General features: G+C 50.6%; 7 protein-coding genes across 8 annotated transcripts; 4 read left to right on the top strand and 3 right to left on the bottom strand.

The window, feature by feature from the left end:
• The first annotated feature begins 5,684 nt into the window (after positions 1-5,684).
• LOC142361579 (uncharacterized) lies at positions 5,685-8,382 on the top strand. Its single transcript, XM_075422484.1, has 3 exons — positions 5,685-7,017; positions 7,379-7,571; positions 8,358-8,382. The coding sequence occupies exons 1-2, from the start codon at positions 6,013-6,015 to the stop codon at positions 7,562-7,564; spliced, it is 1,191 nt and encodes a 396-aa protein (XP_075278599.1). The 5' UTR covers positions 5,685-6,012; the 3' UTR covers positions 7,565-7,571; positions 8,358-8,382.
• Positions 8,383-14,411: 6,029 nt separating this feature from the next.
• Positions 14,412-33,690, bottom strand: UCK2 (uridine-cytidine kinase 2). The gene is made up of 7 exons (XM_075422483.1): positions 33,436-33,690; positions 23,368-23,527; positions 22,320-22,416; positions 21,328-21,470; positions 17,408-17,505; positions 15,312-15,360; positions 14,412-14,814 (listed from the first exon to the last, which is right to left on the bottom strand). Exons 1-7 carry the CDS (start codon positions 33,532-33,534, stop codon positions 14,675-14,677), a joined length of 786 nt encoding a protein of 261 aa, XP_075278598.1. The 5' UTR covers positions 33,535-33,690; the 3' UTR covers positions 14,412-14,674.
• Positions 33,691-37,653: 3,963 nt separating this feature from the next.
• On the top strand, positions 37,654-56,592 carry TMCO1 (transmembrane and coiled-coil domains 1). The gene is made up of 7 exons (XM_075422481.1): positions 37,654-37,793; positions 39,221-39,298; positions 42,999-43,058; positions 46,597-46,643; positions 47,259-47,326; positions 50,810-50,954; positions 56,249-56,592. Exons 1-7 carry the CDS (start codon positions 37,724-37,726, stop codon positions 56,345-56,347), a joined length of 567 nt encoding a protein of 188 aa, XP_075278596.1. The 5' UTR covers positions 37,654-37,723; the 3' UTR covers positions 56,348-56,592.
• Positions 56,593-58,335: 1,743 nt separating this feature from the next.
• ALDH9A1 (aldehyde dehydrogenase 9 family member A1) lies at positions 58,336-67,005 on the top strand. The gene is made up of 11 exons (XM_075422480.1): positions 58,336-58,635; positions 59,019-59,164; positions 60,251-60,380; positions 60,694-60,828; positions 61,318-61,514; positions 62,354-62,494; positions 63,237-63,425; positions 64,495-64,582; positions 64,948-65,089; positions 65,629-65,741; positions 66,152-67,005. Exons 1-11 carry the CDS (start codon positions 58,455-58,457, stop codon positions 66,244-66,246), a joined length of 1,557 nt encoding a protein of 518 aa, XP_075278595.1. The 5' UTR covers positions 58,336-58,454; the 3' UTR covers positions 66,247-67,005.
• Positions 67,006-67,265: 260 nt separating this feature from the next.
• On the bottom strand, positions 67,266-72,679 carry MGST3 (microsomal glutathione S-transferase 3). Of its 2 annotated transcripts, XM_075422482.1 has the most exons (7): positions 72,607-72,679; positions 71,010-71,079; positions 70,622-70,745; positions 69,496-69,569; positions 68,878-68,935; positions 67,805-67,877; positions 67,266-67,502 (listed from the first exon to the last, which is right to left on the bottom strand). In XM_075422482.1, exons 3-7 carry the CDS (start codon positions 70,736-70,738, stop codon positions 67,393-67,395), a joined length of 432 nt encoding a protein of 143 aa, XP_075278597.1. In that variant the 5' UTR covers positions 70,739-70,745; positions 71,010-71,079; positions 72,607-72,679; the 3' UTR covers positions 67,266-67,392. The 2 variants fall into 2 exon arrangements, 1 of the variants encoding a protein (XP_075278597.1); XR_012764204.1 differs by lacking the exons at positions 67,266-67,502; positions 67,805-67,877; positions 68,878-68,935; positions 69,496-69,569; positions 72,607-72,679 and adding an exon at positions 72,169-72,568 and having other exon boundaries at positions 70,732-70,745.
• Positions 72,680-74,093: 1,414 nt separating this feature from the next.
• LRRC52 (leucine rich repeat containing 52) lies at positions 74,094-78,679 on the bottom strand. The gene is made up of 2 exons (XM_009939285.2): positions 77,862-78,679; positions 74,094-74,341 (listed from the first exon to the last, which is right to left on the bottom strand). Exons 1-2 carry the CDS (start codon positions 78,484-78,486, stop codon positions 74,094-74,096), a joined length of 873 nt encoding a protein of 290 aa, XP_009937587.1. The 5' UTR covers positions 78,487-78,679.
• A 2,043-nt stretch (positions 78,680-80,722) lies between these two features.
• On the top strand, positions 80,723-95,941 carry NUF2 (NUF2 component of NDC80 kinetochore complex). Its single transcript, XM_075424143.1, has 13 exons — positions 80,723-80,845; positions 82,560-82,634; positions 84,122-84,198; positions 84,872-84,933; positions 85,838-85,935; positions 86,537-86,610; positions 88,396-88,492; positions 89,422-89,484; positions 90,252-90,389; positions 91,400-91,540; positions 92,349-92,524; positions 94,368-94,503; positions 95,506-95,941. The coding sequence occupies exons 1-13, from the start codon at positions 80,723-80,725 to the stop codon at positions 95,653-95,655; spliced, it is 1,410 nt and encodes a 469-aa protein (XP_075280258.1). The 3' UTR covers positions 95,656-95,941.
• Positions 95,942-120,249: the final 24,308 nt, after the last annotated feature.

Here is a 120,249-nt window from a genome sequence, read left to right as displayed (position 1 = left end):
AGGGAAGCAATGAGGAAGGCTAAGGTCCACCTGGAATTAAAGCTGGCAAGGGATGTCCAAGACAACAAGCTGGGCTTCTTCAAGTACATCAGTAGCAAACGGATGACTAGCAAAATGTGTGCCCGCTGCTGAATGAGGTGGGTGCCTTGGTGACGGAGGATACAGAGATGGCCGAGTTACTGAATGCTGCCTTTGCTTCAGTCTTTACTGCTAAGGCTGGCCCTCAGGGATCCCTGTCCCCAGATCTAAGAGAGAAAGCCTCGAGAAAGGAAGACCTTCCCTTGGTTGAGGAGGATCAGGTTAGAGATCATTTAAGCAAACTGGACACCCACAAATCCATGGGCCCCAGTGGGAAGCACCCACCAGTGCTGAGGGAGCTGGCAGATGTCATTGCTAAGCCACTCTCCCTCATCTTTGAAAAGTCCTGGAAAACAGGAGAGGTGCCTGAGGACTGGAGGAAAGCCAATGTCACTCCAGTCTTCAAAAAGGGCAGGGAGGAGGACCCAAGGAACTACAGGCTGGTCAGCCTCACCTCCGGTCATGGAAAGGTGATGGAACAGCTCATCCTGGATGTCACCTCTAAGCAAGTGGAGGAAAAGAAGGTTATCAGGAGTAGTCAACATAGATTCACTGAGGGGACATCATGCTTGACCCATCTGATAGCCTTTCATGATGGCATGACCGGCTGGGTAGATGAGGGGAGAGCAGTGGATGTTGTCTACCCCGACTTCAGCAAGGCTTTTGACGTTGTCTCCCATAACATCCTCCTAGGGGAGATCAGGAAGTGTGGGCTGCATGAGTGGACAGTGAGGTGGATTGAGAAGTGGCTGAATGGCAGAGCTCAGAGTGTTGTGATCAGCAGTGCAGAGTCTGGTTGGAGGCCTGTAGCTAGTGGTGTAAATATCTTGAGGGTGGGCATCAAGAGGATGGGGCCAGACTCTTTTCAGTGGTGCCCAGCGACAGGACAAGTGGCAACAGACACAAACTGAAAGATAAGAAGTTCTGTCTGAACATGAGGAGGAACTTCTTGACTTTGAGGGTGATGGAGCACTGGCACAGGCTACCCAGAGGGGTTGTGGTGTCTGGTTCTCTGGAGATATTCAAAACCTGCCTCAGCGAGGTCCTGTGCAGCCTGCTCTGAGTGAACCTGCTTTAGCAGGGGGGGTTGGAGTAGATCATCTCCAGAGGTCCCTTCCAGCCCCTACCATTGTGTGATTCTGTGTGATTTTCATCCCGCTAACAGTCAATTCGCTTCAAGGTGGTAGCAGGCTGCTGCGTCAGGACATGCCTCAGCCCACCGACGGCTCCTGCGGTGAGGGCACCTCCACTGACTGCAACCTCTTCTGCTGGCTGGAGGACATTATGGCCCTGATGGTCATGTTCCTGCTCACTGGCTGTGGCCAATGGGTGGCCACATCCTGGTGGGTTGCCAGTGCCCACCAGGCACAACAACCAGTGGGCGTTGGGGAGCTCTCGGATGAGGACCTCTGGGGAGGGTTCCCTTTTCCACCCTCCCAAGGGTGCTGCCAGTGCCCACCGGCATCCCGAAGGCCAGGGCTCCTCTCCGTCTCTCCGAGGGCAACGGCCGCAACGCACCCGTGCAGCAGAGATGCCTGGGACACTCGGCAAAGCTCCAGCTGGGAGCAGCCGGCTTTCTCAGTCTGCTACCACTCTTCAGATCAATAAAGTTTATTGTTCCTGTCGCACGTGTCAGTTCTGTACCGACGGGATCCGGGGAAGCGGCAACACGAAAGGCAGCTGTGTGAGCCAGGCTGCTGGACGCGGGCTTGCAGAGCACGTGCTCCGGGAGAAGTGGCAGAGCTGGGCTGGGAGAGAGCCTGGGCAGGGTGACAGCCCAAGGCAGCTCGCGTGTTGAGACTTTTTGCCTCGGGAGAGACCACGATGAGGCTCAGCCCAGTTCCCTGCCTCACCGTGGCTCTCTGCTTGGTGTCTCTGCTTCCCGGTGGCCTTGGCCTTTGCATCCACTCCAGCTGCATTGTAGTCAGGATGAAAGTCCTTCCTGAAGACTGAAGCAGCCTCCCATTATCGCTGAGAGCGTGGCCTCCGAATGGGCCAGCAGCACTGGCCTTCGCAGCCTGAAATTTTTTGCCTCGGGACAGGCCATGTGGAGGCTCATCGCCCTCCTCATTCTCCGTCTTGAAGGGCACTGGCATACAGCAGTGCTGGCTGGGAAACACGGCATAACTGCTGCTTAACAGCGCCCTACAATCTTTATTTTCTAGCACACTCCAGGTCAGCAAAATCTATCAGTCCTTTAGCACCTGTGACCCGAAAAGTGAGACATTTTCCTATTGACACAGACACTGACCACCTCTGAGTAAGCAAGGTGCTGGGCTTTCTTTTCAGATGCCTGGCTGGTGCAGAACACAGTCATTTCTGTCTCAGTACCCAGCAGTAAGGCAAGGGAGAAAACAGCAGGCCTCTACAGGCTCAGGTGTGAAAGAGAAACATGGAAATGCCTTGTGGCAAAGCGTGGAGGTTTGGCCCATGCCAGAACATCAGCAGAAGGCACCATGGCTGTAGGTGTACATGACTCTGATCTGAGGGCTGGATGGCAGCCAGGTGACCAGGGGAGAATGCTAGCCTTGGAAGGAGCATCAGGGAGCCCTGTGGATGCTGGTCTCAGCTTTAATCCCCTCCAACAATCAGATCCGTGTGGCATTTCGATATTGCCCTCCAAAGATGAACAACAGATAATGTCTGTCCCAGCTGCAACAGCATCCATCGCTTTTCTGTAAGGCAGAGCCAGCAGTAGCTTACACGGGTGCAGCAAGACAGTGAGGTGAGGAGCAAGGGTTGCTGATCCGAGCTGCGGTCACAGCCAGGGGCCAGAGGCAAGGTCTTCACCAGAGCGATCCTGTCCCCGCACCCGGGAGATGAGAGGCCCCCCAAGGCCCGAGGCACCTCTGTGCTGTAGCCGCAAAGCAAAACGCAGATTTGGAGGAAAGGAACTGCACCCAGCATGGGGCAGCCGTTACTCTGGTTCGCTTGAGGGAAGGCTGCACTACTCTTTCATGGAAACGTGCCTGAGGGCTGTGGTCCAGAACGCTGTAAAAGCTTCCCAGGTCTAGGACCCGTCGCGCGCCCACTCGGCATCACCACCTCTGGCACGGATCCCTCCACGCTCGCCTGCGGCCGAGACAGCTGCTGAGGGGAGCCCCACGCTCCCCGCGGTGCTGGGCTGAGCTCTCGCACACCTCCCGTAGGCCCCCAAGCCCGGCCTCGCCGCTGGCCCTCCCCTCCCGCAGCACGGGGTCCACCTGAGGACGCGCACCCACCCCTGTCCCGACATGTCGCGACTCCCTCAGGCCGCGGCCGCCCGCGCACCCCCCTGAAGAGCGACCGCGCCCCGGCCTGCCACCGCGCGCAGCAGCCGTGAGCGCCAACGCCAGCCCGCGGGGCGCTCCCTCCGGCGCGCGCTCCCTCAGGCCGCCGCCGCCCGCCCCGCCCCGCCCCGCCGTGCCCAGCGCTCTCCGGCCGCCGCCTTGAGGAGCCGAAGGGTTGGGTGAGGGGGAACTTCAGGGGCAGCCGGGCTGGAAGTCCCCGGGGAGAGGAACAAGGACTCGAGAATGGGTCAGGCAGGCACCAACCCCTTGCCCGGCTGAACCTGGGGTACAGTGGCCTGCGCGTGCTGAGACCCATAGCCTCCAGAGAGACTGCGATGAGGCTCAGCCTGGTTCTCTCCCTCAAGGTAGCTCTCTGCTTGGCGTCTGTCTTCCCCAGTCACCTTGGCCTTTGCTGCATCATAGTCAGGATAAAAGACCTTCCTGAACACCTGAAGGAGCCACCGGCCAGTTTGCACATGGTTCCCAAAGACCTGAAGGAACCACCCATGGTCACCGAGAGCATGGCCCCCAACTGGAACAGCATCATTGGCCTTCGCAGCCCCCAGAGATGGGTCAGGTTCAGGATGGACATTGTTCCCAAAGACCTGAATGAACCGCCCGTTGTCACCAAGAGCACGGCCTCTGACCTGCCCTACCCTCTGGGCCAGCTTTGGGACTGCCTTGCCCAGGTGGACACGACCTGGCAGCTTTGCAGGGCCTTCCAAACCCTGTGGCTGCTCTCCGTGGCTTGGGTTGCATTTAGCCTCTGGAGAAATGTGGAGAGACCCCAGGTACAGGTAGGGCCATAGCCAGAAACATGCAGCAACAAATGGGAGACAAGAAACACCAGCATCCATTGGTTCTCTCTTTCTTTACAGGAGAGAGGAGGCCAGTATTTCATCTTGAGAGCCACCTTGGCTGCTTAAGCCGTGAGAAGCCTCACCAGTTCTGCAGGGCTTCAGTCCCTCTTGCCTGTGCCTGTACCTAGAATTAGCCAGTGCGAGCCCTTGACTACAGCAAAGGCGACGGGCCTTGGGGAGTGTCTGCAGATGGGGAGGGGGATAAAGGGCTGCCATGTGCCCCATCACAGATCAAGAGGGAACGAGTCTGCCCCAGCAGCGGTCACTGGGGAAGGTGTTTCCTTTCTTCTTCTCTTCCTTAAAAAACAAAGCTTGTCTCAGCTCACGCAGGGCTGGAGAGCGATGGAGTTTTGAGTGTCTAACGTATTATGCTTCTAACCACGCAGAGCAACACCCCTGCTCTGGAAAGACTGAAAATCGTCAGGGGGAGCAAGGCTAAGGGTCCCTGCTCCAGGCTTCACAGGGTGCCTATGAAACTTTGTTTTCAGTGGGGCAAGGCAGTCCCAGCAGCATGAGCCCAAGGATCTTCCCCGACTACCACGCCACCATATGCCCTTTCCCGGCTCCCACCAAGCCCCTGCCCCAGCCCACCTGCCCCACCTTGCTCTCCAGGCATCCCCCAGATCTTCAGAAGAGGCTGGTTCTCCCTTAACCATATTTTTCAGACCCACAATCCCCCATCCAAGAGCAAAACCATCCCAAGTGAGGAAGGACAGACACACCTCTGACCTTCTGCAAGCCAGCCTCCAGGCCTAGGCTTGAGCCCAGAGCTCGGCCAGGAGTCCCACCACACACATGGCCACTGAGCTCCCGAGGGGCTGAAGGTGCCCACGCGTCGTCCCCGCCCAACCCAGGCAGTGAGCCTGCTAAAGACACAAGCTGCCATGTTTGTACCATGACATGCCCAGCATCATCTACCAGGTCCTTGGCAGAGGGCATGACAGCAGCCCTGCACCTGTGGTGGGAAGGGGTGTCAGACAGAAAGGGAAGCTGTGGAGGGATTGAGACCTGGAGGTGCACAGACAGGCACGGGAGGTCTTGCACATCAGTCTCCCAGCTCCCCGTGGAATTTTGCGGTGCCTGCCAGGCAGAACCGGGCTCTTCCAGTGAGAACAGGCATCCACGGCTGCGAGGTGCCCCAGGCGTGCCCCTGTGCCAGGGGGAGGGCCCCGCATCCCGGCAGGGTTCCCATGTCCCTGTGAGGTTCCCAGGAGGTTCCCGTTTCCCAGTGAGGAGGCAGTGGCTGCTGCACGTCCAGGGCCCCGTGGGTCAGGTCTCTCCAGGAATTATTCTAGACTAAGCGCAATCCTCAGTCTCGGCGGTTACGATTTCTGTCAAAGCAAGAATGAATTTTTGGATTTCCTCTTCCCATGAGCTGCCACTCTGTCTCCAAGAGGGTTTCGAGCTGCCTGGCTGCTGAACGCAGCTTGGACGGAGTCTGGGCACAGCTCCTCGCTGACGAGTCCAGGGCACAGCCCAGATCACGCAGGGGTCAGTCCCACTCCACTGCTGGGCTCTGTGTCGGCCAGCAGGCATAGCAATGGGAGCAGCAGGCTTCAAAATCTGCCCACACAGGTGCTCCCCAGCTCCACCTCAGCCTTCATGGCCTGCCGAGTAGGCGGGGAAAGGCCTGGTGACATCACAGAGCCTTGTGTGACATCAGCCCGTGACTTGTCACATTAGAAGCCCTTGAAAGCGCAGACACATGGGGTGGCCACTCAGTCCTGGTGGTCACTCCTGAACTCTGCTCAGGGTGACAGCCCAAAGCAGTTCGCGTGTCGAGACCTTTAGCCTCAGAAGAGACCATGATGAGACTCAGACTGCTTTGCTACCTCACCATGGCTCTCTGCTTGGTGCCTGTGTACTTTGGTGCTCCTTACCGTTCCATCCTCCCCAACTGGGTCATTGCTAGGATAGAGGTCTGTGCTGAAGACCCGAAGAAGCCGGCCGATGTCGCCGAAAGCACGGCCTCCACGTGGGGCAGCAGCAATGCCCCTTCCAGCTGCTACAGATTGGTCAGCTTCCGGATGCACATCGTTCCTAAAGACCTGAAGGAGCCACCCAGTGTTGCCAAAAGCACGGCCTCCAAGTGGGGCAGCAGCATTGGTCTTCCCAGCCTCCCCAGATGGATGAGGTTCAGGACAGACGTCGTTCCTGAACACCAGAAGGAGCCACCCAGTGTCGCTGAGAGCGTGGCCTCCAAATGGAGCAGCAGCATTGGTCTTCCCGGCCTCCGCAGATGGTTCAGGTTCGGGAACGACGTCGTGCCTGAACCACTGAAGGAGCCGCCCGTTGTCGCCGAGAGTCAGGCCTCCAAATGGAGCAGCATTATTGGCCTTCCCAGCCTCCACAGATGGTTCAGGTTCGGGACGGACATCATTCCTGAACACCAGAAGGAGCCACCCGTTGTCACCGAGAGTCAGGCCTCCAGATGGAGCAGCAGCATTGGCCTTCCCAGCCTCCGCAGATGGTTCAGGTTCGGGACAGATGTCGTTCCTGAACACCTGAAGGAGCCACCCGTTGTCGCCGAGAGCGTGGCCTCCAAATGGGGCAGCAGCATTGGTGTACCCGGCGTCCACAGATGGGTCAGGTTCAGGATGGACGTCCTTCCTGAGGGCCTGAAGCAACCACCTGTTAACGCAGAGAGCACAGCCTCTGACCTGCCCTACCCTCTGGGACAGCTTTGGGACTGCCTTGCCCAGATGGGCATCGCCTGGCTGCTTTGCAGGGCCTTCCAAACCGTGTGGCTGCTCTGCGTGGCCTGGATTGCGCTTCGCCTCTGGAGAAATGCGAGGGGACCCCAAGGACAGGTGAGCCACAGACATGAGTCCCACAGGAAGGGACCGGGTTGTGGGGAGCAGGGAACCACAGTAGCCTTCGCCGAGAAGGCTTACAATGGAAAAACTAAACCCAGCACGGCCAAGGAAGCCTCGGCAGGCCCCAAGAGGTCCTCTGCCTCTTCCCCAGGGACATGCCAAGCTACAGGGCTGAAATCCTCCAGAAACCCCCAGCATGACACGGGGCCTGCCAGAGGTTTTCTCAGCCCAAGGCGCTGCCCGGAGCAGTCCTGCGAGGCTGGGGTTCTTCCAGAGGAAGCCAAGCCCAGTAGGACACTTCTTGGCCCTCCAAGCCCCCACCTGCTTCATTGTGCCCCGGCCCTGTCATTTCCAGGGAAGGGGATGGACGGCCTCATCTTGCACGGGGACAGTCTGCTGCAGAAAGGCCACCGTCTCCACATACGAACTGCTCTGCTGGCTGGAGGCCAACATGGCCCTGTTGGCCAGGTGCCAGAGACGTCTCTACCGCCTCCGCCTGAAAGAGCTCCAACACCCGTGCTCTGAGGAGAAGGTGGCATGAGGAAAAGGTAAGAAGAGGAGAGCCTTCTCTAGCCCCCTGTGCAGCTCCAGCCAGAGCGTGTGCCGTGAGAGGCAGAGGCTCAAGCGGGGGCTGCTGTCCATGCGGGCTGGGACCTGAGGCAGGAGAGGACAGGCATGCGTGGCCCTTGAGGTGCCCCATGGGTGCACACGTTTCTGTGAGGTTCCCGGTGGGTGCCCACGTCCCACTGAGGTGCCTGGTGCATGCCCACGCACCGGTGAGGTGGGCGGTGGTTCCTCCCTGTACGGTGGCAGTGGCCAGTCCTTAGGCCTTAGCACCTCCAAGGCTGGTGCGAGGGCAAGCATCGCACCAGGGAGAGGGGCAGCTGTTAGCAAGTGGGTGGATAACAGTTCCAGCTGTAGCATTTCAGAGACATGGTGGGACAGCTCACATGCTGGAATGCTGTCATAGATGGCTACATACTTTTTAGGAACGAGAGGCCAGCAAGGCAGGGTGTGGAGTCATTCTTTATGTGAGAGAGCAACTGGAATTTATTGAGCTCTGCCTAGGGTGCATGAAGAACGAGCTGAGAGCTTATGGCTGAGAATTAAGGGACTGGCGAATATGGGTGACACTGTTGTGGGTGTTTACTACAGGCCACCTGAACCAGGAAGAGGAAGTCACTGAGGCCTCCTACAGACAGCTTAAAGTAGCCGCACGATCACAGGCCCTGGTTCTCATGGGGGACTTCAACCACCCTGATACCTGCTGGAACACAAGGCACACACAGTCCAGGAGGTTCCTGCAGAGCATTGATGATATCTTGTTGACACAGGGGGTGGAGGAGATAACAAGGGGAGGTGTGCTGCTCAACCTGCTGCTGCAAACGAAGAAGGACTGGTCGAGGATGTGAAGGCTGGGGGCAGCCTTGGCTGCAGTGACCATGAGATGGTGGAGTTCAGGATCCTGCGTGGAGGAAGCTGGGCAATAAGTAAGTAGGATCACAACCTTAGACTTCAGGAGAGCTGACTTTGGCCCCTTCAAGGATACCTACTTGGAGGAATCCCATGGGTTAGGGCTCTAGAAGGTAGTGGGCTCCAAGAGAGCTGGTCACTATTCACGCATCACTTCCTCCATGCCCAAGATCTGTCCATCCCCATGCGTAAGAAATGAAGCAAAGGAGGCAGGAGACCTGCGTGGATAAGCAAGGAGCTTTGAGCAAAACTCAAATGGAAGAGAAACATCTATGGAATGTGGAAAGAGGGACAGGCCACTTGGGAGGAATACAGGAACGTTGTCAGAGCATGCAGGGAAGCAATGAGGAAGGCTAAGGTCCACCTGGAATTAAAGCTGGCAAGGGATGTCCAAGACAACAAGCTGGGCTTCTTCAAGTACATCAGTAGCAAACGGATGACTAGCAAAATGTGTGCCCGCTGCTGAATGAGGTGGGTGCCTTGGTGACGGAGGATACAGAGATGGCCGAGTTACTGAATGCTGCCTTTGCTTCAGTCTTTACTGCTAAGGCTGGCCCTCAGGGATCCCTGTCCCCAGATCTAAGAGAGAAAGCCTCGAGAAAGGAAGACCTTCCCTTGGTTGAGGAGGATCAGGTTAGAGATCATTTAAGCAAACTGGACACCCACAAATCCATGGGCCCCAGTGGGAAGCACCCACCAGTGCTGAGGGAGCTGGCAGATGTCATTGCTAAGCCACTCTCCCTCATCTTTGAAAAGTCCTGGAAAACAGGAGAGGTGCCTGAGGACTGGAGGAAAGCCAATGTCACTCCAGTCTTCAAAAAGGGCAGGGAGGAGGACCCAAGGAACTACAGGCTGGTCAGCCTCACCTCCGGTCATGGAAAGGTGATGGAACAGCTCATCCTGGATGTCACCTCTAAGCAAGTGGAGGAAAAGAAGGTTATCAGGAGTAGTCAACATAGATTCACTGAGGGGACATCATGCTTGACCCATCTGATAGCCTTTCATGATGGCATGACCGGCTGGGTAGATGAGGGGAGAGCAGTGGATGTTGTCTACCCCGACTTCAGCAAGGCTTTTGACGTTGTCTCCCATAACATCCTCCTAGGGGAGATCAGGAAGTGTGGGCTGCATGAGTGGACAGTGAGGTGGATTGAGAAGTGGCTGAATGGCAGAGCTCAGAGTGTTGTGATCAGCAGTGCAGAGTCTGGTTGGAGGCCTGTAGCTAGTGGTGTAAATATCTTGAGGGTGGGCATCAAGAGGATGGGGCCAGACTCTTTTCAGTGGTGCCCAGCGACAGGACAAGTGGCAACAGACACAAACTGAAAGATAAGAAGTTCTGTCTGAACATGAGGAGGAACTTCTTGACTTTGAGGGTGATGGAGCACTGGCACAGGCTACCCAGAGGGGTTGTGGTGTCTGGTTCTCTGGAGATATTCAAAACCTGCCTCAGCGAGGTCCTGTGCAGCCTGCTCTGAGTGAACCTGCTTTAGCAGGGGGGGTTGGAGTAGATCATCTCCAGAGGTCCCTTCCAGCCCCTACCATTGTGTGATTCTGTGTGATTTTCATCCCGCTAACAGTCAATTCGCTTCAAGGTGGTAGCAGGCTGCTGCGTCAGGACATGCCTCAGCCCACCGACGGCTCCTGCGGTGAGGGCACCTCCACTGACTGCAACCTCTTCTGCTGGCTGGAGGACATTATGGCCCTGATGGTCATGTTCCTGCTCACTGGCTGTGGCCAATGGGTGGCCACATCCTGGTGGGTTGCCAGTGCCCACCAGGCACAACAACCAGTGGGCGTTGGGGAGCTCTCGGATGAGGACCTCTGGGGAGGGTTCCCTTTTCCACCCTCCCAAGGGTGCTGCCAGTGCCCACCGGCATCCCGAAGGCCAGGGCTCCTCTCCGTCTCTCCGAGGGCAACGGCCGCAACGCACCCGTGCAGCAGAGATGCCTGGGACACTCGGCAAAGCTCCAGCTGGGAGCAGCCGGCTTTCTCAGTCTGCTACCACTCTTCAGATCAATAAAGTTTATTGTTCCTGTCGCACGTGTCAGTTCTGTACCGACGGGATCCGGGGAAGCGGCAACACGAAAGGCAGCTGTGTGAGCCAGGCTGCTGGACGCGGGCTTGCAGAGCACGTGCTCCGGGAGAAGTGGCAGAGCTGGGCTGGGAGAGAGCCTGGGCAGGGTGACAGCCCAAGGCAGCTCGCGTGTTGAGACTTTTTGCCTCGGGAGAGACCACGATGAGGCTCAGCCCAGTTCCCTGCCTCACCGTGGCTCTCTGCTTGGTGTCTCTGCTTCCCGGTGGCCTTGGCCTTTGCATCCACTCCAGCTGCATTGTAGTCAGGATGAAAGTCCTTCCTGAAGACTGAAGCAGCCTCCCATTATCGCTGAGAGCGTGGCCTCCGAATGGGCCAGCAGCACTGGCCTTCGCAGCCTGAAATTTTTTGCCTCGGGACAGGCCATGTGGAGGCTCATCGCCCTCCTCATTCTCCGTCTTGAAGGGCACTGGCATACAGCAGTGCTGGCTGGGAAACACGGCATAACTGCTGCTTAACAGCGCCCTACAATCTTTATTTTCTAGCACACTCCAGGTCAGCAAAATCTATCAGTCCTTTAGCACCTGTGACCCGAAAAGTGAGACATTTTCCTATTGACACAGACACTGACCACCTCTGAGTAAGCAAGGTGCTGGGCTTTCTTTTCAGATGCCTGGCTGGTGCAGAACACAGTCATTTCTGTCTCAGTACCCAGCAGTAAGGCAAGGGAGAAAACAGCAGGCCTCTACAGGCTCAGGTGTGAAAGAGAAACATGGAAATGCCTTGTGGCAAAGCGTGGAGGTTTGGCCCATGCCAGAACATCAGCAGAAGGCACCATGGCTGTAGGTGTACATGACTCTGATCTGAGGGCTGGATGGCAGCCAGGTGACCAGGGGAGAATGCTAGCCTTGGAAGGAGCATCAGGGAGCCCTGTGGATGCTGGTCTCAGCTTTAATCCCCTCCAACAATCAGATCCGTGTGGCATTTCGATATTGCCCTCCAAAGATGAACAACAGATAATGTCTGTCCCAGCTGCAACAGCATCCATCGCTTTTCTGTAAGGCAGAGCCAGCAGTAGCTTACACGGGTGCAGCAAGACAGTGAGGTGAGGAGCAAGGGTTGCTGATCCGAGCTGCGGTCACAGCCAGGGGCCAGAGGCAAGGTCTTCACCAGAGCGATCCTGTCCCCGCACCCGGGAGATGAGAGGCCCCCCAAGGCCCGAGGCACCTCTGTGCTGTAGCCGCAAAGCAAAACGCAGATTTGGAGGAAAGGAACTGCACCCAGCATGGGGCAGCCGTTACTCTGGTTCGCTTGAGGGAAGGCTGCACTACTCTTTCATGGAAACGTGCCTGAGGGCTGTGGTCCAGAACGCTGTAAAAGCTTCCCAGGTCTAGGACCCGTCGCGCGCCCACTCGGCATCACCACCTCTGGCACGGATCCCTCCACGCTCGCCTGCGGCCGAGACAGCTGCTGAGGGGAGCCCCACGCTCCCCGCGGTGCTGGGCTGAGCTCTCGCACACCTCCCGTAGGCCCCCAAGCCCGGCCTCGCCGCTGGCCCTCCCCTCCCGCAGCACGGGGTCCACCTGAGGACGCGCACCCACCCCTGTCCCGACATGTCGCGACTCCCTCAGGCCGCGGCCGCCCGCGCACCCCCCTGAAGAGCGACCGCGCCCCGGCCTGCCACCGCGCGCAGCAGCCGTGAGCGCCAACGCCAGCCCGCGGGGCGCTCCCTCCGGCGCGCGCTCCCTCAGGCCGCCGCCGCCCGCCCCGCCCCGCCCCGCCGTGCCCAGCGCTCTCCGGCCGCCGCCTTGAGGAGCCGAAGGGTTGGGTGAGGGGGAACTTCAGGGGCAGCCGGGCTGGAAGTCCCCGGGGAGAGGAACAAGGACTCGAGAATGGGTCAGGCAGGCACCAACCCCTTGCCCGGCTGAACCTGGGGTACAGTGGCCTGCGCGTGCTGAGACCCATAGCCTCCAGAGAGACTGCGATGAGGCTCAGCCTGGTTCTCTCCCTCAAGGTAGCTCTCTGCTTGGCGTCTGTCTTCCCCAGTCACCTTGGCCTTTGCTGCATCATAGTCAGGATAAAAGACCTTCCTGAACACCTGAAGGAGCCACCGGCCAGTTTGCACATGGTTCCCAAAGACCTGAAGGAACCACCCATGGTCACCGAGAGCATGGCCCCCAACTGGAACAGCATCATTGGCCTTCGCAGCCCCCAGAGATGGGTCAGGTTCAGGATGGACATTGTTCCCAAAGACCTGAATGAACCGCCCGTTGTCACCAAGAGCACGGCCTCTGACCTGCCCTACCCTCTGGGCCAGCTTTGGGACTGCCTTGCCCAGGTGGACACGACCTGGCAGCTTTGCAGGGCCTTCCAAACCCTGTGGCTGCTCTCCGTGGCTTGGGTTGCATTTAGCCTCTGGAGAAATGTGGAGAGACCCCAGGTACAGGTAGGGCCATAGCCAGAAACATGCAGCAACAAATGGGAGACAAGAAACACCAGCATCCATTGGTTCTCTCTTTCTTTACAGGAGAGAGGAGGCCAGTATTTCATCTTGAGAGCCACCTTGGCTGCTTAAGCCGTGAGAAGCCTCACCAGTTCTGCAGGGCTTCAGTCCCTCTTGCCTGTGCCTGTACCTAGAATTAGCCAGTGCGAGCCCTTGACTACAGCAAAGGCGACGGGCCTTGGGGAGTGTCTGCAGATGGGGAGGGGGATAAAGGGCTGCCATGTGCCCCATCACAGATCAAGAGGGAACGAGTCTGCCCCAGCAGCGGTCACTGGGGAAGGTGTTTCCTTTCTTCTTCTCTTCCTTAAAAAACAAAGCTTGTCTCAGCTCACGCAGGGCTGGAGAGCGATGGAGTTTTGAGTGTCTAACGTATTATGCTTCTAACCACGCAGAGCAACACCCCTGCTCTGGAAAGACTGAAAATCGTCAGGGGGAGCAAGGCTAAGGGTCCCTGCTCCAGGCTTCACAGGGTGCCTATGAAACTTTGTTTTCAGTGGGGCAAGGCAGTCCCAGCAGCATGAGCCCAAGGATCTTCCCCGACTACCACGCCACCATATGCCCTTTCCCGGCTCCCACCAAGCCCCTGCCCCAGCCCACCTGCCCCACCTTGCTCTCCAGGCATCCCCCAGATCTTCAGAAGAGGCTGGTTCTCCCTTAACCATATTTTTCAGACCCACAATCCCCCATCCAAGAGCAAAACCATCCCAAGTGAGGAAGGACAGACACACCTCTGACCTTCTGCAAGCCAGCCTCCAGGCCTAGGCTTGAGCCCAGAGCTCGGCCAGGAGTCCCACCACACACATGGCCACTGAGCTCCCGAGGGGCTGAAGGTGCCCACGCGTCGTCCCCGCCCAACCCAGGCAGTGAGCCTGCTAAAGACACAAGCTGCCATGTTTGTACCATGACATGCCCAGCATCATCTACCAGGTCCTTGGCAGAGGGCATGACAGCAGCCCTGCACCTGTGGTGGGAAGGGGTGTCAGACAGAAAGGGAAGCTGTGGAGGGATTGAGACCTGGAGGTGCACAGACAGGCACGGGAGGTCTTGCACATCAGTCTCCCAGCTCCCCATGGCATTGTGCAGTGGCTGCCGGGCAGAACCGGGCTGCTCCGACCTGAACAGCAATGGCAGGGGGAGGCAACCCCAGCCCAGCTGCAAAATCCATGCCGCACTCAAGCTGCCACCTCCACCACAGCCCGTCCGTTCCCCGGAATGGAGACCACTGTGATACCAAAGCAGCTGTCGAACGCTCTTCCTTCCTTACCGCCTTTGAGGTGAGGATTCCAACACCAGCATCTTACCCAGACCCTCCCAGCAACACTGAGCCTGGCAAATACCTTATGGCAAGTAATTGTACGTTATTCTGCATTTACACAAAAATAAAGCAATTCTATATTTATAGAGATTTATAGCCGGTTCCATGCTGGAGGAGTTACTGAGCAAGGCCAGGAGCTGTGGGCGGTCCAGGCTCCCAAGCAGCCGGCTGCTTCTCATTTGGCATTTCCAACATACAAAATTAAAGGCATTCATCTCCGTCTGGTTTCTTAAATAGATAAAGGGGGAATGAACGGACAGTATGTACAGAGGGGCAGTGGCCGTGCCCGAGCGCCCTCCGCCCCCAGCCTCACGCCTGCCGCCCAGGGTCAGTGAGGCCGGCTGCTGGACTCTGAGGGCTGCCGCTGGCGGGGAGGAGTGTAGCCGTTCAGGTAGCCGTTGCTCTGGCGTTTGCTGAGTCCTCCGTTAAGAATGTCCTGGATGTGCTGCACTATCAGGTTTATGGCCACTGTGAGCAAAAGGGAGGGAAAGACATGGGGGAGAGATTGTGTTAGGATCACTACAAATAAACTAGAGCCAAGCCGGAGACGATGGCGCTGCTGCCTCCACTGCTCCCATCCCCTTCTAGCACATGGTGGGGAGCGGCATCCCTGTGGGGAGAAGCTGCCCTGTTGGGGCTTCATCCGTCTGCCCCGGCTGAGCCCGGCACTTAATCTGGTATGGTCAGGCTGATTCCAGCCAAGTGGAGACCTGGCTGTCCCAGCTGCACATCTGGCCTTGGAGAAGCACATTTCCCTTTGTGTGGGATGATCCAGATTGCCCGGAGGCACTGCACACAGATGGGCTCCTAGGCTGGATCAGAGAAGCACAAACAGCACTCTCCTAGGTGGCGGTGGCCTGAGCCACCTCTGTGGCAGGTCCTGCTATGCTACCCTCTGCCTAACCCCGCCGCAACAGCCCAAAGCTGGCTGCCAGGATGTAACAGCAGGGTCTGAGTACACTCACCTTCATTGTCTGCTCCTCTGGGAATGATCACGTCAGCATACTTCTTGGTCTGGGAGGAGAGAGAGCACTGCGTTACAGGGAAAGTGGAGAGCCACCAGGCTGGGGCATTGTCCCTACTTACCGGAGCAGGTCCGTCCCGCCCCTTGCCAAACCAAACCCGCTGGCAGGCAGGTCACTGCTGATAATACATTTTGGATGCTCTTATGTCTTCTGCTCTGTGTTTTGAGGGCCATGCTTTGCACCTTGACTCCGTTTTCATGAGCTCATATAGATTCCAGTAAGAGGCACCCTAACAAAACCTGATATTAAAAAGCCTCACAATCATGAGACTCCAGCAGCTGATGATTTTGGGAACAACCTCCCTGCTGATTCCAGCCAGACTTGGTACAAGAGCAAGAGCTGACATGCCTGGGCTGTGCAGACATGCAGGGCACAGCCATGTGATCTGCTCGGGATGTAGGGAGAATTTTCTACCACGAGCATCTCTTGCAGAAAAGGTCTGATTCAAGACACCAGTCCTGACCTATTTCCACCTGCAGGTGCCAGTCTGTTTCCTCCTGTTTGTGTCCGCTCCTGCAGCTGATCAGCTTCCTGACAGCCAAGCTCTGCCACCAGTAATCAAGCCAGTCTGCTGGGAGATGGCTGTCATCTGACGCCTCCAGGCGCTTCCAGCCATAGCAAAAATCACCAGGACATGCTGGACCGTTTCAGTGCTGGAGCACCTGGCCCAGAGCTGGTTTGGGAGTCGAGTAACAGCAACAGTGGGTGCTGATCCTGCTCCACATCCGCATGCAATTGCTCTGCAGCTGAGCCCACCACCATGTTGGAAGTGGGAGCAGACCGCTGCAAAGCTGGTGGGTAGGGACAAAGCGGTTTTCTCCACTCATTGTTTCACATTTCGGCCTCCTAAAGACTCTTCAACAGAAGAGACTGAGGCAGCATCCACTGCTTTGCAATGCTGTGGGTTTACCTTGCTGGGGAATTGCAAGGAGGGGAGGCACCAAGCTGGACCTGCCTCTGAGGAATAGTCTTTCTGGGGTTACACTGGAATTGGACCTTGGTCCCCAGAGCCACAACCGAGTGAGACAGAGAAAAGGGTGCTGCTCAGGAGCCAGGGAAAGATCTTGTAGTACAGAAAAATCTTGTAGCACAGAAACCATACAGACAGGCCCAGAGATGTTCCTGAGGCCAGAGGCACAGGTTCAACTCCCACCTGTGGTGCTAGCCAGCAGTTCCCAGGTTGCAGGACTCTGCAAGCTCAGTTTCTCCAGAATAAGAAGAAATTCCTCACACAACTACCACATCTGCTTGAAAAGCCTTGAGAACCAAGGCACAGGCTCGTCTCCACGAGAGCCAGAAGAGGTGTGCAATGGCTAGTCCTGCAAACGTGGTATTTCACCTGCACGTTCTGCAGGACTGCACTGGTCTCCCACACGCAAAGTCCCCGTCTGCTAGGGGACCCCTTGCCGCGGTTATCAGCTCCTAAAGTAGCTTTCTTTCTCCAGGCAGACCTTGCAACCCTGGCCCCGAGCGAGGTCGGTCTGCTCTACACCATGGCCTCTCACCAGCCACGAAACGCAACCTGCAAGGCCACATCCCGCAGCATGGAGCGAAGGAAGACGCTCTGCTGCTCTCCCAAGCATCCAGCCAGCAAGAAGCCAGCAGCACTGTAGGGTGAAAAGGGCAGGCAGGACAACCCAGAACAGGAGGCAGACGCAGCGGACGCTGCCTGGGGGCAGGGATCTCCCCTTCCCCGGCCAGATGCAGCCAAGGACCTTCCCTCCTGGGCTGGCATCTGATGAGCTGCCTGGCGTTGGTTTGTCAGGTCCTGTTCAGGGAGGGGTTTCTCTTGCCACCTTGGCCTTCCCACAGGGGAGGGTGATCTCACCAGGAACGCAGTGGCTGTATAAATAGTCTCCATCTTGCCCTGCCCGGCCAGCACTGGCACCCCCATTTTTTGCCAGTGCCTGCAGGGTGGGAGCAAGGCAAGGCAGGCTGACCTGAGCTCTGAGGCACAAAACGCTCCTGGCTGAGAAGCCAGGCAGGGTATGAAGCATCTTTGGTGGACTCCCATGGGTGTCGCTCTCCTTACTTACTGGCAAACAGAACTCCTCGAAGGCAGGCTTGACGAAGGTGATGTACTGAGATAAGATCTGCTCGAGGTCCCTGCCTCGCTCGCTGATGTCTCGTAGCACTGTGGGGAAGATGTAAGGCACGGTCAGGAGCCGAGACATGAATCGCTCCGTCTCCCTTCCCTTCAGCACAGCCTTTGGCCAGCTATCCAGGTATTTTGCCCAAGTCTTTGTCCCTGGAAGCTGCTGCCCACGTGTCCGAGCACACCCCAGCCCAGCTACATGCTTTTAATCCACTTTCAAGCCTTCCTGGGAGCCAAGGGCTAGCTGACCTGACCGAGGGCTTATCTTAGCCTCCCTCCCTTCTCAGCTCTGCACACACATTCCAGCTGTAACCAGTGCCACCCTAGCCCTGACTGTTCCCAGCATCAGCCCTTGCATCCCTCCTGCCACTCTGCCCTGCCCTTGGCATAAGGATGGGGCATTCTCCCAGTCATCCCAGCGCAGAGGTGCCCAAAGAATAGAAAAGCGGCGAGGTTCAGCCATACACACATGAAGGCACAGTTTAACTCGGGTCTGCAGAGGTGACGGGAGTAAAACTCACCCACCTACTCAGCTCTGCCAGGCTCCTTGTGCTGTGCTGGCGAGCTGAGCGGGATGGGAAGGTGAAGCAGGCTCCCACAGCCAGAAGCTGAGGGGGTGCCTGGAGGAGATCAGCTCAGGAGGAAGCCAGAAGGCAGAAGAGCAAGCCGGCCTCCTGCTCGTTCTGCTGTTCAGGCCTTACACCCTGTTTGCACGAGGTATTTGGGCCATTGCCATCTCCGGTCTGAAGCTACTTCACTGTGGACAAGTGCCCCCGTTCAGCAGTAATTCAATCCATGGGTAAGAGCCTAAACAGCCCTGTGGCCGAGCAGATAGCTCTCGGCTCTCCCCAGGGGGCTGGCTGGCTTCTCCCCAGCATGCCAGCACCTGGCGCTGGGTTTGGAGTGAGCCCTCTCCACGTGCCAAGCAGGGCCAGGCCACGGCACTGCCAGCCTGCGTGACCTGCTCGGCACCGCTGCCCGTGTGCTTGCAGGGCCAGGACGGTGCTGGTTTGGCACGGTCCCCAGGGCTCTATCTGCCCTCGGCCAGCAGCTTCGCAGTGTGCCCTGTGCAGGGGAGGTGATGGGGGGAAGAAAGAGCTGGCAGCAGGATACGTGCCAGCTCCCTGCCTCCTCCAGAAACGGCTCGGCCCAGCTCAGGCTGCTCTAGCCAGCTCCCTGCCTTCTCCACAGAGCGGGAGCAAGCCCCAGCTCAAACAATACAGAAAAACAGGCAAGGAAAATAAAACACAGAGACTTTTCTTTCCCATGTCCCACACCCTGTTTGTTGGCTGCTCTGGTGCGGGGAAGCAGCACAGCGAGGGTGTATTTGCAGCACACCCGGCCTGGGATGGGGTGCGGGAGGCCTGCGAGCTGCACAGGGCAGGCACCCAGGCTGCTTGGGCTGGTCCTAAGAGGGCAAAACTCTCCTGCCCACTCCCAGGGCAGACCGCAGCAGGGCAATTGCCCCCCCGCTCCCAAACTTGAGTCAAGCACCCACTGTCTTGTACCTGGCCCCAAAGCAGTGGGTCCCAGCAACCCAGACTAAGACCACGCACCCTATCTGGAGATATCACCCTCTACTTGCAGGGCAGGCAAATGTCCCAAGGACAGACTGGCACCCATCCAGAGGCAGCAGGCAGGCATCACTCAAGTCAGGCCCAAATCATGCGCGTGATACCTGACTTGGTCTTTGTTTTACAGAAGCTGGCTGAGGACAGGGCAGCGAGGGACCTCAGCCACAATCAGCTTTGCACAGATCAGGCTGTTTGAGGCACCCGACAGATCTTCTCCCCTGCGCTCTGGCTGCAGTGCTGTTCTTGGGAGAGGTGCTGAGATGGGGACAGTGTGAATACCATGTACTGAACCCCAGCACTATTGATTAATTGAGCTGTCAGCTACATTTCCAGGAATCTCATCTCCAGATGCTGCCCAGCTAAAAAGCCCATTGCTGCAACTCTTCAGGACTTCTGGGAGAGCAAGATGACTCAGGGGCCATGTCGCAATGCAAGATCCTGACTTTTGCTACGAGCTGCCTCCAGCTACGTTCCAGGGGTATGATTATACCTTCAGCACCTCACACACAGGCTCTCCTTTCCCAGAAATGCCAGGGAGACATACACTAAACAGACTTGCTGCTGCAGTGGTCCTACCAACTGCTGACAGCAGGCCAGGAGACTGCCAAATGGTCCGTTCCCTACCAGCAGTTGCTCTAACCAGGAGACACCAGCACCTCAACCAGCCCAGCTGCCCCTTTGCAAGGCTTTAGTGATTGATGGCGGGTGGGAGAAATAGCCCAAGAATGCCCTGGGCCCATCTGGCTCAGGACCTCATCAGCACAACAGCGTTTAGCTCTGTATTGTGGTCAGCAGCTGGATGGTCTTGGTGCTCAGTCAATGGGATCTCAGTCAGTTCTCAAGCCCTGAGCTCACAGCTCTGTACCAAGTCCACAGCGACTGAACCACATGCTCCAGAATACGACTGGGATGCATGCCCGGTCGTGTGTTGCTGCAAATGCACAAGGCAACGCCTTGCCTTCAGAGAGCCGGTACAGGGTCCTGCCAAAACGTGTGCTACCCCTCTGCTGGGTGTGAACCCAGCTCCCGCACAGCACAGTCTGTTTAAGGAATAAGGCTCACATTGCAGGCTCTTGCCAATGTGTCTCTGTGACCTGCTAATACGTCTCCCTGCAATGACTGTGCTGTCACCTCCCTGGATGAGTCATGCCAGAACAGTGGGCAGGGTCAAGAAGGATGCGTAAAAAGGAGCTTTTAATCAGCACTGATGACATCGCAGCAGTGGAGGAGGCTGTGCATCTGTCTGACAGCAGGAGGGCAGGCGAGAGCAAGTCCATCGCAGAGTGGAACGGTCCCCATGCACAGAAGCAGTACCAGGCTGACGCGCTGAGACACGGTTCTCTCCTCACAGCACAGAGGTCTGGACAGGACCTCTCCTCCAAGTCACCTTCGTCATCCCCAGACACTCTGTGGAGGCTGTTGGAGCCCAGGGCAGGGGGAGGGACAGTTCAGACAGAACTGAATTCTGTCCCAAAAGTCCCCAAATGCTTTCTTAGTCATCCAGGAGACTCAGCTGCTACATCACTGATGCCACCCTAAAGGCTGCTTTGAAATGAACTGCCTCTCAAACCATGCAGAGCCGGAGTCCCTCCTATGCCAGCTGGCAACCCACAGCCAAGCCAGCTGGACATGGGGAGTCCTAGAAAGGGATATTCTAGTTTCTAGGGCTCTTTGCCCCCAGAGCTATCACCCCAGTGCCAAGTCCCACAAAGCAGCTCCATGCTGCGCTGGCTGTGCTTGCAGAGACCAAGATGTCCAACCAGGCTCCCTATCTGCATCATCCACAACGGACACCCTCGCACCCAAATGCCACCCTCGGAGCACACCCATACCCAGGTCCTGAGCAGATCCATCAGGCACTGCCTTCAGAGCGAGCTGCCGAGCCGCTTCGCTGTGCCCACTGTACCCTTCCTTGCTGGTATCTGCTGACCAGCAGTAGCTGCCAAATGGCAGCTGACGGCACAGGGCTGGTGCCACGAGGCCATGTGAGGACACAGCACGCTCAGTAGTCACACTGCTGTGTGCACCAAAGGAGGAATCCCAGACAAGGCAGTAAAAACCCCCACTGAATCCCAAGAGACACGGAGCAAGGTGCTCTCCGCTGCCATAAGCTGCCCTACGTGACATTCTGGGGAGGAAAATCTGCCTGGCTCTTTACTAGCAGCAGCACAGCTTTGTGCCAATTCCAGTTCTACTCCGGTCACTGTCACCTGCCTCTGCAACCAGCTGCCCAGATCAGCTTAGTGACATTTCTGTCCCTGCTGCACAAGGCATGTTCGGGCCTCACCTCTGCGGGACAGCCGGGTGTCTGCGTCTGTGTCCACAAAGAGCTTCATGCGGAAGAGATCCCGCACCTCCTGGCTGTAGAAGGCCAGGATGCCCTCGAAGAGCACCACGTCGGCAGGGTAGACGGTCACAGTCTCCTCTTTCCTAGCAGAGGGAAGGAGAGTCAAAATATGCTGGGGGGGGGGAAACAAGCCAAGAGAGGTGAGGGGAAACAGCGGTGCTCCAACCCTGGGACATCACTGCTGCACCAGGGGATCGACCGAGGAGGGGGCAGACGTACCCCGCCACGGTGAAGGGAATCCAAGGCATACGTACGCTTCCTAGAAGGACAAACGGCAGAGCAGGAAGCAGACTAGCCCTTCTCCCCCCACCTCGGCCAGCTGCTGCTTGCAAGCGTTACGTGCCAAGGCACTAAGGCCCAGAAAGTGTACGGGACTTGACCCACAGGAACCTGCGAGGGCCAACTCTGCTCCCCGGGAACCCGGCAGCGCTCTCCTGACACCACAGCGCTTTTGCAGGACATGGAGCAGGGCCACACCATCCATGACAACACAGGCATGCCAAAAGAAGCTGAACACATGCAAGGGAAGAGCTACAGGAGCAAGAACTGTCCTCTCCTTTCAAGACAGTGCCGTAACTGTTTGAGGCTGGAATACTCACTAAAGCTGCAAACACAGAGTTTATGAGGAGAGGAAGTGTGGATGGGGGGAAGAAAAGGGGGGGCCATAACCCTCCCCCCTCCACTGATCCCTGCATGTTGCTGCATGCAACTGCATGGCTGCACAGCTTTCCAGACTCTCAGACCGTGCCTGTGTCTGCCCTGGATCCTCTAACCAAACGGTTTGGAGCAGTTCGCATTGAAACTTTTGGTTGGCACATGGGGTGCCTAAGAGCGGGTGCAAGTGGAGGGGCGGGCGGTTCGGGCTGGCAAGGCTGTGTGCTGCACCGCAGGGCGTTAGCAGAGGCACAGCAAGGCAGGAGCGGCTGTTAGACCTGGAGTGGGAGACAAAGTCATAGACGGGAATCTGGACTGTCTTCCCTTCTGTGATCTCTTTGAGCGTTTTCACGATCAGCTCGTTGTCAAAGGCATCTGAGGAGAGAGGAAACGTTACCCGAGGCAGTTTTGCAAGCTCTCCCACCCACCAGAAGTTGAGCTTAGCCTGGCTAGAGCCACTGGCACACCGCACTGGGGACAGACAGACACAAAGATTCCGGAGGAAAGCCCGGCAAGTCCCCATGGGCATAGCAATGCCCAGCTCTCCCAGAGCCCCTGGCACTTCATGGCTTTGCACCAGCCTGGGATCTGGTGCGCAGAGATCAATACCGCCCTTGTACAGCGGCACTGACAGCCTGGGCTCGGGACGCCATCTCCTCCAGGGCTCCAGCCCTCGGAGAGACTGGAGCAGTGTTTCAGCCTCGAGTCACCGGACAGACAGGGCTCTGTTTGCTCGGTGCTCGCTGCCTCCGGCCATTGTCCTTGTGGGGATGAAGGGATAGCGGCTTTGGAACTTCCCCACCAAGCCCAGAGATGGTCCAAAGAGCCCCTGTTGTAGCAAGAGGGCATGGCCCCCTCGGTGAAGGGGTTTGTGGAGCAGCTGCACAAGACGATTCCCTCCTTGAAGGAGGGACACAGAGCTGCTGGCTCCAGGGAGCCGTGCCAGGCCAGATCTCCCTGGTCCCAACGCAGCTGCACCAGAAAGGTTTTCAAACTGGAGGATGTTTTTGCAGGGAGAGGAGGAGCATCTCAAGCCATCTGAAGGTTCACAGCCTGCCCTTTCTCATCCCAAACACTCCACTCCAGAGGCAGTTTCTTTCCCAAGAGAGACAGAGGTTGTACCGCAGGGGACACAGGTGGCCCCCAGCCACCCTACCAGGGATGCACCCGGCTCCACAAGAGCTTAACTAAGCCACCCAGTCCTACCCCATGCAGAGAGAGAGTCCCAGTGTCCATGCAAGGCTCTTTGCTGGTGGAGCAGGAGGACCCACTCCAGCAGTCACCCCCCCACCACGCGGCAGAGCCCCAGTGCTGTTCTCCATTCACCTGGGTGGTCAAAATTGAACTGCCCTTTGAGCGCTTTGGATTTCTGCTCTGAGGTGAGGACCCGGTAGAAGCTGTCTTGGCTCACGATCACCACCTGCTTCTGGCGGTAGTCCACCTCGTTCTGGCCCAGCAGCTGGACGATCTTGGAGCATACTGAGGACTGGGGAAGGAAGAGCAAAGAAGGCAAGTCAGCAGCAAGTGGTATCTGAGCCACGCAGAGAGGATGTCCCCAAGGAACAGCCATTCCTGGGTGCATGGGGCACTGCTTGCTGGACCTCTAGCCCAGAGTTCGTGATCCCGTCAAAGGCACAGCCCAAAGCCACTGAGGAAAAAGTGCTCTAGAGGCATCACCGTGGGGCCCTTCAGTGTGAAAGCAGCACCAAGCCTGCTCCCTGCCTCCCTCTCCTCCATCCCTATGGTCTGCCTGCAAATGTCTGGGCACAAATGGCAGCAGGAAACCAGCTGGCAGCCGCCTGGGTTCAGCCACACCCCCAGGGACCCGGCGGCCAGCTCCAGCCTGCCCAGCAGCTCCCCAGGGAGCAGAGCTGTGCGTGGCTCCAGGGCTGAGTCTCCTCCTTGAGAGGCAGCCTCAGTGCCTTGGTTCCCCCAGCCCTGGTCCAGCCCAGAAACCCCACCACAGGATGGGCAGGGAGGGAGAGAGTCCTCACAGAGGGAGAACCAGGCTGTTCTCACACCCTAAACAAACACCAGGATGAAAAGACACCAGGAAGAGAGCCCTGGGACTTTATTAGGGATCTCTGCCACAGCTGCCAGGAGCAGCCGCGAGCGTATCCTGGTGCCTCTTCGCACAGCGAGGCCAAGGGCACTGTGGAGCCAGCGGCTGAAGAGCCACGTGGCTCCGACTGCTGGTGCAAGATCCCCACGGGTGCTGCTGGCACAGGGACCGGCACCTCATGCGCTGCCGGCATCAACTCTCTGCTGGTACCGCAGCAGGCACCGGAGCCCGCCATCGCGACACAACTCAGAGCACAGCTCGGGGGACAGATCCCAAAGCCTGCTGCAGTCGCTTCTCCTTAGTCATACGAGTCCTTGGCCGCTGCGGCAACACAGCGGTGTTAACTGCATCACTAACCGGCAGCCGGCACGCCTGCCCCAGCCAGCGAGAGCCAAGGTCGGGCTGGAGGGGGTGAGCTCTGCTGCCTGCGGGAGCCCTGCGTGTCTGCCCTGCCCCGTGGCATCCACTGCTGGGGGAGAAGGGGGTGCTCCTGGTGCCAAACTGAGCTGCTTCTCCTCCTGCGAATCACGCTTGCTGCGGATGCCCAGCTGAGCTTTGCAAAGAGAGGTTTGCTTGCCCCAGCCTGCTCCCCGCAGGCTGCCCGTGGCTCTTTCCATGCTCCCATCTCCCCACTGGCTCGCCCATCTGCTCGGTACCTGGCTGGCAACCTCCAGATGCAGAGCTGAAGACAGCGGTGGTGAGAGGGAACAGGGAGGGGAACGCATGCCTGGCAGAGGAGGTCACCCCAGCAGGCAGAGGGCAAGGCTGTTTGCCGGAGAAGCTGGAGGATTTGACGGCATTCCCGTCCCCAGAGACCATCTCTTCCCCTCCAGGCCAGGCTGACCTGACTTGGCTGTGACCGCTGTGCTGTGAGTCAGCCCCAGCCCGGCTGGAGAGCCTCTGCACACAGCACTGCTGCAGAGCGAACCGGCTCCGGCTGCCCGACAGCAGTCCTTGCGGCCCTGCGCACAAGTTTAGGGTTTGGGTCGGGGATGGGGTCTCCCCGAGCATCCCACCTTCTTCTGCTGCGTCTCACAGCTGGCAAGTCGTGCTTTCCGAGCCACGTCGGCAGCCCTGCCCTGCAGCAAGCTGCTACCACCAAGAACAAAGCAAGTCAGTGCCAGTTGCTCGCCCTTCGGCACGCGCAGGCACAGAGCTGGAGCCCATTCTCCGTTTCCTCTGTTTTCCCTCTCCCCACATCCTTCGTCAGCCCTGTTGCTTATCCAGCTGTATCCCACAGGTTTCACAAAAACAGGGCGTGCACAGTGCCTCTCCTCCACTTCTCCTCCCTGCTCTCTCCCCCGGACACTGCTGCCTTCCCGTGCTGCCCGTGCAGCGAGGAGACACAGCGCAGCAGGGTTCAGCCTTGGCCACAGCTGCCAAGGACACCAAACTTCCCAGGCCCTTTGCAATTCAGCATAAACCACCTTCCAGCGCAGCCACCCAGACAGATGCCCAGCCTGTAGACCAGCAGGCTCCATATGGATCTGCACCAGACGCTGCTTTCCCCAGTCTGGGGGAGGGAGCAGGGCTCCTTTGGATCAGTGAAAGCAACGCACCAGTTGCACTCACGCTCTCCCCTTGGACCTCAGCATGTGGATGGACAATAAAATCATTTGAGGGCATTGCACAGTTCCTGCCAGTCTTTCTTCTGCCTTATGTACACTAATCTCTGGTCTACTGATCCTGGAAAGTGGAGGAGAGTCTCCATCAGCTCTGAAAATCACCCTCCTGCTCCATATCCCATGACTCGAGAAGCCCGATGGAGAGAAAAACCCAAGGAGAAAGTAGACCTCAGCAGCTGGAGACAGGAACACGCCCTCCCACGGGGACCCAGGACAAGGATCAGAGCATACCCTGGCTGCATTTACCAGACAGTGCTCTGGGGTGGCAAGTGCCTCTTGCAAAAGCATCCAGGCAGGTGCCTCAGACCCTTCCCTTTTCTCTGGTGGGCTTTGGAGAGCTATCAGAAGCGGTTGAGAAAGATAATCACAAGGACATTCCGCTCACAGGACCAAGCTCAGGTTCAGCACTCTGTGTTGCCTGGGTGGGCAGAGATGTGACCTTTGGGCTTTGAGAAGAGGCGCACGTGTCACTTCAGTCCCGCAGAAGGTGTGGGTCAGGGCACTGCTCACACATCATACTTGCGTAAGTGCAGCGGGACATAGGGACAGCAGGGGATGCGGCATCTTCCTCCAGCCCAAGGCTGCATTCAGCTCTCCTTAGTGGAGCAGCAAATCTCGGCGAGGTCTATGTGAAGAAGGTTTTCTCTTTCCTTACAATCGTTTGTGATGGAAACAAGAACGGTTCATGAGGGGCACTCCCTGATGCCAGTCTGAACATCTCCTACAGCTGGTCAGGCAGTTTTCCCCCTTGGTCCATAAACACCAGGAGGAAGAAAAACCAGAAACACAGAGGTTATAAATTCCCCTACACAGTGGGAACAGAAACTCCCAGCCTCACGAAGCATCCCTCCAAAAGAATGACGCATGTCCCCTGCTTAAAGCCCCTTCTCCCAAACCACCACTGCATATGTACGTGTGACTGATGTTCATCAGAAGTGTGAAAAATCCACTAACAACCAGAATTGATAGTGGTTAGGCTCCGGTGAAGTCTGCAGATGCCCAAAAAGACCAAGACCCAAGCACGACAGCAGAGTACCACGCTGGGCTGCAACCGGCCTGGATGCACGGTAACCCCAGGGACACGTGGTGCCGACACATGCACTCAGCACCCGCTCGAAGTGACAACCTGGGCTCCGATTCCTTCCTTTGCCAATTCCTAACTGCCTGGCTCCTACCAGCAACCACTGCTCCCAAGGGGGAAGATGACAGTTGTTTTTTCCCCTGAGAAGCCCAGGACTGCAGAGGCAAACGGAGAATGACATGATGCTATAGACGAATCCCACTACAGAAATTGAGATTTGAGCCCCAGCCCTAGCTTTGCCCTGCATGACGCATCCCGTCTGCAGGCAGGCAGATGGGAGGCTTGACAGGGCTCCTTGCCTCCGCTCAGCCCCTTCCCCAGATGAACACTGTCCCTGCACACCTTGCCACGACCCAAAGCGAACGCTGATGGTGAATCAGCCACAGCGCACTCCCGGCAACAGGATGCTTTCTCAAGCAGAAGCCTTCCCCTCCTCCAGAACTTGTTTAAAACTAAATATAGACAGGACACAGCAGCCTCCGAGCCTCCATGGTTGCCAAGCGGACCTTTCCCATGTTAGCCACGTGAAACCGATGCAGGACTTCTCAGGCACTCAGGCAGAGCGCCCCGGCCTCTCTGCCATCGTCCATGACTTCCCACACACTGCAGCGAGAGGAACTCAGCTCTGGGCTCGAGCGAACTGGCTGTGACCCACTGAGCTGCACTCCCCCAGGCTTTGCGCTTGAGCTGCTCCCTCGGAAAGATGTGCAAAGCAACCCACACCACACACAGACGGCTGAGGGAGGGATCTGCACACCGCAGTGCAAGAAGGGAGCTCAGAGAGGTGTTATTCCTGCACAGAAGCAGCTGCAGCTCCCCTTGCAGGATTCCTCCTCTGAACCAAGCACACAAATAACCAGTGTTTAAGGAAGAAGTACGGCTTTATTCTGCTGGGAAGGGAAGACGCAGAGGGCATCTGAGGAAGAATTCCAGCATATTTTCCCAAAAGGAGAGAGCTGGTGCACAGGGGAAGAAACTCAACAAACAGGTGTTTGGAGCCCTACTGGTGACATTTATTTGAAAGATATTAATTACATTACATATTTAATTCATAGTCACTCATGGCCTATAGCCAGCTGTTCAGATATTCTTCAAGAGTTGACTCATTCCCCAATATTACTATGCAGCTTATCCCACAGTCCCTCTTGGGTAGCTCTGATCAGCCAGTGAATTGCTACTTCGGATCGGTATGAAGAGAGAAAGCTGACGGACAGTGCTACAGTTAACCACCACTACATGAAGATACCAGGCAGGACACAGCTGATGCTTTCAGCCTCAGGTTTGCGGCGGCCGACAGGGCAGTATGGCTACTTCTGCCCCTGGCCGGTAAGACCTGTCCCGGACTAGGAGGAATCCATAAGCCTTGTGCATGTGGATACGCCAAAAGCCACTTGCTCAGAGCAGTCCACTCATCCCCAGGGAGCCTGGCACCACAGAGGGATGTCTATACCGAGCTGCTCACTAGGATCCCAATACAGCAGCAGGGAGGACATCTCATCCTTCCAAGGACTCTAGACTAGACATCTAGCAAAAGTGACTTACGCCAGATAAAGTGATTCCAGCTCTGAAGAAATACTGAAGCTGACGGTCCCCTCGGGAGCAGGTGAAGGGAGAAGGGCTGTGCCAGAAGCAAGACCTAGCAGGAGAGGCACACGCTGGGCTCCAGCATGGAAGGAAGAGAGGCACAGACTCCTGCCACCGCTGCGGGCTGCTCGCCCTGAGCCAAGACGCTGCTCGCCGCAAGGACAGTCTTCCCCAACAGAGCAATGCCCTTGGCCCACACAAATGCTACAGCCAAGAGCAAGGACAGACTGCAGCAGTCACATCCCACCTCCCACCAGGGAAAGAAGCCCAGAGGTTATCCTTGGGGACACCACGGCTATAACCTGTCCTTCCTGTAGGATCTGGATGTGAACAGGCTTGGCAGGGGCTGTCGATGTCTTTGCATCCACAGCAGCCTGGTTGGGGTGTCCTCATCACATGCTTGTGGATAAAACAGTCATCAATTTTGGGATCTGGCAGGATTTTCCCCAAGATCACAGCACGGACCACTGAGATTACTTGCTGTATTTCTCTGATGTCCCCTGCAATGTGGTTCCCTTTCCAGGCATCACAGTAGACTTCTACTCAATCGGGTCCCTGAAATCAGGAGCCTTGGTAATGCTGCCCTTCTCTCCAGCTTATCTCCGGCAGCACACTAGTTGTGGATTTTGGTCTCTTCTTGTAAGGTTATGTTAATTATAGAGTATTAGGAAGTTCTTGGTGGACTACGGTGACACACAGAACAGATACCAAATTCGGAAGGGTCCCAGAGCATCCATTAAATATCTGCCTGCAACTGCGGAGAGCTAGTTCATGACCCAGGCAATCCTTTCCAGTCCTAATGGAGCACATCCGTGTGGCAGCACTGGGACTGGAAACTTGCTATTCTCGTACCAAAAGCCTGGGCCTCCACCCGGAGCTTTCCCAGGCAGGTTCACCATTCCCGCCTTTCCCTTTGTGAGCCACAAGCCAACCAGTCCGGGACTGGGATAGCCAGGTTTCTGCTCACTCACCCTGGGACGCTGCGCATGTGATCAGCAGTCCTGGGCTGGAGCATAAACAGGCACACACAGACACAGAGGATCTGAACACAGACTACGCATGCGGAAGAAAACAAACTCCCTAGCACGATCCCTCCCTATCCACTGGTTTTAGACGCAGCGTTTCCTTCTCAAGGCCCTGCTGCAAACTCCACAGCCTGGAGCAGGCTGAGCCCACAGGACTATGGCAAGCAGGCTCCATAATGAACTCACACATATTCCATCGGTAACAGGAAAGGGCTGACCCATCAAAACGTCCTGTGTATCAGTCTGACCAGGGGCTGCCACAGAATAATGTCCTACTAGAAAGTCTGACGAGTCTCTCGCACGCACTGACACCAGCATTTAACAAGTCAGACCTTGTGATTCAGGGCTCCTGCCAGCCATAAAACGTCACTGGGAAATGGTGCTGAACCGACACAGGACTGCCGCAATCCCTGCTAGTCCCCCTCCCGTGACTCCCTGCCAGGTCTCCCCTGGGCTTCTTTGCCTGGCATCCAGGTGGCGACACGGTGGCAATGATCCCCAGGCTGCTGCGACAGACCTCAGCCCTTGCTAGTGTCGAGGTCTGAGGTCTGTCACGCAAGAAGCCCATGTGGGGAGAGATCTGCCTCATGGAGAGATGCGCTGCAGCTTGGATCACTCATTCCCTGGGGACCAACACGCCGGCTGTCCCACCCTGGCTGGGCGATACCAGCCTTCTGGCTAGCTCGCTCTCCAGGCAGCCAGCTCAGCCTCAGATGGCGTTTTTGGTGTCTAAAGGAGAAGCGCCCAATGGATTAACAGTGAAGAATACACCTGGCTGAACACACACTGCAATTTTGGTGCTCTGCAGTCTGGAGACTCTCAGGCTGCATGTTCAGACACTTCCAACTTTATATGCTAACTAAAGATCCAAACAGTGCAGCAACCGCACCGCGGTGGCACCCATACTCATCCCTCACTGGTTTGAGGGCCGGGCAGCCAAGGAAAGCGTTCAGCCCTTCGTAAATCTGTCTTTCCTCACAACCTCCCATTGGAAGGCAGCAATCAATACCTCACTTTGCAGCACGTGGGGACGAGCAATCAATGCTTCAGCCTGGGTTCGAAGAGTTCTCCCCACCCCTGCAACTACCCCAGCACCAGATGCTGCCACTGCTGATGGGAGCGAGCCACTCCAGCACCGCTGGCAGACCTGCAGGTTTCCAGGAGCTAAGCTGAAGTGAGGACGCATGAAGAGCTTAAGGAGGTATCCTGACGCGTTCCAGCTCATCCCTACAGTCAGTTCGCTGAACTTTCTTACAGCCTGCAGCCTGGCTGCCTGCCTTGCATGCTGCAGTCCTTGGTAGTCAGGAATCTCTTGCGGGAGGGAGGGAAGAAGCTGTTAGCACAAAGACCACGGGTATAAGAAGGAAACAAGAGCTTTAGCAGAGGCGCTTGAAAGCATACAGGATGAAAGAAAATGCTACAACCAGCCTTGGGAATCCCTCTGAGGAAAAACGGGCAGTTGCAGTCCTCTCCAGCTTTGGCACAGGAGGGGGTCTTAATGCCGTGTCATCTCCTCCACATCAGGAGACAGCAGCAAGCTTTGCCTGGGCTTCACGGTGCTTGGATTTTGGGGGGCTGTGGGAGAAATGCTGCCTCCCAGCAAGCTTTTGTGAAGAGCCTGTCCCAGCTGAGCCGACACAAAGCAGCCACCATGCAGCTGGCACTGCCCTCGTGGAGGCTACAGCATCACAGCCTGCCCAGCATCTCTGCGGCTCCCCAGTTTTGCTCCCATCACAGTCCAGATTTCTTTTAAGAGCCAAAACCAGGAGAGTGCTCAGGTTTCTATCTCTTATTTGAGTACCGAAAGTTGCTCAAGCCTCTTTTGCTCATTAGGGAACAGCAGTCAGCCTTTTGAATTTCAGCTCTCACCAATCTGCCTTTAAGAAATACCAGCCAAAAGCTCTCCCAGCTCTTCGGGGAACGCTGGCCGCTTTGGATGCCAGCTTCCCCGGGGCACCACACGACACAACAAGTTGCAGCAAGCTACAAACAGGATCCCTTCCCTCCACAGTCTGACTGTGCTGGTACGCCGAGGGGGGTGGGGGGACCCTGGAACCTTTCTCCCCATCTTAGACTCAACAAAAACAGCAGTGGGAGGAGGTGGGTGGCCCTTGGAAGGCAAATGCCCTCCGTTATCTTTGGGCTGGTGTGCTGCCAAAGGGACATGTTATGACAACAACCCTCAATCAGTGTGAAGGCGAGTCGGATGGATTTGCCACTTTCCCAGTGAGAAAGGTGCCTGTTTTGCTTTCCCTCTCAGAGCATTTTGTTTTCACCTAGAGCCAGTACACGGGCACAGCAGCCCCTGGGTCAGATTTTAGCTGCAGGCAAGCCCTCATCTGAGCAAACCGCACCAGCCCCACCACCGCTTTCCTCAGCATCGCCCGGCGCAGGGCACTGTCGCTATCCAGATGGACGACAGCCCCACTGCCCCCCGGCCCTGCAGCTGCATCAAATGTGAATTTGAAGGTCATGTACACAAGCCCTGGGTCCTTTTTTCCTGTTGCTTCCCCTTGAGCAAGTTTTGTTTGCCAGCGTACTGCTAGCAGCCTTTTCCCACAAACTTTGTACTGATCTCCTGGATTCCCTTCAGTGGGCAGCACTGCACAGAGGTTTTTAGCAGCCAGTGATCACTGGAGGGGAGGAAAATCAAAGCTGAGAGACAGGAAAAGCCAGTTAGTACATCTCCCTTGCTAGAAAGAACCATTTCCCTATTTTTTTTTTTTCTAAGGCAGCCTGCTGCTACTAAGCATTTTCACTTTGAAGTTGACAACAACTGTGGCTTATTGTACTGTAATCACTGCTTTTAGCTTGCGGGCCAGAGGCACACTGTTCAGAGGCGTAACAGTTCAGCAGCGCCAGACACAATGTTACTGGGACAGCTACAGAGAGGCAGACCCACGCATCGGAGAGCGGGCAAACGCAACGCCTTTGAGTCACCGGGAGACGTACGGCAGGAACAATCCAGCTTTGGTTCCCAGTGGAGGAGATTGCATCCTCTCTCACCATCCCTCCCCTGCTGTATCTGGATTTTTCCCCCTTGCAGTAGCAACAGCGGTCCAAGAATCAATAGGGTACTTAGAGACACATTCTTAAAGCACTGTTACCACGGGCTGAGGTACAGCAGTCGGGTTCTGCCACCCCTTCAGGAGAAAGGGCCTCCCCTCCAAACACGAATCAAGCCAGAGACAGAAACCTCTGCCTTCGTCCTGCAACGGCCCACATTCAGTTTCCTTAGCGAGCGATATTTCACAGGTACTGCTACTTCCAAATCTATTCGTCCTCTCCGAAACGCCTCTTAAAAACGCAGGTAGGAGTCTGTGCTACCCCGCACAGGAGGGCTGATTAGCTGCAGAGCTGGTTCTACTGCTCTTAAAAAAAAAAAAAGAAAAAAGTAATTTTCTTTTCGTATTAGAATAGAAAACAACCTATCTCAGGTTAAATAAAGAAAAAAAAAAAGAAAACGCAGCCGGAGCTGCAGCCCGGGTGTAGCAGCCCCTCCGAGCAGCCCGAGCCCAGCCGCGGTGGGCCCCGCCGCCGGGGACCGTCCCCTCCCGGGCCCGGCGAGGAGCTCAGTCCGCCGCTGTGAGTCAGCGTTCGCTGCGGAATTGCCGCTCCTGCCCCCCCAAAGTTGGCCAGGAAAGGGCAACCCCGTTGCAACAGCGACAACAAAAAAGAAATTAAATAATTGCATCGCACCCAACGCGCCCCGCAAGCCAGAGGGTAACGGGGGGGGGGGGGGGGGGGCTCGTTACACCCACGGGAGGGCGGATTTCGCGGGGGGATGCGTCTCCATCCCGCCCACGCCCCGCACAGCCCCGGGTGGCCGCAGGCTTCCCCCCCCCACCCCGTGTCCCCGGGGCTCCCGTGGGGAGAGGCCCCGGCGGCCGCGTTTCCAGCCCCCCCCCCCGGCTCGTCCTTCCCCGGGGGCCGCGACCGAGCCCGGCCGGTCCCCGGCGCCGCGCACGTGGCGGAGCGGCGGGAGGAGGCTCCCCCGGGACCCCGCAAACCCCGCACCTTGCCGCTGGCCGTGCCGCCGCTGACCCCGATGAGGAAGGGCTCCCCGCCGCCGGGCTGCCCCTGCTCCTCCAGCCGCTGCTCGCTGTCCCCCGCCATCCTCCCCTGCCCGCCGCACCGCCTCCTCCTCCGCTCCCCGTGCGGGGCTGGATTTATCTGATGAGTCAAGGGCCTTCCTCCCCGCCTGGTTCACATCCCCGGCGCTGCGGCTCCCTGCCAGGTGCCTGCCGCAGCTGCACATGCTCCGGCGTGGCGTGGCGTGGCGTGGCACGGCGTGGCGGCCACACGGCCCCGCAGGTCGCTGCCCGCCCCGGGGACAAAGGCGATGCAGACGGGTTTGCGGCCCACTCGGGGTCCCCACGCCGCTGGGGTGCCCCCCGCCAGCACCCCCATTGTACAACCCCCACCCTGGCTTCTCCCACCCCACCCGGTCCTGCGAGCGCTTAGGAACGCTTATTTACCACCCAAAACCGGGAATAAAAATTACGCTTAGGCCTTTGGCAAACTGGACCTGTCTGGGAGGAGCCGCGAGCAAGTCTGACGGCCAGGATTCAACGTCAAAACGCTCCTGACAAAATGGAAAAAGGCTGAGCAAAACGTAGGGTGCAAGGGCCAAAGACTGTACTTCGGTAGGAGAAATCACCCGTGAAAACACAAGATGGGAACCGGCCGCCTAGGCAGCCCTTTCACAGATAAAGAACCGGGAACGGCGGATCAAAGAGTGAACGCCGGGCTGCCGCGAAGAAAGGGCAAACATCCCACTGGGACGTGCAAGCGTAGGCAGGGCGCAGTAGCTAACCTTCTGCTGGGCACCGGTGCCACGGGGGAGCGCGTTTCGGGAAAGGTGAGGCCTGACGGGGAACAGCCCGGGGTCTGGCTTTGTGGAAGGACCACAGGCACCGTGCGTGTTTAGTCTCGGGAAGGGATGGCTGCGGGGACACCTGGTAACCGTTTCCAAATACATGAAAGGGTACCACAAACAGGAAGGGAAGATATTTCTCTTACTCATGGAGAGTAGAACAAAACGTTGCCAGCTCAGATTGCAAAAAGGGCAGTTTAGGATAGACATTCAGGGACATTTTCCAAGTGTGAGAATGGTTAAATCTTGGAATAGGTCATTTAGGGAGAGTAAGGACTCTCCACCGCTGAGGATTTAAAAAAAAAAAAGCGCTAGGCAAGCTCCTATACGGAAAGTTTTCAGCAGAGTTGATCCTGCGTTGGGACAGGGGATGGCCGCAGCGATGCCCCGAGGTTCCTCCTGGGGTCTGTCTCCTGGGAGGGCACGGCCCCTCGCCCACCGCTCCCAATTCCCCGCCAACCGTGCCCCCGCGGACTGCAGCTCGTGGCATGGGAGCATGGCCCCGCGCGCGGCCGGTGCCAGGGGAGGAAGTGCTATATGCGGACGGGAGCTTCCTGCGGGGATGGATTCCAGCGGATTCCCCCGGCCCCGTGCCAGTTTCGGAGCACTGACCAAGGGCACGGCTCCCGCGCACACCGCCAGGCCCCAGGAGCTATTCGCAGCTCTTCCTTCGTACCCCCGCACCCACACATCCACACCAGAGTGACAAAACCCGCTCAGCACGCCGTGAGCTCCGGGTTACTTGGTTCTCCTCGTGCCTATGGGCGCTGCTGCCAGCCTCTCCGCTGCCCCTCTTGGGACGGATCAAAATCTCTGCTGTGCCGAAGCCATTTCAGACTGTGCTGTCTGTCTCTGCGGGATGCCCACCGCGGCATTTCATCTCCCGCTCCCCTTCTAAACCAGACGCCTGACCCATGGCAGGAGCAGACACACTCGTAGAGGGAAGGATGAGTAAATGAGCCCTTGGTGGGCCCTCGAGGTGTACGAGCTAAGGATATTCAAGGCTTATTTATACAGAACGCGAGGAGAACTTGCAGAGATCAGATTCACGGCTCTTGCAAAACCAAGCCAGGGCTGTAAACTGGAAGTGAATCCCAGTTAGTTTTAGATGGCACCCTTCCTCAAAACTCACCTGAGGATTTTACACACTCTTCTTCCTAGCTGCCGGTCACTAATACACTGTGCAAAGCAACTTAATCTTTGGTTCAGTTTAAGTCTGACATCTGCTCGGACATCTCTAATCTGGTTTCGAGGTTACCTCCACAAATATTACCTCTGCTGTACCTAGAATGTTGGTAGACTGCACTGGCCCCTAACTCACATGTCCAGAGCTATGTATGATGTAAATGCTTTCCTTTTTCTCACATCCCAGGCTTGTCAGATCGAATCAAACTGCATCTGACTCTTCATCTGTCCTTTACACATTGATCAAAGTACAGAAAGCTGTTTTAAAAAGGAAATGCCGTTGAGAGCAATATGCCGTCTGTCGTCTGAAAGAAAACCTGCTGATAAGGATGCTGGTGCGACTCCGAACGACAGGATGAAATTACAAAGAGGCCGTGTCACCTCTACCTCCAGTTCAAAGCACGGACACTGGAGAGGAAAGAGGTTCATACCATCGACCGTCTCCTCCTGGCCTGGCTTCTGCCACACAAGTGTTCTGTGAACGACCACCTTCAGTTTCGCTAACTGATATGGTGTGAGCCATTTCCCATAGCGGAATAAGAGAAACTGTTTCCAAATATTGCCTTGACTGATGCCGATACATCTCACGGCCGGGGAAGCCAAGGAGCTCTGTGGGCAGGGAGAGAGCGCGGAGGATGGCATCCAGCACAGCCAACTGCGTGAGGTGGCACACAGCAGGGCACAAAAATATTATCGTGAGTCCTGCCACATCACCAGCTGTTAATATCTTCCTGCTGCTCACCCTAAACTGAAACATCAATCCTTATTTTCGTCCCCATCTCCCCGATGGCTCTTGCTCCCGCCCGGCTCCCGTTGCTCATGGCCGGGGTCTGCTCTCAGTTCCAGCCAGATTTGCAGAAAGCTCCCCGTGCCCGGAGGTGGTGCCGAGACTCTCCTCAGGGCACAGAGGGTGCTTAGCTGTGACTTTCAGTGACGCCTGACTCATTGCGTAGCCACCTGCACACGTGTGGCTTTCGTGTTTCCTTCTATGCAAATGCCACCAGGCTCCAGAGGATTTGTTTGCCATCTAATCCCACACCCTCACTTCTTGCGCTGCCTTCTCTGAACTATGGTTTTGTCACCGCCTTTCTGAACTGTTTAATTTAAGGGCGACGGCGGGGCTTTTTACTTTCCTTATTTTTCACTCAGCTCTGCACATGTAATCCCACAGCACATTGCTCTTCACCAATGGCAGACTCCTCCGTTACGCAAGGACAGGCACACACCTGCCCTTCCCTGCCTGCCCTGCTTCCTTTTCTGCATTTCTGCTTTCTAGGTCTCCTTACCACACGACAGCTTCTGAATTTGGTCTAGTTCTCTTGCTCCAGGTGTAACCGCCGGAGCCTCAATAAAAGTCAATTAGTCTCTCTGCTAAATCCTTGCCATTATTTCACCGTCCTCTTTAGCGTTCTTCTTCGCCTCATCCCACAAGTGAGTATTTCACACGCGCTCAGGTTTACTTCCCCGCTTCCAGCCCTTTGAGTTACTGAACGCAGCACCCCGCTGCCAGCTCTATGAGGGGAGAACCGGCCAGCAACGAATGCCGGTGAAGGGCAGGCAGCAGCATTCCGAACTATCAGATCCCAGCAAACGCCTCCCGCCGCGACGCGCTACAGGAAATTCGTGCCATTGGCAAATTAACCCGGGGCGCAATTTTGGAAACCTGGAAGGCTGCTCCGAGCCAGCCCCTTCGTGACTGCGAGGGGTGCATTCGACAAAGGCAAAAGCCTTGTGCGTCCTCCCCTGGAAAATGCCTCGGCGCGGCTCAGAGGGACCGCCCGGCAAAATGGCGGGGAAGCCCACCGCGGGCCCCGCGCAGGGGCTGGGCACCACCCGGCCCAGGCGTGCGGGACTCGGGGGTGCTGGGGCAGGAGAGCGGCCGCCCCCCGGGCGCGGGGAAGGCGCCTGGTCCCGGCCCCGCTCCCCGAGGAGCGCCGTGCCCGGGAACCCCCACCGCCATGACAGGCTGCGCCGCGGCACCAGGCCGCGCTCCCCGAGACCAGCATTGGCAGTCGCCTCGCCCAATCAGAGCAGCGCCTCCTCGCGCTTTCCCCGCCCCTCGCTCTTCCCGCGGCTTCTCTCCCAGCACCCCGTCGATTGGCCGGCGTCGTCTCCCGGAAGCGCTGGCGATCACTTCCGGCCGTTGCTAGGCGACGTGACCCCGCGGTAACTTCCGGGTGGCGGGGTGTGTTTCCGGGAGCGCGGCGGCGTTACCGGAGCGGGGGGGAGGGGGGTGGTATCACCATGAGCACCATGTTCGCCGACACTCTCCTCATCGTCTTCATCTCCGTGTGCACCGCGCTGCTGGCCGAGGGTGAGCGCCGCGGGGCCTGTCGGGCCTGTCCCGCCCGGCCGCTGGCGGAGCGCGGAGGAGGCCTCGGGCCTGGGCCTGGCCCGGCGGTACCGTCCGCAGGAGGCATGGGGGGGGCGGAGGCCGATCCTCGCCTGAACGCTGGGAGGGAGCGGGTTAAAGAGCGGAGGTTGGAGGATGAGGGGGGCTGTGAGGGCGTGAGGCGTGGTTCAGTGGCTCGGGGCTTGGCGGCCGGTTTAGGCACTCCCGAGAGGAGCCGCGAATAACGCGTGAAACAAAACCGACCTCTGATTCGGAGCGGTGGGAATTGGGTTTGTTTCCTCTAGAAGCGGGAAGGCTGTGGGAGGGTGGGCTAACAGCTTTCAGGGTGCCTGGGAGAGGACAGTGGTGGTTTTCTGTAGTTGTTGTGGGAAGGATGTGAAAAAATTGCCTGAGCTTGCAATGACGGTGCCTTGGGCTGCTTGAAAAGGCTTTTTAAATGCTAGGGTGTTGAAATAGGTGCAGCTTTTTAAAGACAGGTTGGATAGGTACCTTTTGGGGTGACCAAAGTCAGAGGCTGCTCCCTCTTCCTGACACTGAGCCATACCCCCAAATCTCCTTCATTCCAGAGCTGCAAGATACTCGTCTTTGGGCGTTCAAGGGCAGGGAGAATCCCAGGTGGAACATGATGCTTTTAGGATTTTAGGATTTTTAGGAGCCCTGCTGCACTGTACTTGGGGTTAGATGGTGTACACACCCATTGCCTTTCACAGCACAAAGCTGAGGTGACCTCAGAAGCATCTGTGGGGTTCCCTTCTCTGCAGCTGGAGATCCCTGGGACTCAGCAGCACAGTCCTGTTGTCAAACCTAAGCCAAAAAAAAAGGAGCCAAAAGCTTTGTGTAGGAGGTCACATCAACTGTTCACAAACCACTGGTTCTGCACTTCTGGCACAACTCGTTTTGATCATGTTTGAGTGCAAGGATTCAGACTGGAGAATCTCTTGGGGTCTGTTCTAGCCCAGTAGCTCTATTTGCCTCTTCAAAATGTGATACTACTAACAGGCAGGTTCTGACAGGAGCAGGAATTATTCCTCAGGCCTCAATTAGGTGCTATAAAAATGCAGAATGCAAAGATGTTTATTGCCTTAATCAGCTCCTGGTTTTAAGGTGACCAGCAGCTGGTAAATATGAGCATGAGGAAACCGAAGGAGTCCCAAAAAACAGCAGTATGATAGCCAGTACCATCTAAAGACATGTATTTTGTAGATACCATTGTTACGTGGAACTTGAGAAGGGGATTTGAAGACAAGTGATTTGTGGTACCTTTGCCGTATTTTAATGTGGTTTTATAGATATGACATGTATTTTTTGCCTACATCTTTGCTAACTTGTATCCCTGGTATTGCAAGACGTCTTTACTTACCTCATGACTTGCTGAGTATTTGTTTCAGGTATAACTTGGGTGCTGGTATACCGAACAGACAAATACAAGAGATTAAAGGCTGAAGTGGAAAAACAGAGCAAGAAATGTAAGTACTCTTCAGGCATTAGAGAATGTGTCTTGCTGCTCCTGTTGCATTCTGCTTTAGCAGATGTCAAATTGAATAGAGTCTGCTCTCTGAGAAATTCTTCTCTGCTAAGGGAGAGAACTTTCCTCAGCTTGGATTTCATGGGAGGCTGATTTTACAAGATACACAAATCCATATGGAGAGGTCTTATTTCTGTCCTTAATTCTTGTCTTTTGCTGGAAGGAAGACTAGTACAAAGACCTGCTGTGGTGTCTGCAGTGGAGAATTTGGGATCTGTAGTAAGAAAGAACTATGGTTGAGTAATGAATACCACGAGAGGAAAGCATTGTACATAAAGAGTAAAAGTGATGATTAATTGTGGGGGATGAGTTAAGACAAAGTCATGATAGAAAGGCCTGAGTTTACAGCTGATATAAAAATAAGTTATACTACCGTAAACCGGAAACAACTAGAATTGATTTTGGGGGAAAAAAAAAAGTCCCAGGTTACTTCCATAGAGAGTGTATCTGAGAGGTCTGGGAGGGGTTGAGCAAAGGGCGAGGGAGGAAGGGAAAAGGGAGCTGAAGGTGAGCAGTGAGAAGATGTGCATCAGATATTAAGAGGAATGGTAAACAGGAGGGTCTGTGCATGGAGTGTTTCAGTGGACCTGCCTGTATCAGAAGCCAAGGAGCAGAGGAGAAATTCAGCTGACCTTTCAAACTCAGTTGTGTGTACCCTGCACAAGTTGCAGCAGTAAGAGACAGCACATAACAACTGGTGCCAAGCCTGAGCTGGTTTTACCGTAGAAATATTTCACCGTGATGTCAGCGCTCTTAGTGTGTGAGAGAACAGTATTATCAAAGCATGCTCTTTCCAGTCTAGATTATTCCAGCCTTCCCCTGGGCAAAATAAATGGAAGAGTCAAAGTATAGTCATGCTTGTGTCACAGCTCCTAAATTAGGGCTTTTGTCATCACAGCAGTATCAGACAGGGATTACATCTCTGCCTGCTTCACTTTAATCCCACTTGGTTGACAAAAGCGTATAGGGTGGAATTAGCCCCAGAAGAGCAAGTTAGAGAAGTTGCTGAAACGCAGCTGAAAACTTACAGTGCATTTGTGCTGTGGAACTCTGAAAGCAGTTAGCGGGTCTTAATCTCTGGGGCCTAATGGTGACTGTAAGAGTTTAATGCTGTTTGTTTTAATAGCTCTCCTGGTATCTAGGCTATAATCTGTGAAGGGAAAGATTGAGGCTCATGCATCTCAATTAGTTACAAACCTCCTTGTTTGATTTCCCCTCCCCCAACACAAAAATGTAAAACAGAATAAGAAATCACTAAAAATTCAGCTTTGATTTCCACCCCCCCCCCCCCCCCCCCCCCCCGCTGTGCTAAAGACAGCTGGCTGACCCGATGGCTTGCAGATAACTTGCAGAGTAGACCACTTGAGCCACACCTTTCAGCTGTTACCGAACACATTTGAAACAGGAAAAAACACATTTGAGATCTTTAGACTCTCCCGAGAGAGTCCTAGAAATCCTTAGGACTTGCAAAAACAAATGGGCCAAGTAGTGTGCTCTAACAGACATTGTTACTCGCAGTCTTTAGTTTCATCTCTTCCTGTCCTCTCCTTTCTGTTGAGAGGCACAGCGTTGTCTGAGACTGCTGCAGAGATTATCGTAAGTGTTCTGAGGTAAATGTGGCGAATTTGCAAGGCTGAACGTTATCTCTGGAATTGCTCCTATGTTGTGTCATGTATGTTCCCACGGACAGGCTTGCAAGACTGCCTGGTAGTTATTTGTTCTGCTTGAACCATAAGGGTGTTAGGGCTGTAGGGTCCCTCAGGGTTGGCAGAAGGCTCAATAGCGCTGTGGAGAGGGAAGCTGAGGTCTGGCGGAGCCCTATTCTTAGGGCTGGGAGCAATAGGTAGGCCTGAAAAGAGCTGACGTTGGCTTTAGAGTTGGGGGTCGTGGGGTTATGTGGACTAGGGTTGATATGGACTGATCGGGATCCCCCAGCTGGATTTCATAGAATGGTTTAGGTGGAAGGGACTGTAAAGACCATCTTGTTCCACCCCCCACACTGTGAGCAATGACACCTTCCACCAGACCAGGTTTTAAAGCCCCATCCAGTCTGGCCTTGAACGCTGCCTGGGGCGGGGGCGGCCACAGCTTCTCTGGGCAGCCTGTGCCAGGGCCTCACCACCCTCCTCATAGAGAATTTCTTCCTTGTATCTAATGTAAATCTCCCCTCTTTCACCTTGAAGCCATTACCCCTTGTCCTATCACTATGCCGTTGTGAAATGTCCCACTCCAGCTTTCTTGTAGGCCCCTTCAGGTACTGGAAGGCCGCAATAAGGTCTCCTTTGGAGCCTGCTCTTCTCCAGGTTGAACAGCCCTAACTCTCCCAGCCTGTCCTCACAGGAGAGGATTTGACATAGGGAAGGTTATGGAGAGAGCATTCTGTGAGCACTGTGTGTGCTGTGTCATCTGGCACGTTCCTCCAGCATTCCCCCTGAGCAGACTTCCCTGTTTTTTGCCCTTGGGTTAGCCTGCTTATCAGAGATATGTTTGTTCCTTGGTAAAACCAATTGTGTCTTACCACATTACCACAGAAGAGATGATGTTTGGGTATCTTGGCTGGTGTGGTTTTCTTAGCAATTGTAACTGACTCACATATCACAGGCATTTCAGAAGGCCACACTACAAATCTTTGTGTGACTTGGAAGGCTGGCTGTCTTTATTTCACCTGAGCTTTGAAATCAAGGCTAGAACATCTGTGCTGAGGCAGTGCTTTGTATGTATGGGAGAAGAGTTGTAATGCTCAGGTCTCTACAATGATTCTGTGAGCTAACAAGGAGCCAAGTCTATCCGTTGGTAGAGTAGATATGGTACAGATACATAGTTTAGAGTAAAAAAGGGCTGCTGTCTGTTTTTGAGACCATTGCCATGCTTTGTCATCCTCACTCTTGTAGTACTCTTGTTATAGGTCTTAAATTAAAATGTCGCTTACTTCCTGGAAAAGCTGCTCTTGCTGTCAGCAGAAGAGCGTTTGCAGACGAGCAGCCCATGCACTGTGTTGTAAGTTCACTGTGCTGGCTTTACGTTAGCCTTTTTTGCTGCAGTGGTAGTTGTTTGCAAATGCTTGGTGAGTGTTCGGTTTGGGGTTTTGGTAGCTTTGAACTTAGGTTCCTACTTTAAAATATTGGAAATGCTTCAGTACTAATTAAGTGAAGAATGGAGAGGTTGGGCCGAGTGCTTGGACAGCATTTCCGCCGCGAATGCCTGCCTGTGAAGAAGGGATGTATGAGCATACAGGCTTTCCTGTATTCTGCTTCCCACTGCAGATAATCCGAGCCGACCTTGCCACAAAGCTCTTTTCATTACACTTGCTGAATCAAAAGTACTGTCTAGTACTAATGACAAATCAGCAAGGGTCATTGGAGCCAAAATTGTCCCCAGACTGATCAGCTAACGATGTAATGGGCTCTTGACAGAGTTTAAAATTAACCCTTTAAGTATTGTGACACCTCATCAATTTTTTTATTTCTAAGTATTTGGTGGAGTCAGCCTTGGTGGTTTAAAACTTGTTGATTTTGAATGTGTTCTTCGTCATACCTAGACCCTGTTCTCTAAGGGAATAAAATGTTTTATTTGGTGTGTGGAAAAGGGGTGGTGGTATTGCTATGCAGAAATGATAGAATATCTTTCTTTTCACTTGGCAGTGGAAAAGAAGAAGGAAACCATAAATGAATCAGCAGGCCGACAGCAGAAAAAGAAAATAGGTAAGGCTGGGAGAGGAGTGCAGTTCCCCGAGGATGGGGGAAAGTTGAGAAACTTAAGGAAGTGATTATACTTTCCTTCCTTTAAAAAATATTTGTTTAAGGTGGTACTAGAGCTGATTCTTGGCCTGATGACTGGGATAGGAACACTTTTGCTATGCTTTTTCAAGGCAGGAGACATCTAGCCCCCTGATGGCTTTAGTCAAATGCAGAGGAGGGCAGCATCACTGAGAGGAGCAGCACTTCTTGCTGAACTGGTTGCCTTTCTCTCCGATTTTAGCCTTTATATTCATGACTGTTATTAACTTTTGTTGTCAAAGCTCTTTGCCGCAGTGCACTGTCAGCTTGCAATAACTAGGTGACTGTGTGATTGTGATTTTTGGATCTTTCATTTTTTTTTTCTCATTTGAACACTTCAGAACTGAAGGTGTCTGCGTGTTAAATAAATCTAAGCGTAGTTACAGTTCAAGTTTGATAAATTAGTTTTGCTCAATTTTAGGTAGCAATTTGTTTTTTCCATTCTTTTTTGTTGTCAGTAAGTCTTTCTGGGTAAAGGTACTGAACTATGTACTTGAAGTACTGAACTATGCAAGAATAACATGGTAGATGTTTAATGGACATGAGCTTTAGAAAGTTCTGTTATCTGCCAGACTCTAAAGTAGAACGTGCAGCAGAGCTCAGTGAAATTATTACAGAAATCTTGGCAGGAACACTTCTGAGAGCTCCTGGGAGTTGGTTTCCTCATTCCTCTGTAACACCAGGTAGCTGGGTTAGTCATTTGATCTGTACAAAGCTTGGGAATAGTTATAAACATATCTTCAAACAGTTCTTCGTAGGTATAAAACCTGTTATCGTTTGAATCCTGAAGGGACAGGAGCCAAAATTCCTCCTCTTGTGCTTTTCAGTTCTTAATCTTGAATGATCCCTGCATGGGATGAGTACTACTTGGTGGCTAAGGCAACTTCTTAACGTTCGGTGCTGTTGTGACATATGGACACTTTTGAATGTGTGGCAGTGACTTTTCTGCAGGGCACCATCCAAGCTGTGTTCCTAGCAGAGAATATTTTACTTGTGCTTGGACTAAACAAATAAACAGTAGAATCTGAGGAATTCAGATGCTCCTCCAATTTTTTTACACACTGGAATAATCTTGTTTTGCAAATGAAAAACAAAGCACAAAGGGACTAAGAACAGAACTTAGGAAATGACCACTGATTTTGTTTGCTGTGGTGCTTGCTGGCCAAGCCTAAGATACGGAGACTGATTTTTTTTTTTTTTTTTTTGCAAGTGTTGCATGACTTCAGTGTCTCATTTGTCTTCAGCCGATGCTGAATTCCTAGTGTTTCTGAAAAATCAGGCCCTAAATGTCAAGCTGGACATCCAGAAAATGACTCAGAGCTGTTAAATGCTTTTGAAATCCCTGATCTCAGTAACTTACTGGATGTCAAATCGTTCTGCAAGATGTAACATTGTTTACTTGTGCTGGAGGTCCTTTAAATTCTACCATTCTAGTTAAATAAATAAAAAATAAAAAGCTGAGGCCTTACAGATAAGGCACAGCCATGGTACAGACCTGCTTCAGTTGCCATCTGTTTTGTGCACAGAATAAGGCAGGTGGGATGTGTGGTATTACTGGGTTACGTAAGGGATGAATCGTGCATATGTGCAAGGAGGTAGGGTGAAAATTGCATGGGAAGGCTTAATTTGGTGTTTCCTACTTACCAAACTTCAGTCACATTGGGTCTAAATCACCTTTCACACTGCTGGAACAGGAGACCTTTAACATCACGGTGCAGCCTACTGTCATTTCAGCTTAAAGAATGCATTTGTCAGCTTAAACTTTGGTGCTGTTTTCTGCATCCATGTACCCCTAGAAGAAAAGACTGTGATGTTCCCAGGAGTCCACATGAGTGCCGGGTAGACACTAAAACAAAAACAAAAAACCAAATAACCCAAATGCTGGCAAATGAGATTATTGCTGTATCCTCATGGTTTGTGTTCCAGTGAGCAGAATAAGAAGATTTTGGATTCCAGGGTGCTGCTTGTTGACCCATTCCTCTTTCTCTGGGCCTCTACCCAGCTGTATAGCAAAGTATTTAAAGGCTGCTTATGTATCACTTGAGTAGGAGCAGACCATTTACGTAAGGTAGTAGAACACCTGAAGCCTTTTTGTTTTGAGTTTGTAGAAATGGGTGAGAAACGGGTCAGGTATGTTGGGAGATCAGGGCTGTATTATTTAGCCCTGTGTAACCTTTAGCCCATCTAAATAGATGGTTAGTTATGTAGCAGAGGGAAAAAACAAGTATTTCTGCCAAGTGTGATTCCTGAAGAGATGGCCTGTGTTTGCTGAAATGTCACAGAACAAAACTCTCCACCTGGCTCAGGAAGCAGGTGTCTGGAAAGTTCCTGTCAGAGTGCATGGTTTGTAGTTAGGAGCAATTGAAAATAGTAGTGAGGATTCTAAGAAATTGGATAGAGGGGTTGCTGTTGCTCTTCTTAACTCTTACTGCTAGTCCCTGTATTTAGCAGAGACTTGACAGATGACTGTTGAGCTTCTGTGCTGTGGGCCTCTTGTACTGAAACTTCAGCAGGGATCCACTGGACAACTTGCATGCTGGATAGCCCTTGACAGTCCTTCTGCGTCCCCCCTCTCTTCGCTCACACTGTTCTTGGAATGTGGACGATGAAGAAATATCCATACTTCAGCTAGGTGTTGCTTCCAAGCCCCGACAGCCCCTCTGGATCCTCAGTCTGAGAGGAGCGTATGGGCGAGGGATGATGGGGATGTGGGACGAAAAAGGTGGCAGACAGTGGATAATGCTTAAGGCCAGAGCAGTCGTCCAATGGGGGAGAAAAACTGGGTAGGTTTGAAGTTCGTGGTGCCTTAAGGACAGACTAAATTTCCAAAGCAGTATTTTGAAGTATACTCTACAAAGCATAGTAATACGTACGTTGCTGAAATTCATGTAGAAAATATATTTCCTCTTTGGAGGATGTTTTCAGTGTGACAAGGGTCCAGAATTCATTACTAAGACCAGCAGGATATTAGGCTTGCTGAGGTGTGGCTCCCGGCTCTGTGTACGGTTTCGGAGTCGCTTCTGAGACCTCCAGAATGAAATCCTTACTTACATAATGTATTTATAATGGTGAGCCTGGTGTGCAGCAATTGGAGTCTGCTGTCTTTCGGAAGAGGCAGGACAGAGCCACTGTCCCTGTTTTCTGGCAACACTGTTCGCACTGCTGCGTTAGGTGGTTGAGTTAGCAAATTTGACATTCTGTGCGTTTCTTCCAAAAGTGCTGAATATGTGATTGCAGCCGCCTCCTCTTTTGTGCTTGCTTTGCTGCACGTTGCTGTGGTGGAGAAGCAGTTGGCTATGTACAGTTTTTCACTTTGTACTGTCTGGCATGGACAGCTGGAGTTGCTTTTGGAATTGTTATTTGTTTGGAGAGCTGAGAAGGTTAAGTCTTCCTGGTAATGAAAACACTCTGGTTTCTAGGTTGGTATAACCGATTATAACTGTTGTTGTTTTTGTCTTTCCAGAGAGACAAGAAGAGAAACTGAAGAATAACAACAGGGACTTGTCAATGGTAAGAAAATTAAAGCTGGTTCCTGACTGCTGAAGATTTCAATCAGCTTTCCAACAGAAAGACTTTGTTCAATTGGCAGACATAGTGGCTTTTTCTCCAGAAAAGTCCTTCTGAATTATCTCTAATAGCTACAGATTTTAGTATGAGCCACAGTTCTCCAGCAGTTACTGCCTCATCTCATGGCCAACCTTAGCTATTTTCATCTTGATAAGTCTTCATGATGTTTTCAAAGTAGAATTAATTTGTCTGACTTCCTTTAAGTTCTGTATTCGTAATGATCTCCCACTGATTGTTTTTTTCCTTAAGCCTATATAACCAACCTGTGGAATGTAACAGGACAATTTTTGAGCACTTACACACCCCACAACCCACCCCCCCCCGAAGCAGGTCTTCACGTCAGTGGTCCACTCTGTGGCTGCCTTTGTACCCAGCTATTGACCAGACTTCTCTTTGGGAGATCTCCAGTCACTTTTACAATCCCTCTGGCCTTCTGGGTGTCTTTTTTTCCTACTAGGTTCCAGTGATGCTGTACAAAGCCTGTTCTTAAGGGTGTGAGCCCATAGTCCCTCAGTGTAGGCCTGTTGTTTTGATTATCTCTGACTTTTCTGCTTGCAGGTTCGGATGAAATCCATGTTTGCCATTGGCTTCTGCTTCACTGCCTTGATGGGAATGTTTAACTCCATGTAAGTATCAACCTTCTGGATTTTTCTTAAATTTTCATGGTGAATGTATTCTCCACCTTCTCTCTGTCACCTGAAGTGTTACAGTGACAGAGGCCATCCAAGAACTGTAACTAATCTGTATAAAATGGATCAGTATTTCATATGAAGATGCAGTTGATTGGTCCCCACACGCATGTTCTGCTCAAGAGGGAACACTGCATGCTGAATGCAATCAAATTGAACTAACTACATTCCATCTAGACACAACTCTAACATCCTTTCTGCTTGGGAACATCTTGACAAGGGCAAGTTTGGTGGATGTCAGGCAAGCAGCTACAGCCTTCAGCTTCTTTGGCTTTGCTGTGACAGTGTGACCGAAGAATGCTCTTGCAAGCAGAACTGGGTCAGCTCACTTGCCCTTAGAAATGAGCTATGATTGCAGAGTTTGTTCTTGCCCTACTTCAGGTGATCGGAGTCAAGATACTAACAGGTCCAGGCATGGGCTCTAATCTCCCTTTGCTTCAAAAATGAACTGGGATAGGTCTAGTTCTAAACAACAACAACAAAAAAAAGCCCAAACCGATTTGCACACTTGCAGATGGCTTTGTTTCAGACATGCAAAACTGACAGACTCTGCTTGACTGTTAAAACTTGGTTCAGTCTTGAAAGGTGAACTTCCTTTTGGCTGTTAAATCTGAAGATAACCTAAATATGGCTAGTATAACCTATGGGAGGCTGCTTCATATCTGGACAAAATACTTGTCCTGCAAACAGGATTTTACATTCTTGGGACCAAAACCTTTTGCCTCTGTGCTGACAATCCCCAGGATACAGTCAGTTGTTATTTTACTGCAGATCTGTGGGTGGATAAATTGCAGACGGGGGGGGTAACATAATAACAGAAGTGCCACTGTGTGGACTCTGTTCAGCTTAGTCAGACTTCAGCATCTAGTGTTCTCTGGAAACTGAGCAGAGGAACACAGCGCTAAAAGACTTTAAAATTTGGATGCAATCTTGAGTCATTAAAGTCTCATTTAACTGCAGCCCTGAGTGGAGGTGCATTGTGAGTCGTGCCCAGCAACATAGCATCCGTGGGGGATTTTTCAGTGCTGCACCTGAGGCCTGCAAGTGCTTGCCTGGGTATTTGGGTGCGATACAACCACCCCCTCTGTCCCTGAAACAAACTGAAAAAACCCACCCTACTTTGCCCACTTTCTTAGAGTAGGAAGAGGCAGTTCAGAGTATGCTACAAGTGTTACAGGGCTGCAAGTTCATTAAGAGCTTTGGAAAGGAATTGATTTTGGCTAAATCCTATGTGGTTGCTTCTTCCATAGATACTAACCTAAAAATCAGTTTATTGGTTTCTTCTCCTTTGAGACCACGAAGTTTACTTGTCTGGTTCCTCTGAGGATTCCTGTCCACAGAAACCATGCTACTAGTCACAGGGCTGATGTGAAGCTTTTGGGCGTATCTTTCAACAGCAGGAGTATCCAGCGAGCTCATTGATTGTTCGAGTTGAAATTGTTTTCTTGCTGATAGCTGAGGCTGTGGCATTAAAATCTAAAGATTTTGCTGTCCAGCCTTTGGGGCTAGATAGTTAAATTTTTGCTCCTGGTCTCAGTACAAGGTAGCTAGTGTGTTTGTTTCTGAATGTCTGCTTTGGTGGATCGTACATGCACTGTCTGAAGCTGATAGAGTGGTTTGATGGAGCTGGTTCTCAATTATGTGCTGTCATTCTCTTGACGTAGCATAAAGAGCAGCTGCCTGTCTCGGGTACTTCAGTTATGAATTCAGGAGGTGCTTGGGCTCCCTCTGGGAAGCTGCTACCTCCAGGTCATCCGTGGAGGTGCTGTGGGTGTGGTGTGAGAAGGAGGAAAAGGGTGGCTGACGCCTGTGGTGACCGTAGCCTCATTTGCTTGCCTTTCCTGTTCTTGAATGAGTTCATTGCTCTGGGGGACAAAAGGAGCTGGAATTGCATCGAAGTAGCATGATGTGCCACCCTTTGGACAAGAGCTATGCAGACGCTGCTGCTCTATGGCTGAGCACCTCATCTTTGCCAAGTGCCAGCATAACCAAAGTGGAAGTGACTGTGATGACTGGCTCTCGTCCTTAGAGTGTCAGTAGTTATGGGGCGGCAGGGAGGATGATGCTGGAAGGATATGCAAGTGTCAAGGAGGCTAGTTTGAACCCAAAGAGCAGAATGCTGTGCTGAAGAGGAGCAGCTGAATGACTTTTGTGGCTTGAAAGGTATGCTAGGGCAGTGAGATCTGCCGGTGGTGGCCTCCAAGCGGGGAGGATTTCTCCTGGGAGAGAAATTAGCTTCTGTGTGTCTCAGTTTTCTCTTGTCAAACTTTGTAATGCAATCACTTCTCAGTCTTACTCTGAGACGCGCATTTCAGTACGCCTTCATGATAACTGTGAAAACCTGCTGGAATTAAAAGCAGGTACCTCGGGGTGCTACTGCTGAAGTACTTGTCATTCTCACAGCAGGAATAACGCAGAATTTTAAGCCACTGGGGATGTTACAGGGAGATAAACATCCGTTCCTAGCTCTTTTGCCAAACTGCCTGTGAGATGTAAACAAAGTTGGCGTGTGTTTGAGCTGTAGCTGTGTGAATGTATCTCTACAGGAAAGAACGCTCATTTAAGATCTCTTGAAACGAGAAACACCTGTTAGAAAATCAGTGCATGCAGAGAAAATAACATCCAGATATGCACATGCTGATGAGGCATCATACACACTTACTTCAAAAGATTGGGTTGGCTGTCTGGGTTGGGAGAAATCTTTGCAAACTGGCCAGAATTCACACTCTGCCTAATGCCCTGGAATGTGGCCCTGGAGGAGTTCCAGGAGCAGGAGAGGCTGCTTGGAATACGCGGTATCATTCTGCCTCTGCATTGTCTTTGTCTTTGGGGCTAATGGAGAGAAGACTGTTGGTGTTAAAAAGCATGCTGTTGATGGCTCTTACGTGTCCTGCTTGTGCTGAGAAGTGTGGCTCCTCTAGCAAAGGAAAAGGTGTCTTTGGTTTATGCTCTGCTTAAAAAATGCTCTTTTGCTTAAAGCAAAGAGTCCGTCTGCTTGCAGTAGCTGCAATACAGCGGGGTGATAGTTATCCATCTTTTATTCAAGTGCTGACTGTGTTCTGGGAAGTGATCTGCTAAACTTTGCTTTTAAATAAAATGCCCCAGTGTACTGCAAAACACCAACCAAGATTTTATGAACCAACAGCTTGTCCAGGTGATCACTTAAATCACTGTGAAACAATTTGTCTCCTGAGGGAAGCCTACTTATCCCATGGATGACTGGGTGTGTGGGGCTTTGAGATGTGCATTTAGCCTCCCTGCTGTTGCGTATATAGAGGTGGGCTGGAGAAGACAGCATGGCTTTTTAGCCACTACATAGTCTTTTCTGCTCTGGTGGCCTGTTGAAGATGCTTGCTTGTTCTGTCTGTAGCCAAAGGCTCTTTTACTGTCCCAGTTGTGATCCAGTGCTCTCTTTTCCAGATTTGATGGCCGGGTGGTGGCAAAGCTTCCATTTATCCCCCTCTCATACATCCAAGGTCTCTCCCACCGCAACCTTCTAGGTGAAGATTACACCGACTGCTCCTTCATCTTCCTCTACATTCTCTGCACAATGTCCATCAGACAGGTGAGTACATGTCTCTTGCATGCCTGGAGCAGGGAAAGAATGTCACCATTCGTAAAGAGGAGTCTATTACTGCTGTCCAGTTTTGCATGTATGATCTTTGACCTGTTTGTCATTTCTGTGTTTGCCTTCATTCCTATGCGTCATAGTCAAAGCAGTTCTAGGTTGGGATCATAAAAACAGCCACTGTCCTGGACCGATGTGGAAGACTTGACTGGAGACTTGTGCCAGGGTGCAACAGCAGAGTTGGCAGAAATGAGTTCCTTCCATGTGTGTGTCTGATTGCCATACCAAGAAGTTGTCTCCATGACAAGCCAATGGAAGTACTGCTTCTTAGTAATTATGACTTTACAGTAATACGAGAAAAGAGAAGTGTAGCATCTTCAGGGGAAACTTACTTGGTGGCTTGAGGTTCTATAAAGGTTTGATCAGTCCATAAATTTGCTAGCAAAGTGAGGAAAGGTTTGAATCGGTTCTCTTGGGTTTGTCCTTCCTGTTTTTGCTGACCGCCTGATTTTTTCCAGAGTCTCAAGAACTTTACCTTTGCTGTTGAGTCTCTTCCAGCATTAGGGACATGACACAGAAGGGCAGTCTGGTATGATAAGCCAAGAGTAGGCTACACACAGGTCCACAGCAAAGCCAGTTAGTCCCTTTTTTTGAGAGAAGCATCATCAAGGTTAAGGGGAAATACCTCTTCAGGAAGGTTCACTAGCAGCTTACGTGGCAGAATGGCTGGGGAGGACAACTGGGCCTTCTCAGTGCAACCAGAAGTCTACTTTCTTTGCCAAATTTTCCCAGAGAGTGCTGGGGAGAAGTTAATAGACTCTGGGGGCTGGATGAATGCTGGTGCAACTAGCCGCAAACTATCTGCTCTTCTGTATTTATATTTCCTTTTTCTTTGATTTGCTTCCTGACCTCTTGCTGTTTTTCTCCTTGACCGACTTGTTGCTTTTCCTCAGGGGGTGCCAAGGGACTCAGAGACTTAAAGCAGATCAGCAAAGGGAAGTGACGTGTTATGCCAGCTGCTGTCAGAAATTTGGATGAGCTTGATGGAGCAGCTTAATAATAGAGAGTTCCTTTAGTCACAAAGTGCATGCTAGTGAATCAGATTCTCCATAGCCCTCCATATTGGGTGCTTGTGTTTGAAATGGACCTGTGTCTGGTCCTATGCGAAAGCACATAATTAATTGTAAGATAATTTATTTTGGGTCAGCTGGAGGTCATCTGGCCCACTCCTCACTCCAAGCAGGACCAGCTTCAGAGTGCCAAAGGCCAGGGGCTTCTTCATTCTGTTTGCTGCAAGACAAATCTTGTTTCACTTCCCAGTAACTGGAGCGATGTTTGCTGCGTTGAAAGAAGTGAGACCTTTTTAGCTTTTAGGATTGTCTTCCTGAATTCCTGGGATGCTGTGGTCTGGTGCTGTTCCTTCAGGCAATTTTGTCTGGTGCTGCTGGGTGTTACTCACCTGTTACATGGAAAATCCCTTCTTTCCAGTGTTGCAGATTGTTATGTGAAACATCAGCAAGATTTTTCTGCACCCGTTGGGTTGATTGGGAAATGCCCTTGCTGAAAAGTCCCCTGTGGATTTTTTTTTTGTCCAAAAATGTAAGTTCTGTGGTTAGTTCTAGCCTTGGGCATTTCCTCATGTTTCCTGTTGTGAAATCAGTAGGCAGGATGAACTGAGTGGTGGTCCAGTCTGGTTCTGGGCAGAAATGCTGAGCTGTTTGCGGTGGGTTGGGCTTTCAGGAGGCATTCTGGACAAAAAAAAAAGTGCCCTTGTACTCGAGAGTTCATGCTAATGGCACTGTGGAGGATGGAAGTTACTTTATTGCGTGGAGAAAGGTGGTTTTGCTCCTAAGTGTTAGATTGCAGTCTTCATAGTGCTGTCTTGTCTACATGATGGTGGTTACCTGCAGTTCTCCAGCTGTTAACGCAGTTCAGTTTCTTCCTCCTTGCTGCGTGGAGGGAAGGGCAGAGACCAGCCATGCTAGCCTGTGCAAAAGCTAGGAACCGAAGCTGTGATTGCTGGCATCCTGCTCTTGGCTTTGTTACTATTTGAAGGAACTCAGGTGATAATAGCATTGGGAAGAGGACTTTGAAGGGCTGTGAGAGGCCAGGGGAGAGGGGAAGAAAGTAATCAAGGGCTTAAAATGGTGCCAAAGACTTGCTTTCTGTGCTTTTGATGACCTTGGAGGTGAAAGCTTTGTGACCCTTTGTGTTTCAGTGTGTGCAAAAGGGGAGATCTTGCCAGGTCAGCTTCAAAACAGCTGTTAGCCCAAGGGAGGAGAACTGATGTTGAAGTTAGTGTCTGCCTTGATGCTGCTGACACAAGAGAAGGAGTGGAGGTGTATCAAAAGTCAGGGAACAGGTTGTAAGCAAATTAAGGAGACTATATATCTGTCAGCTTTCCCTTAAATCCTGGACCTGCCTGTGAAGGGATCAAAGGCAGGGAAGAGAGATGTCCCTATGGAGCCCAGAAATAGAGGAAATCGTGTGTGTGTGAAAAAAACAGTGACCTAGAGGGAAATGCAGGGGAGTACATGAGGGTGGGGAGACTGGCTGGATGGTGGTTAAACTGACATTAGAGGGATGGGCAGTAGCAGCATGAAGCAGTCTCTTCGTGTAGTCCTCAGGCATGTGGAGGTGATAAACTCTTCAAACACTGACTGGGAATCTTGCTGCCTGTGACCTGGCCAGCATCTCCCAAAATAGTCAACTCGCAGTGAGTAACTTCCTTTGCACTGTTCCCAGCTCTCCCTGGCACGTAAATCCTGTCCCCTAGTTCCTCCTGCCTTCCTGTTTGGAGAGAGGAGGGTTGCTGGGAGAGGCCTTCCAAGGGTCCTTGAGCTGCTGGGTTTCAGCTGGGAAAGTGTGCTGCTGGGCTGGGCGGGAGGCGTAATGTCAGGGTTACATCCTCTGTCCCCGCTCCTGTTTCTGAGCTCCCAGCCTTCACCTGTGCTGTCTGTGAAGAGGAATATGCTGCTGTTCCTCAGGCGTTTGCTGGTCATCACTTCCTTCTCACACACGCCTGAACTGTAGATTAGGCCACTTCTCTCTGAAACATGTTCCTGGTGGAAAGGGGAGCCAGCAGTTATTCCTACAGCCAGGAGTGCACTTTCCCACAGGGCCTGATCTTGGGGCAGGGACCCACTTGCTGCCTTGTCTTTGAGGCCCCTTTAGTGTTTGAAGACAAAAGCAGAAGCAGCTCCAGTCCTTCTTGCAGTCACTTGAGGAAAGTTTAGAATTGCTTAGATGAGGAATGTGGATCCTTAAGTCTTACGGTCTTCCCTCCCTGCTCCTGAAAGTGATGGTCTTGGTTGTGCTGCGAGTAGACTCTGCAGAGTTCCTTGTGCGACGTGGCCAAGAGCAGATGGGACAGGCTTCTACTGGACCTTGCCCCAGCCCTGGTGTTTCCAGCTGTGTAGATGTCAGGACTGCTGTCTGGCAAACCTTGCTTTGCAGCTGATGCAGGAGGCGAGCTGACCTCCACAGCAAGGAGGGGACTACTAGGGAAGGATAATGCTGGAGAGTGACTGTAGTCTTGAATCCACATGTAGACAAGCTGTCACCTCTCTTCCTCCTGGAACTGTTCAAGCACATGGAGTAAATTGTAGCACCACACTTCTCTCTCTTGATACTCAAAGGAACAGGGAGGAGGCAGTGCACACTTCCTTGCTTCGATGGATGCTCTACTCGGATCTCTGCTCTGCTTCACGGGAGAGACCAGTACAAAGGTGGTAGGAGGCTGGTCCTGCCTGCTGCTGACTCTGCAGCACCCTCTGCTGTTGCCGAGTCTGTCCCTTAGCTGCTTTTGTTGTCTCCTTTCTGTCCATCTCTTGACTAAGAAGCTCTGAGAAGAGGAACCACATGAAGCAGTTTCCCACAGTGAAATGCACTCATATATTCAGTTGCTGAGTATCAATCAATGGCTAATTTGTGTAGGCCACAGACTAAACCTGATGTAATTCCTTTTCAAGTCTTCCCCTCCTTTACTTTCATGCTTATGTGTAGACTGAAACCTTCCTTTCCATAGTGTCCACCTGGAGCGATTCCCAATGTTTTTTTTTCTGATTTAGCTACTGTGGAGTTACAAAGCTCTGTCTGCCTTTTTTTAGTTTGTTCTCCTTCCATGATCAAAAAGTTCAAGAACTCTACGACCTTGCTGTCTGACCTATCTCGACAGTTATTCTGGGGAGGACACTCGGGTTTGAAGAGAATCCTCCTTCCTCCTTTTGTTATCTTGATAGCCAGGGCTCAGCTGCTGACATGAGGAGGACACAGTTGTTTTCTTCTTTCCCTTGCATCAGATATCCCTGTTTTGCTAGCACTTCATGAGTAGCATCTTGAGCTGTAGTTGTTTACAGTGAAGGATGAAGCTCTTTGTAGTTGCACTGCTGCAAAATTTAAAAGGAATTTCACAAAAAAAATCAAGAAAAACATCAGATTTAAATATTTTTGTTGTGAGTTTTTAGCTAGTGCTTGGCTCTGCCACTTAACTCTTTCCTCATTTGTTGTTTTCCACTGAAACACCCTGCTCGGATGCAGATGAGGTCATCTTGACACTCAGTTTTTGAGTTTTGCTACATATGTCCTGTTATACTGTGTGTCTCCGCTGAACCATTGTTCTGTCTGCATCACTAGCATTCGTGTTAATTCTGTGCCTGAGCTCCCGACGTGAGCTTGGCACGCACCCTGGTTGCCGTGTTGCTGACCCAAATTCTGGCTGCATTAGGAGAGAGCCTTCCTCGCCAGCTTGCAGACCCTCAGGCTCTGATGGCCGCCACCAACAGTGGTTTCTGGAACTTGTGAGAACCAAGGGCTGCTGCGTTGGTTCTGTCTGGGCGCAGATGTTAGGAACCTGCTCCTGTGTGTGCGCTGCAGTTAAACTGCAAAGGTAATTATTGTAGGTTGATTTTAAACCAGCCCGTGTACAAAGACATTAACGAGGTACCTGCCCACTGACTGTGTGATGTGTAGCTGGAGGGGGAAGAGAACCCTCCACCAAAATGTGGATGTAATGATCAGAAGGCGTTTGCTGAGGTGGGGAGAGTGGCCCAGCTCTGATTGTAGCCATTGTGGATGGCTGGCTGGCTCTGCGCTAAGCTTTTTTGACTGTGTAGGGGTACAGTTCCAATATACAGCAGCCAGACTGGTAAGGCTGTGTGGGTGAGAACCCGAATCTGTTGAAACTAGTGGGAAGGTTGTACTTGTAAGCTGAGTTGGGATTTCTTTCTCTTTTGGTGTCTCCTTCATCATGGTCTGATGCTCTCATGCTCTTCTGTTCTTGTTTTTCGCAGAACATCCAGAAGATGCTCGGCCTTGCTCCTTCCCGGGCTGCCACCAAGCAAGCAGGGGGCTTCCTTGGCCCACCGCCTCAGGCAGGGAAGTTCTCCTAGGGCACAATTACAGACTTCACGGATGGTCTGACCAGTGCACAAGACTGTCTTTGGGAGGTAACAAGATGGGATTCTGCACCAGGCTTCACATGTGCAAAACCAGCTGATGCAGTATTGGCCACAGTCATGGAAACATCTTCACCTGGAGTGTTCTACCAGTGGTTGTTTGCTCACCAAACCAAGAAAGTTCTCAGAGGATAACTTGACCTTGTGTTTCTGAGAAATAAATGGCATGGGCATGTTGATTTAGATGTCTCTTAATTGTGCCGTAGAACAAGTAGAAATACCTTGATATAGTGCACTTGATTTAGTCTACAACATGAAAATCAACTCGGGTACCGAGAGTAAGATCTGCAAAGCAGAGAACTTGGAAAATTCAGAACAACCATTCTGTGAAGTAACTGTATTGTCTTACACATACTGCCTGTAGTCTTGTGTAGTAGGGAGCTGGGCAAGTAGGTGTGCTTAGCTTCCCTTTGCAGAGCTTCCAGCATGGAGGGTGAGGGTTTTTGTTGACTCGGGTGACTGGAGGCACTGAAGCATATGCCCCAGTGCCAGGCTGCCCTTGGAGGTTGCAAGTGTTTCTGGATGTACCGTCAGCCTGTGTCTTCCTGGCAGAGTACAGCCCCACAGAGATTTTTGGGACGTTACAGAGCTTCTGTAGAAGTTGTTTGCTTAGGCAGAATCTGCTCCGTTGCAGAAACAAACCTGGCTTTCAAACTTGAGTAAATTGTGAAGTTATGCCAGTGCCATCTACTCCTACTGAACCCTTCGTTGCCTGAGTGGTTGTGACAGGAGCACAAACAAAAATGCTACTTAGTTTACTGCTGCACAGCCTGGTGATCAGTGTGTGTCTGAAAAGCCTTCCTCCTTAGGCCAGGAAGCCCTCTGCACTGTCTTCTGCTTTGCCAAATAATTCTGTTTCAGTCTTGCTGGCCGGAGCCTGCTCACCCTGTTTAAAAGGGGTAAGTCTTGCTGCCTCTCTCAGGTTAGCCTGGCAGTCTGCCCGGAGCAGGCAGTACCCCTAGGGACTGATGATCTCTTGCTGCCCTGACCAGAGGTTTATCACGCGGTACCTCTTACTGGGAGTTTTTGAGTAGATGCATGGCAAGGTGCTAAACATGAAACACTTTATGGCAGCGTGGAGCACATGCAATACTGTATTAAATACTAAATACTGGATTAATTCTCATTAATAAGGATGGGGCACCTTTACAAGATTATTTAAAGATAAATCATGAGTGTGGAAGCTCTGTTCAACGCTCTGCGTCTCAAAAACAAGTAGTTGGCAGGTAAAGGAAAGCATCTGGTGTGTACTGGTGCTGCCTGGCTCTCAGGCTGTGTTTTTGACTTACTACTGCGCCTGGTGTAGCTACAACCATCCACGGGGAGCAGCCCTGGTCATGTAATCCTCCTTCCCCTTCTGTAGCCTCGCTTAGTTCAAGGGCCTGATCCCACAGCAAAGCCAGACACACCCCAGCCTGTTACCTGTGTAGTTTATCCTGCAGCGTACGGCTGTTGGATCCAACTAAGCTAAATCTGATCGACCGTGATGCCAGCCCGTGCCGTGATGGCTTCGGGAGGGTGATGGGCAGTATGGTGACCTTCCCTGCCGCTGTCAGCAAATCTGCTGATGCTGCATCTTGCCACGCTTCGTCACTTGGCAGGGAAGCATTTGCACATCCACGGATTATCTGAAAATTATTGGTTTGTTGCTGTGTTGTGGTTGCTTTCTGCTGTCGTGCAGCAGTTCCCTGAGGGTCGTTAGCCGTGAAGATGCACTGAGAACAGCTTCAGCTGCTGGAAGGTCTGAATTCTAAGAATCTACGGGATGGAATGGGAAATGAAAAAACAACTTTATGACTGCCAGAAAACTCTGGTTTTGAGGAAAAAGGATGTGCTTCCTTCTCTTTCATGGAGAACTTAAAAAAAAAAAAAAAAAAAGTTATACACCTCCGAGTTGCCAGGGGGAGCCCGAGCGCTGGGCAGGGCCGCGGGTTCCGGGGTGGGGCGGAGCCCGCGGCCCTGAGGTAAAAGGCGGCGGCGGTGTCCGGCGGGAGCGAAGCCGCAGGGAACTGGGGCTTCTCCCGCGGGATTTTTCCAGCCGATGCTGGCTCGGTCCCGGTTACCGAACCTGCTGCCCCGGCTCTGCGCCCTCCCACACAGCCTGGCCATGAGCAGCGTTACCGGCACCTTCACCATCCACCAACCCCTCAACTACCGGGCGGGAAGCCGCCTTCAGCCCGCCGACGGCGGACAGGCCGAGGAGGTGTACGAGCCGGCCACGGGTATGTACCTAGGTTTCAGGAGAAACGCTTCAAGGAAGAGAGAGTTGAGCTATGTTGAGGAAGGTGTAACAAAGTCCTGGAGCTGGTGGTGGAAGTGTAACAAGCTCCTGTGGGAAACGGAGGAGTTTTGTAACAGAGCTAATTAGTAACTAATTTGTTAGTTACAGATTCTCTACAGAAGGGCAGACCTTTAATTTAGTCTCTGAATTGCAATGCCTCTTCTGTAACCAATTACAAATCAGCGGGAACCGTGACATGAAGTTCTGTAGCCTGCTATAGGCTGGACTGAACTCTTTGGGGTTTGATGCACAATAAACCATAGTCCTCTGTGCTCCTTTTCTGAAGTTTCTGTCTTATTTATTTTCTATTTAAAATGGGCCCAGGTCGAGTGATAAGCAAGCTGCTCTGCTCTGGGGAGAAGGAGGTTGATCTGGCTGTGCAGAGTGCGAAGGCTGCCTTTAAAATATGGAGTCAGATGTCTGGTATGGAGCGGAGCAGGGTGCTGCTGGAGGCTGCCAGAATTATTCGGGTAAGCTGTGGGAGCTCGCCTCGTCTTATGGAGAGGGGTGGTTCTGTCTCTGAGCTTTCTTGTGGGTTAACGTGACTGCTGGGGGCTTCCAGCGGGACTTCCAGAACTCCAGGAGGAACGCAGGAGTTAAAACCCACCTTTGACCAGAAGACACAGTAGGTTGCCTCGGGCAAGGCTTCAGTCTTATCGCTGTGTTCAAGGGCAGCCTGTGCCTTCTCTGCTTAATTCTGTTAGAAGACATAAAACTGAAGCCATCCAGTCGAGATCTTTCAGGGATCATCCTTCTTTTCACAGCTCCAAAGATGAAGCTTCACTGCATGTGGTTTCAAAGCTGAAATTGTGTAACCATCGCATTGTTGAATTTTCAGCTTGTCGGACAGGATTGTTGTGTGACTGGAGTGTCCTGTTTTAGCAATGAAAAAAAAAGTAGGAATGCTGGTTTTGATCTTAGACACCAGATCATAAACATGGGAGAGAGAGGATACAAGTAAGCTAGCTTTGTCACAAACTCCTTTGTGAGATAACGTGTTCTTGGACATCGAAGTTAATCCTTATCGAGGCACAGATCTGTAAGAACCCAGACCTCCTTCCCCTAGGGTGTATTTTCATTCTGCCAGACTTGTGCGGCAGGGTAATATTTCTGCCTGGGAGGCGGTCCATTAAGGGACGCTTCCCAGCTGCGTTGCTTTGTCCGTCCTTCACCAAGCCTTCCTGTTCCGTTTTGATCTTGCTGTTTGCTGTTCCTCCCAGTTTAGTTCCGTGAATCCTAGTCGCTGTTTACCAGTCAGCTTCTCGGTTCAAGTTTGCTGATTTTTTAGATAAACAGGGCTGTTAAGCAAGACTGGACCAGCAGTGGACGCCAGTGGCTGTCTGTTTGACGTTCCCCTGTGATCGGTCGCTGCTGGGAAATTGATAAATGGCAGTTGGGAATGCACCTTCTAGAGATGACAGTTTCTCATGGCAGAGCCTGGCTTACTGATGGCAGAGCCTTATTTGGGACTTGCGTGCTTGGGAAGCCGCTGTCTCCTTGTGGAGTTCTACTACAGGCTTCTCTAACGTGTTGTCACTGCGCTGTGCCTCTCATAGGAGCAGAGAGAAGAAATTGCCACCTTGGAAACCATAAACAATGGGAAATCCATCTTTGAAGCCAGAGTGGACATTGATGTATCCTGGCAGTGCCTGGAGTATTACGCAGGACTGGCAGGATCTCTAGCTGGTGAGAACGTTACTGGAGTTTGCTCTTTACTCTCTGTCTCACCACTTGTGTTTCCTGGTAACTTCCATGGGACAAGGCCATCTTTGCAGTTGATTTCTCAAAGAGATGGGCTACTCCTTTTTCTGAAGATCTTGGAAGGATTTTCAGAGATCTCTGCCTAATGCTGCCATGCTCTGTGGGCACTTACGCATTTGCTGTGATGTTGCTGGGGTAAAAGTCGTGTGTCTCTTGTGAGATCTGGCCCCTGAGGCTCGGATAAGATGGGAAGAGGCTTTGCTCTTCTCTACTTTCTGGCTGTTTTTCTTCTTTGCAGGTGAACACATCCAGCTTCCCGGGGGATCCTTTGGGTACACTCGGAGAGAGCCCCTCGGGGTGTGTGTTGGGATTGGAGCCTGGAACTACCCTTTCCAGATTGCCTGTTGGAAGTCTGCCCCGGCCTTGGCTTGTGGTAATGGAGACTCTCTGCCCACACAAGCTTCTCTTTGAAGCCAAATGGTCCTGTAGAGGAGAGTGATTTTGGGGATAAAGTCTAGGATTACCTTGAAGGAGGTGTTGAAGGATTAGCAGAACCTTCAGGCTGTTACTCTGCCAGGACGGGAAAGGAAATGGAAGTGGGAATACAGCAGATGCCAAGAGGGCAGGAGCGTATCAGGAAAAAGCCTAACTGCTTGGCCTTGTATCAGACGAGGAAAGTCTCTGGAAACCTCTGCAGTGTGGGACCAGCAGCCCCACCTCCCCCAGCCCTTCCCAGCAGGAAGGTGCCGTTCTTCCCTTTTACTGGTTGCAGTGTTCAGCTGAAACCGTTTCCTCCTCTTTTGTGGGGGTTGTTCTGGGATGTGTTGGGGTGCGGGGTGGGGTTTTTTTGTTTGGTTGTTCTTCTTTTTGCTAAAGCAGTTTGGCTGTTAACCCCACCTTTTCTCTGTCTGGGTTCCCCTAGGCAATGCGATGGTCTTCAAGCCCTCTCCCTTCACCCCCATTTCGGTGGTGAGGTTGGCAGAGATCTTCACAGAGGCCGGTGTGCCCAAGGGCCTCTTCAATGTGGTGCAGGGTGGGGTGGCCACAGGCCAGTTCCTCTGTCATCACCCAGATGTGGCCAAAATCTCTTTCACTGGCAGTGTGCCGACTGGCATCAAGGTAAAGGCACCTTTGCGCTCGGGATAGGTAGTGTCTAGCCTTCCTGGTGTGTTGCAGACATCGATACCTCCTTGAGCTTTTGTGTGTGAGGCTTGTAAAGATGGGCTGCAAGTCGGCATTTCTGTGTCTGAGCAAGCAGCTTGCACGTACAGGGTTATACTGGGGCTCCAGTGAGCCCACTGGGCATGGGCTTGGGCACTCGGTTCTTTCAGAGGATCCCCTTGGTCGTCTTCACTTGTTCAGCCACTGGCTGCAGTGAAGCCTCTGGGCTGCTAAAGTGGGTATCTGCATGGGGAGGAGGGTACAAAGAACAGAGCAGCACTGGGCAAATGTGCAAGCATTTCTGGCAGTAGTAGTTCAACCTAGCTGCCTATGACCTGTTTTTAAGCAGGAGGTTAGTTTCTGTGAATTTCTTGCCCTCAGTTTAGTCTTAAAAAAAAACAACAAATCCCTAAAAAGCCTTTTAAAAATAAATTCTGATTTGAAAGAGGGGAAATGTTGCCACTTGAACTCTCCTCACGTGCGGGTACCTGTGGGGTGCAGTGTCACAGGTGCAGTTACAGCTGTCCTCTGGCTTTATGCTGAGCACGAGACTTCCTGCAAATGGCTCCTCAGTTTCTGTTGCTTTTATCTTTTATTATGGGTTAAAAAACCGAATCCTCTGAGACTGTTCCCAGTCTGAGCTAAACACATGTAGGAAACCCAGCTTGCCCTTCATGCTGGTTCTGTTGTTGGTGAAGGGCCCTGTGGGAACCCTCCCCTTGGGTGTCTCTTACCTCTCTCCACCAGCCTCCCATTTACCAGTGGTGACTTGCCTCTTCGGTCCTTGTTTCTCTCAGATCATGGAGATGGCAGCTAAAGGGATCAAACCAGTCACCCTGGAGCTGGGGGGCAAATCCCCCCTTATCATCTTTGCGGACTGTGCCTTGGAGAACGCTGTGAACGGAGCCCTCATGGCCAACTTCCTCACACAGGGCGAGGTTTGTGTCCATGGGGCAGGAGCGATCCTCTTCAGTGAGGTGGGGTGCTTTGAGAATGGGGCTGCAGAGCCAGCCTGCGACGTGGCTTAGTGAGGGATGCCCTGAAGCTGCCGTCGTGCCACACGTGTCCCTGTGCAGTGTCAGAAGGGATCAGGAGGGAACCCCTTGCAGAAGCCAGCGCGGGGTGTCCCAGTGGAGTGTGCCTGAGCTGATGCCCTGTGCTTCCTGGAACTGGAGCCTCTCTAGCAACCGGTTCCCAGCTCCACAGATGCTCCCGTGCCTTGGGTTCCAGTCTGGCCCACAGAGGTCAGAAGAGGCTGTGCTGGTGTCCTCTGGAGGGGCATAAGGTTCCAGTCTGGCACGCTGAGCCGCAGCCCTGTGGGACTCTGTCCGTCCCAGATCTGGGATCTCCACATGTGCTGCAGGTTTTGTGTAATCTTACTGGCAAATTGGCTTACTGGGATCATCGCTGGGAACTGAAATGGCTACCAAAGCTCTCTCCTGCTGGTGACTTGATGTGCTTTTGCTACCTCGTGGCATCAGTAACAATAAGTCCAGCACGGACTGTTCACCGCAGCGATGAGCAGCAGGGTAGTCTAGTCTGCTGTGTCCCCAGGGACAAGTTAGCTGATTTAGCAGCTGTAGAGGGGCTTTTCTGAGAGCCTCTGTAAGCAGGACCTGAGCAGGCAAGGACTGTGGAGTGCCATGTATCTTACTCTGAGCAGCCTGTCCTGCATCCCAGGTATGCTGCAATGGCACGCGGGTGTTTGTGGAGAGGAAGATACTGGATGTCTTCACAAAGGAGATGGTGAAACGCACCCAGAAAATTAAAGTTGGAGACCCGCTTCTAGAAGACACGCGGATGGGAGCCCTCATCAACCAGCCCCACCTAGATCGTGTCCAGGGCTTTATCAAGCAGGCGAAGGAGCAGGTGAGATTGTGATGCTGCCTTGTGACTGCCCTGAAAAGTGTCTCTCTCTTGTTAGACAAACAGACCAGCAGCTGCTTTCCTGCCCTGTGCCTTTCTAGTTAAGCTGTTTGTTTTGTTGTTGTAGTTGAATTACTCGATAGGTGTCTTGGGCCACTAGATTAAAAGTGACTCAGTGCACATCTCTAAGTTGACATTGAAAGTGACGTTGTTTTTCATATCCTCATGTTGCCAAGATTTAGAGGTTGCGAGATACCCAGCACAGCAGCATGTAAAATGAGAGAATCCATACATTTGGGCTGGTTTCTCTTCTAAAAGTTTTGATGACACCTTGCACACTGGGCTGTTAGCTCATTTGGGTTCCAGTTTTGTTGGTTGCAGAAAAAGCTAAGGAAGGATCAAAGGCCAAATTTACAGGCTGCTGGAAACAGTCTCTGTAAGAGCAAGAAGATCTAACCAGGCACTTCTGTTTTATCTCCAGATTTTATTGTAAAGCGTAAAGATGCTTTAAATGTCAGTGCTAGATAGGTGACTAGGTATTGCCAGTTTGGGGATGGGCTGGGGAAGGGGAGCTGTGTGTGAAAGCCAGGAGGGCTACATGAGGATGTGGAAACAGGAAGAGGAATGAGGATGGAGAGGAGAAATCCCAATCTCTGAATCGGGGCATTTGATGGAGGTAGGTGTTTCTTGCCAGGTGAAGTGTGAAGGGACTGATTGACTTGCTAATAAGGGAATTCACATCATGTGAAGATGTGGCTGTTAATGCGATGTCAGCTGAGGATCTGCTCCTCATTGTGGTTGCTTCCCTCCAGCCTACACTGGCTCCTGTGGCACTTGCACCCCAAACTAGCATTGTTTGGACTTCTAGGATGGGTCTCGCCTCCAGATCCTGATCTATCAGTGATGCTCTTGTCAGCAATCCTGACTTGGGAGAGACACCAGGGAGGGCACAGGCACGGTTTGTCTGATAGAACTGTAAACCCATCAGGGAGTATCGGCCAGCTAGAGCTGTGGCAGCTGGGCAGGATGGCCCTGGATGTGCCCACCTACCTTCTGCTTGGCTCTTTTTCAGGGGGCAGAAGTGTTGTGTGGTGGGGACCTGTATGTGCCAGATGACCCGAAGCTGAAGAACGGCTACTACATGCGACCCTGTGTGTTAGGTATGGTACTGCAGTCTTCTACGTGGATGTTGCTGAGTTTCTTCTAGGGAAAGCCATGTTCAGCGTAACCCATCTCTGTGTACATCCACCATGTGGACAGGCGCTGGTGTGGGTGTACTAGAGAGAACCGGGGCACCTAGGAACAGCGTCCAGAGAAATCTCTGCTGCTGGAGGGTCTGACGGGGCACGTGCAGTTAGAGCCTTTGCTGCCTTGAGATGCAGGAGGGGACTCGCTCCTCTGCTAGCCAAGCTGGTGGGGCTGCACAGTGCCGAGTGTTGTCTCGAGGGCTGTGTGGGTTGCCGAACGCACGGGCTGTTCTGCTGACTCTTCCTCCTGAAGCACATGTGCTCTGCCACGCTTCCAGGGAACTGCACAGATGACATGACGTGTGTGAAGGAAGAGATCTTTGGGCCTGTCATGTCCATTCTGCCGTTTGACACGGAGGAGGAGGTTGTGGAGAGAGCCAACAACACCAAATTCGGCCTGGCAGGTGGTGTCTTCACCAGGTATGACTGGGTAGCATGGAAGCGGTCTAGGGAGGGGAGCAGAAGGGAAATACTGCAGCAGCTTGATGCTCCTCTTGCGGTGCCTGGCATGGGCACGAATATCCCCTCCCAGAAAAGCTGGAGCAAAGGATTGCCAAAAGGGAACTTTGTAGCTGACTGCGCGTCTCCTCCTAGATTTTCCTGAGGGGTTAGGTGGGCCCAGCTGTCCTTCAGACTCCTTCCAGCCTGCGCTTGGCCTGCTGCCTGCCTTCCTGCATCACCAGGAGCCTGCCATGCTGCTGAAAGCTCGCAAAGATGGCTGTTGGCCGCTTGCCGCAGTCTGCTTTGTTGGTGTCCTTGTCCTGCCCTCTCAAATCAAACGTGGTTTTGAGCGTCCTTGGGAATAGGCGCTACATCCTCTGAGCGGGCAAAGACACAGTAGGGCAGGGCAGGCTCCAAAAACCACTGTGACCTGCTGGCCTTTCTCTTGTGGGATGTTAGCTGCAGGGAAGGAGGGGATGAGCGGGAAGGGATCTAGCCGAATTGCCCTTTTCCTGCAGGGATATCCAGAAGGCTCACAGGGTAGTGGCTGCTCTCAAGGCTGGCATGTGCTTCATTAACAACTACAACGTCAGCCCTGTGGAGCTGCCTTTCGGAGGATACAAGGCATCAGGTGAGCTCTGTTTGGCCTCCCCTGGGCTCGGCCCTCCTGCACTCAGGGTGAGCCTGTTTTGCTGATGATGGGTGTGGGTGTTCTCTTGCTGGGGCAGCAATGCCAAAGAGGCACTTTGCTGTGCCACTAAGGAGTGAATGCCATGCTGGTAGCTGAAGGGGAAGCTGGGGAATGGCTGCAGCTTTGTGCTGAGAAAGCAAGGAGGCGAGCTTTATTTTACCCAGCCTTGCTTGCAGCTGAGCCTGTCCAGTTATTACTCTGGGCATGATCAGAAGTGCTACTGTGAGGTGCACTTGCTCTGAGCGTGTGGCTTGTTCTCCCGGGTATGACTACGTGCTGGTTGCGGTGGGGTGTGAGCGGTATGTGGCACTGCCTGGGGCTGTGTTCTCACTTCTGGCTTGTCCCTGCAGGATTTGGCAGAGAGAACGGGCGGGCAGCCATTGAGTACTACTCGCAGCTGAAGACTGTCTGTGTGGAGATGGGTGATGTGGAGTCTGTGTTTTAGTGGCTCTGGGGCCTGCTCAGGGGAGCGTCAGCTGGTTCTTGCCCGTCAGCCAGAGATGTGGATCATGTACACAGCAATAAAGTGCTCTAACATTGTAAGTGCCGGGGGGGGGTGGAGCGTAGCTGGAGCAGCATTTAGCCAGCCTGCTCCTGCAAGGGGGGACGTACACACAGGGCGCAGCCTGTGGGCCTGCTCTGTCCTGTCTGGTGGAAGCTGGGAACCTCAGAGTAGGAGGTGGCACTACAGCTTGCAGCAGCAGCGTGTGTGGCTACAGAGGTGTTGGCAGAGGCCCAGCCCAGGCGGTTTCACCTGCTGCATGCCTGGAACCCCATTGCCTTCTACCCTCGGTCAACTTCAGTTTTGGCTTCTTACCAGGTATGATCCTACTCAGTGCACATCTGAGCTCTTGGACACGCTCATACCCTGTACCTATAGGCTCTGTCTGTTCTCTGACTACATAAAAGCCGGAAGGGCAGGATTGTTTATTCCCTCAAGTCCCCTTTTAAACACAATTTTTGTTTTTTCTGTCTGTACCTCACTTCCAAGGTGGGACAGAACATTGTGGGGATGGTGAGCTGATGCTGCCTGGGACAGGCGTAGCCCTGAGAATCATCTCCACCCACAGAGTACGGAGCACAACCAGAGTGGCAGCAAGCTTCAGCGTAGGATAGAGTGCTACCTTTCTTAAGAGAAAGCTATTTGACTTCTTTCCTATAGGCCTACTGTTCTTTATAAACGTGATGAAGCAACAACTTCAAATGTTTGCCTGCATCTTTTTTTAGTATTTGAATAAATATTAACTCTGTTCTGGAACGTCTTATTGCAGTGATGTGACTTGAGAGGTCTCGATAAGGGCTGCGGCTGTATGGGTTAAACGGTTGTATGATGGCTTTTCGGTGATCAAAATCATAAAAGCTGGGACATCTCTGCCCAACGGGCAGATTTCTGTAGGCCTACAAACCCAGTGTCATTCTAGCATTCTGCAAATCTTCTTAAGAAAACCCTCTATAACTTTAGAATGAAAGTACAGAATTGACAACTTCATTTTATTGAATGAGGAGACAAGAAAAGAAAAACAGGAAATGAAATGTTCTGAAAGAAATCAAAAATCTCTTTAGTTTCCCAGGCAGCCATCGTGATGCTCCGTTAGTGCTGGCAGATCCAGCCGAGGTGCTGGCAAGCTGAATGCACGCCTGTGCCCACCAGCCCAATCAGTGCCACTGAACTGATGGCCCCTCTCCTTCGGTTTTTCGGCTCTTGGAAAGAAAACAAGACAGGTTCTGTCAGTTCAGGAGCCCGTCGCTGAAGGACTGGCCCATCCTGAAAACTGCAGGGAGCGGGAGCTAGAGATGAAACTCAAGGCAAAAGAGCAGGCACCACAGCTCGGACGCAGTACCTACCCTCGGTCGGTGCTATCACTAGATTAGCACCCTTCCTATCGGCAGTAAGAGCCTACTGCAGTTAGCAGCCTGTGGACCTGCACCCCTGGGCTGGAGGAAAGAGCCCTGAGGCCGCTGTAGTTCCCAAGCACCTTCTGTTCTGCAGGGTCAAGACCCACCTCCTGTGTAGTAGCCGTAGGCGTAGAGGATTCTCCCCAGGATCCAGGTGATGCCAAGCCCTGTGGTAATCCGCTGGAGAGAAAGGAAAAGCATTAAAGGTTTTGGAGACTTGCTGCTTGCATGCGCTTAGCCGATGGGACCGATGGAGTGTGCGAGGGCAGGTTTTGTACAGGAGGAGTCGCTTTCGTGACGCATATGGGGAGCTAGCTTGTGATGTGCTGCAGAGCCTTGCTGTTGTGCCCGAGCAAGAGATGGTTTGTCATGCAGGCAGCAGGTGCCGAATCTCATTTCACCACTGTCCAATTCGTGAGCTAGACCAAGGGCCAGGATCTTGGAGGCAGCAGTTGCCCCAAGCCCCACTCCCCTGCCTCCAGCAGGCCTACAGCTATTCCTGTTGCAGGTGGTACACACTTCCGCCTTGCCTCTTCGTTTAGAGCTTGCTGCACGGTGGCTCCCCTTTGCCAGATTTGCCTGTGCTCCTTCCTTCCCTCTCTGGAAAGGAATATTAAAGAAGGACCTGATTTGTCTATTGGTGGCAAAGAAAGAGCATCTGGTTGTGGCCTCTCCCACATGCCTGCCTCCTCGGGAGCTGTCTGCATATTTCAGTTAAAAATAATCCAGGCTTTTTTCGGTCCTTCACCCTCCTCCTTTGGTGGTGGCAGTGAGTGGGAAGATCACCATGTTCCCCACCTATTCTTAGCAGATAAAATCCTCATGGAAGTGTGCTTAGAAGGGGGAGAAAGGGTTCCTGTCCTCCACCCAACCAGCTTTAGGCCCAGCAGGACCCTAGAGGGTGGAAGAACCAGGCAGGGATGGAGGGACCCTCCCCACTCAGGGCCTGGAGGCTGTGAAGGCTTCGGTTTGTCCACCAAGGCACCCGAAGGGGACTAAAGCTGGAGCAGCAGTAATGAGTTTTTAAATACTCGTGGTTCCCCTGCACAAGACCTTTGACACCTACGTTTTCAGAAATGCTGCTGCTTCCAGAGGGGCTCGGCCTGCTGCCCCCCAGCCTCCCCATGTTGGAGCAAGAGTGGAGTTCGGTCCTGCAGACCTGTGCCGTAGCGTCACTTACCGGGTGGAAGACTCCACCGGTGGCTAAAAAGAACAGGAAGGCGGGGTAAACTTCCAACCTGAAAGTGAAAGCGAGGATGTGGTGTTTGTCCTCAAGCTGCTTACAAAGAGGAAACTCCAGAAACACAGAAGCTGCGAGCGTCCCCGGCCAAGGTCTCTGTTGGGCCTGGCTGTTCCACGCTGCGGCCACAGATGGATAGAAGAGGGAGTTTGAACATGTGTAGACTTTTAGGGACTTTCCCTCTGCTTGTGCCTCTCTCCAAGGAAGGCCACCTATTTGGTGCCCTGAGCCACTGCTAAACACTACTTACCACCAGCTAACCCCAGAGCCCCCAGACAGGCTCTGCTGGAGACAAGATTTCTAGTGTCTTAAGATCCACATGTGGTGGCCAAGAGCTGGGCACTGGGGAGGAGGAGGAGGCCGCTTCACAGCCCCATCTCATGGATTAAGGCAGGATGAGGAGCCAGCACGGCCGTACTGCTAAGCCCGACACAGCCATGCGTTTTCCTCGGGTGTCGAGCCTGAACCCAAGCATCTGGCGGCAGCGAGTCTCCAACTGCAGGCCCTGCTCCACAGCCCTGTGGATTTCCACAGTCCGCGTCCACGTGTGGTACTCACGTGTTCTGGTGCGCGCGCTGGATGCAGTTGAATACACGCCCGTGTTCAGGATCTGTGCTGTACATGGTTGGATACTGCCAAAAAAAAATAATAAACCAGGAGCAAAGTGTGAGCGGGCACAGTCTGGGCGTGGGAGGCGGGCGTTCTCCAGCAGCGAGGAGCGTGCCCTGCAGCACCTCTCCCCAGGGAGTCCAGAGCTGCCTGGGTGTCACCAGGCTGTCTTGCATTGGCAAGTTAGAGCCTGCCTCCCGCCCTGCGCCCCGGAGTGCTTCATCGAAATTGCTGCTTGAGCCAGGGCAGCTCCTGAGCAGCCTGACGGCACCCTGGAGCTGGCCCCGCTTCAAACAGAAGATAGCCAGGTACTGCGTGACCTCCCTGTTTAATTCTCCTCCCAGGAACAGGCTGGGAGGACTCTGCCTTCTCCCCACCACAGAGCTGAGCAGGTGGCAGGAGCTGCCCCTCGGCTGCGGAGGGAGAAGTGCGAGTGGAGAGACTTCTGGGGAGAATCCAGCCTGAAATCCCGTGCACCACGCGCACCGGGCAGGTCTGCTGCCATCCTGACCTCGTGCAGGAGGAGTGGGGTCAGCCCAGCAGGCACCCGGGGCTGCTCTTGCACCCACCCCTGCTTCCCGCTTCCCCGAGCGGGCAAGGAGCAAGGGGCACAGCAGCCTCCACATGCCGTCGCCCTGCCTCCCCGGCGCGCCCCTCGACAGACACTACGGGAAGGTCCCTTGGTCACACTTCTTGTGACCGGGCTCGCGTGCTCCCTCAGAGCTTGAGAAACCCTCCTGTCACTTCTGCCCCACCGCCCTCTGCCCCCGGCGCTGCGTCGGCCGCCTCTGCAGGGAAGCGGACTGCGCGGTTTCTTCATCGTCAGTGTGGCCGAGCTCAAAGCCTTGCGCTTTCAGCCGGCTCGGTGCCAAGCGCCTGATCTGCCAAAGCCCAAGCTCTGACCCGCCGTCTGCTCCAGTCTGGAGAGCCAGAATGGCAGCTCCATCCCTTCGGTTTGGTAGGGCAGGAAATATCAGCCAGTCATCCAAACATAAGCAAGGTGTTACCTCGCTCGTCTGCAACACCCCCTGCAGACCGGCTCCGACCCCCCTGTTCCCCCAGCCTGAGCACTCACCTCCACGTTGTACTTCTTGCGGGCCTTGGCCACATTCACGGCGAGGTGCATGACCAGGACAAAGCTGGCAGCCCCAGTCAGCATGACGTAGCCGTACTCCTTTGAGAGAACAGCCATCCTGGTGCTGTCGGAGAAAGAGCGTCCGTTACGATTTTGGGGTGCGACTGGAGAAGCGGCAGCTCACCGCACGCAGGCAGCCGTGCGTGGAAGAGCTGCTGAGCGTGGAGCCAAGCCCTCCAAGCACGGGGACTGGCGGAGGGAAGGGAGAAAGGGTGAGCTGGGGAGGCTGCTCGCAGCCACTTCCAACACCATGGAGCTAGCGGCCACCAGCAAAGTCAGGAAACAGATTCAAAACAAACCAAAAGAGGTGTTTTTTCAGGAAACAGACCTGTGGAACTCCCTGCCGAGGGATGTTGTGAACGCTGGCAGTTTTCAGAGTCAAAGGGAAACCGGGCAAGCTGTGGGAATAAGAGGTAAATCGGGAATTATAATACAGACAAACACAAACTGGCTCAGAAATCCCCCGAGCTGAAAAGAGCTGGGCTACACGAATGGTTAGTTTGAACACCTAAGGTCATCCTTACATAAAATAATAATAAAACCCCACCACAACAGCAATAATAACGGAACCTTTTCAGTGCCCAGACACTGGCCAGCTGAGTGGTGCTCGTCCCCGCAGCTTCAGGGAACCCTCTCAGAGCCAGAAGCCAGCGAACAGCCCACAGCAACACGCAGCCGCTGGCGTTTACCAACATGGGCACCAGCGAGTCTACCGGCCAGGAGACACCAGGACTGCGTGGTTTGCATCCGACCAGGAGTATCTCCAGAGACGGAGACTCCACAACCGGGTCAGATCACAGAGCCGGTGCAAACAGCCTTCCTCTTGCAGCAGTGCCAGCACCCCACACAAGGGACCTTCGGGGACCAGAGGCTTTTCCTTCTCGTTTGCAAAGGGATTATTATTGATGGAGCAAGGTGAAGACATCAGCTGGGTTTGTCCAAGTGAAGTCTGGTGAACAATTATCAGTAAGAACATTGAAAACCTCAAGTAACTACAAAATGTCAGCGGCACCCACGTGTAATAGAGGTTAGCACCCGACAGATGAGACGCTGAAAATACAACACGTTCCCACCTGGCAGAGCAGGCTGATGGTTGCATTTCCCTCTTCAAACTACCAGGTTGGTGGAGAACCCCCGCCTGCCATCAAGGACGAGGCATTTTATCTTCACGCTGCTAAATGATAATCTGGGGTTTTACCTCGGCAGCAAAGAGCACGATTCGGTCACAGCCCAGCACCAAGCTAGGTGTATTTTACAGCTGCTACTCCTGCGCTGCTGGTACGAAACTCCACCGCGAGCCTTTGCTCCAGCAGTCTGGAGCCATATGCAGCGCGTCAAAGTCCACGGGGCTTTCCCGTCCCTCCGCGACCGCGCGCCTTGACGCCGTTTCCGCATTCTGGTGCCTCGCGCGTTTCGGCAACCTCCGTCTGCCGCCGCAAGGACTCTGCGGACGAGGACGGGCGCGGAGCACCGGACTGAGTTTGTACCTTCCAGGCGGCGACGTCGGAGGCTGCAGCCACGCTGCCGAGAGGCTCCGGAGCGCGGCGCAGCGCAGGCCGGGAGCTGTGGCCGAAGGGCTCCCGGGGCTGCTTCTCCCCCAGAACAAGGGCTCTGACCAAGTCCGCCGTCGCGCTGCGCTGGCACTGAGTCAGCAAAGCTGCCCGAGCCCCTGTGCTCCTGGCGGGGCCGCCGGGCAGCAGCGCGGCCTTCCTCCCCAGCCCGGACAGCCTCCTCTTCCCCTCGGCGGCGGGCAGGCGGGCTCAGCCCCGCACGGCCCGCGCTCGGCGGGGGGACCGAGAGGAAGGCGGGGAGGAAGGTCACGGCGCTCGCTCTATTTTTCGTTACCATCTATCGCGATAATCAGCACACACGTGCATTCGGTACACCCGTGTGTCCCCCCAGCTCCCCCCGGGGCCCCCACTCACCCTCCGGCGCGGCGCGGTGCGGGACGGGGCCGGGAGCGGGGCCGGGTCTGCCCGAGGCACCGCCCGCAGGCGGGGCCCCGCGGCGGCCGGCCCCGCGCTGCCGCCGGCCACGGGGGCCCGGGGGGCCTGGAGGGGCTTGGGGCCGGAGTCTCAGTGGGCTGTGACACTGTCCCCTGCCGGGGGTCTCGGGGGGCTGTGACACTGTCCCCTCTCGGGGGGGTCAGGGGGCTGTGACACTGTCCCCTCCCGGGGATCTCGGGGGGCTGTGACACTGTCCCCTCCCGGGGGGCTCGGGGGGTCTGGGTCACTGTCCTCTCCTGGGGGTCTCAGGGGGCTGTGACACTGTCCCCCTCCCGGGGGGCTCGGGGGGTCCGGGTCACTGTCCCCCCCCGGAGCCCCGCACACAGCTCCCCATCCCGAGCAAACCCCTCGCAGGCTGCGTGGGCTGGGCCGCGCTGCCCCATGTTTTTGTCGCACCCCCGAGGCAGGTGTCAGCTCCGATGGACGGTGCGATGGCTCTGCGGCCGCGCTGGCGGAAATCTTTGCCTGCTTTTCGCTTTGCTTTCACCGGATCCTGCAGCGGCGGGTGAAGGAGCCAGCGTTTCGCATGTGGAGTTGCTGTACTCGGTGGTGTAAGCAGGTATTTCTCCCGGCGACTACCGGTTGTGTCATGTGAAGGGTCTGACTTACATCTCCCCTTGTTCTGGTCTGCGTGTGCAACCCCGGGACCCGGCCATCAAAACACAAGCCGCTTCCAAGAACATCTGGAGTGTGCGTAAGCAATGGTTTTTACATCGAAAGAATTCTAGTTTTAGGGATATGTGACACAAAACCGGAGTGGGATTTGCCAGTTCTGCAAACGTTCGTAAGCCGGTGGAGGTGCAGAGGGTCCGGCCGTGGGGGGATGGCTGGTGTCGTTTGCTGTCACCGGTGTAATGAGGAAGAAAGCAAGACCCAGTGGGATCCTGGGCCCCTGGAAGTCCTGGTTTTCAACTCCTTGCTCACGTACCCAGCAGAAAGCTCTCAGACTCCCCGGGGCTCCAGGGAGCTGTCTGGGCTGGTCCCAATAAGCTCTGCTGGGCTTTCTGGCCAGAAAGGCCTCGGGGAGCTCCCTGGCCACAGCAGAGTGCTGGGGCCTTTCCCATACCCCAGGTCGTGCCTCTTGAAGTCTGTCCCTGTCACAGGACCGGCCCCACGCTGACCCTGCTTTTCTGCGGTCTCGTGGCAAAGCGGGAGTGTAAATGCCTGGCACTGTGCACACCTCTCACGCCCCAACCCCAAATGAATATTTTGCCAGTGTCCTGAATCCCAGTGGAAGAAGAAACGTGGAGGGAGCACAGTGAGCGAAACTGGAGCACGAAGACTTTTCTCCTCTTGCAGTTTTATTTCACTTAAAAAAAAAATAGGACATCCTGTGGGAAATCGGGCAGGAAGGGCCTGCCTTCAGTTCCCACGATGGCCGCTCAGGAGGGTTTGTAGGGCTGATCCTAAGTGTCTTTGTACTCCGCCTCCTCCTCCCCCTTTGAAGTGTGGACTTTGTAGATGACAGCGCAGATGCCAGCCAGCCAGGCTGCCACAACGCCAGCAAAGAATATGCAGAAGCCGATGAGACACAGGAAGATGTAGTCTTGCTTGTGCAGCTGGGTCAGGCAGTCGAAGCGGAGCTGTGCCTCCGCTGCAGACATTTTCAGGGCACGCAGGCCTGCTGGGGTGTAGCAGGTGATGTTGGCAGCATCTGCAGAGGGAAAAGCAGAAGCAGGTCTCTCTTTGCCTGTGTCTTAAGCGTTAATGAACAGGAGTCCTGCTAGGGAAAGGATGGGGCAGTTGGCGAAACTCAGGAAAAACTTCTCCGGACTTCACACCCCTCTCTCTGTGGCTCGGGTAAAATCAGACAGGCAAACCCTTGCCAAACCCTTGCCAAATCACAACTGCCGGGTCACCAGAATGATTTCTGTGGTGTTGCCTCCGTCGGAAAATGCTGCCCGCCGGGATATGCCACTGCGGCAAACTGCTGTCCCTGCGCTGGTCATCTCCGCTGTTTTAATGTAAGAGCACTGTGCTTGGGGTTTTTTTTAATCTCAAACACCCTCTGAAGTGACAAAGCCTAAATTATGCTGGAATAACGAGGGTTGCGTGCAGGGAAGTCTGATGACGAGTGCAGTTTGCAGTTAGGCATAGCCTCCCCTGCTCTGTGAGAGAGGGAGAGGGGACTCCTCACTGACTGGGTTCCCCGGAAATAATGACTGTGCCCTGCTGCATCGTAACACACGTGGTGATAAAACATATGCTGGCTTTTCCCCCTGCAGTTAGCGCAGGCCGAGCGCGGTGCGGGCGCCCTCTCCTCTTGGTGCCTCCAGAAGCACAGCGTGCCCTCAGCCACCGCTCTCTGCTTTTCCTGCGGGTTTTGACCTCCCCGGACCGGAGACGGTTGCAGTGCCAGACACAGGCTGGTCACTGCTCGATGCCGGGGGTGGGTGGGCCTGGGGGAAAGGCAGCAGCGGAGAGGAACAAGCTACAGGGGATTTATATGATATTACATTATATTATATCATATATTACTGAACGATATAGCTGCAGCGATTGTTCACGCTGATATCTCTCACTGTCCTGAGTATAACCAGCGAGCTTTTGCCTGTTACCCAAATGCATCTAGATCTGGGCAGCTTCATGCCCGCACCTAGACCACACAGACCCAGCTGAGCACAAAACACTGGTGCAAAGGCACTCCGTGAAGCGGCAGCAGCAGGTTTTTGAAGGCCAGGATGGGGGTCTGCTGGCAGCAGATTTCAGGGCTCTGTCCCAACATCCCTTTGCACCAGAGCTGCCAGCTCGTGTCCCAGCCCTCGCTCCAGGGCTGCCTGGCCCCGACGAAGAGGGAGCTGCCTTTGCTGCCTGAAGGCAGGCGGGTGTTGGTGGTGCAGGTTGCCCAGCCTGTGTGCGCTGACCGGCAGCGTCACAGCTTTGCACAGCCCTCGTGCCATCCCGGGGGGCACACGGCCTCCTGCGGACTCGCCAGCGGCATCTCGCCAGGACACAGCAAAGCCCAACGCAGCAGGGACGCGGAGCAGGCTCCGTGGGCTTCCTGGCTTCTCTGGCTCTCCCATTTTCCGGAGCGCGGTGCAGAGACCAGACTCTGTTGCCGCACCCTTTTCTACTCCTACGCTCTCAAATTGCCTGCAGTGAGCTTTATTCTCCTGTTCCAGGGTTCAGTTTGTTATCTCCAGTCTTACCGCTAACAACAGTATTTTTTTACACTGTTCCATAACTGCCTGTAACATGTATGAGGACAATAAAAATCTTTGCTATCTATAGGGAGCTTACTACATCTAATAAGACACAGAGACGTCCTTAATGCGGTTCTGTCCTAACACCAGCTGCCATTTGCCCTTCCCTTTTCCCCTCTTGGACTCTTTTTGTGCCCCTCTCTTATTTGACGGACAGACTTTCTCAAACAACTCCTCTCTGGCAGCTCGCTCTCACCCTTATGTCGTGCACTACTGGACACCGAGCATTCTTCACTGGTGTGTGCTGTGCTGTGTTCCTTTCCAGTTTGGTAAAGCGAGTTCATGTGCTGCAGCTGCAGAACAAAGCTTTGCCCGTGGGACCGGTGTTTTTCTGGGAAAGGGGACTGGCGATTATCCTGCCTCATGGACACAGGGTGTCCCCGGCCCACTCGTACAATCTCTCAGTATGATGGGAAACAGCTGCTTTGGGCATCCCTGACGACGTAAGTAAAATCTTGGAGACCCCGTGTTTCAAAAAATGGCTTTCATTCCGAAGCAAGCTGTGCTGTGCTGCTGCAGCCTGGGGGACTCGGTGCTCACCTGCACAGCACGTACATTTCTTATATTGGAAAACTTAAAAGAGAGCCAGTTTGCTCTGGAGTGCTGGAGGAAGAGTGGGAACGCACGGAGCCTCCCAGCCACAAGCACGTAGATGCTTTTCTGAGCGCAGCTTCTGTTCTGTTTCACTCTGACCATCAGGCACCAGCTGGGATCCAAACCTGAGCTCCCACGGGAACAGCAAAAGGTCTTTCGCTGACTTCCGAGCGCTGGGTCGCAGTCTGACACAAAGGATCACCCAAACGTACCTGCTCTGAGGGCTGAGGAGCACCGTGACAGCTGGGGGTTGCAGGATTTATCATTTTTATCTGTCCTAGCACAACAGCTGCCACGTTTTTAAGGCAAAGGGCATTGCGTACGTTCTTCATGTACGGAAACGGGTCGGTGGGGAGCAGGGTGTGACCACGGCCCCATGGAAGTCAGCAGCTAAACTCTCGCTGGCTTCCACACTACCCAAACTTTTCACAGCATCACAGAATCATAGTAGTTGGAAGGGACCTCTGTGGATCATCTAGTCCAACCCCCCTGCCGAAGCAGGGTCACCTACAGCAGGCTGCACAGGACCCCATCCAGGTGTGTTTTGAAGATCTCCATAGAAGGAGACTCCACAACCTCTCTGGGCAACCTGTTCCTGTGCTCCGATACTCTCAGAGTGAAGTTATTCCTTCTTTTCCCAGAGACCCTGTCAGTGAGACGGAAGAGCAGCAGAGGAGCTGCCTGGCTTTCGGCCCGGCTTTGTTTTCAGCACTGAGCAGCACAGCGGCTGTCGAGGTTGGGGGAATGAGGTCTGCCTGCCAGGCACGTGTGCAGGAGGAGGCTAGCGGGAGGTGTTCAAGGTGAAGGGGACACTGGCCGAACGGTGGAGAGCTCAGGGCTGGAGAGGCTGCCCCGAGCAGGTCAGAACGGAGGCAGGAGAGCATTTCCACAGAGAGGAGGGGGGTTAACTGATCGTTACGGACATGCTGGCACTGCAGCAGCACCAAACGATCAGAGCAGATGGAGACAAGGTAGGAAATTTAGAGAGGCAGTTTTCCCAGCACAGGTCTCCCCAGAGCCACGCTGGGCTCCTCGTTCTTGGCCCTGCAGCCACAGAGTGCTGTGATTTACAGGCACGGGGACACCTCTTGAGGGTGGAGCCGGGTGTTTCAGAGCAGCAGCGATGCCCTAGCTACAGCTACGCTTCCCTGACTGTCCTGAGGACGCGAGGAAGTGTGACTCTCTGTGGGTGGAGCGCGTGTAACCCGGCTGCTCCGATCCATGTTTTGTGCACCACCAGAAGATGGGACCCACGGTCGACATGCAGTGGGCCCAGCGCCACGAGCCGAAGTTTTGGGAAAGAGAACAGAGCCCTCTCCGTTCCACACAGATCTGCAGGAGCAGGGAGGAGAGAGGTCCTGTTCACACAATCCTCACCTGGAAAACGAACGTTGCTCTCCGTCATCCAGGTGATGAAGTCCAAAAAGGAACAGTTGCAGTGCCACAGGTTGTCGCTGAGCCCCAGAAACCTCAGGTTGGGCAGGTCCTGGACAGTGCTGGTGTCCAGGAACGTTAAGCCTGTCCTGCTCACATCCAGGTGCCTCAGCCAGGTGTTGTTGGCGAAAGCATCCTTCTCGATGGCCACCAGGTTGGGATTGTCCGCGATCTTCAGCACCACTAGGCTGAGGAGGTGTGAGAAGGTGCTGAAGGTGACCTGTGTGAGGTTGTTGAAGCTGAGGTCCAGATACACAAGCTTGGCCAGACCAATGAAAGTGAAATCCAGGTCATCCCCCAAGAGGTTCTTCCTGCAGTCCAGGTAGACCAAGTCAGCCAAGAAGCTCAATTCCACTGCCGGCAGGTACGAGACGTTGTTTGCCGCCAGGATCAGCTGCCTGGTGTCCAGCGGGATGGCCGCAGGGAACTCCTGCAACTGCTGTCCTGTGCAGTTCACTCCCAGGTACCGACAGCTACACCTGCTCGGGCAGTCGATCCTCTCCGACGCCACCCCCATCCCCAAAAGAATCACGAGGCTCAGGGGCCACGGCGCGCCCAAAGGAGACATGGTCGAACACCTTCCCTTCGGGGATGGCGAGGAGCCCTACGGACGCTGCGTCACTATCACAGCCGTGCCGAGGAGGTGTCCAGCTGCGGGGCTGCGGGGAAGCGCTTTGCGCCCGTGGCTCGGCTGACTCCTTGGCAGAGCGCCCGGCTGGAAACCGAGAACGGTTTCTACATCACCAAGTGCGGAACGGTGGCTGGAGCGTTTCCATGTCGCGCGCGGTGCCAGGTGACACCTCGGTGATGGCAACGGCCTGTAAAAGCCGCCCGGCTTTGGGGACGGTGCTGTGGCCTCGCTGGCCTCGCGGGTGCTGCTTTCGGCTGAGTGGAGGTGCGGGGAGGCGTGCGTTGGGCAAGAGCATCAAAGCTGTGCAGGGCGGGTGTGAACACTGCGACTTTTGTCACAAACGGTGTCACAATGCAAGAGGTGGTCACTTGTACTGATTTAAGCAAGAAAGCCCTGTGCATTGCGCTGGGTTGGTGGACAGGAGGCAGGAGAAGGCAGCGAAGGAGGCTCTTCCAGGGGCATTTTTGGCATTTTTACCCAGGACAGGCTTTCCAAAGCTGCCTCGGCTCCCTCGGCTGACTTGCCATGGTGCTCCTCCGCCTGGCCACCCCGCTGCAGAGGGACCTGCCCTGGCAGAGGGCCGCTGGCCGTGGGTGACCGTGAGGCACCAGGTTTAGTCTATTGAACTCAGCGTTATACAAGGGTGCACAGAAGTTCAGTCCTGCCTAATTATTTAGCTAGAATGTGCAGTCTAGGATTAACAGAAGGCCAAGATGCTGACAAGAGTGGCTGATACTGGACCATCTAATTAGGAACTACTGTCCTTGGGAATGAAGTATATCTTGGAAGAATATGTAAGCTAACTAAGCTGGTTTTGAACAGTTTGGAACCAACAGCAGAAGAACAAGATTGCCCTTAAATGAACTATCGTCATTATAATACTAAAAATCACACACCCTGAGCTGGAGACCCTGGCCCAAGCAGAGACCCTCATTTACTGAGCACGCATAGTTAATTTTAAGAGCATTGTATCTATAAACTGAAGTAAAACGAGAACTAACCAGTCACGGTTAGGAGGGCGAGGCCAACAGGCCGGACAGACTAGCATCGGATATATTATTGCTACATGAACCCAGCATACGCGGATATTTAAATTATAAAGCTTGCTGTGTTCATATTCCAGACATTGCCAAACATTTAGAGGATCAGCTCGATAAAATAAAGCAGGTAGCAAAGTCGAGTAGTGACCTTAAGGCTACTGTGGAAATCACAGAATCACAGAATGTTCGGGGTTGGCAGGGACCTCTGTGGGTCACCCAGCCCAACCCCCTGCCGAAGCAGGGTCACCCAGAGCAGGTTGCACAGGACCGTGTCCAGGCGGGTCTTGAATATCTCCAGAGAAGGAGACTCCACAGCCTCCCTGGGCAGCCTGTGCCAGGGCTCCGTCACCCTCAGAGGGAAGAAGTTCTTCCTCATGTTCAGACTCCTTTGTACAGACCACGTCTGCTTTACCAGGGACTCTGCGCTCGAAGTGGAGCTACCAGACCGCTGAAAAGTGAACGTCCAGCCCCGAAGGCACCGAAAGCTGGGCGACTGCTGAAGCCTGAAGTTAATAAAAATGGCGGGTGGCTCAGGGAAAGGTGGCTGGGGGCCAGGGGGGTGGGATGGCGGCCACCGACTCCATTCAGAACCAGAGCCTGCACCCCCCCAGCTTGCGAGCAGGCATAGTTAAAGAATATAGCTTTAAGATGAGTGCATGAACCGGGAGAATGTAATAATTTCCTATTCCAGGAGTCTGTAGTCCCTCTCTGCTAAGCAGGGTGCTGGCTCTGTGGGATCTGCACCCACATCTGCACAAACACGCCACCACGGCAGCACCTCTGCCCTGTGTGTATCATGGGGGACCGCACACGAGTAAACGAGCCAGCTTTTGGGACAACAGTAACGGCCGGGACTGCGGGCATCGAGCAGCAGCCTGCCGCACGCCCCCTCCTCCTCTCCTCCCTCTCCCGCCGCCATTGCTCCCCCTCAGCGCCTCAGGCGGCACCGCCCCTAACGGCCGACGGGCGGGAGCCTTGCGGAGGCCCCGCCCCTCTCCCGCCGTCGCCGCCGCGGATAGGCTAGCGCGCGGGGCGGGGCGGGGCCGGAGGAGGCGCCCGCCATTTTCGAGCCGCGGCGGGCTGAGGGGAAGTTGTCGCCGCGGCCGTTGTTCGGTGTTGTTGCAGCCGCCGCGATGGAGACAATGACTTTCCCCCGCTACAGCCCCGACGACATCATCGGCTACCTCCGCAGCCACATCCTGGCGGGCGCCGAGGCCCGGAACCTGGTCAAGGGCGACGTGTTCGGCACCGCCAAGGTGCGTGAGGGGCGAGGGCCGGGGGCGAGGCCGCGGCTTGCGCCGGCGGGGCCGTGCTCGGAGCCCCGCCGCGCTCGGGAGCTTGCTGCTGCTTGGGGGGGAGGCCTCTGCCTGCCGTGGCACCGGCGGTTGGCTTCCACGTTGGTTGCTTTCTTGGGCGATCGTTCCCCCCGGCTGGCACCATCCTTGGCGTATCGCAACGCCTTCGAAGCGGGTTGATAGTCGTTTCCGACGGGGCGGGTTAGTCTCGTAGGAGTTACAGGGCTAAACCTGGAGCTTCTCCTCTCTCCAGCGTCAGAGGAGCTTCCTCGAGCCTCACCAGGAAGGGGGTGGGTTCCTAAACTGGCAAACGTGAAATTACATGGTCTGTCGTTCTCGGTTCTGTGGGAACTAGGTTAAAATAGCCGGTGTGTTTGGCATAGCATCGTAGGAGCGTGTGGTCAGCAGATCGAGGGAGGTTCTCCTTCCCCTCTACACTGCCCTAGTGAGGCCCCATCTGCAGCAGTGTGTCCAGTTCTGGGCTCCCCAGTTCAAGAAAGACGAGGACCTACTGGAGAGAGTCCAGCGGAGGGCTACGAGGATGATGAGGGGACTGGAGCATCTGTCCTGCAAGGAAAGGCTGAGGGAGCTGGGCTTGTTCAGCCTGGAGAAGAGAAGGGTGAGAGGGGACCTTAGAAGTGCTTATAAGTATCTGAAGGGTGGGCATGAAGAGGGTGGGGCCAGACTCTTTTCAGTGGTGCCCAGCGACAGGATAAAGGGCAACAGGCACAAACTGAAGCAGAGGAAGTTCCGTGTGAACATGAGGAAGAACTGCTTCCCTCTGAGGGTGACAGAGCCCTGGGACAGGCTGCCCAGGGAAGTTGTGGAGTCTTCTTCTCTGAAGATCTTCAAAACCTTCCTGGACGTGGTCCTGTGCAGCCTGCTGTAGGTGACCCTGCTTCTGCAGGGGGTTGGGCTGGATGACCCACAGAGGTCTCTTTCAACCCCTACCATTCTGTGATAGTTTAACAGCTCAGTTGATCAACTCACCCTGTTAAATCAATCCTGTAAAAAGCATCCCTTCCCTGCTTCCCCCCACTTTTTTTTCCTCTTCCATTTCTCTAGCCATTAATGCTAAAGTATCCTTGCAGTGTCCTCAACAAAAGAGAAGTGGCTTTAAAATTGACTGGGTGGCTCAGTGCGATTTCTTGTGCTGCTCTGGAAGTGCTTGGGCCCGCTGAAGGAGCGGGAGGCTGGCCCTGCGTGTTCAGGGCATGATGGGGTGGTCGCTTTTAAAAAGGAAGGTTGGCTTGACCTGACTGTAGGTTAGTGTTGTGAATGAATAGCTGTTTGGCTTTCAGGTGTCTTTCTCCCCTCTGTTTTAATGATGTGAAGAAGGGCGCTTTCTGCTTTGGAATTATAGTTTCTGTGACATTTTCTAGATTTTTTGATGTCACTTGGTTTGAAAACTGCTCGGGGAGCAGCAATGTAATGAAAAGCAATGCGTAGCTGTGGCATCAGGGCTGTGGTCTGAGCTGACTGCTGTCTCTACAGTTGTGTTATGAGATAGTAATGCTGGAACTGCAAACTATTGGGAAGTAAAACTTCTTAGTCTTGGTGGCCTCTTAGTCTTGGCTTTCATGTGTTTAAGGGCAGAACTACTTCTGTGGCCTGGTCTGGGAGCCCAGAATAATCAATCATATAGAGTACTGATTCATGTCCTTTCTTCTTTCAGCCTGAAGTTTTGCACATGATTTACATGAGAGTCCTGCAGAAGGTATATGGAATCCGCCTGGAGCATTTCTACATGGTATGTCTGTAGTGACAGGTGTAGTGAAATGTGAAAGGAGAAAAATACTTCAAAACTTATTTTGTTAGGTGCAATATGTCCCTCTTGTCTTCTCACCAGCAAATGGCAAGTAGCTTACTGCTTTGTATGTTATAATTGCATGAATGGAGCTTAGAAATTCTGTCTCAGTGGCAGAAAACTTGTGCGTGAGATGCTGTATACCCACCAGCGTTAGTGTTCAGGGAGGCAACTAGGCTGTTGACTTAGGCAGGAATGAGAGTGCCTGCCATCAGTGCAGTCAGCATGGGTGGTTTACCAGAGGTAAAGGAACCTGGGAAGGAACCTGGGAGCATCTGGGCTGTTGCTGAGGCCTTGCTTATTATGTATGGGAAGTTGCTTTGTTCATTGCTCCTTGTCTGGAAGTTGGCTTCAGCTCAAGATACGTGTAAAAATAGCTTTTTTTTTTGGTGTGCTGTGTCCGGGTTTCTTCCCCCCCGCCTTCCATGGAGAGGAGATTCCCTTCTCCACTACAGAAACGAGTGGGCAAGAAGAAAAGCTCACCTACCACTGTAGGCTGTAAGGAAAGGCTCTGTGGTGAGCCCTCTCCTTCTGCGGTTAAGTTGTGGATTCTTTTCTTTGAGATGCTGCAGGTACCAGAAACGACTGTAAGGTCTAGGAGGGACTGGACAAGCTTATGAAGGGACACCATCTCCGGCCTTCAAAATACATACTGTCTTCTTGTGCATCTGCCTGTGGCTGTGGCCAGAGGAGGGTCTCTGCTTAGATGTTAGTCTGGTCTGGAAGGAAAGTAAATGTTGCTTTTGATGTTTGATCATTTCCACTTCTCCATTAACTGAGACAAAAGTAAGGAGAAGTGCAGCTGGAGGTTAACTGATACCTTGTTGATTAACAATCACTTAATTATCTTCTGCCTCTGTTAGACAAGAACTGATTCCTGAAAGTGAGAATCATATTGTCTCGTACCATTTTTGGACAAATTGAAAGGGAAGGTCATATGTGCACAAGATAACTCAGTTCTTGACAAGCAATGACATTAGCTGGAATACTGTATTATGAAGTTTAAAATATTGGAAAAGGTGACAGTGTACCACTACCTTCTTCTGGCTCCTTCGTAAAAGGGTTGAGTGTGTGAATTTTGGAGTGTTTAAAGAGCGAGCTTCTTGTTGTTAGATGTATAGTGAAGAGACTGTCCTTCTGTTTGTTTTTGAACGAATTAAAACAGAGGGTTTAGACTGAATTCCAGAGTTTGTAATGTTGCTGCTTTAGTTATTGTTGTCTTTTTATATTTTGACCAGCCAAAACTGACACTTAAAGTAATCTGCTGATTAACTTGATGGCATTCTTCAGCCTTCATTGTGTTCCCTGTGGATGGGGAGGCCATCCTCAGCATGATTAACCTATTTGAATTATCTTATGTTGTGGAAGCAAACCCATGTATTTTTGTTGAATGATTCTTTACTTATGCATTGACTCTCTTTACTCTTTAGATGCCAGTCAACGTTGACATAATGTATCCACAGATATTTGAAGGCTTTTTACCTGTTTGCAATCTGTATATTCACATGTAAGTAGAAAATGCTGCACCTGATCAGTTGCTGTTCCTCATAAAGGTCCAATTTAGTAGAAGTTGTGGGGCTTTGTGCCTTTTTGCTGATCGTGGTTCCACTGCTTGTTGGCTCTGAGCAAAGTGAAATTTGCAGATGAACAGGGACAGCAATCTTTGGTAGAGTAAAATTCTCAGCAAGCAGCTATCTTGTCAAAATGAATGCGTTCACTAGATAATCCAGCCTCACCAAGATGGAGCACAAATCCAGGCTTTGAATGGCTAGAGGGTCATCAGTACACATAGAAGAGGGATCTTGAGTACCTGCTGTGTAAACTTGCTGTCTGAATTTTATGTGGATATCTTTGTTGGAATGAGGTGAGTGTTAGACTCTAAGCTTCATTTCAGTTGTAATGGCAGAATTGACTCAGTTAAGTGTAGGAGTTTCCTAATTAAGCTGAAAAGTTGTTCTGCAGGGCAAGTATTTTGTCTATAGAAAACTTTGTGTGATGCTGTAAGAGTATGTATTTTCAATGCTGATCTCTGTTATTCTCCTGAGACTTACTGTTGTTATGTGCTTGCTCTACGTATGCTCTGGGATGAGAGGACAAGATCCGTTTTTTAGTAAAAGGATATTGCACAAAATCTGAGTAGTGATCACTGCAGATAAGGTGGTATTTTGTTTTACTTGCAGGGAGCGCTTACTTCCAGTATGCCGGATTAATGATTTTCACATTGCTGATGTTTTAAACCCAAGTAAGTGAGTGCCTTGTAATTCTTGTGTTTCCTGGGGTGGTGGGTGCTTTTTCCCATTTGGCATAGTCAGATGGGCATCTAGTAAGGAGAACTGTCCCTGGCTTCCAGCTACGCTTCTGACACTTGCGGTGGTTCTAATGAGCAGTTCTCCTCCTTATTTCTTATGTAGGCTCATCCAGTTAAATAACTGAGGAGAGTTTTGAATCCTACAAATCTGTTGAACTGCTAGTCTGGAGAGTGAATTGACTTGCTTGAGATAGAGTAAGAATAGATGGTAACGAAAATTATCCTGGCAACTCTGGAATGCTATAGGATTTCTTAGGCTGATGCCTATGTAAGAAGCGATTGACTTTTTGTTTCACCCCTTTCAATACCCAGCTGTGGTGATTCTGGTTCAACACAAACAGCTTACAAAAAGCTGTTCTGAAGAACTCTCTCACTTCAGGCTTTGCCTTGTTTAAGACATTCAAGGCCTTTGTAATCATATTTCATGAAGTTTGCTTGGAATAGAGCCAAAAAGTGCCTGCAGTTCAAACCACTGACTTCAGTTAGCCCGGATAGTTACAGTGAGGCTCTGCCTTCAGAGCTGTAGTTGAAGAGTGACATTCTTTCTCCCTGACTTATGTGTTAATGGGAGGTTGTACTTTAACAGTCTTTCTCCTAGGTGCCACTTTCGTTTGTTAAATAGTGTAGAATTGCTGAGACATTGCAAATTCATAGCTTGGTGCCAGTTTTTTGTGTAGTCTGTGAAATCTTTGCAAGGTGAGCAGGCGAAGAACTGATTTGGATTCTGTTGGTTTGTAATTTCTGTCTCTTCTCTGAATTATGTTTTGCCCAGCTTTTTCTAAGCAATTGCCATGTATGTGAAAGCCAGGCTGGTGATGGCTTGCAATTCCTATTTCAGAAACAAAGAGGACAGCTCGCTTCTTGAGTGGCATTCTCAACTTTGTAAACTTCAGAGAACTCCGACGTGAGGTCTACTTGAAGTTACAACTCAGCTATGTAAGATTGGGTGCCGTGTTACTCCAGATACCTACTTAAGTATGATTAATGTTAATCTGGAACTAGGAGCACAAAGGTTGCAGTTTTTTTAACTGCATGTTTAAATAATGCATTTGAATCTTAGGTGTAGCCAAGTAATGCAGAAAGGTACCAGTTTAATATTATGTAAAATTTGTACAACTATACTACATGTTATAAGCATGCACAGCTACTGTAAATGGTTTAAGAAAAACTTTTGCAAAGCCCTGAAGGAAACATGTCAGTTTAGGAGAGAGGCTGAGCTTGCAAATGTTATAAAATTTTCTGTATGACTATGATCAAGTTATTACTTAGGCTATTACCCGAAGGTTTTTTCCAGTGACTTATTTGATAGTTTAGCCTGGTGAGCAAAGGTTTGACACCTTGCGTCGTTTTGACATAAGATATGTGTAACAGCCAGTGGGCTGAAGCTAGACTTGCAGGTGGCTTCTCTTCTGAATATATCAGTAGTTCAGAGACGGTGTGTTTCGTGTGAAATAGTGATGAGCAGGGCTCTAATAGTAGCCTAGAGAGAGACATATTCCTCTAAAATAAAAAATTACTCTTAATATTTAATCTGCAGAAATCAGCTGTGGAAAAACACCAACAACTGGAGACTGCAAATCGGGAGGCAGCAGTGAAGCTGGAGAAACTGAAGTGAGTATGAGGAGTAAGCACTGCGAGATGCACTACTTGGCCTTCCTGTTCAGTGCACGCGATCTGGACGGGCTGGATCGATGGGCCAAGGCCAACTGTCTGAGATTCAGTACGGCCAGGTGCTGGGTCCTGCACTTTGGTCATGACAACCTCATGCAGCGCTTCAGGTTTGGAGAAGAGTGACTGGAAATCTGCCCAGCGGAAAGGGATCTGGGGGTGCCAGTTGACAGTGGACTGAATGCCAGCAGTGTGTCCAGATGGCCAAGAAGGCCAACGGCATCCTGGCTTGTATCGGGAATAGTGTGGCCAGCAGTAGTAGGAGGTGATCGTACCCCTGTACTCGACACTGGTGAGGCCGCACCTCAAATACTGGGTTCAGTTTTGGGCTCCTCACTGCAAGAAAGACATTGAGGTGCTGGAGCATGTGCAAAGAAGGGTAGCAAAGCTGATATAGGGTCTAGAGTATGAGTCTTTTGAGGAGTGGCTGAGGGAACTGAGGTTTTTTAGCCTGGAGAAAAGGAGGCTCAGGGGAGACATTATTGCTCTCTACAGCTACCTGAATGGAGGTTGTAGGGAGGTGGGTGTTGGTCTCTGCTCCCAAGCAACAAGCGGTATGACAAGAATAAATGGCCTCAAGTTGTGTCAGGGGAGATTTAGATTGGATATTGGGAAAAATTTCTTCGCTGAAAGGGTTGTCAAGCATTGGAACAGGCTGCCCAGGGAAGTGGTTGAGTCACCACCCCTGAAGGTATTTAAAAGGCGTGGTGGTTAGGGACGTGGTTTAGTGGCAGACTTGGCAGTGTTAGGTTAATGGTTGGGCTCCGTTTTAAGGGTCCATTCCAACCTAAGTGATTCTATGATTGAATATGGGGTGCCTAAACAGGAACTAAGTAGTTGAGCTGTGTGATTTGACAGAATTGTTTGATAACTACTGTAGGAACTTTTAATTTGAGCAGACTCGACTTCTTTGGCCTTTGTCTGATTTTGTGGCTGGTTAGCCTCCCTGGGAAATGAGCCAGAAAATAGAGATGTTACTGTTGGGTTGCACTCAGAGGTACAGAAGTAGTTCTAGTGGTGTTAGGCTAGAAGAGTTGATGGAGAAAATAAAAATGTGACTTTGGGAGTATACGGTTGGTTTGAGAGGACACTGTATTTTTAATGTTGGGGACTATGGTGAAGCTTTTTTGCTGTTATAGTTAGTTTTTAGTGATATGTCTTTATCTCTTCAATAGCTGTAGGAAGCCCATCTTTAGTAGATGGGTAAAATTGTCTTCCTTAGTTATTTGACGGGTTTGTCCTATTCTGTGTTTCAGGCCATTTGGTCCTACTGCTTGTCTTTGCACCATTGAGTTTTGTTTTTGCTTGTGGATAATAGCATGGAGAGATGGCTAGCTTCCAAGATAGAGAAAAAACTCTTTTGAAAGCTGATAGCTGCTCTTGGTATGTGCTAGACAGAAGGTTTTCTAGCTAGCTATTGTTCTACCCTAATACAAACTATTTCTGTGGCAGCTAATATGCAGATTTCATAAAAGAAAATCGCCACAAAAATTGGTAGAAGTGTTCTTTTGTGCTTTGCTTAGCGTGATCTATGTTACACTTGTACTACTTCTTGCCAAAATAGCTCTATAGGTTTAGAAATTAAGATGTGTTAATTTGAGACTGTCTTGCCCTGATTACTAAGTTGCTGGTTGCAAACTCTTTGGAGAGAGCGATTGTTTTATCCACTGTACTCTGACCTGACTATAATGATGCTGAAAGTGTCCAACATCTTTATTTTTTGCTTAGCACCGTTCCAGTTGAACATCAAGCAGAGGTCAAGCAACTGACAGAAAACATTCGAGAACTGGAGCAACTACTGAGGCAAGACTATCGTCGGAAACAAGTATGATCTTGTTATATATTTCTCTGAAATGCTGCTATGGCTTCTGATCATGGCTGTTCCTTGTTTCTGTTGATTTTGTTCCACTCGCCCTACTTCTACAAAGGATAAGAGACTTATCTGATTTAAACAAAGGTCATGGCAATGCAATGTCTTGCCTAAACCTTAGCACCAACTCTTCATTTGATTGTAAGGAATGTGAAACATACTTGGAATCAGACTTAGAGGGATACAGAGGTGTAATTGCCTCTTTTTGAAATGCATCACTGCAATGACTTGGGAGATACCTGTGTTATAGGTCAGCAGGGTGATGTGTGCGTTTCCCTTTGTGTTCCACCTGAATTGGAAGCATTGGAACTGGAGGTGAACCATGGCAGGATATGAGGCCTAAGAAGGGTCAGTCAAGGGAATACCTGGCAAAAAGAGTAGGGTTGATTGCGAGGGTAACTCTCTAGCAATGGCAACTTGCCTCTAAGGTCTCATAGGTAACCTTTTCACTTGCTGGGGCAGGGGGGAGATTGTTGCTTTTCTGTTATGTTAATTCATGTCTCTAATATTATTAACCATGTGCTTGACTTCTACATTATTGGGGGTCTTGTATTAACTTAGTTTTTTCTCAGAAACAGTGCCTCTGGTGGAGAAGGTTGTGTGTATAAAGCTGCCAGGGTCAGTAAGAATAGAGGCAGTCTGCCACTTATCCCTGTTCCTAGTTACCTACTGCTGGCTGCATCCTTAGTGCTCCCAGTGGCTTTAGTGACAATGTTCTCCTGCCCTGTCATTTAAATCTTATAAACTGCAATTTTGTTTGCTAGTTATGGCACTCCACAGAAACCATAAATGGGATTTCTCTTGTAGACCTTGTATCAATAGAAGGGTAAGGTGGTAGCAGTTGTAGAGATGCTTATTTAGAGGTTGTTGCTTTTCTTTTTTAGACAGCTTTGCAAGAAGTGATTTCACAAAAGAAGTCAGATATTGCAGAGAGTACCCGAAAACTGGTGAGTACACCTCTGTGTAGGTGTAGACTGGAGCTTGCATCTGAGATCAACTAATAGATCATCTCTCTTCCTAGGATCAAATTATTCTTGGAGCTAGGTAATGTTCAGGTGGTGACTATTAGCTTTTTAAAAAAGTGATTTGGCTTTGTTATTCCCCATGGAAGCTAGTGGTAGCTTGGTTTGTTGTTAACTTTAAATACACATCTCTGCGATGTAAAGCTCTGTCTTTGTTGAGGAAGCTGATCTGTTAAAGGGTGAGACATCTCGACTTCTGAGAAGCTATGGACTTGCCTTAGGTGCATAGAATGGCTAATGAGGCAGCCACAGACCTGGTGGGTACAAACCAGGAGGTTTCTGAGAGGTTGCACAGGAGGCTTGTTGCTCTTCTACCAGGTTGCTACAGCTGGCTGTGAAATGCTGCTGGCACTGCCTGGGTTGCACCAGGTGAGGGGCTCTGAAGGAGAGAGCTGCTAGTAATGTGTACTGGCTGGCAGGCTTTTTGTGGAGTGCTAGTTAAATCCACTTCTTGTGACTTAGCATTGCACCCCTGTACACATGTTCAGGGAGCGAAATGGACTGTTAATTGCTTTGATTGGGAATGTTAATGCTGTTAAGAATTTATTTTTAAACCAAACTTCCTAATGAGGAATGACTTACAACAGAGAGAAGAACCCATCTAGTCATAAGATCCTGGCAAACCATGCCACACAACTCCTCTTTTTTCACCTAATTGCTAATATTGAAAATGTGTTTGTGTTCATACCCAGAATGAGCTTAAAGTGACAATGGCTACTTTGAAAGAAGAACAAGAGCAGCTGAAATCAAAAATTGTGGAGAGTCCAGAGGAACTGAAAAATTACAAAGAACTGATGAAAGAGACTGTTAAGAAACTCAAGAAATCCAAGGTGAGGCTTTCCTCCATCCACACAAGGAAGTTTTATGTTAGAAAAGCACGTTTTACTGAACTGTCATCTAGAACTGCTTCTTGAATGACTTGTACTTCTAGTCAAAAATCAGAAAAAAGGTAGTTAGTCTGAAACGAAATCACAACTTCAGAGAAAACTGAAGGCTGGCTGTGGGGGTGTGTGTTTGGGTTTTTTATTTTTTTTGTTTGTTTGTGGTGGTGATTGTGTTTTTTGTGGGGTGTTTTTTCAAGTGGGATTGTAGTCACTGCTGCTTTGTCCTCAATGAGTAATTTTGTTCATGAAACTAGATGTAGAACTCTTGAATCTATACTATACCTGTCTGGCTCTTTGCTCTCAAGACGACCATATTTTGGTAGCTCATGACAGTTGGACTTGATGATCTTAGAGGTCATTTCTAACCTTAATGATTCTGTGAATGTCCTTGGATTTGGAACGTGTGCTGCATAGTGTTGCTGTTATCATTTGCAGTTCCTGGAGTTGATGGCTGTCTCCACCAGTATGCTGAGCACTGAGTTCCCGTCCTAGCTTTTTGGGTTTTTTATAATGTCCAGTCTTTAAATGTTTGTAGTTCATGATTGCTTGTACATCAGTGAGGCTTGCATATCTTTGTCTTCCTGGTTATTTTTGTTCCAAAGGTGTAAACTTTATCGCTGTAATTCCAGACATCTGTTTTTATGATGTTTTATGTAACTTCTTTTACCAGTATAGAATTTCTTAACTGTACAGCGCTTTTTCTGGCCTGTAAACTCTTGTAACAAGCTAGTTAGTTCAGTGTAAAACACTTGCATGTCACTTTTCCTGTGCTTTCCAAATAAATGCTTTTTTTTTTCTTTTTACAAACTGAAAATGTAATTTCAGTGACTACTAAATACTAATTTGTGTGGGTTAAACAATGAGGGAATGGGTACAGAAGTCATTGTGCATTAATACTGTACAAAATAACTGCTGAACTCCAAAGCTGTTTTATTAATAGTCTTTTCTCTTTAAAGCAAGAAGTTATTGAGAAATATGAAGGTTACAGAGACCTAGTTGAGGTTCTACCGTCCTGCCAACTGGAGGTGCAGTTATATCAAAAGAAAATGGAAAGACAGGGAGCAAACGTGGAGAGACTGGCCAATGTATTATCAGAGGTTTGTATTATCCAAGTTTTATGTGGTTAGGGAGAATTTAATGTCTAAGCAAGATAGGTGATTGTCAGTAAATGCCTGTATTTTGAAAGTTCCCGTATCTCCTCTTCTGCAAAAAGAAGGAATGTGGATAACTTCGAAATCTTATTCTTAAAAAAATCGGTAAAATATAGCTGCTGCTTTGCTGCATGCTACTAGCTAATGTACTATTGACCACTTTTAATAGTCAAAGCCTTTGTTGCCATAGAAACCTGACCTGAAATAGTTTGAACTGTCTTGGGGTTCTTGGTAGGAAATGATGGAAGGAGGACAGTGAGATCCAGTTTCTTCTGCCTAGAGAGCAGAAACTAAGCAAAAAAAATACTACTTCATAAAGTGTCATATCTTAAGTGCCTTTATTAATATTGCTAAGCCAGTCTTTCCCTGATGAAATGTTTGTCACAATAGAGTATGCTGCTATTTGCTGCTCAGTTTTGGGAGAATGCAATTGTTAGGAGCATTTGAAAAATGATATGCGGTCTTTTGGGGTATTTGTACAGCATACGTTCAAATTACCCTTGGATAAGAGCTATAACAGAACTCATAGTAACTTGTGAAAATCATTCTAAGTGATGGTATCTTGTCCATTGGGGTGTATTTAAAACCGGATAAAGACTAGGGAGCTGGGATTTAACTGGAAGAATTAATAGCAATCAGATCTTCAAAAGCAGGGAGCTAGTTCTAATCTTAGTAAACTAACAGTAAGCTGTTTCTTTTTTTTTTTTTTTTTCCCCCTCCTCACTTAATTTATTTCAATACTTATGTACTCTAGGTCAGAAATCTGGAGGACCAGCTTGAGAGTGCTCAGATAGAGCTGAAAAAGGGGAAGACAGATGAAATGTCCTTAAAGAGACTGGTCACTGCAAAACATGAGAAGCTGTCTACGGCTGAAATAAGGATGAAAAAGAAGCGTGAAGATGTTGAGCAATATAAGCACACTGTATTTGAGTACGGATGAGTTGACATTGCCGTCTGATGCTACTTTATGTCTTTGTTATGCGCTACCAAAGTTTGCATCCAATACAAACGTGTAGTTTAGCAGTAAGGAGAAAATGAGCGATGTGGGATAGCTTTGTATGAAGACCAGTAATGCTGCAGGCAGGGACTTGGGGGTCTCAAATCAATAATTGCAATGTGACTTGACAGCAATTCTTTTATTGGAGCACTAATTTAATTTATAATGCTTATTCTTGATTCTTTTATCTTCTTAAAGAGAGTGTCACATTGGGATAATTTTCCAACTTATCAGACTTCAACAAAGCCCCATTTGCCTTTCATGAATTTTTCATAATTTCCCTTGCCACTTTTGCTCATTATCAAAGATGTTCAAGACCCATGGGGAAATGGGGCTCGTATCTCAGAGGAGTATTATCCTGACGTGATGCTTCTAAAACAAAAGGAAAAGTGTCATTTGATCAAAGCCTCTTAGCCCATCTTCCTTCCTACCATACGCTAAAGGCAAGCTGCAAGGCAGTGTTTACAGCACAGCAGTCGCTTCTGCAGCAGCAAACTGCAGCCTTGTAAGGCCGTGGCTTGCTGTGAGATTAGAAGCGCTGAACTGTTATAGAGAAAGATTATTATATAACATTTTTTTTGGTACATGGATAGGAAAGGGAATATGGAAAATTATTGGCCGGGTAGATTAACCATGATGGAAGAGAGCTTTTTCTGCATAGCAGGGAGAGTCAACAAAGATTTAGTCATGCGGAAAGTCTTGTGTGGTGTATAGAATAGCAGCAAGGTTCCCAGGCTTTCTTTGCTCCTTATGTAGAGTATTGTACCAGCTAAAGGAGATTAAAAGCTATTTTTCCTTCCAAATAAAGAACGAAAAGAATATAATCTAATGCTCCTTTATGTTAAAAGTTGTTTTAGGTTTATCTGTTTTTAATGTTAGATATCTCCATTGAGTGATAAAATTAGATACTTTGATAAGCAAGAGGGGAAGGGAGGTAACCCTAGTTTGAAAACAAGACTTTTTGTTGGTGAATAAGAATGTGTCCTGACCCTTCCCTTGAGGTAGGGAGATGTAAGCAGGCTCTTGTTGAGTATGAGTGATTTCAGCCATTCTTTAGAAAAAACAGCTGCTGCAGTTCCAACCAACTATTGTACAAATGCTTAGTATAAACTGGTAGTAGTTTTTTGCACCTGAAGTCAGAGTAGATCTGTTCCCACACTAACCTTTTGCTGGTTACATGGCAGCCCACAGATGGATCTATCTGAATTTACCTGCAAGCTGGGGAAAACGCTGTATGGTCTTTGTTTGGGATGCAGTGAAATGATGGACTGGAAGTTGCAGACAACATATGTAGATGTGTGGGATTAGAGCTCTAACTTCGATGGGAGGGGATCTGAGGCTAAGGAAAATGTGTGACTTTGAATGATGCTGAAACATCAAGTGCAGCTGTATTGCTTTTAACCTGGTCCCATGACTGGCCTTTAGGCAGGCCTCTCCGTTGACACCTGTACTGCATTACTCAAAGGCAGGAAGATGCAGTGTCCAGCTGTCTGTTAGGCTGGTTCTGCTGGAGTCACTCAAGTTGCCTTGATTGGCAGCAACTGAGGATTGTCCACTTACTCCTTTAAACTGAATTTGAACTTCATTTCTTGAACCTAAGTTGTTCTGTTTTAAGAACTGGACAAACTACTGAGCAAGTAAATTCTATACAGCATTGCTTCTAGAAGCCACTAGCTTCATGCTCATAAAATGCAAGCTTTGCTTGTGGTGGAGTTAAGTTTAGTCTAGAATTACTGAAATGGCTCGGTACTAACTTTTTTTTCCTCCCACCTGTAGATATTGCAACAGAGTTCAGGAGAAGAGAGGTGCTGTATACGATAAAGTGACGGCCATTCACAAGGAAATCCAACAGACAAGGTTCAAAATTCAGCAGCTGCTTGAGAACGCTGAAAAAGAAGAAATGAAAGCCAAAGTGAGTTGTTTTTTTTTTTCCTAGAGGAGTCCTGTTTGGTATTCTTGAAACTGATTTTTAACTTGGGCTGTGTAGATAAGGGAACGCTTACTTGTATTTAGGGCCAGTAGGCTGTGCAGGTAGTTTGGGTGGATAGTGAGAGGGAGAGTACTTCCTGCTTGCAGTTTAGCTGGGTTGCTAGGGCTTGTGCTTGTCTCTGCAGGCTGTAGATGGCCCGCAGGAGAAGGGGGCTCTGCAAACCTGAGAGAGAAGACTCTGGAATGGTGTGATTGCCCGGTATTTTGGGAGGTGAAGTTAAACTTGCCTTTCTGCCTGTGCTTGTAGCAGATACTATGCTAGTTCCATGAGGTCCATTTTTGTATCGTGGTACTTCCAGCTCTAAGCAGTTGATTTTTTTCCTTTTTTTGTTTGGCCCCAGGACCTGATCTGTGCGTCTGCATTTGTCTTGTAGTGATGGGCAGTACTGTAATCTCTCAGCAGCCTCCCTCAAATGTAGGACCACCTGCCATGTCACAAACCCTTTCTTCGTAGGGTTTCAGGAAGATGACTGTCCAGCTCAGCTTTGGAAAGAGGCAGAAATCCTGGTGGGAGTAGGGTGTCACAGCCTGTCTGTAGCATCTCATCCTGTCTGTCCTCCTGGCACAGGCAGTACTTCAGTAACGAACAATGGTACAGTCACAGTGGCAGAGACCTTGGTGACACAGGTTAACACAGAATGGGGCAGTGGTAGTGTGAATACTGGGCTAGTGCTGGTGTTTGACCATCTTAGTATTGTGACCGCTAGTGACAGCAGAATCATAGTATTGGGATTTTGCTTGTGGCTGCTCTTACTCTTCTGATGTTTTGTAACTGTCCTGTGTTCTGTGAATGCTGCTTCTTAAGCCAGGGACAAGATACCTTTGAAATCACTGGAGACCACCAGAGCACTCACTTAAATCCTTATAAAGCATAAACGTTAACTTTGGATTTTTTTTTTTCTTTCCTTTTATCTCCTCTTTCTAGGAAATATACCTAAACCTGAAGACTGGGTTGGAGAAGCGGCATGACTCTCTCATTAAGACAGCAGAGAGTTATGCATCCTCAAGAGAAGATACAATTGCTGAACTGAAGAACGGGCTGTTTAGAGTTCAGATTCCTGGAAGTAGTTCTTAAATCTGTCTTCACTTATATTCCACTTTCATTATGTTTAACCTCGTATCTGAACTCAAGAGCTTGTGCTTTGTATGAGATGGATAATTATTCCAGGCAAAAGGTAGCTTTCTCAAAAACCATGTCAGATCACATTTAACTTTCTAGACAGATCTTGATGTCATGAGCTTGCTAATGTGGAGAAGAAAACACGCTATTTAGCCTGTCTGCATTGTTTCAGTCGATATCTGATTTTAGCGATAATAATGCAAGTCTTGCTAAGACCAGGTTGCTTGACATTTAGATAAAATTCTGCTTTTTGTAAAAACTGTTCTGCAGACTTTGATCTGGGAAGACCTGGTGCTTTGATCTGGCTTGAATGAACACACTGTTCAAGATAAGTTAGTAATAGGTGTTATTCCGCTACCATTATTCAATTAAGATTAAATCCGGATGGAGCAGTAGCATCCATGTAAATGTTAACTTACTTGCATCATGAATATTAGTGACTGTAAGCACTCAAGAGTATCATTTTAGTATGATGAGTATTTTGTACCTTAACTTGTGATGACGCTCAGTTTGCCACAGTGTTTTTTATTATTTCAATGAATTAAGGTGTTAATTTTTAAAATAGTTCATATAAGAGAAATAGGGTTTTCCCTCCCCGCTCTCCCAACTGACTTGGTATAACATTCCAAATTAAAAATTTTGGTTTGTACGCTTGTTGGAATGTGTACTACTAAAAGCTTTTTATAATGAGGGGAGGAGGATTTAAGCCATTTCTTAAAAATGGGTGCAATGTTTCTTTTTATTTTTCAGCCTTTGGGGAATTCACCTGACTGCCATCACTTTTCAAATCACATGGAGAGTGGCTTGGCAGCTAGATCAGCTAGACATGGAAAAGGTGAGGAGTATAGTCAGGACCCTAAATTTTAGGAAAGGAAACTTGCAGTGCTTCAAGGAGTTAGTCAGAAGGGCCCCCTGGGAAACGGCGCTCGGGGGCAGGGGAGCAGAACAGAGCCAGCAGGTCTTTAAGGACCCTTTCCTTGAAGTGCAAGAACTCTCAGTCCCCAGGTGTAAGGAGTCAGGCAAGGAAGGGAACAGACTGGCATAGCTGAGTCGAGACCTGCTGGTCAAACTAAAGAGCAAGAGGGAACTGCACAGGCAGCAGGAGCAGGGACAGGTATCCTGGGAAGAGTATAGGGACACTGCCTGGTTGTGTAGGGATGGGGTCAGGAGGGCCAAGGCATGGCTAGAGCCGAATTTGGCAAGGGATGCAAAGAATAACAAGCAGAGCTTCTACAGGTCCATCAACCAGAAAAGGAAGGTTAAAGAGAATGTATCGCTCCCCGCTGAACAAGTATAGCAACTTACTGTCAACAAACAACAAAAAGGCTGAGGTACTCAACTTTTTTGCCTCAATCTTCACTGGCAACCTCTCTCCTCACCCATCCCCAGTTGAACTGCAAGATGGGTAACAGGGGGGTAAAGCCCCTCCCACTGTAAAGGAAGATCAGGTTCATGACCACCTGAGGAATCTGAACATACAGAAGTCTATGGGACATGATGGGATGCATCCCAGAGTCCTGGAGATCTGGAAAGTCATGGCAGTCAGATGAAGTCGCCAGAAACTGGAAAAAGGGAAGTGCTACATCCATGTTTAAAAAGGGTAGGAAGAAGGACCCCAGGAACTACTGAACTGTCAGCCTCACCTGTGTGCCTGGGAAGATCACGGAACAGATCCTCCTTGAAGCTATGCTAAGGCCCATGGAGGACAGGGAGATGATTTGAGACAGCCAGCATAGCTTCACCAAGGGCAAGTGCTGCCTGACCAACCTAGTGGCCTTCTATGATGGAGTGACCACCTGTGGACAAGGGAAGAGCTAGGGATGTCATCTCTCTGGACTTCTGTATGGCCTTTGACACAGTCCCCCACATCATCCTTCTCTAAATTGCAGAGATATGGATTTGATGGGTGGACCGTTCCGTGGATAAGGAGCTGGTTGGATGGTCGCAGCCAGAGGGTAGTGGTCAACAGCTCAATGTCGAGATGGAGATTGGAGACAAGTGGTGTCCCTCAGGGGTCCTTGTTGTGACCAGTACTGTTTAGTATATTCCTCAATGACATAGTAGGATTGAGCACACCCTCAGCAAGTTTGCAGGTGGCACTGAGCTGAGTGGTGTGGTCCACACACCTGAGGAATGGGATGCCATCCAGAGGGACCTGGACAAGCTCAAGAAGTGGGCCCTTGTGAATCTCATGAGGTTCAACAAGGCCAAGTGCAGGGTTCTGCACCTGGCCCAGGGCAACCCCTGGTGTCAATACAGGCTGGCTGGGTTCTGGGGGGACTGAGCAGCCCTGCTGAGAAGGACTTGGGGGTGCTGGTGGATAAAAAGCTGGACACGGGTCAACAATGTGTGCTGGCAGCCCAGAACACCAATGGTCTCCTGGGCTGTATCCCCAGCAGCATGGGCAGCAGGGCAAGGGAGGGGATTCTGCCCCTCTGCTCTGGTGGGAGCCCACCTGGAGTCCTGCATCCAGCTCTGGAGCCCTCAGCACAGAACAGACCTGGGCCTGTTGGAGCAGGTTCAGAGGAGGCCTCAAAAATGATCCAAGGGCTGGAACGCCTCTCCTATGAGGCCAGGCTGGGAGAGTTGGGGCTGTTCAGCCTGGAGAAGAGAAGGCTCTGGGAAGATCTGATTGCAGCCCTCCAGTACTTAAAGGTGACTTATAAGAAAGATGGGGACAGACTTTTTGGTGGGGCCTGTTGCGATAGGATAAGGAGTAATGGTTTTAAACACTGAAGGTAGATTTAAATTACATATGAGGAAGAAATTTTTTATAAAGAGGCTGGTGAAACACTGGCACAAGGTTGCCCAGGAAGGTGGTCGATGCCCCATCCCTGGAAACATTTAAGGCCAGGTTGGATGAGGCTCTGAGCAACCTGATCCAGTTGAAGATATTCCTGCTCATGGCGGAGGGGTTGGGCTAGGTGGCCTTTAAAAGTCCCTTCCAACCCAAAGCATTCTATGATTCCACTTTGTTTTTTTAAGTGAATGTACTCTTCGCTCCAACAGTCCTGTGGTGGTGTGCAGCAGCATCTTGTATAGAGACTAGCGAACATCTAACTGCAAAGGTAGTGGATTCTTCCAAGCGCTGAAGATGTGAAGTACATGCAAGGCACGGAAAAATTCTTTATGGATTTCATGCACTAGGCCACACATGGAGTAATGAGTGATGTTTTAGGCATTGTGCTTTGAAAGTGAATTTTTTTAATGAATCTCTCACTTGTGTGTTAAAGGATCATGTTCTTCACGTGCAGGTGGGCTCCTCTCCCTTTGCCGTGCCATAGATTCTAGTGTGACACAGATACTATCTATGGGAAGACGTTGCTTCTTGTTGCCAGTACTTGCTAATTAACTTGATGTCTATGCAAAACTGTTTGATAATTCTTAGGTATTTCCAGACTTACAATACTATGAAATTCTTGAAGACAGACAGCAAGGCTTACATAGAGTTTTTCCTGAGCTTCCTTGAGATAACTCTGCTTCTCATTCAGTCTAGCCGATATCCCAGCTTGACAAGGTAGTGGAAGTGAAGCATTCCTTCTTTTAACTTCTCTGACAATTTTGGGGTGTGGCTTATCTTTTTTTTTTGTGGTGCTATAAAGATTTAAAGTAAACTCGTGTGACTTGGTGCTCTGTAAACATAGCAGTAGTGTCTGCTTTCTCATAAAGACTGGTTGGAGGTTGTGTTCCACAGCCTGGATGTTACAGCAGCTCTTGGGAAAGAGACTCCCAAAAGCTGCCAATAGATACTGCAAGGGATTACTTCAGCCAGCAGATGATTTTGATGGGATAAGCTTTCTGTCCTTCAGAAAACTACATATAAAGATCAAGATTCTTAGGCTAGAGAGATCATGTGGTGTAGCCCAGTGATTAGGAATTTTAGGACAAAGAAAATACTAGGTTCTGTTCCTGCTTTCAGGGTTTTGCAACACCAGCTGTTGGGTGCAATAAAAGGCCGCAATTCACAAAGAAACAAAACTGATTTCCAGGACAGGTTTATGTATTTCCAGTAGGCTCTTCTGCCTTCAGAGTGGCCTATTTGTACCTAAAATGCCTATAAATAAAACATAACCAAAACTATATTTTAGAGATAATTGATTCTGAGGTGCGAATTGATTCCTAGGTGTGAGTCTGCTGCTGCTTTTCAAGAACTTCCACTCGTCTTCAACCATATGGCCAGGCACTGGGGGAAGTTTCAGTGTGACCTGAATAGCAGTGAAGGGAGGATGGCTTTGCTAAGGCGGTACAGCTCATTTTCCCTCAAGAGGGCAGTGTTATTCAAAATTTTCTTGTTCATGTGGGTTGGTTTTTTTTTTATTGTTGTTAGTACTTCTATCTGAATGCCTAGAGCCCTCTGCTGAGGCCTAAATCAAACAGAACTGCAGAACTCCTTTATTTGAGGCACTGGTGTGAAGTAAGTGACCTGTAGATGTACATACAGAATGAAGCTGATGGAAGAGAACAGCCGGGCTAGACTTGGTGGGTTGAGACCTCCCCTGTAGTCTACCCGTGAGAACAATTGAATGTCTGTAGCTGCTATACAGCTTAGCGTAATGCTGTTTAAATGTGTTTGGGTGTTTTTTTTTTTTTTTGCATGCACTTCAGTGTTTCATATACTGTGTAAAGCTTGTAGCAAATTTGCGTTGTACTGCTTGGGCTGCAAGGCTTTCTGCTCTTGTTTCAAATGTGTTTAGTGACTAACAATATTCTGTAAGCATTGAAGAAGCCGGTCCTTGAAAATAGCGGCCTCGTTACAGACTTTTGAAAAGGCTCTGTGCAGCTCTGTCTGCTCTTCCCTGAGACAGGCGTAAGCGATCCTCCCAGTATTAGTGTCTCGCTCATCTTGAATGTATGTGAATCTCAGATTCCTTGATAGCTCTTGATAGTTTCCCACCAATATTCATTTACGTGATAAATTAGAGAGCTTTTTTAGGGCTAGGGGAAAAGCATTCCAAGGTGGTGTCGAGGAGGGCGCTGGTCGAGCATGGGTGTTTCAGTTTAGCTTTGGTATTTCCTTAGGGAATCCCACTCTCTCCTCCTTTGTGCTGCCCCGTCAGCTTGGTAGTGCAACTGTTGGGTGGTGGGTCTGCGAGGTCGTCTTACTCATCAAGGCTGAGCGCTGTACGCTGATCTGGTTTCTAGCCTAGCTGGGTGTATGCTGCCTGTAGTATCTGGGTCAAATGATATTTCTGAGGAGGTTTTAAAACAAACAAAACCCACAAAAAGCCTACATTAATAACAGTGGTGTTCATGACTACATCTTATACCCAGCACATGGATTACCTCAGGGTGAAATCTTTAGTGGTACAGAATACAGACTTTATGCATATTTGCAGCTAGATATTAGGTTTAAAGAGTAATATGAAAAATATTCTTAGCTCAATATCCTGTAAGCAAGCGTGTAATTTTTAGAGGTGACAGTCCACCATATGAATGTACGAGTCGAGTAATATATATAGTGTGTCTCCTACTGTGAGTGCCAATGGCATCAAGTCATTTTCGTTGCCTACCTGAGCAGGAATAGTTTGTTGTAGCTGTTTCAGCAAAGTCTCTCTCTCTCTTGTGTTGATGCTGCTTATTTTATTTTGCTGTTACCATACTGCTCTCCCCACTTCTTCATTCTACCACAACTCTTACGTAAGAAAAAATACTTTGTTCTCCTTTGACTGTAAAAGCCTGTTGCTCCCTAAAAATTTTTTTTCCTGAAAAAACAAACAAACAAAACACTAATATTATAAGCAATGTGTATGTTAGAGAATGTGTTATTTTTTGTATTGCTGAATTGAAAAATACTTCATTTTTCTGATAGATGTGTCTGCTAGATATTTTTAAGCTAAAAACTCAAAGGGAAGCAGGAATCTTTCCGGTGGTCTTGTGAGTTGATCTCGGTCGTTCACTCAGTGTGGGAAACCTGTATCAGCCTGCATGCTTACTACTGGCTGTCCTTCCACTTTTGACCTTAGACTTCATCTCACTGTAGTGCTAGTGTCTCTTCTTGGGTAGATCAACAAAGAGTATTTGGATGATGTGAAGCAGCATCAGTAACATACAGAGTCCTTTTCTTTGTTTCGGTGTCATCTAGATCCGGTTACAAATGCTCATCTTTTGCTTGGGCAACTCATAGGGTCAACTCGAGGATGCCAGGCCTTTTCAGAAGAAACTTAGTTCCCTTCTAGTGGTGTGTAGATCATATTCTGCCTATTCCTTCTGTACAGCCAAAAATTATTGCAGCTGTATAATGCTACAGAATGTCTTTTTAAGTACTAACCACTCTCCCTCTGATGCTAACAATCGTCAGATCTTTTAATCTAAGATGAGCTTGTTTAGTATCTGACTTGTTCATAATCCTTCTGTTGGGCCATATGTGTGTGTCTTCCACATGTGGAAAGGCTGTATGTGGACTGCTTCTAGTGGTCTTTTGGAAACCAGGGCAAGTTGTAGTCCTGATCTGAGCATGCTAACCTATGTGGGAGATGTAACATCTACTCCATCTTTCTATAAGTATCCTGTAAACTTGGCGCTCTACCTCTGCTTGCATGCTTGAATAACCAGGTAACTTTTATGCCAATTCAGACTGATACAGAGCAGAGCCCAGGCACTTGGTTTGCATGGTCTGGGTCTTACTAGAGCTTTTCTTTAGGGAACCTGCGTAGATCAGGCAGTAGCTTAGATCACCCAGAAGGTCAGTGTGAATACAAGTTACCACTCAAACGGTCACTTTCCAGGAGCAGGAAGTTTAAGATGGATTTGCCGTCAGCTTGTCTATAGTCTGTCCCCAAACCTCCTCCCTTAGAGCTGAACAGTTTTAGCTTAGAATTTTTTAAAAAAAGTGTGTATGGGGGAAAGTGGGTAAAGTAGAAGAGAGGGCATGGAGCTTATCAGCGGAGTTGTATGCATCTGGGAGAGTGCAGTACATTAACACCGCGATGAAAATACCTCCTCTTACAAGCTCAGACATATGAACATCCAAAATATATGTATGAACAGCAGAGCTTGAACTTCCTGTTATTGGTGAGTATCCTTCCTTTGCACAGACTCCACGCCATAAAATATTAAAAAGGAAGGTAAGTGTCTCCTGCCCACGAGGATGTGTTGTCTCAGAGGGAGGACATGGCTTTGTTCCAATTTTTTTAAAAATTTAAATCAATGTTGGTATCTTTGCAAGTATGAAAAGTAGTAATGGGTGAGATGGGAAGTGGGTGGGCAACTTAGATTATGGCTTAGCACAGTACGTGAACATGAATGAAGCCTTAAGAGGCTGGCTGATACCTCTTCCCCTGCTTGTATGTCTGGCTGCTTCTTTCCTTGCAAAGCCCTTTTTCTGTTAGGCTTTGGGCAAAGTGAGTAGAGCTGGGTGAGGGGAGCAAGCTTTGCGCTTTCCAGTGGCGCTCAGCAGGCGGAGGAGCCGGGGATGTGCTTGGCCACGAGCTGGGGCTGGTGGCACAGGAAGTACTGGTGAATTCATGGTCTGTTTCTGCCACAGCTTTGCTGAGGAAGCCGACGGCAGCTTGCTGAATCTGCAGCCCCAGAATAACAGCTTTGCAGCTTGACATTCATATATTCTAGGGCTAGCCAGGACCAGGTAAACTAAAAGTTACAATTTTTTTATGCAAAGATTTCAGATGGCCAGTTTTGTGTGAAGACCATCCAAACAACTGCAAAAAGCCACTGTGTCCTTCTTGGTGTTGCCTTCTGGCTGGCGGATGTGAAGGGTGTGTTAAGGTTGCCAGTACCCGTGAAATCATGTTGCGTTATACTCAGCTTTGAAATGCCCTTTTACCTTTAGCAAAGCTTGCTTGGGCAACTGAAGCCACCTTTAGCTAGCGCTGAGTCTCCAAAGATTGCAGACTAGACAGACAGGAAAAAAAAAAAAAAAAAAGACTAGAGATACCTGGGAATAAAACCAAGGAAAATGTTGAGCTAAATATACAGTTTCTCTTTGCCTGCAAAATGCCTTGTTTTCCAAAGCTAAAAGGGGAATACTCTGTTTCTTGAGACCTAAGTGGGGACAGAACTGTATGTGACATGATGAAACTCCATAGCATTTCATGCTTAGTTGGTCTCTCTGCTGTGGCATTCAAGGAACACTATTAATTTGTGGTAGTTCTAGTGCTAACATTTCTATGAAAACATTTGCAGAATATTGATCATGCTGGATTTTCTTGATACCAGCAGATGCAAGAAAACAAATGGTAGGTGTGTATCAGCACTGCTGCAATACACTTCTGTTTCTTCAACCCAAAGAGCTTTTAGTGCTCTCCTGCTGTTCTGCAGTCCATTGCCCAGTAACAGCAGGGTGACTCCAGAGTGCCAGAATCCAGCAACAGTTCTGAAAAACTGCACTGGTGTCTTGCAAGGTAGACCCCAGCTTTTATTTTGAGTGCGTGTGTGATTTGATGGGGGTTGGGTCGGGTTTGTTCCTCTCATTCTTTATCACCTTGTGGTGTCACTTCTGTTTTTGTAGTGCCCATGGGCCAGAATCAGGTTTGGCTCCTGCTGTGCTGTGTATTGCGTAACAGTCCCTGATGGTCTTTGCCCTACGTGCTGACAATCTAAAAGAGACAGTGTGACAGGTAAATTGAAACGACCCTTCCAGGGTGTCACAAATGTTGCCGCCTGTATGCGATACTTTGCCAGTTTGTAGTAGTACTGCTAGTTTCTCATTCTGGCATCCTCGAGTTGTGCATGTATAGTTACTGATGAGGCCTGGGCTGTCTAACACAGAAGAATCCATAGGACCTTGCTTTCTTCCTCGCTGTGTTCCTTGCTTTGATGTGGCTGTATGACCCTACTGCAAATACAAACTCCATTTCTAGGGGCTTTAGCTTGTTTTTTGTTTGTGGGGGTGGTGTTTTTTTTTTTGATTTGATCTTACTTTCTACATGGCAAGTTCACGAGCAGAGCTGTCACAGTTTGGGACTAATGATTGCGTTTTAGTACTTGTAGGGACCTGTCGCACTCTAGGCATTGCAGGTATTTAGAGGTGTACATTGTTGACTCTGGGAGAAGGGAGGATATAGATATGTGTTTTCCCTGAATGAAGCCCAGGAAGGCTCAGTTTTATTACCACAAGGCTCTTCTCCCTTTTTTCTCCAAGCAGAAAGAGAGCAAGGCGTCTAGAAGCTGAGTTTCCTAATGGGTGGAAAATTATACAGTGCTTACTGCAAGAGCAGAGTTTGGAGGTTGTGGCAGGGTTATTGTGAAATGCTAAGTACCGAAACATATACTCTCAAAGAGAAGTGGACATCAGAAAAAAAAATTCTTTTTATGAGCTGCAAGCCCTACCAGAGAGGATTGGGAGTGGCCAGTGTTGGTAGAAAATGAACAAACAAAAAAAGGGAAAACCCAGGTTATGTTGAGGTTTCCATAGCAACACAATACTTTTCCTGGAAATCTCAAATGATGAGATCTAATCTCTCTGCTATTTAACTCTTGCACTCAAAGCCGCCTGTTTTTTCAACTTACTGGCCGTCGTTCACAGCCTCCTCTCTGGTGATGGATGTGTACTCTTGGTGTGCAATGGTGGTCTGCATGGGAAATAATGTTCCTGGGACAAGGCTGTTCCTGTTCTGTTCCCTCTGTTGCAAAGCACATAGAAAAGGAAAAGAGACAATGTGTGTGTGAGGGGCTGTGTGTAGGAATGACTGGGTGGCTGTGCTGACCTTGAGAAGCTTCTGTTTCCTGCAGGTCCCAGAGAGGATGGGCTAAGCTGGTACTGAGAGTAGAGTTGCCAGGCAGGTACGTTGCTGAGATGTTCTATAGCTTGCAGGCTTTAACTGCACAAGGATGTGCCCTCCTTGGGATCGATGCAGCTTAGTGTCGGAGATCTGTGGAAAGCTTTCTGTAGCTGTTTGGAGAGTTCGTCAAAATAGCCTGACTTAAACTTGTACCCAGATTTGGGAATCCTTGATGGCAGGGGAAGCTTCTTCTGGTCGGAGTGGCAGTTTTTACCTCATAAAAAGGACAATTGAGAGAGTGGGCAGCATGACAGAAGTCTATGAAATTACTAGCGGTCTCAAAAATGTAGAAAGGAGTGTCTGTTCTTCCTTTCTTGTGGAGAGAACCCCTGAGTGGATGTGAAAGACCCTGTCCTGGTACAGCATTGAGGAGATACGTTCTGTTCCCTGCCTTCTGCCTGTAGTAGCAGCGCCCTTTGCTCCATCCTCTGCACCCATGATGCAGGCAGGGCAGAGTGAGCTTTGCACGATGGGCTGCTGTTGCAGGAGAGCTGCCTGCAGCAGCAGACAGGGTGGTGGTGGTGGCAGCAGGCTGGCATGAGGGTGGGCGTCCTGGAGGTCCTGGCTCCTTGCCTTAAAAGAAGCGGTCACAATCCTTATGGTGGTGGGGATGTCCTGCAATCGCTGACCACTGTCCTGCTGCTTGGATCTTGCTCTTTGGAACTGCCTGCTTTGCCCCTCTCTGATCGTGTGAGGTTTGTAACTCACTCTGGAAGGGTTCATGAGACTCTGATGGTTGCCCAGCCAGGGAGAGTGTCTGGGGCTGCTGCAGCAGAAGCCAAGAGCAGCCAGTTTAGTTGTTCAGGTCATTTGGCTCTTTTCCTTGTGTTCCTCCTGCTTTTTAGTCTGTTTGGCTATTAGTGGAAGGTGGAAAAGTGTGTGTGCATTTTTCCTCCCCACCATTTCACCATTGTACCTGAGGTCTCGGGAGCGTGGTGAGAGAAGACAGGTCCCGCAAATGATGCTGTGTATATATACCTTTACAACTGCATTTGGGGTGGAAGTGTTCTTAACCCTCAAAGGAGTGCAATCTGGAAAGCAGCTTGCAAACTGACTAGTGAAGGCACTTGGATAAACCATGGAAAACATTTTACAGCTGAAGAGGAGGCTTCCCAGAAGGAAAGTCGGTCTGGTGAGGAGAGGCTTAGAAGGAACTTGTGTGGCTGGTCATGCCACGAGCTCTCTGACGGAGGATTTCTCCTGGTCACTCCTCGTATATAGAAAAGAGTCACTTGCCACCGTGTCAAGTTTCTCCATTAACTAAGTTTCTGAGGTTTTCTTCTTCCCCAGAATCCATAGGAATTGGGTGTGATACAGCCAGGGTGTTAGAACAGACCTTTGGTATTTCCCCCATTAGCGTGACATTATTTTGAGCGATCGGCTGGTGCATCCTCCTTGCAAACTCGGTGCTAAACTGATCACTTAATTTCAGAGTTCCTCTCGGATGACAATGACAGACACTGTTGTTTTACCCCTTTCTAGCAGGGTGTATGAAGATTTGAGGAGAGGTGTACCTATTTCTAGGAACACTGCTACTTATCTTCTCTGCATTTGTAAAAGCTGGAGTGTTGGTGATGCTTTGTCACATCTGACAACCTTTGGTTTTTATGGCAGATCTTAAGACTTAGGACTTTGGGCGACATGCTGTGGCCTGTGGTGTGCATGCAGCGTACGGTATTTTCAGTCTCTTCCATCAGAGACCTGTTGCCTGGCTGGCCTTCCATGCAGCGGAGGTGGTTCAGTAGCCCGCGTGATCTCCCTGGTTCTGTGATTCTTTGGTTTCGAGGGGAAAGCAGAGCCTACAGAGTATGATGTACAGTATGACATAGGACTTCTGTATTTAGATGTATTGTGTTACAGCCTTGTTAAGTGCCTGACTGTGGCCAACCCCTGCAATGTGCAGCAAAAGCAATATTCTGTTTTAGTAGGTGGGCTTTCACGTTTTTGCTCTGATAGTTGTTCTGTTATTAACCTGTTAATGCTTATTAAGCCCCAAAGATTTGTGGATAGCAAACAACTATCATTACAATATTAGAAGAAAACCAGTTCAGAAGGGTTCAAAGGACAATAATCCATATATGTGCCAATAAATAGGAAGCAGTACTTTAATATCTCTTAACAAACCATCCCCTATCTTTAAACACTTATTGTATTTTCTCATATTTCTCCTGACAGCTACCTGTTCAATTTCTGACCTGTTTGTGAAAATCTGCATACCATCTAGCAGAGGGATATGCACACTTACAAACTTCTGTTCTGTGGGCATTAAGTAAATTATTTCTTTAAGATCATATGGCAGATCTATAATTAATTAAACCCTCCATGATATTAGCGCAAAATAATTTAGCCTTTCTAAAAAGGTAAATGTAATTTGCTGATCTGGTATTTGGAAGAATGCTTTCCCCAAAATCAATTCCTTTAGTTTCCAGAGAATAGAAATGAGAAGCAATCTCATTTTAATTATATCTCTTTATTGCTAACAAAGGAATGATTTATGCAATTAAATTAACTGGCTAGAAAATTATTCTCAGCTGGGCTGTCCTAATTCTTTGCTTTCTGAATTGCAGGCTCTTACACTTGTCTATGTAGATTAATTTTTCTGATATGCAAACAATGCTCCTTGTGTTCATTTTTAACATTTTTTATTCACAGCTCCCCTTTTCTTAGTGTCAATGACATGAGTAATATTTGTGCACTGCTGGGCTCTGATTCAGGCCTTTTTTATGTAGAAAGATTGGAAAAAAATCTTTTATTTTGAATTTCATTATTGCCAGTGCAGAGCAAGGTTCTGAAGTTTTCTTATCTATTGCTGAGAAACAGCAGCAGGAACATGAAGGGACTGCAAAAATGTCAAAGGATGCAAACTTTTGAAGGAAAACATATCAGCATTGAGGAGACAGGTGCATTTGCAGCTAGTGTTAAGAAAGCATTTTTTTTAATGTATTCCTCTTAAACCGCTGTGTCCTTGCAGCCAGGCAAAAAGCTGAAGCTCAAGGGAAAAAAAAAAATGTCTGTCTTATGTTGTACACAGACTTAAAAGGGAAAGGATTTTTGATTTTCTTTCTGCCTGGGATTACCTTGCAGTGGCTGGCCAGAATGTTAGCTAGTGATATTTGGGCTGAGGGGAAAATTACCATGTAACAACACATTGTGACCATGTGCCAACACGGTCTGACATCTTCTGAATGGGGCATTGGTGTAATCTCCTGTTTTAAAACAGCAGTGAACATATTGCGGAGCACGTGTTAGCTCTGTCTGAGCTGTCCTGCCCTGCATCAGTAGAGATGTGTCAGCTGGTCAGTGTTTGCTGGGTTGGCATCTCGCGCTGCTAATCAGATGGTTTTGAAATAAAAAATGCAGAGTTTGGTCTGGGTTGGGATGCAGCGCTTTGGGTGTGGAAAGGTCTGCGCCGTTGGGATGAAGAGTGGGTTCTGAAGGCTTTTGAGCTGCCACATAGGAAGGATGAAGCTACGATGATTTGGATGGAACAAGAAAGCACTCTGAGCCTGTTTCCTTTGAGCATGGATCGTCTGAGGGGAATCTTCCTTCTGGGCTGGGTAGCCACTGGGTTTTGGGGGGTGGGGGGCGGTGGTGAGTGAGGAGGTAGTGCAATGTCTGTTGACTGCAGTTGTTGGTGTCGTCCTTGAGGACACCACTGTAAAAGCAGCACAAACTGAATTTGCTTAGGAAGTGGGATCACGCCTATTGGAAGGACCATTCTCAAAGAACAGTTGTCCTTGGCTTACTGTCAAAGAGTGATTTTCTCTTTTTTATATTTTTTTTTTCTAGTCCTGCAGGCTCCCTGCACTGGGTGGTACAGTTCTCTTCCATGAATACCCTGGCTCATACAGGAAAGGATATCTTACAATGCCTGAGGAGGATGCCACTGGGGATGAGTTTACAACGGTCTGTAGAGCAGGCTTTGAGTTGAAAATTATATAGGCTGAAGGACTGGTTAGAAATCAGAAATTCATGACAAAAGTTACCTTCAGGGAGGAAACATCTGATTAAAGAAAGAGAAACAACTGCCTAGGCAAGCAGTACTGCGGGGAAGGGTTTGGGTCCACAGTGAATCACAGCTAAGTGAGTCAGGGTGATGCTCCTTTAAAAAGAAGTCTTGCTCCTGGAAGTATGAATAGGAGTGTACTGTGCAAGCTGTGGGGTCTGAGGAGAGATACGACTGCTGTGTTACTTGGTGAAGGCTTGGCTGGCAGAATGTATCTAGCTTTGCATGCTGCATTTCAGAAGCCAAAAATGGGAAAGAACTGGGAAGTCGTGGCCTGTGGGATAAGTAATGACAAGTCTTATGGGGGAGAAAAGCAAACTTCACTTGCAGCAAGGGACAATTAAGCTGATGCCAGGAAAACTTTAACGATAAGCTTCAGTGCTCACATACCAGCCTGCCAGAAAAGAAACCTTGAACCCACTGAGTGTGTCCTTTGGTCCCTCAACTCCTCCTGCTTCTATTCTTAACTTGGCAAAACTGAGCTTTCTCCTACCCGTGGCTGCCCTGTATTCCTACAGCCTGGGTGGGTAGATGGTTTCATACCTTTTCCTCATCTCCACTTAGCTCCTGTTTCCTACTACCTGTTTCATTCTGTTTTGCCAGCAAATTCCAGTGCAGGCTGGTACTGAAAGCTGCTTCTAGCAATGACCAAGGGGAAGGTTTCACTTCTCAGTGCCAGAAATCCTCCGTTCCTTTTGGAACAAGCAGTGCGTGTAAACATACAAGGAACAGGGTAAGCAAAAAGATGTGCTCATAGCGGAAGGGAATGAAAGATGAGAAAGGGAAACTAAAAAAAAAAAAACAAACAACCCCAAACAAACCCACACCATAAACAAAAGCACAAACATAAAAAAAACCTAACCACAATAGAATACAGCTCCTTTCCTACAGTTGATGGCAAGGTGATGGATCACTGGCATCTCAGATCGGTTCCCTTATGAAGGGCATACCGGGGCCACTAGAAAGCTTACAATGAGGGGCAGTGTAGGTTGCAAAAACAGGACAATCCTTTGCTTTATCCTTCTGAAATAAGGGAGGTGAATGCTGCAGTACCAGGAAATGTCCAGTCGCAGGTGCGTCTTCACGGAGCCGCTATGGGAGGGGGAGGGAGAGCCAGAGCAAAGCCCTCAAACTTCTAAAATGTTAGGAAATGCAGAGTTCAAAGTGCAATCCTTACAAGCACAGCAATGTAATAGTAACACTGTTGATGAAAGTGACAGTTTCAAGGATCAGCTCCAGAAGAAACTCTGCTACAATCTGAATTCTGGACTCCTTTTCTGTTCCTTAGCAAAGGAAATAAGAGCGATTTCCCTCCAGATCCTCTAACAGAATTACTCGCCTATCCATGGACCACTTTCCCAAATGCGCCAGGATTTAATTGCACACCGAGTGCCATCCAGATGAGAAGCTGTCTTTGGTAATACTGAGAATCTCTCCTTCTGTAAAGTAGATCTCTATTAGAGGTGGCTCTTCTCCCTGTGAGAAGATCCCTGCCCCTGTGCCTCAACTGTAGAGTGATCCTACAGAGACGGCTTCCTGGGAATGCCTTTCCTTCCTAGGATAAGGTTTAGTGCTCTGTGACGTTACTGTAGATGTGCTCTCTGCGTGCGCGTTTCTTCCAGATGAGACACTGCTGGGATGTTAGCAAAACAGACAGGGTGTTAACCTGGCAGGAGAAAGGTGTGTGGACCTGGGAGGTGTGCAGTCAGGACTATGTCCTCTCTGGAGAACTGGGTGGAATTTGAGGACCTTGGCCATTTGTCCACGCTTTCCTTAAAATAGGAGAAAAATCACTAGGAAGCCTTGCTTCATTCTTTACTTTTTGCTGTTATGTTTGCCCAGAGTATTTTTTTTAAAAGTCTGATACCCTCCACTTTTATTTCTGCTCAGCTTCTTGTGAAGCAGAACCCAGCTAGATGGAGTTTGGACTTGCTAGCATCAGAGCGGTGTTTGAATAAAAACAACTTCATGTGTGTGTGTTTCATTGTATAGCATTAAAAATTTAATTAATATTTTAATAAATATTAAATGAATAGTTAGTATTTAATTTTAAATAACAGTGCTACTCTTGTTTATATCAGATTCTAGATATCCGAGTGCTAAAATCAGAAGTTAAAATAGTCTGACTCATTACACTGAAAGAGAAGAAAATACCAGAAAGCTTTAGGTTGGCCTTGCATCTTCAGTTCTGGCTTTTTTTCCACTTCTGGTCTTTCACATCTCCCAGTAAACTACAGAGAGATAGCTCCTGGCTATATCTTATGAGCAGCAGAAGAAATGAAGCAATGTAAAATATAGATAAGATATACTGAAGGGTACTATATGTAATGAGACTATAGATTTGTGCGCATATGTGCTTTCTGTCTCATTGCATTTTGGAGAGAAACACCATGTAACAATAGGCTCAGGGTTTTTATACTGTGGCCTTTTGAAATCTATTTTGTTATTCTTGTCTTCTTGGAACAATATCTAGTTGGGAGCTGGGTGATCTCCTTAAAGTCCCTTCCAGCCTGAATTATTTTAGGCTTCTATGAAGATATGTGTGGCTATTGTGTCCAAATTGGCAATCGCAGCGTTGCTTGTCTGAAGCTTTGTACTGAAAGACAAAACCGAAACAGCTCAGTGAAGATATTTGCCCCTGAATGTCATGAAGTTGCTGTCGGCTCTGAAGAGCAGCGCTGTCCTCCAGCATATGGGCTTGCCCCTGCTGTTTTGGTATTGCCTGCCTGCCTGCTGAGACTGCTCTGTCCTATCATGCAGGTTGTTAAGGCCATTAAACAATATCGGTCCCAGTGTCCATCCCTTTGGCCTGCTACCAGTGGCATCCCTTCAGCTGGACTTTGTTCTGCTGATCGCCAGGCCCAGCCAGTTTTCTGCCCACCTTATTTCTTATTTCTTCCCACCTTGAATTTCCTTTTTGATTCCACGCCCCCCCCCCCCCCCCTTCTTGGTCCAAATGAACTCTTTCTACAGGAATCTTAAGTGTCTAGCGCTGTCTTGGCAAAGATTTGGCTACTCCATTGATTCTAAAGGCTTCTGCAGAATTTTAAATATGCAAATAATAATAATAATAATAATTGCTGTTAATAATGGGGACAGCATGGGATTTCTTTATTTTTTTAGGTTTCTCTGTCCTCTGCAGATGCCACTTTAATGCAAATCAAACTTTGCGGATTGTGTTACCTATTGAAAAATAGTTTCAATTAGAAATTCAATTACACTGTCTTGGGGGGGATGGAACTGACAGTTTCTTTGAATTTTGCACGTTATAGAGGGCTCCAAGGTGCCATAAATCTGCTAATTGATTTCTGTACCTGTAATGTTTGATTAGGTGTATTTTATTGTCTTCTTGGTTTTAATTAACCCCAGGCTTGTCAAAGTGCTTCCACTGACAAAGGATATATGATGAACTGAGATAAACTCTATTAACAAAGGCTGACTTTTGTCAGTAATTGCTATCATGCATAGGAGTTATTAGAAATTATCGCACACAAAAAGAAACTGTACTTTTGGTAACAACTTTTATGGGCTGCTATAAATCTGTTGATTGCCCCCTACATGCTGGAGATAAGCAACTGTGAATGACAAGCGGTCCAAAGGAAAATCAATCATTTGCGAGGTGTCTTATAAATACGAAGAGTGACAAAATGGGAAGAGTTATGTAGTGCTGAAAATTCAATGGATGTGAACGCACAGAAACTTGTGCCTGTTGGAGATTGTGAGGGTTGTGGAGGCAAGGGCACGGCTACCCCAGGAAGCTCTTGGTTTTAGGGAAGCAGAGTATGTTCCCTTGGCTGCGGAGCTCTGAAAGGCTATAGGAGTGCTGAGCCATTTGCTTCTAGGCCCTTGGTGGGAGTCCAAGTCTGGGCTGTTACCACCTGGAGACTGTCCATCGCTGAGAGGGCAGGCACCCGACAGGGTCGTGTCACCAAGTGTTTGGGGACAGAGGCAAGCAGAATTGGATTGATGGGCTGGTGATGCAAAGGTTTTACGCGAGAAGAAACTGTAGAGGCTGTAGTTGAGATGTTTTTGCTGAGCACAGAGGTACTTTGTGATGCTGCGTGCTGTTTGGATGGTCTGCTGTTAGAAATGTTTTATCTGGGAATACAATAGCAAGCCTGACAAATCATCTCTTGGACAAACCAGGAAAGAAGGGTAATATCCTCATTTTTACTGATGTTTCCCCCTCGGAAGACTTGGTTTATGTGAAGTCTTTAGATAGTAACATATATAAACATATGTGGAAATCCGTGCATCAATATTTTTGGCTGAACTGCAACGTTGTCTGTTGTGGATCTCTGCCTTTGTTTGGTCTCTGCACTCTTGTTTGTCTGGAGCTGTGTCTGAATGGGGTGTGGATTCAGGTGTAGTCCTGTGAACACAACTGAAATGATACTATGAATATAAACAGAGTGGTAATTAAGCCATACAAAGGTGTGAAATTGGAGACAAACTTTCCTGAATGTAGTTGTTAAAGCTGATACAACTAATTCCTACAAACACTGTAGAAACTTATGTTTTGTATAGGTGAGGCAATGTTGGTCAATCCTCTTTTTCTTTTTTTAACTATGCGTGTGGAGAGCACATACAGTCCTCGGGAGCTGCAGAGACCCGTTCTCTGTTTTCTGCCAGCTTCTGTCTAAGCTTTGGGCACTCATGGCTGCAGCAATTTTAAAGTTGCTTAATAGATCTCCTGTCTGACTCAAAGCGGTTACTTTCAGCTTGATTTTTATCTATAGCTGAGAGGGTATTTTAAACTGACCTTCTTTGCTTTGCTGCTTTTTCTAAGAATTGTCACAGTGACTTAGCAGTACAGTTTGTGTGAGTGCCCACGGAGAAGGGAGACGCAGAGTGGAGCCTCCCCATGCGGAGGTCACGTGCAGTCCTAAAAGCTGTTTGATTTAATAGTGTTAAGATATTTAGCTTATTATAATTTTGGAGAGCTTTAAAGCATCTCTGGAGCTTGCAAGGTGTGAGATTCTCACTTTGCTGTCTTAGTTCCAGGCATTTGATCGCTTTGGGGCTAAACTTTTTGGAGAAGTCCTCTTTCTCCCTGGGCACTGGGCACCGTAGTCTTTGAGCGGTAGGGCTTGCTGGAGTGGGTCTACTGCGTGGGTGTGCTGGGGCTGAGAGGCACAGCTGGCTCCAGGGAAGTGCTACCGTGGGCACATCCCTTGGTTCCCAGCAAGGGAAAACCCTTAGCCTGCTGATCCTCATGGATGAGGCAAGAAATGCCACCATGCCTGAATCCCAGTTTCCTGTGGATCATTCCTGTGTGGGACACAGGGAAGGTGTTCTGCCGCGTGCCAGGTTCCTAAGGACCACATGTCTTTAGGTGAGTTGCTAGAGTGAGAACTGCGTCACTGGTTTCTGCAGCCCAGCGGGGGATGTTGGTGCCGGACCCCCGGCATGGCATAGGTGGGTTTTCCCATGGGATTTGCCCCTCTCAGTTGCTGTGAGAGTGGGGAACTCCAGTAGCTGAGAGTTGCGATCTGGCTTGATGTTTTCTGGGTTATCAGAAGAGTCTTAGACATCCCGTAACTTGTGAAAATGTGAGCGGAAGAGAGAGGTGCAGAGAGGACTAACGATACCCATACTGAGGAGGTGAGAGAGATCTTTTTGGCCTTGGTGTATTGGGAATGGTTCTGCAGCCTGGAGAGTTCAAAGTCATCTGCTGTGTGTGATAATGGAGTGCTGCATCCCAGTATCACAGCTCTCCTACTGCACTTCCTAATTCCCCCAGCCTTTGTGGGAAGCTGATATGTTCGATAGCTTCACCCTGCTTTTTGCTTGGCTTAGTTACATAGCTCTGTTCAAGAGTTTCCATGCAAGTCTCGTGAGTGTGTGAGAGTGCACATATATCTACATTTCCTCTTGGGGTAGGCTGAAAACAATCCATTTAGAAACCAGGTGTCCTTGTCTCTCTTGGCATCTGGTTAAATATCAGCGAAGTAGGAGAAAGTAAATCCTAGGATGCTTTAACAACTGCTTGGGCTGTGAAGCCCTCGGCTCCATCTGATGGGATCTGAAGGTCACGGTGGCTGCCCACATGTGAAAGATGTGTCCTTACTCCCCATAGATAAAACAGACCGAAATGATGTATGTGAAGGTGTCTCTGGCTGTGTTGGTGAGGAGAGCCGTGTGTGTTTCAGTCTGCTGAGAGCAGAGGTCGCTGTTGAACTGGGAATGGAGACCACCTCGCTTCTCCAAAGCCCCCTTCCCTCGGCTGGGTCCAGCTCCCAACCTGCTCTGCAAGGCCTCGGGCTGCTTCTCCCTTACCAAAAGGCTGTTTTCTCAAAAGCACAAGCCGAGGCTTCTGCAAATGAGGGACTGAATAGATAGAGCTAGAGGAGAATGTAGGACAGGGTGGCTGAGCTCTTTCTCTGCAGTTAACTCTTGCCCCATGCACCTACCAGCGTGTCCTGCAAATACCACCCAGTCTTACTCTGCAGCTCCTCCGTTTCCTTCATTCCTTGCCCCTGGCATAGCCTTGTTCACGGCAGACATCTCTGCTTCAAGCTGTGGTGGCTGCCTATGAAAGGAGGAGTTTACACGGTGTCAAGCAGCAGAGTAGCAGCCAAGGCAGCGCGATAGCGATGGTGTAAGGCTGAGAGGGGCACGGACTTGCAGGGGATGCGATCTCCCTTCTGTCTGCAAGTCTGGAGGAATGGGATGGGACGGAACCAGCCATGCCTTTGGGTAACGAGGCCCTCCTGAAAGGGAGATGCTATAGGAAGGAAGCACATCTAGGAGCAACGCTCAGTGTTTGTGCTTGGGTGGGGCCATACAGTAACTTATAATGGTAGGGTATGGGAGGCTGTATGCCATGGCCCTTCGCCATCGCACTATTGAACTGAACAGATCGTGCATGATTCCATGCGGCTCAGAAACCTCCTTGCATATTGGCTCTGCAGGGGAGTCCATCTGAGCCATACTCTGCTGGGACGGCTGTGTGTCAGGCAAGCCTTGTTACACAGCTGAGTGGTGGTTGTGTGGGTCCTGGTTCCAACTTGGTCTGAGTAGCAGCACTGCAGGGAAACCCATTCTGAAGCTCGCTGAGCCCCTTTTGGCTGTACTAGAGGTTAAAGTACTACTGCTGCACACAAGTGCAGTCCTGCAGAGGGGTACCATCCTCTCCTGGATCGGCCTCTGGTAGGAGGCATGGAGTTGGAGCACCGAGGCTGAACCACTGAGCCCAGCTGATCCTGACCTGGCTGTGAGCATCTGTACCGAGCCCTTTCCCGGGCAAGGAGAGCTGGCTGAAAATGCTCAGCTCCTTTTATGAATCTCCATGAAATCCCACAGGTCACAATATGCTGAGAGTCGCACAGGTGAATTAGCATCTTATGTCAGCATTCCTTGCTGCTTGAGAACACCTTGGCTTTTAATTTCATTGCTTCTCTCTAGAGAAAAATTCAATGAGAGCTTCCAGCAGAGACGATGGATGCTTGTGCCTCTCTTCAGGAGGATGGTCAGGAGTGCCTGGGCTTGGCAAGATGGGACATCCATGGCAAAAGCAGCCTGGGAAGCGGACAAACTGTGTTTCCCATCACTCCACTAATCCAGTATTCACAGCAGACTGAGATCCAGCAGTGTCTTCTCCATGGGTTTATTACAGTCAATGCTTATTATTCATAGATATGAAACAGGCAAGATCTGAGCCTTTTGATGTTGTAAATCGATATAGATTTGGTCACTCCCCGAAACTGCAGTCTAAGTCTCAGCAGAGCTGCAAATCCTTAGTTAAAACTTCAGCCTGTTGCCTAGACCTGTAAACTGATTGTGGATACCTTTGTCTTGGCAGAATCAGGTCTTTCATTAGTCCTGCTATTCTAGTACACGTGGGGAATAAGCTATCCAGCAGAAGGTACTATTTGGCCTGAGAGATTAGCATGGTGTGGTTATTTTGGCAAATGCCATGCAGCTAGCCAATACAGTCACAGCAGGGCACTGTCACATTGAGCGTTACCTGGATTTGAGCGGACTCGAGTCGTGTCCCTCTTTCCTTGGGAGCAGAACGCTGCATTCAAAGCAGTGGGAGTGTAGGAAACACTGTGGTGTCTAAATAACTTGCAACATCCTGTAATGTTACTGCACAAAAGGTCTGAGTTAATGATCCATTTGATTTACAAGTCAAGTGCATGACAATAGAAATTAATATTCACTGATGAGCCAAACTGAGAGGCCTTGAATTTTTTTTTTCTCTAATGGTTTTGTGTCAAATCTGTGGGTAAGTTCGTATCCCTGTGTATGGATCAGAGGATATCCTGGGGATAAGTAGCACCTGATTAACTTTTGGGCTATTCTGAAAAATAGAGTGCAAGAAATCTTGTGTGAAACTGCCCAAGTACTGTGCTGTTCTGAAAATATCTCCTAGTACCACTGAATGAATAGGTGGAAACAGAGATTCCTGATCAAATATGACTTTGTTTAGGGGGCAAAATGTAAGTAGCTGAGGCCAGATTCTGTTCCTCTTTTCTGCTTTATACCCAGTTGAGCTGCATCGTTGTAAAATCACAGTGGGAGAAAAACTGTAGTTATTAGGGGAAGGCAGCCCTTTAACTGATTTGTAGTTAAAACCAGGCTTGCTGAGTAAAAGTTGCTGGCTATGGCAAGTCCAGTTCCTGCAGCAGCAGGCTGTATGGAGGGAACTTCAGTCTAGTGTACTGGTAGTCAGAAGTGGCTGCTTAAACTCTGTGTTTAGCCCGAAGAACCGTAGTGTTCGTCACCTGCCTGCTACACGGATGGGTGTTGGCTGGCTGAGAGCAGTTCCGTGACACCTGCAAGAATGGCTTTGGACATCTCTGCTTTTAAGGTTTTTCTCCTTCCTCAGGCTAGGCTGAGCTGAACTGACTAATGGTGTGCCTGAGGCAAGAGGTCTCATGAACTGTTCTGCATCAAGTCTGGGCCATGTGGGAGATAAGGACCTCCAGGGATGCACCATCCTCCCCCCCTCCTTCCACCGAACATGTCTTTTCCCAGAGAAAACAGGGAGATCGTCATGTCCGATATCTTCATTCTGCTGCTCAGCATTAGCAAGGACTGGGTGGAGATGACTTGTCAAAGAAACATATGCTAGGGAGCTCCCGGCCCTGCTTGCTGCTCTCCAAGGCCCGGTAAGGTCTGCAGCATCCCCAGGCTGTCCATCTCATGTGGCTTCTCTCTTGCAGAGCCAGTACTTAGCAAAACTCCTCTAATAGCTTTAACGGTCTTAACCCAATTTCCTTTAAAATTGCCATATGCTGTGAGCTTTGGGAGGGATTAAGAATATGAGAAGGCTGCTCTTTTAAATTTTGTGGAAAGGAGATGATGTGGCAGTTTGAGTGCCTGCAGGCAAGGAATTGAGGAATCTCATCAATTCTGTTTCGGGGCAGAAAAAACTTACACCCTTACCAAACTCAAGACTACCTCCTTCCACAAGCGTTTTTCCTAATTGGAGGAAACGTGAAGGAAATTCTCAGTTGCTGTTTTGTTTTTATATTGGGTGATGCTCTGAGATGCTTCTAAACCTTGGGAAGAAATGAATGAGACCACGTAGAGGATGAAGAACTCCAAAGAACAAGCAGCTGCTGCAAGGGTGGAGTTGAGCCTCCTGCTGAGTGACCCCTTCCCTCCTTATCAGCATGAGATCTGTCCCAGCTGTGAGGGAGAGTTTTGCAGGGTGGTGAACCAGCTGGGTGCTCTCTTCTGAGTATCTGTTGGGGCATGTGATTGGAAGTAATATTTAAGTTGAGATACTAGGAGTGGCCCTTCAGACTGGACAAGGCAAATTTCAGCAGCTGGGTCAGACAGCCTACTGGCAGCCACACTGGGAAGCTGGTGATCCTGGAGTTGGGCTTGGAGGGTCTACACACAATAGGCTCAACCGTTTCAGGATTCTGCCACCTGGAATGAAGTCCTACCTGGATCAGGACAGGGAGCACTGCCTGGTGGCCAGAATGCCTCCATCTGGGTGAGAAAAAAAGGGTCTGTATCTGTAGCTACGAGGAGACTTCATGCAATGAAGCTGAAATACCAGAAGGTAGGTGTTTCCTAAGTATATGTAGCGGGTCTGTGCACAGTTCATAAACAGATTAAAAGTGGAAGTAGGTTTTCCCCTGAAACACCTGATCTTCAATCCCATGGTTTTTGTAGCCCTGTGCAGGAGGTGTTGCATCACAGCACTAGGGTAATGAGTGAGATGGATGCTTTCTCCTGCTTTGGAGGGCTACAATATAAGTTTAATCTGCATTTGGAGTGCTTGAGATCCTTTGCAAGACGTGGTTGAAGGACAAAGTGCAGTGATGGAAATGGTTCTGAGAAGCGGGATCCGGGGTCAATTAGTGAATGAGCAAGGATAAGAAAATGAAGGTTGAAAAAGAGTCAAAGATATTTACAGCCTGCATGGCCTTCCCTCTCCTGGTGCTTTATTTTTAATGGCTTACTGCTTTTACCTCTCTTTGTTTAATGAATAGGTTGCTGAGTTATTGGAAGTGCAAACTGCATCCAAAAGCAGGACACTCAGGGTTTATTATATTCATATAACTCAAAAACAGCCAAATTGATTTTTTTTTTTTCTTTCCTCCCCCCTTCCTTCTCCACCTCGTCTTTAAATCTTGCAGCGGGTTTAGTGGTAGTGACGGGTGTGAGACTGACAGCACCGGAGACGGAGAAGCTGCATTCAGGTGATGACCCCAGCCGTGGGTGGGGAGAGCACCCTCTCCTCCTCGCCTGATGCTTGCTTCGCCTCCAGCCACCTTTCCCTGTGGCTTGGGGCAGATGCAATCATCAGCTGCCTGCTTGATATTCTGGTCCCCGCTGCTGCTG

Source organism: Opisthocomus hoazin, chromosome 6 (genome assembly GCF_030867145.1).
Source record: "Opisthocomus hoazin isolate bOpiHoa1 chromosome 6, bOpiHoa1.hap1, whole genome shotgun sequence".
NCBI classification, from domain to species: Eukaryota; Metazoa; Chordata; class Aves; order Opisthocomiformes; family Opisthocomidae; genus Opisthocomus; species Opisthocomus hoazin.
The sequence above is the reverse complement of the archived record's forward strand: the minus strand, read 5'-3'. Positions and strand labels throughout refer to the sequence as shown.

Bases quoted from the DNA above. Each gene is read 5' to 3' on its own strand.
- LOC142361579 (XM_075422484.1), top strand. From the start codon at position 6,013: ATGATGAGACTCAGACTGCTTTGCTACCTCACCATGGCTCTCTGCTTG. The intron at 7,018-7,378 runs GTGAGCCACAGA...TGTCATTTCCAG, and splicing joins CGAGGGGACCCCAAGGACAG to GGAAGGGGATGGACGGCCTC.
- UCK2 (XM_075422483.1), bottom strand. From the start codon at position 33,534: ATGGCGGGGGACAGCGAGCAGCGGCTGGAGGAGCAGGGGCAGCCCGGC. The intron at 23,528-33,435 runs GTGCGGGGTTTG...TTCCTTCCCCAG, and splicing joins GCGGCACGGCCAGCGGCAAG to TCCTCAGTATGCTCCAAGAT. The intron at 15,361-17,407 runs GTAAGTAAGGAG...CTCTCCTCCCAG, and splicing joins TCGAGGAGTTCTGTTTGCCA to ACCAAGAAGTATGCTGACGT.
- TMCO1 (XM_075422481.1), top strand. From the start codon at position 37,724: ATGAGCACCATGTTCGCCGACACTCTCCTCATCGTCTTCATCTCCGTG. The intron at 39,299-42,998 runs GTAAGTACTCTT...TTCACTTGGCAG, and splicing joins GGAAAAACAGAGCAAGAAAT to TGGAAAAGAAGAAGGAAACC. The intron at 43,059-46,596 runs GTAAGGCTGGGA...TTGTCTTTCCAG, and splicing joins ACAGCAGAAAAAGAAAATAG to AGAGACAAGAAGAGAAACTG.
- ALDH9A1 (XM_075422480.1), top strand. From the start codon at position 58,455: ATGCTGGCTCGGTCCCGGTTACCGAACCTGCTGCCCCGGCTCTGCGCC. The intron at 61,515-62,353 runs GTAAAGGCACCT...TGTTTCTCTCAG, and splicing joins GTGTGCCGACTGGCATCAAG to ATCATGGAGATGGCAGCTAA. The intron at 62,495-63,236 runs GTTTGTGTCCAT...CCTGCATCCCAG, and splicing joins ACTTCCTCACACAGGGCGAG to GTATGCTGCAATGGCACGCG.
- MGST3 (XM_075422482.1), bottom strand. From the start codon at position 70,738: ATGGCTGTTCTCTCAAAGGAGTACGGCTACGTCATGCTGACTGGGGCT. The intron at 68,936-69,495 runs GTGAGTACCACA...TTTCACTTTCAG, and splicing joins CAGCGCGCGCACCAGAACAC to GTTGGAAGTTTACCCCGCCT. The intron at 67,503-67,804 runs GTGGGTCTTGAC...TTTCTTTCCAAG, and splicing joins CTACGGCTACTACACAGGAG to AGCCGAAAAACCGAAGGAGA.
- LRRC52 (XM_009939285.2), bottom strand. From the start codon at position 78,486: ATGTCTCCTTTGGGCGCGCCGTGGCCCCTGAGCCTCGTGATTCTTTTG. The intron at 74,342-77,861 runs GTGAGGATTGTG...TTCCCTCTGCAG, and splicing joins GAGCAACGTTCGTTTTCCAG to ATGCTGCCAACATCACCTGC.
- NUF2 (XM_075424143.1), top strand. From the start codon at position 80,723: ATGGAGACAATGACTTTCCCCCGCTACAGCCCCGACGACATCATCGGC. The intron at 82,635-84,121 runs GTATGTCTGTAG...TTTACTCTTTAG, and splicing joins GCCTGGAGCATTTCTACATG to ATGCCAGTCAACGTTGACAT. The intron at 86,611-88,395 runs GTGAGTATGAGG...TTTTTTGCTTAG, and splicing joins GTGAAGCTGGAGAAACTGAA to CACCGTTCCAGTTGAACATC.